This window comes from Schistocerca americana, chromosome 6, assembly GCF_021461395.2.
Source record: "Schistocerca americana isolate TAMUIC-IGC-003095 chromosome 6, iqSchAmer2.1, whole genome shotgun sequence".
NCBI lineage: Eukaryota > Metazoa > Arthropoda > Insecta > Orthoptera > Acrididae > Schistocerca > Schistocerca americana.
Window position 1 is genome coordinate 76,985,909 of NC_060124.1, and position 128,873 is coordinate 77,114,781.

The 128,873-nt window shown below is 40.8% G+C and overlaps 1 protein-coding gene across 1 annotated transcript; it reads right to left on the minus strand.

Moving 5' to 3' along the window:
* Positions 1 to 27,462: 27,462 nt before the first annotated feature.
* LOC124619464 (nuclear inhibitor of protein phosphatase 1) lies at positions 27,463 to 107,748 on the minus strand. The gene is made up of 7 exons (XM_047145863.1): positions 107,519 to 107,748; positions 107,342 to 107,402; positions 68,965 to 69,118; positions 38,576 to 38,793; positions 38,281 to 38,484; positions 37,729 to 37,900; positions 27,463 to 28,638 (listed from the first exon to the last, which is right to left on the minus strand). Exons 1-7 carry the CDS (start codon positions 107,545 to 107,547, stop codon positions 28,397 to 28,399), a joined length of 1,080 nt encoding a protein of 359 aa, XP_047001819.1. The 5' UTR covers positions 107,548 to 107,748; the 3' UTR covers positions 27,463 to 28,396.
* Positions 107,749 to 128,873: the final 21,125 nt, after the last annotated feature.

Sequence of the window (128,873 nt, forward strand, 5' to 3'; positions counted from 1 at the left end):
TACGGCGGACTTCATCGATCGAATTAAATGTATACACCTCGGTGAAGGAGATATGGTTAGTTTTTATGTGGTTTCCCTGTTCACATGTGTGCCCATCACAGACTCTATAGACTTTCTGTCTCTCCTCTTTGACAACACCACCGCGGATGTATTTAAACATATCTTGACTTCAACGTATTTTTTACATGGTGAAGAATACTTTACCCAGACGGACGGTGTTGCCATGGAGAGCCCGTTAGCTCCAGTTGCAGCCAACCTCTTTATGGAGCATTTCGAGAACATCGCGTTGGTTCTTGCAAAGCCTAGGTTTTTTTTTTTTTTTTTTTTTTTTTTTGCCGTGTCCGATACCTTGCTCATATGGCCTTATGGACTTGAAAGGCTGGATGAGTTCCTAGAACACATGAACATCCATGACAACATAAAAGTTCATGATGGAAGTAGAGAAGTATGGTTCCTTGCCGTTCCTGAACGTCCTTGTCTGCTGTAAACCCAATGAGTGCCTCAGTCACAGCGTTTACTGCAAGCCCAACCACACGGATCTGTATCTACACGCCACCAGCTACTACCACCCAGCACAGAAACAGTCTGTTCTGAGGACCTTGGTACATCGAGCTGAAACCGTCTCAGACGCCGAAAACCTGCCGAAGGAATTGAGCCACTTACATAAAGATTTCAAGGACAACGGTTACAACAACAGAAAAATTTCGCAAGCTATTTCATCTAAGCCACGCAAGCAGGCCTCCGAATAAGACACGAAGAAGATTGCATTTTTAGCGTTTTGTAGCTCAATAACAGGGAAGATTAGCCGGCTAACAAAGAGACATAAAACTGACACAGTCTGCTGGCGTGCAGCGAAGATCCGGCAACTGATGAAACCCGTGAAATACGATATAGGCCTCAGAATATCTGGCCTGTGGAATATACAAAACACCGTGTGAGTGTGGGCAGTTTTATGTCAGTCAGACCGTCCGCACTATTGAGCAGCGCCGCATAGAATATGAAAGGTGTTCCCGCCTACTCTGTATCGAAAAATCGGCTGTAGCAGAACAAGCACTGTAAAATGGACACGAATTGCATTCGTCAAGACTTCTGCTTTCAAATGGACCAACGGCTTCAGAGAGATCCAAATATCGGATAACAAACTCAGTAAAGACGGTGGACTGCCGCTGTGTACGGTCTGTGATTGGCCAGTTGAAGCAGGCGCCACCAAAATGTTACCAAACATGGTACTGGAATAAGCACCAGTGACGTCACTGGCGGCGCACAAGCAGGACAGCGGCATTCACATAACACTCAATCACTTGACAGTGGCAGAGGATATCTCTGCCGACAGCTCCCGGGCAGTTAATCACTTGACACGGCTTGAATCTCGAGAATATTTTATTGATATTCTATATCGAAAGCGTGGATTCGTACAATATATTGCAGTCTAAACTACTGTGAGGAACCTCTGTACCAAACCAAAGGTGGCTGTCACAAAGACGCTTTTCAGCAAAGTTTTAAAATGTGAGGGACAGCACTCAAATTTCCGGTTCTGTTGAAAGGCAACTGAAAATTAAACTTGCAGAATAGTCCACACCCTCCTGTATAATATTTAACGACGTGTTGTACAAGTGCAAATCGTTTTATCCGTCTAGTGTTCAGAATGGAAAACCAACAACAAACACTCAACAGAAAGAAAGTGGTGAGCCTGTCAGGATATCTATACCATTCTGCAAAGAGTATAAGAAAGAACTTGGTCCTCTTCTGCAGCAGTGTACCGCAAATCGCTGAAAGAATAAAATGATACTACTGACTAGTAAAATTGGCACGTTATTCCTGTTAGTAGTCGAGCAGGTGAAATCATCGATAGTGCTATACAGCTGATGTCAATCTTATGCAGCATACCTGTATACACCTGACGCTCATATGTTGTGTCCGTCATGGACTTCGAAAATCTTCTCTGTAGGTATCAACATGGGATCGGTAAATAAAGATCTTGTGGGAGCTCACACTGTTCGTACACAGAACCCGGGAGGCAGCAGATATCGACACCCACGGTGATGTCGTGTACCCTGACTTCGGAAGGCGTCTAACACTTTCCCACAAAATTTGGTTAAAGAACAGAACAATCATGTGCTTTGGTTGTACCCCAGTGGAGTGTTATTGGACAACTGTGTGTATGTGTGTGTGTGTGTGTGTGTGCGTGTGTGTGTGTGTGTGTGACCGTGACCCACTGGGTGATGTCGGAAGGTCCATGATGCTGTTGTATATCGAGAAGTCACAATGTTAGAAAATTTCAGTGAAATGCAGGAAGATATGCAGAGGATCGACACTTGATGCAAAGATTGATAGTTGACCCTCAACATGAACAAAAGTATCATGCATAAGTAGGCGGAAGGACTCGTTATATAATTATACGAATATTGAATAATCACTGGAAATAGTCGCATCCATTACATATGCAGTATTATACATACAAAGTGCTTTAAAGGAAAATGAGAACATAAACCTAATCACAGGAAAGGCAGATGCCAGAAACATTCGTTGGCGGAATCCCCAGAAAGTGTAGTCCACCCACGACGGAGATAGCTTACAAAACTCTCAGTCGTCCAATACTTGTGCTCCTAACAAGTTTGGCACTTTTGCCAGTTAACATTTAATAGAAGAAATAGAAAAGGCATAAAGAAAAGAGCGCATTTCGTCTTGGTATAACTTAGTAAGACGAATGCGTCACAGAGAAACTCATCCAGTTCCAGTGACAGATGCTACAGGGGAGAGACCGTACATCGCAGTGTGGCTTACTGTTAAAATTCCGAGAGTGTTCTTTCCTAGAAGAGTGTGTCAACATTTTGCTGCCTGCTGCACAAATCTCACAAGAAGGTGGTGAAGATGATATCAAAGAGATTACAGCTCACATGGCAGTTTAGCAACAATCGTTCTTCTAAGGCACTTGTCGCGAATGGAACAGAAAGGAGGTAGTAACAGTGGTTCACAAACTACCATCTGCCACGAACCACTTGTTTTAGTTAGGTGTAGAGTCAATATGGAAATGCCGTTGGCTAACTAATACCACAGATTGTTCTGAAATCATATATGCTTGAAGACTCCTACTCCATAACATAATATCTGAACGCGTAAAAACATAATGTGTGTGTATATATGCGCGCGCGCGCATGTGTGTGTTTTTTATTTTTGCGCGCGCGCAAAAATAAAAAATAATTTAAAAAAAGAAGCAAGCTCACACTGCCCTCTTCTAGACGACATCAGACGGGCTCACGTCTAGGGTTTAGGTCTGGGGAAGGGAGATCAAAATTTGTTACTACCTCTCCCCCAAAACAAATATAAAGTGTCATCCAACTCACTTTTAACAAGCCACGCCAGAATAATAACAATATATTATTGTTGTTGTATTAAAACATTTAATTTAATTTACTTTGTTTACATGAATGCTTAGTACGCCGTTCCAGTGCAACTTTGTTGTTTTAAAGAACTACACTGAAGCGCCAAAGAAATTGGTATAGGCATGCGTATTCAAATACAGAGATACGTAAGCAGGCAGAATACGGCGCTGTAGTCGGCAATGTCTATATAAGACAACAAGTGTCTGGCGCAGTTTTTAGATCGGTTATTGCTTTACAATGGCACGTTGTCATGATGCAAGTGAGTTTGAACGTGGTGTTATAGTCGGCGTACGGGCGATGGGACACAGCATCTCCAAGGTAGGGATGAAGTTGGGATTTTCCCGTACGACCATTTCACGAGTGTACCGTGAATATCAGGAATCCGGCAAAACATCAAATCTCCGACATCGCTGCGGCTGGAAAAAGATCCTGCAAGAACGGGACCAACGACGACTGAAGAGAATCGTTCAAAGTGACAGAAGAGCAACCTTCCAAATTGCTGCAGAATTCAACACTGGGCCATCAACAAGTGTCAGCGTGCGAACCATTCAACCAGACATCATCGATATGGGCTCTCGGAGCTGAAGTTCCACTCGTGTACCCTTGGTGAATGCACAACTCAAGTCTTTACGCTTCGCCTGGGATCATCAATACCGACATTGGACTGTTGGTGACTGGAAGTATGTTGCCTGATCGGACGAGTCTCGTTTCAAATTCTATCAAGCAGATGGATGTGGAGACAACTTCATGAATCCATGGACCCTGCATGTGAGCTGAGGACTATTCAAGCTGGTGAGGCTCTGTAATTGTGTGGGGCGTGTGCAGTTGCAATGATGTGGGATCCCTGATACGTCTAGATATGCCTCTGACAAGTGACATGTATGTAAGCATCTTGTCTGATCACCTACATCCATTCATGTCCATTGTGCATCCAGACGTACTTCAGCAATTCCAGCAGGATAATGCACAACCCTAAACGTCCAGAAATGCTACAGACTGGATCCAGGAACACTCTTCTGGGTTTAAACACTTCTGCTGGCCACCGAACTCCCCAGACATGAACATTATGGAGCATATCTGGGATGCCTTGCAACGTGCTGTTCAGAAGAGATCTCCGCCCCCTCGTACTCTTAGGAATTTCTGGACAGCCCACCAGGATTCACGGAGTTGGTTCCCTCCAGCACTACTTCAGACATTAGTCGAGTCAATGCCATGTCGTGTTGCGACACTTCTGCACCCTCGCGGATGCCCTACACGATATTAGATGTACAAGTTTCTTTGGCTCTTCACTGTATAATAGCAACAAGCTATCTCAACTTTGACTTCTTACGTGTGCAATCACCACTATCAGTATTTGACTTGGCTCTAAGACCACGAACACAAGTGTGCAGGCTACGGCTGAGCGGGCGAAAAAATGATGAGAGAGATGCTGTTTCTTTCTCTCGTTTACATCTGTGTTTAGAGCAGTTGGTCATCCTGTTACCTTTTCTTAGTGCAGCAACTGTCCCCTTCTGTCCTCCCTCCCTTCAGCTTGCTGTAATTTGCTAGTTCCACCTGTGGACACGCGAAACGTGTCAGTTTTGTTGTTGGCAGCAGCTACCATCAGCCAGTGAATGGGCGCCTTTCCCTGCCTGGAATGTATACAGCCAGTCAGGCCACAAACCAATCCACCAGGGCTAACCCTCAAGAAAAAGGCCCTGTGTTATATGAAGTTTGCAGTTTTTAGAATCTCTTGGCATTTTAGAAGCTCTTAGTTCTCACGATGCTGTATTCATCTGCATCTACATGGCTACTCTGCAAATGACATTTAAGCACCTGGTAGAGGGTTCATCGACCCGCTTTCACAACAATTCTCTGTTATTCCACTCTAGAACAGCACGTGGAAGAAACAAACACCCGTATCTTTACGTGTGAGCTCCGATTTCCCTTATTGTATTACGATGATCATTTCTCCCTACATAGGTCGGCATCAACAAAATACTTTCGCTTACGGAGGAGAAAGTTTCTCTGAATGAAATTTCGTGAGAAGATCGCGCCACAGCGAGAAACAACTTTGTTTAAGAGATGTCCACCCAAATCCTGTATCGTGTCCGTGACTCCCCCCCCCCCCCCCCCCCCCAAGTCTCGATAATATAAAACGTACTGCCCTTCTTCGAACTTTCCCAATGCACTCCGATAATCCTGTCTGGTAAGGATCCCAGACCACACAGCAGTACTGCGAAACCGGGCACACAAGCATAGTGTGGGATGTCTGGTAGATTCGTTGCATCTTCTAAGTCTTCTGCCACTTTCCAGTTTAAGTGGTTTGTAATTGTAATTCCTAGGTATTTAGTTGAGTTTACGGCCTTTAGATTTGACTGATTTTATCGTGTAGCCGAAGTTTAACAGATTCGTTTTAGCACTTATGTGGATGGCCTCCCAGTTTTCATTATTTACGGTAATTGTCAATTTTCGCACCATACAGATATCTTATCTAAACCATTTTGCAATTGGTTTGGATCTTCTAATGACATTACCTGACGATATGGAAGTAACCGTAAGATGGCTACTCAGATTGTCTCCCAAATCGCTTATTCAGAAAAGGAACACAAAGCCCATAACACAACCTTGGGGAACGCCAGAAGTCACTTCTGTTTCACTCGATGACTTTCTGTCAATTACTACCAACTGTGAGCTCTCCGACAGGAAATCATTTCTCTGGTTGCATAACTGAAACGATATTGTATAAGGATGCAATATGATTACAAACCACTTGTGAAGTATGGTGTCAAAAGCCTGTTGAATATCTAGAAACACGGTATCAATTTGAAATCCCTTGGCGACAGCACTCAACATTACATGTGAGTAAAGAGCTAGTTGTGTTTCCCAAGAATGATGTTTTCTAAATTCTTGTTGACTATGTGTCAGTAGACTGTTCTCTTCAAGATAAAGCATAATGTTCAAACACAATGTGTGTTCCAAAATCCTACTGCATATTGATGTTAACGATATGGGCCTGTAATTTAGTGGATTACTCCTATTGCCTTTCTTGTGTATTGGCGTGCCCAGTGCAACTCTCCAGTCTTTGCGTATAGATAGCAAGTGGTTGTAAAGTTAGCTGGAACATTTGCAAAAAGAACTTAAAAATCAAAACTACTGTACACCCATTCGAGTTTGAAGACCTAAAAATTACATCCAAATTTCTTGCCTAGCTTTTGCAGGTTATCCAGCAATACTAGCAGACAAAAAGGCAGCAATTAAACAGATAGACTCTATTAAGGAATTTGCTGAAAGAGTTGGCCTCCAAATATCCTTCCAAAAAACCAAGTACATCTGCTCAAAACATCCTGCTCAAAAACTGATCAGAAAATATGGAGAAATTGAGAAAGTTCCATACTTCAAGTATTTAGACAAAATCCTTAAACCTACAGGGGGAGAGAAAATGTCACAGAGAATCCAGATGCATAACAAAGGAGAGCTTACAGTAAAACCTACAACATCTAGTAAAATTTGTAGGTCCCTAAACGTGAAAATCAGGAACTATAACATAATTATCAAACCTCTAGTTTTGTGCACCAGCAAAATACTTACACTCCACAGAAAAGATGATATCGAAGATATCCTAGAACAAGAACATATAATTCTAAGAGAGGAACTCAGCCCTAAAAGAAGACACATACAGACCAAAATCCCAAAAAACAATTGAGAAATTATCAAATCTCACAGCAGACAATGGAAAAGGAATTTTATGGGCATATCCACAGACTCCCAGCCAAAAAACTCAGGCAAAATCGTGATATACATAGAACAACTAAGCAGGTCAAAAAGAATTTAGAAGAGGTCCGCAATAAGTCCATCAAAAATTTTCAACATAAAGTTATGCAGACAAAAAATTGGCAAGTGGGAAGTACAGCCAGAGAATCACATCACCACCAGACCAGGTACAAAGTGAACTGAATAAAAGAAGAAGAATTGATGAAGAAAACGTCAGAGCTGCTTGGAAACTCTCAGATTCTAAACATAATAGTTTTGCATGGTCCAATAGAGTCCAATCACACCTAACAAAACTAATAACAATAATAATAATAATACACTCCTGGAAATTGAAATAAGAACACCGTGAATTCATTGTCCCAGGAAGGGGAAACTTTATTGACACATTCCTGGGGTCAGATACATCACATGATCACACTGACAGAACCACAGGCACATAGACACAGGCAACAGAGCATGCACAATGTCGGCACTAGTACAGTGTATATCCACCTTTCGCAGCAATGCAGGCTGCTATTCTCCCATGGAGACGATCGTAGAGATGCTGGATGTAGTCCTGTGGAACGGCTTGCCATGCCATTTCCACCTGGCGCCTCAGTTGGACCGGCGTTCGTGCTGGACGTGCAGACCGCGTGAGACGACGCTTCATCCAGTCCCAAACATGCTCAATGGGGGACAGATCCGGAGATCTTGCTGGCCAGGGTAGTTGACTTACACCTTCTAGAGCACGTTGGGTGGCACGGGATACATGCGGACGTGCATTGTCCTGTTGGAATAGCAAGTTCCCTTGCCGGTCTAGGAATGGTAGAACGATGGGTTCGATGACAGTTTGGATGTACCGTGCACTATTCAGTGTCCCCTCGACGATCACCAGTGGTGTACGGCCAGTGTAGGAGATCGCTCCCCACACCATGATGCTGGGTGTTGGCCCTGTGTGCCTCGGCCGTATGCAGTCCTGATTGTGGCGCTCACCTGCATGGCGCCAAACACGCATACGACCATTATTGGCACCAAGGCAGAAGCGACTCTCATCGCTGAAGACGACACGTCTCCATTCGTCCCTCCATTCACGCCTGCCGCGACACCACTGGAGGCGGGCTGCACGATGTTGGGGCGTGAGCGGAAGACGGCCTAACGGTGTGTGGGACCGTAGCCCAGCTTCATGGAGACGGCTGCGAATGGTCCTCGCCGATACCCCAGGAGCAACAGTGTCCCTAATTTGCTGGGAAGTGGCGGTGCGGTCCCCTACGGCACTGCGTAGGATCCTACGGTCTTGGCGTGCATCCGTGCGTCGCTGCGGTCCGGTCCCAGGTCGACGGGCACGTGCACCTTCCGCCGACCACTGGCGACAACATCGATGTACTGTGGAGACCTCACGCCCCACGTGTTGAGCAATTCGGCGGTACGTCCACCCGGCCTCCCGCATGCCCACTATACGCCCTCGCTCAAAGTCCGTCAACTGCACATACGGTTCACGTCCACGCTGTCGCGGCATGCTACCAGTGTTAAAGACTGCGATGGAGCTCCGTATGCCAAGGCAAACTGGCTGAACTGACGGCGGCGGTGCACAAATGCTGCGCAGCTAGCGCCATTCGACGGCCAACACCGCGGTTCCTGGTGTGTCCGCTGTGCCGTGCGTGTGATCATTGCTTGTACAGCCCTCTCGCAGTGTCCGGAGCAAGTATGGTGGGTCTGACACACCGGTGTCAATGTGTTCTTTTTTCCATTTCCAGGAGTGTAAATGCTTTTAGTGCACAGTTGTTTGGGGAGGGAGGGGGTGCAGCTCATGAACCGCTTGTCTCCCTCCCCCTCCCTCAAGTCTGAACACAAAAGGATCCTTCTTACTGGTTACACTACAGAGGTCAATGTAGCACTGATGAGTAGTGTGCAAGTTGTCTGGACTTCTTTGATACTGAAGAGTTGTATTTTCGATCCATTTTGCTATTGTTCTTGTAGAGAGGTGTAACCTGTGCTATCTTTCAACTACTATGCACAGATTTTTGTTTGAGGTATGTATGGTGTACTACGGTTGAATGAAAGTGGTGCTAGCTAACCAAGCACACCGCAACTGTGGTATACAAAGCAGTTACCATTGCACAGTTGTTACTCTGGATATTAGTTTGTAGGAACAACAACAACAGATACTGCCATGTGCCTGTAAAAATACTGTTTATCAATGATTAATCCACAATACTGACAAGATATTGCTGTCAATATCACTGTTGTGTGTGTGTGTGTGTGTGTGTGTGTGTGTGTGTGTGTGTGAGTGAATGTGCAAAGGGGGCCTGCAGCATGGAATCTTGTTCTGCCTTTGTCACGTATGCTTTAAAAGACTGCTCAGCTTCACCACAAAATGGGAACATCGATACACAGTCTGTACCTTAGCAGTGAAAAAATTAGCCATCTGTCATGAAGCAAAATACAGCCCATCATCAGTCACAGCCGTGCAGGAAAGACCTTCATTTGTAAAGATTTTTGTTACTATTAAGACTGTAACTGGAGTGGTGGAAGACGTAAGGTGATGGAGTAAACTTCAGTAAGCTGTCCAGTAATAAGTCACATGATGTTGAGAAACAGTCAGTGGTAGTGTACAAGCAAGTACTTGTTCATTGGGATGAGTGATGATGAGAAATATCATGTATATACTTGCAATGTTTTGTACTTCCGGTATGCCCAAAATGAAGAAAGTAAATGAATAAACATTGTGCTTGACCATAGCTTTCAACTTGGTGCAGTGAACAAGCACCAAAACCTTTACAGGCAGAGGTAGAAAATGACCACCTGTTCTGTGCATTTGATTCACATGAGTAGGATCTTGTTTACTATTTCTCGCTTGTATTACACGGGAAAATAATTGTGAGGGCCAGATCAGTATGTGACAAGTTTCACGATCTTATGTCAGAGAGAATCATTGGCTAATACATGCAAAATGTGGACAACCATGACAGAAACAACTTCAGAATCCATGGACTGACCGGTGGACACACCATATTTTGAGAATAAAAGTCAGGCTCAGTGCCCATGGGAAGGTGAAGAAGAGAAGCTACATTTGTATATTGGGAGGTCAGTTTAAAATGAATTTCATTATTGTATCTGCTTAAAAACAATGCCTAAAGCTGCAACCTCTGAATCAACTCCTCAGACATGTGGGCTCAGACCTGAATTGGGCGAACAATGGCTTCTTGTGCCAGAGAGATAAACATAAAATGTGAGGACCACATAGATTATAGGCAGGCATCTTTCTTCTATTTCTGTGTGGTTGATCTGAGTGGAGATGTAGACTCTAGAACACAAGTGTAGAGTTCTGAAATCATGTTGAAATGCAAGTGTCCTAAAGGCAGATTTGCTCAGCACATAGGTGGCCAGGCAGAGCACAGAACTGAGCTTTTCTTTCAAAAACTCAAAAGTACATTATCATTTTCCTTATCCATTACAGCTATGCTGCTGCATGAGATGTACACCCTCTGAGCTCAAAATGAACACAAGTTTCGAAGTATGAACAAAGTTTACATTTCAACAGACAACAGGTTGCAATCCAGTTGCAGTTGTGAAAAAGAGGCATGAAAATTTCATGTGTGTTCTCCCAAAGCCCATAACCATAATGTTATCACAATTTACTCGAGTTAATTGGGAAGGATGAGTGATTCTCCACTGGAGGTGGGTGTTGATGATGAAGTCAGCCAAATGTCAAAGTTCTTAACTGTTACTCATAAACAGACTTAGTGCAGTGTGCCTACAGTAACCACACAACAGGTGACGAGCATTGAACCCCGCAACCAGACACTTTGGTGAGGACCTGCCACTCTAACCACTTCTTGAAGAGGCAGACCAGTAGTGCGTGTCCTTGGCTACCAGCAAGCTCCAAGTGGCTGGCTGCTGAGTCAGGATGGCTTGACAGTGTTCCAGCTCGGGTGGCTGGAGCCAATTTGGCTGGGGGCCAGCATAGCGGGAGATGGCAGTGACATATAGATGATGAGCCCTGGACCAGTGGCTGGGGTGCTGGATCTTGTGGGGCAGACCCCAGTGGCACAGAGCAGGCAGGACCTCAGTTTGTACCTCAGACCATGAGGCGGCAGTAGGATGTCCATCTGGCGGTCTCATGGAGACGGCAATAGAGTGACAGCGACCTGGTGACTGGCCGTCACACAACAGTCATTGGTTCACAGCCCAGTTGTGTTGACAGCTGCATCAGAAGAGTGTCAGCAATACCAGCAGCCATTGATGCATTGCCCAACTGCTCTGATGACCCACTCCTCTCGCCCAGGGGCTTGCTAATGCAGGGGAAAAGTACTGTGCACACATCAGTGCTGCTGAAACTTCCTGAAGGCTGGGCGTTGTTCAGAGAACTGGATCACTATATTAGAAGCTGTCGGTATGACGGAATGCTGCATTAGCTGGCTGCAACCTGCGCCCCGACTTTGGCACTGGGCTCCTGTCAGGGCTTGTACCATTATGCAAGTGAGTTGTGTTGTGCAAGTTGTTTATGAAAAATGTTTAAAAATGCTAGGTGCACTAACCACATCCTGACAGCTAAGCGAATACCGATATAGGTCAAAAGGCACAGTCATAGCTTTGACTTTTTCAGTTCCTCGTCTATGGGCAACAGGAGACAAGCATCCGATCAGCCTATTTTAGAAAAGCATTCACCTCTGACTACACTAGTCAACAATTTATCAGGTGTCAAATTAGGACAAAAGCTGGTCATTGTCCATGCATTATAGCCTTGAAGTCTCTGCACAGTCACAAGGTCCTGTTAGGTTTTCGTTAACAATAATAGGAGTGGCACACATGCCACAGAAAACGAGCTCGATAACTCAGAGGGAAGAGCCAAATTCAGTGGTTCTAGTATGATGCAAGCTTTAAAAGATATTATTTGAGCAATGAAAGCTCTGCAAATTTGTGAAACAGATTATCCAAAGTATGCAAAGATACTGTTTCTCAAACCAGGCTGACTTGTTCCAATATGAAAAAATGAAAGGATTAAATGTCTCCATGATTAAATTATTTTCAGCCACTGGGCCTGACAAGGGAACGGTCCAATCCGACATGACGAAACCTGCCCGGAATATAACTAAATAATATATTGTCAAAATTTTAGCTGCTAAGATACAGTGAAAGTATTTTTTAATTAATACTGAAAACTAAAAAATTTGCAGCCTGCCAGGTGACACAAAATGTACACACCTGCAAGAGCTGTGGCACACTGTGGGCACAAACACTTGATTGACGGTGCATCAATAAACAGATAACAAAACACATGCAATCACAACTGTAATGTGAATTTCATTAAGTGTTAACAACGGAGGTAATACTGAATCAATATTCATTGTGTTTTCTTCACAAACGCCTGCTAACAGCATGTCTGTACATGTTCCAGAGTTTCACAGTACTGCGAAATCCAAGTAACATTCTGCGTCTTGTAAAGGTGAAATATGAAAAATGTGGTACGCAGTCGAAATCACCTATTTCTCCAGATGACCTACATATATGTTATTCGTTACTTATTTTCTTGGTCGTTGATTCAAATGATGCTGACCTTTCATTAGAAACAGTGGAAACTCTACAAGAAATTCTGTGAATTGTGGTTCAAACAAACTCTGTTGTTCCAATAAGAATTAAGAAAAATAGTACCTTCTTAGCAAAAGAAAACATGTACAGTAATAGCTTTCAATGGCAAAGAATTTTTGGTTAAACTAAGGAGAGAGAGGATGCCCACAATTAAGCAGCATGCAAAGCTAGTTTGTTTTGCAAAATCTGAACATGAATTGTATAAACAGAAGAAAGGCTGACACAAAGTAAGAAATATGCACCAAAACGAAACTCACAAAAATGCAGGAGAAAAATTATTGGGAAGATTTAGAATTTCTCCTGAAAGATACTGCATCATTACCAAGGAAGATCTACAAGACTGTGACTTCCGAATTGCAAGTGAGATGAAAATTTTTAGTTTACAAGTTTCTTCAACCTGATTAAGCAGCTTCAAGAAATCATACAGAATAGGAAAAATTATGAGGTTTACTTCAGGTCAATGTGTAGAGGAGATGAATTTAATAGTTGTTAAAATAGAGAAATTCGTAACTAACATGAAGAAGCAGCTCAGTGTTATTCCTGCATTTGCCAAGTACAAAGTTGATCAGTCAAATTTTGTGAAAGAAAATGCATACAAATTACACTGAATCATTTCAGGATGGGAAAAAAGAGAGCTGGTTATGCATCTGATAAATGTTATACACGTTTCTATAATAATGCCAGTGATATGTATGAGTGGATTACTGTTTCCGCAACTTTATGTCTATCATGAGAAACCGTAAGGAAAATTAGGACCACAAATAAAAAGTAAGGAGTGTTTAGTTGCAAAAATGGACATATCAGAATCGGGAAAAAAGTGAAAGAATAATTTTAAACTCCTTACTTGAAACATATTCTGACCATTTGCAAAAAATAATTCATTATTTTTGTTGGATTTTTGGCCTGGAAATGACACCTCTATATTTGAGTAAAATGACGGGAGGTTGTTAATACAATTTGGATTACGACTGGTAAAAAGTAATGTGACTGGACCACTCAAAAAATAATTTTTTCGGCAAAGGAAAATTTTATTATTATTTTGAGCTTTTCCTCATTACAGAGTCTTATCTCCAACGTAAAAATTTACTCGGAAACTACAAAACAAAGAATAAATGTTCTTAAACTATATTTTCAAAAATATTCCTCCAGGTGTTTCGATCTTGTGTCTCCTCTTCCTCTGTGCCCATTCTCCTCATTGTGTGCTGTACATTTTGGAGCCAGGTGGTCATAGGTTGTCTTCTTCTTCTACCCTCCAGTTCCCACTTCAGTATCAATTTTGGTATTCTGGCTTTTTCCATTTGTTGTACATGCCCGTGCCACTGTGATTTCTTCCTATCCATTACATCATATATTCTTTCTTTTATTTCCATTCTCCTTATTATTTCGGTGTTCCTTACCTTTTCTTTCCTGGAGATTCTTGCTGATCTTCTCCAGAAGTCCATCTCTAGACCTTGTAATTTTTTAATGTTCTTTGGGTTAATTGTCCAGGTCTCCATTCCATACAGAACCACACTCTCTAATATGGATTTGTATATTAATTTTTTAGTTCTGCTCATTACAATCCTGCTCCATAAGACTGAGTTAAGCACCCCAATGACCTTCCGTTCGCTACTAATTTTTTATTGATTTCTGACTCTGATTTTCCCTCAATTTCTAAAACAACAGAAACTGTTTATCTTTTTGATTTGCTTTCCTTCAATGTATAGCTCATCTGAATCATTAGTCAAGTATTGTTTTTTTGGTAATAAATCTTCAAACCCCAAGCTACTGCTAGTTGATTGCACAAATGAAAATATTTTTCAGGAAATTTCTGGTAAGTGTAACATCTGATAGCTCTGTGTCATTTCAGGTTTATCTTCAGAACAGTTTTCTTAAACTTCAGTCATTTGTGCATTATCAGTTTTCAGCGACCTGTTTAACAAATTTGGTCAACTACAACTGGTACAAAGTGCAATCTGCAGAACTACAGAATCCATCCTCACTCTTTCTAAACACAACCAGTAATTACTGTGAAGTGTCTGAATGCAGTAATTTTTCTTTTATCTGATGAGTCTGGTGTAAGGAAACTGTTTGTTTTTAGTATTCAATAAACCCTTCACAGTTTTGTGACAACTATTGGGAATTATCATAAGAACTGGGCTACAGAAATTGTTATAAAATGATGTATATGTAAGACATATTTCATTTCCACAAATTAAACTCTCAGTTGATGGAAGTTGTCTGTAATGTAACATCAAACATAACCTTGATTTCTTTTCCTCTGCCAGTCACCTTTGTAAACATTACAACTGAAACAGTTGAACTATTGATATGACCTGTAAGTTATTCAAAAAATTGTTATATACAACATTTTTTTTGTAGTTTAGGTGTTTAAAATTCCCAAGCGTTAATCCTGGATTTTTGCACTAAGCCACACCCTCTGGTCAAGGCTGCTTGGTTCATTCGGCGAGCTCTGCATTATGTAGGATGGGCTGTACAAATGACTGTCACAAGCTGTTCTTCAAGTGGCAAAAATGAGTATCTTGAACACTTTTTGAAACACTTAGCAGCTAAAATCCTGACATTGCAGTTCTTTCGGTGTATTCTTCCTCTGTACAATATTTCAACATAGGTTTTGACATGGTGGATTGTACCATTCTCTTGCGAGACGGCTAAGAATGATAAGAACAAATGAACAAATGTGCATATGAACCTAAAAAAAACAAGCTTTGTTCAACTTGTTAAAGAATCCAGTACCCCAGTGTTCACTTTAAAGGGAATTGTAATCTCCACATTAATCTTCAGTTTATTCATTTTGGCTGTCATGATGTTCGAAATTGTGGTGGTAATTTTAATAGATATTGTGCTGCCTGCAGAAGGCATCAGGCACACTGCAGTGCAGTATTGCTGTGACAAACACTGAGAAGATGTCCTACTTTCTAGCAACATGCTCACTTCTCAGAACAGTGGGGACCACTGTGTTGCACAAACCTAAATAGAAAGAGAGAGAGAGAGAGAGAGAGAGAGAGAGAGAGAGAGAGAGAGAGAGAGGCTCAGTGCAATAAAAGTATTTATCTTGCACAAAAGATACAGTATGCCTAAAGGAAATGACAAAAAAAGAAAACTAACAACTGCTGTACAAGGGACATTGCTTGAAAAGTGTTGCAGTGATGCTGCATGTGTTGCAATTTGATGTTTCATTTAAGACAACAAATGCCATTTGTGGTAACAGTATTGTTACTGATGTTGAAACTGTTGCTGTTCTATCCATTTATGGGACTACAGTAAATACTCTCATTGCCTACAAATACTCCTAATACTTATCCATGGGACCCTAGCAAGCGTATGAAAATAATTAACTGGCCACTGTTGAGGTGTGGCCTCAGTGCCATTTGGCACACATAATACACACACACTTTTACAGCTCCTGTTTTTTTTTTTTTTTGTTATTGTTATTATTGTTGCTGTTATTACCTTCAGACCATCTACATCTACACTCTGCAAACCACCAGGCACTGCACAACAGAGGGTATGTCATATTGTACCAGTTACTAGGGCTTTTCCCTACTCCATTTACATATGTAGCACAGGAATAATGATTGCCTCTGTGTGGACTAATCATTCTAATCTTGTCCTCACAGCCCCTATGGGATTGATACATCGGGTTGTTGTATATTCCTTGGTACATTACTTGAAGTTCATTCTAGAAACTTTCTAAGTAGACTTTCACAGGATAGTTTGTGTTTATCTTCAAGCATCTGACAATTCAGATCTTTTACCACCTTTGTGACATTCTCCCACGAGTCAAACAAACCTGTGACTATTCATGCTGCCATCTTTGTATCCAATCAATATGCTCTGTTAGTCCAATTTGGAACAGGTCCCACACACTCAGACAACATTCTAGGACAGGTTGCATAAGTGTTTTGCATACAATCTCCTATGTAGGCTAATTGCATTTCACTAGTATTCTATCAATGAAACACAGTCTGCCACCTGCTTCCTCTAAGACTAGCTTGGAAAATTCTCCACAATATTCTGTCCTGTGCAAGCCTCTTCATCTCTGTATAACTACTGCAACCTACATAGACTTGAACCAGCTAGCCCTCCACTCTGTCCCAATGAGTGCTTTTGGGGGACCTGAGCCCATGTAAGAGGAGATCCTTTCAGAAGTAGGGGTTTCAGAACTCCCTCTCGAGCCCTCCAATTAACATGAAATATATGTACTGGATGGAGCAAGTGGGATGATACAAAAGTGTTTAAGCAGTACAAAGTGTGATTCGATATGTATCGAGGGATGCATGGCAATTGGATGTGGTGTCACGAACAGAGCCTCGGGATACCAGCCAACCAACCTAAGTAACAAGCGTTACACCAGTGCGGATCTCCACTGGTGTGGAAGAATATATATCCCCTATACTCGCAGGACCAAAGTAGATTACACAGAAAAAACAAAAACTGAGGGACTTGGTGTTTAAAGTACCTCACACACCTAAACATCGGACACTGAGCCAATGGAAGCTGTTTCTGCAATTAGATCAGGGGAGAGACCAGTTGCAGAACTGGAAAAAGGTACTGAGAAGCTAGACTGGATCAAGATGAAAGCTTTGTTGTGGGACAGAGGAGAAAACTTCTTAGAGAACTCAGACAAAAGGAAGGAAAGGAATGGCTTCCGAGGAATAAATGGAGGGAACTGAAAGGTATTGAACCTAAGGTGACCAAGACAAGACAGACTCCATGTCCAAGAGGTAAACAGACTCCTACTTCTAAGACAGGTAGCAAGTGAATGAGGAAGGAATCTATTAGTCCTAGTTCACATGAGAAGTGCATCTAGAAAAAACAGAGACAAGAAACAGAGTCAGACTTATAGTACATCAACCCCTGTTTTTAGGATGGCAGCTATCCAACAAGACTACCCTCTCGTTAACACAACCTTGCAGCATGAGGAGCAAGTTCAGATGGCCCTCTTCAAAAGAATTGTGGAGGATGTAAGTCAAGGCCCCAAATTCAACAGGGTCTATCTGAATAAGTGTGCTCCAATTTATGTCTGTTAGGAAATGGGGCCAGAGAACTGGCTGCAGGAAGTAGTGCCTAAGATATCTTCAGGCATGCAGTGAAGCTGCTGGTCAAAACAGCAGCAGAAGAATTCAAGACCACTAAAACAGCAATCATGGTACCAAAATTACTTAAGGATGTTCCTCCAGAGACTTTGTTACAGAAATTACAAGTTCAGAACCAAAAAGTCTCAACAGGGGACTGCAGGCTCATTAACCATAAGGTTAGCACTGAAGTTAAGTCCTTGTGTTGGATATCATGGACACATCCCTGAAGACAGTGTGAGACCACATAAAACTCTATTTAGGATTCTCCAAGGTAACTATAAGGGCGACTAAAGACATCAGAGGTGACAATGGCTGCAAGTTTGTGGTTGAAAGTCACAATTGTGTAAATGTATTCCCTCTATTTTTCTACTTTCAATTTCATTTCAAAACTTCTAGAATAATGTAATAATAAAAGCATAAGGGTTTCACCCATAATTAAACAAAAAGAATTTATGCCACCGATAAGGTGACATGAATTGTTTTATTTGCTTTATTTTCCAATCAAATGTAAACAAGAGTACTCTGATGATACCGGGCAATTGTACATCAGAACATTCTGTGTAGAAGGCTCTTGAGTCACATTGAGTGAGCAGGCGCACTGGTTGACATTAGGAAATCCCAAGTGCATGGGAAAGTAAAAATCTTCCAGAACAAATCCAGTTCTGGAATACCTTTCTGTTAGAAGAAAGTGCATGGGATTGCTATTACTGCGGGGAACCCTCAAGTGAATTTGATGTGTGATATTGTTAGTCCCAGTTATTCTTAGTTGTGAGTTAGTCCCAGTTATTCTTAGTTGTGAGTTAGTCCCAATTACTCTTAGTACCTCAGGCTCAGAAAAATATAATTTAATAATTATCTAAAGAAGGTAATTGAGGACTGTGCTTGAGAAAACAATTTCCTCTCTTATTTCTCATATTCTTTCAATTATTTTCTTAACTGAGCAACTACCTGATCACTCATTGGAGCAGAGGTATAGGTATGGTGGATAGGGTGCCAACTTGAAGGGTCAATGTGCTCAAAATTGAGAGACGCTTTTGGGCTGACACTGAGGATACGCCCATATCTGACTGCTTTGCTAAAATGTCAATTTCTGCGGTCATTTACCTTCAAAATACAAAAGCTTCCCAGACACAGCTACGAGTGTCTGGAACAACAGTTGAGTAGTGTCACGTTTTTCCGCTACTAAAACACACTCGTAAATGTGTACACGAGGAAATGACTTTGACTGGGTGGTACAAAGTTTAATTAGACTGTGAAAAACTTTAGAACAACAATAGAACCCCATACTGCAATCAAGATGCTGTCTCATCATCACGGGTAAGTAATTTCATGCAAGGCTCAGCACTGGTGTGAATTTTCAATATATTTTCAAAAGTACAGCATGTAAGATGGCCGACTGGTCGAGTGCATATAACTGGAGCCCAATTCAATGTTTCTTGTTTGAATGTGTAGATGAGCAAGTGCAAATGCAGTTTCATTATTAGAAGACCTACATGGCAGCGCAAAATTAACTATTTACAATAACTTTGAGTGAAACTGATATTCAAATTCTATGTCCTTCCAGAATAGATGTATTGGTCTGAAAGTGGCTAATGTGTATCAAATTTATGTCAGTAGTAGGGCCTGAATCACAGTGAAAAATAATATGAACATCAATAGTGGATGCATCATCATATGATGCAGAAGGGAAGATGTTAGCCTGATACTCTGCATTTGTTTGCTCTCGGATTCAACAAGAGGTGCCAAGTACTACTGTAATAGCTATCACCTGCAGATGTAACATGTGCTTTTTTAGAGGACAGTGCACCTCTCAACTACATTTCAGTTATCATGGTAGATCTGTTTTCTTATTTACAACAAATCTTTTCATTTCAAAATTACTTTATTTATTTGTTTCTTCCCACAAGAGATTACAGTCGGTACGTCGAGAGTGGGAGAGCAGGACTATCTCTGAGGGCAATATATCTTCATGAAGTACAAATGTCGTGGTCTATGGTGCTCGTGACACTTGACAAACATTAGATGGCTATTAGACCACTGAATGTCCTAATTAATGTAATTTCTTTCGCACCCCAGCTCTCAGGTGACTAACCACTGGCACTGACACATAGCAACAATAATAAAAATTATTTTCAATTCATATTACAGCAAACGGTTTAGTCACCATGGCAGTTAGGTGGAGTAACAGACATCTCCACTGAGCCTACTGTATTTCAAAGTGTTGCAGATAAACCTGTGGTACAGTAAGAGGGCAATCACCACCTTGAGTCATCTTCTGGGGGCCTGCTTGTATAAAAGAATATATCAGACCACGAAGGAACTGGAGGTAAATTGATTTACACGAGGAATCTAAAAGACCACAGAACATGAATTTATGTTAAAAATTGAATTTTATTCATGCCAGTTGCAAACTTCTGCTCCTGAAACATAGAGACAATAAGCATGAAAGAGGGTAAGAAAGGGAGCATGAGGGAAGTGGTACTGGCCTCGGGGTATCTTCATTACCAGGATAGTATTCCTCCATCCAGGGGAATGAGGAGACTGGTAGACAGCTGGCTGCAGCTGAAACAACTGCTGGTTGGTTGTGATGGCAGTGCACTACCTGACATGGGAAAGATGTGACATCAACAGCAGGGGGGAGTACCTATTTGAATACCTATTAGAAAGTAACCAAGAGATCTTGGGCAGGGCTAAGGAACCTACCTTCAAGAATAGTAGAATGGAAAAAGTAACTGGCCTAATTCTTGGGACCATCTTAATGAGTAGTTACATCCCAGAGTCGCATGTGTCAAAGGAACCACACATATATTAAGTTTAGGGTGGAAATGGTTACTAAACAGGAACCCTATGACGACAAACAGATCCATACAAGAAATACCTAAACTTGTGACTTTCTGAGGTTAAAACTTCGATAACAGATCCAGTATACTTACAGGAAATGGCAGATAAAGTTACGGCTCCCATCATGACTTTTTGTTCTGAAGACTGCCTAGTCACAAGTACACAAATATTAATATACCCTGGTGGAACAACAATTTGGAATTGGAAAGAAAGCAGGTAAGAAGACCATTTAGTTTTGCAAGAAGGAAAGAAAAATGGGCAAAATATCAAGACATCCTCACTAAATACAATCTTGCTGTTATGCAAAAACAATCATCATGGAAGGTATTCTGTGAAGAAGTGGAAGGTACAGCTGTTGGAACCAGACATCACAAAATCCTCACAAGAATAACAACAAATCCAGGAGGAACACGAAGGAGGGAGGATAGTGAGTATACACTAGGGACAGACTGCAAATCCTGTCTTACTCTCTTCTCAATTACTGCCTCATTTTCAAATCCTTCAACTCTGGTTTCTGTACAAGTTGTACAAAATCTTAGACTCCCTGTATTTTATCCCTGGAATTTCAGAGACAGTATTCCAGCCAACACCGTCAAAAGCCTTCTGTAAGCCTACAAATGCTGTAGGTTTGCCTTCTTTCAACATGTCCTCTAATGTAAGTCATACAGTCAAGTACTGCCTTGCATGTTCCTACATTTCTACAGAACCCAAACTGAATCTCCCCCAAGCGCAGTTTCTACAAGCTTTTCCATTCTTCTGCCAATAATTCATATCTGTCTTTGTAACCATGATCTATTGAACCATTCACACCTGCTGCCTTTGGAATTGGGATTATCATTTCTTCTTGAGATCCAACAGTAATTTACTTTTTCATGTATTTTGCACATCAAGTGGAATTACTTTATTTGTGGCTACTACTTATAAGGATTCAACAATTCTATAGGAAAGCCATCTACACCAGGTGCCTTGTTTAGATCTTTCAGTGATCTGTCAAATTCTTCTCGCACTGTTACACTTTCATTCTCATTTACATCTACTTTTGCTTCCCTTTCCATAATATTGGCTTCAGATTTTAGTCCTCCGTATATCTATTCTACATATTCCTTCTTGCCGCTCAGTCTTCTCCTCCTTGTTTCGTAATGGCTTGGCCTCTTAGTTCTAAATATTCATACAGCTGCTTCTCTTCTCTCCAAAGGATTCATTTTTTCCTTTATACAGCATCTATATTTCCTACAATAATGCATAACTCTACAGCTTTGTGTTTATCCTGTAATTGTTTATGCTTTGGCATTTTGCACTTTCTGTCAGTACAGTTTTTTCTGTTAGTATTCCTTTTGTTTTAATTCAGGACTGTGGTTTTAAATTTTCTCCTCTCATCTAGTAAATTTAATATCTCGAGTGTTATCAAATGATTTATATTGGACCTTGTATTTTTGCTTATTTGATCCTTTATTAACTTTACTATTTCATTTCTCAAAGCTACTCATTCATTTTATATTGCATTCCTTTCCCATTTTTAGACAATGTGTAACTAAAGATCCCTTTGATGCTATAAACAACTTCTACTTATTTCAACTTATCCAGATCCCATCTCCTTAATTTACAACCATTCTACAACTTCTTCAGTTTCAATCTGCTCTGCTCCTCGACACAGTCTGCTGCTAAAAATTTGGTTTAAAGTTTCTCTTTTATCATTAGCATACTACCTTCTTCCATAATTCTTGAACCAAATGTTTGCAGTGACTGTTCTCAATGTAAAATTCTACCAGGCAGCTTCCCCTTTTGTTCCTTTTCCCCAGTCCACATTCTATTACTGTTTTTTCTTCTCTTCCTTGTGTTGTTACTGAATTCCAGTCACTAATCCTTTCTACTCGAAGCGTAAATGGTTGCGAAAGCACACATGACCCCTTAGCAACAAATAATCCTGAACAAATAGGGGGTATCATGATTAATACAGGCATCAGCGACCAAAAGGCAGTAGCTGCTAGACTGAATACCATAACACCCACAACCACAAAAAAGATGATTTCAAAGAGATAGTAAGCATAAAAAATATGTGAAATGATTTCAAAGAGACAGTATCGATGGCAACTGAGAGATATACACCACATAAATTAATAAGTGATGGTATTGATCCCTCATGGTACACAAAATGGGTCAGATCACTGTTGCAGAAGCAACAAAAAAGTGCCAAATTTAAAACAACGCAAAATCTTGAAGCGTGGCAAAGTTTTGCAGAAGTTCAAAATATAGTGCTTGCTTCAATGTGAAAGGGAATCTGGCAGAAAACCCAGAGAGATTCTGGTCATATATAAAGCACACCAGTGGCAAAAAAATGGCTCTGAGCACTATGGGACTTAACCAGTGGCAAGATGCAATCAATACCTTCACTGTGCGATAACAACGGTCAAGTCACTGATGACAGTGCAAATAAAGCAGAGTTATTAAATACAATTTTCCAAAACCCCTTCACCAAAGAAGACGAAGTAAATATTCCCAAATTCCAATCAAGAACAGCTGTGAAGATGAGAAACATAGCAGTAGATATACTCAGTGTAGCAAAGAAGCTTAAATCATTTAATACAGGCAAGGCTTCTGGTCCAGATGGTACACCAGTCCGGTTCCTTTCAGAGTATGCAGATGATATTTAGCAATTATATACAACAGCTCACTCACAGACAGTTCCTTACCTAAAGACTGGAAAATTGATCATCACATCAATACCCAAAAAGGGAAATAGGAGTAATCTGCTGAAATACAGGCCCATATCACTAACATCAATCTGCAGTAGGGATTGGAACATATACTGTATTTGAACATTGTGAAGTACCTCGAAGAAAACGATTTATTGACACACAGTCAGCACGGATTAAGAAAACATCATTCATGCGGAACACAGCTAGCTCTTTATACTCATGAAGTAATGAGTGCTACTGACGGGACGTCAAATTGATTCCATATTTTTAGATTTCCACAAGGCTTTCGATACCGTTCCTCAGAAACATCTTCCAACCAAACTGTGTGCCTATGGAATTTCACCTCAGTTGTGTGACTGGATTTGTGATTTCCTGTCAGAAAGGTCACAGTTCATACTAATAGACAGAAAGTCATCACATAAAACAGAAGTAATATCCGGCGTACCCCAAGGAAGTGTTACAGGGCCCCTACTGTACCTGATCTATATTAATGACATAGGAGACAATCTCAGTAGCCGTCTCAGATTATTTGCTGATGATGTTGTCATTTACCGTCTTGTAATGTCATCAGATGACCGAAATGAATTGCAAAATGATTAAGGTAAGATATCTGTATGGTGTGAAAAGTGGCAATTGACCCTGAATAAAGAAAAGTGAGAAGTTATTCACATGAGTACTAAAAGAAATCTGCTAAATTTCGATCACGCGATAAGTCACACAAATCTGAAGGCTGTAAATACAACAAAATACTTCAGGATTACAATTACAAATACCATAAATTAGAATGATCACATAGATAATGTTGTACGTAGAGCTAACCAAAGACTGCAATTCATTGGCAGAACACTTAAAAGGTGCAACAGGTCTACTAAAGAGACTACTTACACTAGACTTGTCCGCCCTATTCTGAGTACTGCTGTATGGTGTGGGATCCGCATCAGATAGGGCTGACGGATGACATTGGAAAAGTACAAAGAAGGGCAGCTCGTTTTGTATTATCTCAAAGTTGGGGAGATAGTACCACAGACATGATACGTGAATTGGAGTGGCAGTCATTAAAACAAAGGCGTTTTTCATTGCGACAGTTTTCTCCTCCGATTGCGAAAACATTCTGTTGGCAGCCACCTACATAGGGAGAAATGATTATCACAATAAAATAAGAGAAATCGGGGCTCGACAGAAAAATTTAATTGCTCATTTTTCCCATGTGCCGTTTGAGAGTGGAATGGTAGAGAGACAACTTGAAGGTGTTTCATTGAGCCCTCTGCCAGGCACTTAATTGTGAATAACAGAGTAATCACGTAGATGTAGATGTGGACTAATCACAATTACATTTTCATCTTCTTTAATGAACCGAGTAATTTATTTTATGTCATCACAAATCTCTTCATAATTTATGGAGCTAATAGGCATATTAACTTGTACTACTGTGGTGGAGTTTGGCTTTGTGTCTGTCTTCGCCGTGTTCCTTATGCTGGTCATAGTAGTTCACCTGTATTCCCATTCTCTAATTCACTACTAGATCTACTTCTGCATTATCCTATAAGACTTTGTTTTGGTAACCCTGTACTCAACTGACCAGAAATCATGTTCTCCTGCCCCCACACTTCACTAATTCTCACAACATCTAACTTCAACCAAACGATTTCTCGTTTTAAATTCTCTGACCTACCTAGCCTATTAAGGCATCTAACATTCCACATCACAGCCCATATAATGCCAGATTCGTTTCCCCTGATTATAAGACACTCCTGAATAGTCCCCATCATCAATAAAAAATGAGTACTGTCTTACCTCCAGATGTATCATACAATGGAACTACGCGGTCTCCGGAAATACGATGGCTAAGTTCCCCCTTGTTTTCAGCTGTTTGCCATACCAACACAGCAAGGACATACTGGCTAATGTTGTAGGGCTACACAGTCAGTTATTCACACCACTGTTCCTTCGACTACTTGAAAGGCTGTTATCCCTCTTTAGAAACCAAATGTTAATCTGGCCTCTCCATAGATACTCTCCTCCCCCTCAAAGTGGTTGCATCTATGGTACAGTTGTCCGTACTGTTGAGGCACAAAAGCCATCCCATCAGGGCAATGTCCACTACCTTAAGAGAGTACATAAGTCAATACCAAAAAAAGACTTGATACAGTAGAGAGATGGTAATCGGAAAGCTAGAGGCTGAACGCACCGGAGGGGTCACTATTTACCCAGCATACTGTCCACAGGCTACTTCCAGTTTCCTTCATGTGAGCTCCCCCTCTCAGTATGGCAGTGCATCACTGAAGCTGACATACACCTACCATCTCAGGCAGATCTGTAATTTCATCATTAGAGGTATGGTAGGACCCAATAGGTAGCAGAACAAACAGCATATCTCAATACAGGTTAGCAATCACTAGTGGCATCATCTTGCTGACAGAAAGCTAACTGAAGGAGTAAAGGCAGAAATTTAATTTTAGCAACTGTACCAATGATTTTTTTAAAATAATTAGTTCTTGCATTTAAGTAGAAATATAAACAAGGAGAGAGAGAGATCAAAATTGAAATATACTTTTCCTCTGATTAAAAAATAATAAAGTAACTATACTTTTTAGTGTTGCAAATATTAACCTAACCCTTTTCTTTCTTTAACAGAAAATTAGTTTCAATGAAAATTTACAATCAGTAACATAACTCTAAAAATATAAATTCCTGATGTCATTATTAAGGACACAGGAACTTTGTACTATGAACCTACAAAACTCATCAGCACATAAAATAGTGATCGAAATTTGGTTCACTGTACGAGGTGGAATTCAAAATTTTCAGGACTGGTGCTACCATCTGGAAAGTAGTAGATCTTTGCACCGCTAGGTGGAGGGAGCTGCATATCTGATGAGTTAGCATGCGGAGTGGCATTCAGCTGGGAGGATGTGTTGCGTGCCGACAGTGATTTCCGTAATACTATGTGTTTGGTGTGTGGTGGTTTTACGATGGATCCGCAAACAGAACAGCGCGTGTGAATAAAATTCTGTTCAAATCTTGGGAAAAGTGCTACAGAGACCCTTGCAATTATTCACCAAGTGTTTGCAGGACAGAGCATGAGCCATACATGTGTGTTTGAGTGGCATGCTCGGTTCAGTGCCGGCCGAAAAGATGTCGAAGATGATGCTCATACTGGAAGGCCTGTTAGCCATACAACACCAGATATTGTAGCCAAACTTCAACAACTGGTTTGTGTGGATCGACATCGAACCATTCAAGACCTTGTGGATAAAGTGGGTATTGGTTGTGGGACATGTCAACGAAAGTTGACTGATGAATTGGGCATGCATCGTGTCGCCGCAAAATTTGTGCCAAGGATTTTGACTGTCCATCAGAAGGTACAGCGTGTTGAAGTGTGCACGGACCTTTGTCAGACTGCATCTGATGATCCAACCTTCTTGTCATGGGTTATCACTGGCGAAAAGAGCTCGATTTATGGTTATGACCCAGAGACAAAGGAACAATCGTCCCAGTGGAAGAGTCCGGGCTCTGTAAGACCCAAAAAAGAACGACAGATGAAGAGCAAAGTGAAGAGCATGATCACTGTTTTCTTTGATAACAAGGGAATTGTGCACAAAGAATTCGTCCCACCCAACCAAACAGTTAATTCCGCGTACTAGTGAGACATTTTGCGATGGTTCCGTGAAAACATGCGGCGATGACGGCCCGAACTTTGGCGTCAAGGGAACTGGTTGCTGTATCACGACAATGCACCCTGTCACACGTCCTTGCTCACCAGGACCTTTTTGGCAAAATACAACATGGCGATTGTACCCCACCCACCATACTCGCCAGATTTGGCACCTTGCGACTTTGCGCTATTTCCAAAACTGAAACTCAAGTTGAAAGGCCGTCAGTTCGACACTCTAGAGAGGATTCAAGAAGCATTGCTGGTAGTGACAAACACCCTCAAAGAACAGGACTTCCAGAAAATGTTTGACCTGTGACATAAGTGCTGGGACTTGTGTGTACGTGCGGATGGGACCTACTTTGAGGGTGATGGTGACCATTAGTCCAAAGGTAAGGTTTTCAACAGATGGCAGCACCAGTCCCGAAAATTTTAGATAGCAACTTGTATGTTTGAATTCAATCAAATTAAAACTTGCATAATCCAAATACTGTGCAGTCTGTACAAGTACTTTATTGCTTAGTTGTAGAGAAACGTTCTTACTGACAAAAATAGTTGCTCTAGCTATAAATGCATTTCTACTACAAATAAGGCAAAAGCTGCACAAATAAATTTAAAAATCACTTTCAAAGACAACAGACAGTTATGTCAGAATACATCAAAACTCAAACAGATCTTCATTTGTAATTAACAGACCAATTCTGATAGCTGTTTTGACAAATAACTGTGTTAAGAAAAAACTGCTCATGATTGAAGATATGAACCCGAGAATTAAGGCAACTCTGATGACCCAGAAATGGATTTGTGCATTCTCACATATAGTTCTCTTTTCATCTCCTATACAGACCCAATTCGCAGCCAACTGTACATTCAATATTGCTCTTTTCAGTGTATTTAATAGTATTCATAACATACTGACACTCACAGAACTCAGCAGGCAGAAAGTCTTATAACGAAGGGTATCCTATATAATAGGCTTCAACACAAAGTCAGTATTTGTATTTACAGAATATGAACAATGCACAGTACTGTATACAAACACTATCATGCACACTGTCCAGATAATCCATGTAGTCATGAACAAGTCCCGAAACCAAATGTACTAAGCAGAAAAGCAATGAGAACCGTACATGAGCTCATGCAGGGAAAAAACCAAAGTCATTGGAAATTGCGAGCTCTATATGAAACATACTACAGCTGCATACAAAACACATTACAACAATCCATGAACAACAAAATTATGTTGTTAATGAAGTTAATGAACAATACACAAATTTGAATTCCTGATGCTACACTGGTGGCGTCTAACAAAACAAAATTTCACAGTGATTATGTAATTCTTGCATACATTCAGTGTACGGAGTCCTTCCAGTTGGCTGGAATCCAGAGTGTATATGACACAAGAACAAAAAGATGCTGGTGTCACACAAGGAGTGTTGGAACAGGCTTCTTGCCAGGCCATGCTTCTTTAGCATATTTCTTCTTCTTAGGTTCGTGGCTAAGGTCGACAGAAGCACCGACAGCTGGCTGACCAGGTAGCACAGCAGGTGGAAGCGGGGGTGGCGCCATCTCCACTTCTGGAGCAGGGTTCGGTAAGGCCAAGCCCAAGCGCGATGCCAGTGCCGACGAAAACAACAGTGGAGTATTTGCACTGTTACCTGTACCTGCAAAACAAAGTGTAAAAACATTGTGTTAACAACACAAACATGCATAGGTGTAAATAAGCACAGGGGGAGGGAGATGGAGATGGAGATGGAGAGGGAGAGGGAGAGGGAGAGGGAGAAGAAAGGAAATAAACTACAAAATTGGAGGTAACAAGAAACAAGCTAATTTAAATTCTATGCAAAGTCGCAAAGCTGTAAGGAGCTGTAAAGGAATGTGAGATACAAAATGTCCAAAAAGCACTCAATTTCTCAGTATCAGTTCAGTGGAATGCAGGTGCAACATCAGTGGAAATTTGATGCCACACTTGATTAACACTGATATCACTATTTTGCGGAGTATCAAAACACTTATTGTTTTTCTTGTTGTTCCTTGCCACGGTTTGAGTCCAAAGATTAGTCTGTTACAGCTTTCCACTCTGGTGTATCCTGGGTAAGCCTCTTAATCTCTGCTTAACTACAGTGACCTACATCCATTTGAACCTGCTGATAGCAGTCAAGCCTTGGTTTCCTTCTACAAGTTTTATCCCTCACGCTTCCCTCCAATACTGAACTGATGATTCCTTGATGCCTCCGGATTATTCTATCGACTTATCCCTTCTTTTAGTCAACTATTGTCTCCCCAATTTGATTCAATACTGCTCCACTAGTTATGTGGTCTGCCAATCTAATATTCAGCATTCTCCTGTAGCAATATACTTCTAAAGTTTTTATTCTCCTCATATCTGAACTGTTTATTTACCCACATTTTACTTCTGTAATAGGTTACAAGCAAGACACCTTCTGAAAAAACTTCCTACCATATTTAAATGTATATTCTATGTTAATAAATTTCACTTTTCCAATTTTTTCCAGTTTGCATTATATATCCTCTCTACTTTGGCTTCATCAATTATTCCGCTGCTGAAATAACACAACTCACCTATTGTTTTTAATGTCTAAGCATCTAATTCCCACAAAAGCTCTTCATTTAATTCAACTATGTTCTAATACACTTGTTTTACTTTTGTTGATACCCATCTTATAACCCCCTTTCAAGACACTATTCATTCCATTCAACTGCTCTTCCAAGTTCTTTGTCATCTAACAGAAATATGGTGTCACTGGCAAACTTCAGAGATTTTCATTTTTTATTTTTTTTCCTTCTACACCTACATCTACGTGATTACTCTGCTATTCACAATAAAGTGCCTGACAGAGCGTTCAATGAACCACCTTCAAGCGGTCTCTCTACCGTTCCACTCTCAAACGGCACTCACGAAAGACAAGCACTTAAAATTTTTCTGTATGAGCCCTGATCTCTCTATTTTATGATGATGATCATTTCTCCCCAACAAAATGTTTTCACAATCAGAGGAGAAAACTGGTGATTCAAATTTCATGAGAAGATCCCATCACAATGAAAAAGCCTTTGTTCTAATGATTGCCACTCCAATTCACATATCATGTCTGTGACACTATCTCCACTACTTTGCAATAATACAAAACGAGCTGCCCTTCTTTGTACTTTTCTGATGTCATCCGTCAGTCCCATCTGATGTGGATCCCACACTGCAGAGCAATACTCCAGAATAGGGCGGACAAGTGTGGTGTAAGCACTCTCTTTAGTAGACCGGTTGCACCTCCTAAGTGTTCTGCCAGTGAATCACAGTCTTTGGTTGGCTCTACCCACAACATTATCTATGTGATCGTTCCAATTTAGGGTATTTGTAATTGTAATCCTGAAGTATTTTGTTGAAATTACAGCCTTCAGATTTATGTGACTTACAGCGTAATCGAAATTTAGCAGATTTCTTTCAGTACTCATGTGAATAACTTCGCGTTTTTCTTTATTATTGAGGGTCAATTGCCACTTTTCGCATCATACAGATATCTTACCTAAATCATTTTGCAATTCGTTTTGGTCATCTGACGACTTTACAAGACGGTAAATGACAGCATCATCTGCAAACAATCTGAGGCGGCTACTGAGATTGTCTCCTATGTCGTTAATATAGATTAGGTACAATAGAAGGCCTATAACACTTCCCTGGGGAACGCCAGATATTACTTCTGTTTTACGTGATGACTTTCTGTCTATTACTATGAACTGTGAACTTTCTGACAGGAAACCACAAATCCAGTCGCACAACTGGCCTTGTGGAAATCTAAAAATATGGAATCAATTTGACATCCCCTGTCAGTAGCACTCATTACTTCATGAGTATAAAGAGCTAATTGTGTTCCGCAAGAATGATATTTTCTTAATCCGTGCTATGAGTCAATAAATCGTTGTCTTCGAGGTACTTCACAATGTTCGAATACAGTATATGTTCCAAATCCCTACTGCAGATTGATGTGATATGGGCCTGTATTCCAGCGGATTACTCCTATTTCTGTTTTTGGGTATTGATGTGACGATCAATTTTCCAGTCTGTAGGTATGGAACTTTCTGTGAGCGAGCTGTTGTATATAATTGCTAAATATGGAGTTATTGCATCTGCATACTCTGAAAGGAACCTGACTGGGGTACCGTCTGGACCAGAAGCCTTGTCTTTATTAAGTGATTTAAGCTGCTTTGCGACACCGAGGATATCTATTTCTACGTTTCTCATCTTGGCAGTTGTTTTTGATTGGAATTCAGGAATATTTACTTCATCTTCTTTGGTGAAGGAGTTTTGGAAAATCATGTTTAATAACTCTGTTTTAAACTTCCTGGCAGATTAAAACTGTGTGCCCGACCGAGACTCGAACTCGGGACCGAGTTCGAGTCTCGGTCGGGCACACAGTTTTAATCTGCCAGGAAGTTTCATATCAGCGCACACTCCGCTGCAGAGTGAAAATCTCATTCTGGAAACTCTGTTTTAGTCACACTGTCATCAGTGACTTCACTGTTGTTATCGCACAGTGAAAGTATTGATTGCGTCTTGCCACTGGTGTGCTTTATGTATGACCAGAATCTCTTTGGGTTTTCTGCCAGATTCCGAGACAGAGTTTCATTGTGGAAATTACTGAAAGCATCTCACATTGAAGTATGCATTATATTTCGAACTTCTGCAAAATTTTTCCAGTCTTGGGGATTTTGCGTTATTTTAAATTTGGCATGATTTTTTCGCTGCTTCTGCAACAGTGATCTGACCTGTTTAGTGTACCATGGGGGATCAGTACCATCACTTATTAATTTATGTGGTATATATCTCTCAATTGCTGTTGATACTATCTCTTTGAAATCATTCCACAACTTTTCTATGCTTACATGATCAGATCTAAAGGATTGCAGACTGTCTCTTAAAAAGGCGTTAAGAGCATTTTTATCAGTTTTTTTTTAAATAGATATACTTCGCGTTTCTTTTTGATGGTTGTAGGAGTTACAGTGTTCAGCCTAGCAGCTACTTGCCTTGTGGTCGCTAATCCCTGTATTCGTCACAATACTCACTATTTGTCCACAATTACGTGTTGCTAAGAGGTGAAGTATGCTTTCGCAACCATTTACGCTTCGAGTGGGCACATGAACTAACTGTTCAAAATAATTTTCAGAAAAAGCATTCAGTACAATTTCGGATGACATTTTATACCTGCCGCTGGCTTTAAACATATAATTTTTACACGGTAGATTAAAGTCAGCACCGACTATAATTGTATGAATGGGGTACCCATTTGAAATGAGACTCGAAGTTTTCTATGAACTGTTCAGCAACTACATCTTCCGAGTCGGGAGGTCAGTAAAACAACCCATTTAATAGTTTAGTCCAATTGTCAAGTATAACTTCTACCCACACTATTTCGCAGGAACTTTCTACTTCAATTTCACTAGAACGCAAACTACTTCTGACAGCAACAAATACTCCACCACCAATTGTATTTAATCTATCCTTTCTGAACACTGTTAGATAGTTTGAAAAAATTTCTGCTGAACTTATTTCCGGCTTTAGCCAGCTTTCTATACCTATAACTATTTGAGCTTCAGCGCTTTCTATTAGGGTTTGGAGCTTTCCCAACAAAGCTACGACAATTTATTCTGTTTTGTGGTTCTGTATTCTAACCATGCAATTCTTCATGAATTTTACTACAGTCTGAATTCCATGTGGGGTTTAAGGGTGCTAGGTTTACAGCTTACTTTTTGACACCTGGTACCAATTCTTTTAGTTGTCCATCTACTCCAGTATGATCAGAAGCATCACCTACTCCATCAAAGGCTGGGCTACCTGTGAAATCAGTCACGTGAACTACAAACTAACCTGCAACCACTTTGCTGCTTTCTACCTGGGCATGGAAACAAACAAGCTGTCTGTCCACTTGAATGGCCACAGACAAACTGCGGCCAAGAGACAGCTGGATACATTGCAGATCAAGAGGTTGTGGTTAGGTTTAGACATGAGTGTAAATTCAAGGTTACAAAATGCATTGTCTGCTGCAGTTCAGTCATTGGTCATTTAAAATCACCTGTGGACAGAGCATTTTGTGTTCCCACCATACCTGAAAGCAGCAACTTCCAACATGGCTCCAGATTACATAAACAGCATTTCAGCACTTGTGAAGTGACCCGCCATGTTTGCATATCGGCTTTAACTGAACGATAGCCTATGAGGCAACACTGTAGCGCCATGTGACAGACATCAACTATCAAGTAATTTTAAATGGATTACAGTATGGAGAGCTGCATCACAACAGTCTTCAGACTGAAGATAACTACAACAAGAACACAATTTTTTTTATTGTTTTTAAGATCAAAGCTGCAACTCTTGGGGAGGTACTTTAAAATTTTTTATAGGATCTATTATTTTGAAATTTACTATGAATCACATTTCAAATTGGGGTACTGTTTCATGACCTTATCCCAATTTTACTGCCATAAATTCTTTATTCTTGAGATTCGAATGGCCCTTCCATTGGCCTTGTCACCTACTCCTATCCTCTTCTCAATTTTTTTTAATTTAATTTATCCACAATATTCTTGACTTTTCCTATTTTTAGTACAGAATTAATACTGTGTGTTATGATGTAGCTGATTTGGTTACATTTGATCCCGTTCTTGTGTGCAGATTAAAATTAATGCATGGCCTTAGTGGGTAGAATAATGGAGTTTTTCCCAGAAGATCTTTTTACAATCGACAACTGACAGCAGCCACCTTGAAAGGTGGAAGGTCCAATTTACAACTGCTTCTGTCAACCACAAACCACAAAGGTTTCCTGGCTACTTCCTATACCCTTCACCTATAAGTGGGCTTTGTGCTGGCAATAGCAACTACTGAGCTACTCAGTCCACCCAATAGCTACTATCAGTCATATTAACATTGCCTTAAGCAATTTTCTCAGTATTCTGTTGTCAAATGTGAGAAATTACATCTAACAGAAGTGAGTGGCAGGAATACAGAAGAAATCAATGTGAAGACAAAGTTGACTGTTCAGAGGAAGCACAAAAAGTAATAGAATAAGGTCAACGGATGAGATGTAGGAAGTGATCAGGAATAAACAGGGATGAGACAAGGAAGAATAGTGATGACAATGTAAGAGATATTAGTTCTTTGTTGGACAATAAAAATAACAGCAAGCATTTGCTAGAATTACCATTTTTGGACATCAGTCAAATTAAGCTTTGCTTTCAGTCAGCAGGATATGTACAACTAATGATAGAGATTGAAGATGTCTCTCACGATTGGTTTCCAGAAGTCCTATGAGGCTTCTCGCAGACGATGCTGCTTCATACAGAGAAGACACAACACTGTAAGTCTGTATCTAAAGAAAGGAAGAGCCGCACAGGATCGACACTTGGTGTAAGGAATGGTTATGGGCCCTCAACATAAACCACTGTAACAATGAGGAAAATCCTCGGGAAACGAAGCCCACCCACAAAGGAGGTAGTTTACAAAACATATTCAACCAATACTTGAATATTTTTCATCAAAAGGGGATCCTTACCAGATAGGACTGATACAGGAAATAGAGAATATCCAAAGAACAGCAGCGTATTTCGTTACAGGTTCATTTAGTAAGCACAAAAGCGTCTTGGAGATGCTCAGCCAACTCCAGCGACAGACACTGCAAGGGAGGTGTTCTGCATCAGAATGTGGTGTATTGTTAAAGTTCCAAGACCATACATTCCTAGAAGAGGGAACCAATAGCTTCCTCCTACATATATCTTGCGAAAAGATCATGAAGATAAAATTAGACAGATTCGAACTCACGCAGAGGCTTATCAGTATTCTTTCTTCCCCTGAACCATTCATGACTGGAACATGAAAGGGGTGAAGTGACACTAGTACACGAAGTATTCTTTGCCACAGAACCACCAAATAGGACAAAAATTGCCTGTACCTTTCGCTTTTATTAAAAAAACCATCATAAAAATCCTTCTGTGTTTAGGGACCTTTACAGTGGTGTGAGAATTAAACTAGAGCAGTACTCCAAGATTTTCCTTTGCAAGGTAAAATTTTAAAACAGAGTTCACCATTTCTGCTTTTACTTTGGTACACTTAATTTCAGTTCCCGTGTCATTAGCTTTGATACAGCCTTCACAAACGAGCAGAATTTGTTTCCTTGTTGCAAGAGTCTTTTGGTAGAGACTGCTATGGTGATGACTAAAAACTTCACACATTGTTCTTTTGACAGCCAAACGGATTTCATACAGCACCCGTTTATATGACTATGCAGTAGTCACTGTTGCTTTAAATGTTTTACACGAAGTAAGTTCCCTCCTTCAATTTCAATCTCAGTGGATTTGATTTTCTTGATTACTGCGACAAATACATCACTTCCTTTTCCCATTAGTGTAACTTTTGATATACACTTGCTCATTACACAAGATGTGCTGTATGTGTGACACACTGTATATCTAAGGCTTAAGTCAGATAACATTAGACTGTAAATACAATGAGGTATCATTAGGAGGAGGACAAGAAAAGCCAATGAGTGATAATTTCATATTATTGACATGCAAATTCAGGAGAGAACAAATAAACATAAGTAAACATAATTTAATGCTTCAATAGCTATGATATAGCCTAGTTCTGAAAGGTCTGCAGCAGAGCTCCTGTGAAGTTTGGAAGGCAGGAGACGAGGTACTGGCAGAATTAAAGCTATGAGGACGGGTCGTGAGTTGTGCTTCGGTAGCTCAGATGGTAGAGCACATGCCCACAATTAAGTCAAAGTTAGCGAGTTTGAGTCTCAGTCCGGCACACAGTTTTAATCTGCCAACAAGTTTCATATCAGTGCACACTCCACTGCAGAGTGGAATTTCATTCTGCCAGCTATTGTATTTCATAGTTTACTTTGCAAAAACAACCAAATAGTAATTAACAATAAGTAATTAGTAAATACCTGAAGAAATATTTTTCACAGAACAATTCTATGCACAAAAGCTAAAAGCTGATTAAAAAAGTCTGGTCTGATATCTCACATGCACTGTAACAGTAATACTTACGTGTATTTTCTATTTGTTCATAGGACTTTCCTTGCAATTCTGTCTTATAAGATGCCTATAACCTGCTTGGAAGTACATAACCGATGACGCAAGAACCATTAAAGTTATGTCAATAATGATTAAACATTTGGATGAGCAATCATTGGAAAATGGTGAGGAGAATGAGGAGGTAGCCGAGTACATATGTGGTCGGTCATGGTGAAGGTGAGATCATGGACAGTCTGGTCAGCAGGTCAACCATACCACGGAAGTGGAACCTGTAATTTTTGTCAACAGACTGCTAGTTTCACAATTTTGAAGTATTTTATGATCTATGTTCACATGACTTAGTAATATGTTGCGTCACTTACAGTCGGAAAATAGACTTAGCGAGTAATGAGGCTAAACTTAGAACTTGTGACATAATTTCACTACTGGACTTGAATAATTTCTTGGAGTTTACCAGACTTGTACTTTCCACATTCAAGCTAACTGACAGACTTAATATTTTAACAACAGGAAATACTTTTGATAAAAATATAAAAGTATGAGTAGTACATATACTATCCTAGCTTTCAGAACTAACAGTTCCATCCTCAGCAATGAGAGAGGGATACATGGGGAAAGTAACAAAGGAAGGGCAGGTACTTAGACCCTGAGATGAGAGGGCCCCATCTGCCGAGGGAACGAGGGATGCAAGTGTAACCAGACTATTTCATGAAATGGTTAATGTTACACAGGTGTTTTTAAACATTTTGAGGCACAAAAGCATTAAATTTTTGTGAACTCTGTTAACAGTTTTCCAATAGCACAGCTCAAGATTTTAGTTTGAGATAAAAAACACAATAAAATTAGTCACTATGAAGTTTATGCAATTGTCACTTGCCCTTTACTGAATATAAAACACTTTCCAAATACCTGAGAACTCATGAAAGTAATTTTAGGGGCTCTGCATGTGGCTACCACTAAAAATCAAATCAAATAAAACCAAGCAGCCACACACCACCCTGAGCTCTATTTATTCTAAACTATACTATAATATCACAAGCAGTAATACCCATTTATAAAAGTTGAATAAGTAAAGGAACTGTAATTATAGCCCAATCTCTTTCATTCCTCCAATATAACGAAGGTACCTTGAAGCAATAATGAACAACTTTCCTGAAAATAACCTTTAAACACATCCTCAGTTTGGCTTCCATGAAGGATTCTCTATACAGAAAGAAATTCTTCTCTCCAGCGTATGTAATTTCATTTCTTTTGTCTCATGACTGCTGCATCTGGATTGGTATATAAAATCCACATTCATAATAACAACTTAAATTTGACGTCACATCTTTATTACTTCACCTACAGGTTCTATTTTTACTAAAAAAGTTCTCATTTTGTTAACGTTTCTCTATTGTTCAGTCCAACAACAGGAAATTAAAACTGTCTGAGGGGTTGTAACCACAAGAATTCTAAAACGATCAACCAGGAAAACAAGTTTACCATGAGATAAGCCTCATTTTTCAATACACCAAAAGATTTTGCTGAAACCAACTTATCTTCCTCAATTGTGCTGTCACATTTACAGCCAGTTCCTAAAATTGGGTTCTGTTAACTTTCAGGCCTTATAAATGAAGCAGATTCATTTATTCATAACCTCCAATGAGGGGAAATTGTGCCTAAGAGCTTACAGGAAACACTGAAACCATTCTTAAAGAAGTGTTTACCTGTGGGTGATGTTGGTGTTCCAGCACCAACCGGGTGAGACCCTTCAGGTGGCAAATCGTGATACAGATGTGGCATCATTGCAGAAGGATGTAAGTGTTTCATGAGGTTCAGGCGATCATCTGAACTGTTTGTGAGACCACTTGTTGGTCCAACACCATCAATTCTCTGACGCTGAAATAGAATATATTAATTTGCAATAAATAAGTAGTACTCTGAAGATGTGAAACAATGTTTGAAACTATTAAAACACCACCTGATCAGTTTGTATAAAGAAACATTCTTATTAAACACAAAATTGACAGACATTATTCAAAACAGTTATTATACAATAAGCCAAAATAAGCTGTGTGGCAAAGTTAAGCATAAATTTATTTCCTTGCTTTAGGTATTAAATTTGGGACAAAGATACACAATGTCAAAAATAAATCTTAAAAGGATTAGGAAAAGAAGTCTATACAAATAGACTTCACATACCTCAAACATTTAGAATGTGCATGAATTAAAGTCAACCACAAATTTTCATACTGCTTGTCTAGGACTCTGTTAAATACCTTTGTTGGTATTATAGTCGTGTGAATCATATTCCTAAAACGACCAACAGATGGATCAACATCTTCAGGATTTATTACTTCCTCTTCTTCACTAAAAGTCAGTAATTTCTTCTTTCTTTTCCTCGTTGTGGGGCGAATTTCTTCATCAGGAATCCCCAGCATAGATATTCGGCGATTGTGTGCAGTATTAAACTCTGTAAGATTCTGGAAAATCAGGCAATATGTTTAACAGAGCCATAAGTTTGAGATGCAACCTTACTATCCCATAACAAACTACACCAGTCACTTAACTTACATCCAGTTCTGTTTCCGTCTCTGGCAAACCCAAGAGGCCACCTTCAGCTTCTTCTGAAGATTTTTCTAGTTCCTCAATGATTGGTCTTGAACCTGTTTGTGGTCGTTCACGAATGATGTAATTCCGTGTTGAAGCCCCAAAATGGAATACACTGTCTATTGGTAATTGTGTAGGCTTATGTGGCTCCAAACGAAGTGATCCAATGAATGTGCCATGAGCTACAAAATGACAAATAAAGAATGCTGTAAAAAAATTCAAGTGAATACCTTATAAAGATGAGTAAATAATCTTAAAAATTGGTCACAATGGCAGCAATCTTAAAAATTGGTCACAATGGCAGCAACAGTTCAAATACTGTAGCATTCATGCTGAGAGTGCCAGCACAATATATTGGGCACCAGCTAGCCCATGATGTGTAGGTGTGGGTTAGAGTATCTCAGTCCCCTATGAGGTGTTCCTTGTGAACGTAACATGTGATTGTATCTCACATATGGAGAGCATCACCCCTGCGAGATGTTCCTTATGAACATAACATGTGACTGTATCTCACATACAGAGCACATCAATTACAATGATGTCAACAGCATGGGTTTGAGAAAGATAAACCCTTGAAACAGTAGAAGTCCAGCTGGAATAAAAATAATATTATGAAAAGAATAGATAGCTACTCCTCACACAGAGGAGGCACTGAGTCACAGACAGACGCAATGAAAAGAATGGTAAAAATTAGAGAGAAGGATCAAGCAAGACATAAGTGGTCTGAGAAGAAATGTAATAACATCCACTGATTTGGGGAGGGGGGTGAGAAGGAGGGGCAAGGAGAGGGAGGAAAACACACACACACACACACACACACACACACACACACACACACACACACACACAGAGAGAGAGAGAGAGAGAGAGAGAGAGAGAGAGAGAGAGAGAGAGAGAGAGAGAATGACTTAATCTATAAAGAAACAATAGGATTGACAGGAGAGAAGAGGGGATGAAAGAGTGTCATGGAGATAAAAACTGAGGGTCATCATTAAGACAGTTAATGAACCCCATGCAAAGGAGAGGTGGAAAGAACACAATTATTTTATATGAACAGGGGAAGAAGACAGCAGACAGAACAAATTTGAAGTTGAAGTAGCAAAACACAGTGAATAAATCAGAGAAGGGCTACACTATTCTAAAGAGTGAATTTAAGGAAGAGCTTGCACTAATAGTAAATGGAAAGCTCACAGGAATTGATGAGCTGCTAACAGAAATATTAAAAACCTTAGATGGAGAAGGGAAGGTAGAACTATTGGGAAAATAGGACAAAATATACTCAAAGGGAGAGTGGATTAACAAATTCTTGGAATCGATCTTAGCACTTCTTTAAAAGAAAAACAGCACAAGATAATGTGAGGAACATAGGACTTCCAATTCTGATATCATATACAGCCAAGATTTCACTGAGAGTCATGAATACAAAGATGTAAAGTGAGCTGAACAGCAACATGGGAGAAAAGCAGTATGTGTTCAGACACGGGAGAGGGAGGCATGAAAAATGCTGTGGACTTACTACAAGTCCTAGTGTAGAGATACACTGAAAATACGAGGGTTGCCTGGAAAGTAATGCACCTATTTTTTTCCTTCAACAATTTTTATTGAACAAAATGGGAATCACACACATGAAAACTGGTGTTTTATCTATACATAACACCATTTTTCCGTGTAATCTCAATCCCATTCTATGGCCATCCTCTAGCGCGAAACAATGGCGTGTATGCCCTGTCAGTACCAATCCTAGTCCTGGTGTAAGAGCCACTGTGTGAATCACTCCCTCATCGTCCTCCAAATGTCTTCCAAGAATGGCATCCATTAATGGCGAATGACAACATCAGCTCACTGCAAATGTCAGGTGTGACAGCTGTGAATGGTCTCCCCAACCGCTGCAAATCGTGGAGCTCCACCGAACCGCCCTCTGATGACCTCACCTTCCGTGCCCAGTGACTGACTGTACTTCTGTCGACAGCAGATACTCCATAGACTTCGCACAAGTGTTTTTGTATATTCCCCACAGTTTCTTTCTCTGCAGTGATAAATTCAAAGACGGCATGTTGCTTGTAAAGTACATCACATACAGACACCTTTTTGAAACTGTCTTGCAGCTACACTATCTGTTGCAATTGACGGAAACTTGGTACACTCACTCAGAAGACCTCAAATAAGACATACGTAAGATTTTGCATTTGTAGCATTGTTTTCGGCTGAGAAAAAATGCAGTGCATTACTTTCTGGACAACTGTCGTAGTAGGAACATTTAAGATGTTTTTAAAGATTTCAAAAAAGTGCCAGATTCGGTAATAAACTGTGGTATCAACCAGACAGAAAGGAAACTGGGTTATATCTTGAGCAAAAGCCAGAGCCAGAATTAGTGGAGAACTAAGGAGTGAATACAAACAGAAAGAGTAGGAAGGCAGAGATGTTGCCTTTCACCTACAATGTTTAATATCTGCATGGAAGAGATCATACAAGGATGTGATGGAATGAAAGGAGTGTGTGTAGAACGCAAAAGGGTGGATTGTATAAAGTTTGCTTTCAACATGGTCATGTTAGTACAAACTAAGAAGGTACCTAATGACACAGTGGAAGAGCTTAAGATCAAATGATAAGATTTTAGAATGAAAATAAATACAAAAAAGATTAAAATCTTTATACTTGTAGGAAAAGGGGAGATGAACAAATTCATCATAGTTTGGCGACTAGACCAGAATGAAAAAGTCAAATATTTGGGAAGTATTATAACAGGGATAATAAATTGACACAGGCATAAATTTGAGACTAGTGATAACCAAGGAAGCATTCAACAAAGGGGAAGTTGGTATAGGTAGGCAACCAAACAAATATCTAGGAAAAGATTAAGCAAATGCTATACATCAAGACATTTCCAGGGGCAGATGTGGACTCTGACCACAATCATTGGTTATGAACTGTAGATTAAAACTGAAGAAACTGCAAAAAGGTGGGAATTTATGGAGATGGGACCTGGATAAACTAACTAAACCAGAGGTTGTACAGAGTTTCAAGGAGAGCATAAGGGAACAATTGACAGGAATGGGCGAAAGAAAACAGTAGAAGAAGAATGGGTAGCTCTGAGGGATGAAGTAGTGAAGGCAGCAGAGGATCAAGTAGGTAAAAAGACGAGGGCTAGTAGCAATCCTTGGGTAACAGAAGAAATACTGAATTTAATTGATGAAAGGAGAAAATATAAAAACGCAGTAAATGAAGCAGGCAAAAAGGAATACAAACGTCTCAAAAATGAGATCGACAGGAAGTGCAAAATGGCTAAGCAGGGATGGCTGGAGGACAAATGTAAGGATGTAGAGGCTTGTCTCACTAGGGGTAAGATAGATACTGCCTACAGGAAAATTAAAGAGACCTTTGGAGAAAAGAGAGCCACTTGTATGAATATCAAGAGCTCAGATGGAAACCCAGTTCTAAGCAAAGAAGGGAAAGCAGAAAGGTGGAAGGAGTATATAGAGGGTCTATACAAGGGCGATGTACTTGAGGACAATGTTATGGAAATGGAAGAGGATGTAGATGAAGATGAAATGGGAGATATGAAATTGCGTGAAGAGTTTGACAGAGCACTGAAAGACCTGAGTCGAAACAAGGCCCCGGGAGTAGACAACATTCCATTGGAACTACTGACGGCCTTGGGAGAGCCAGTCCTGACAAAACTCTACCATCTGGTGAGCAAGATGTATGAGACAGGTGAAATACCCTCAGACTTCAAGAAGAATATAATAATTCCAATCCCAAAGAAAGCAGGTGTCGACAGATGCGAAATTTACTGAACTATCAGTTTAATAAGTCACAGCTGCAAAATACTAACACGAATTCTTTACAGGTGAATGGAAAAACTGGTAGAAGCCAACCTCGGGGAAGATCAATTTGGATTCTGTAGAAATGTTGGAACACGTGAGGCAACACTGACCCTACGACTTATCTTAGAAAATAGATTAAGGAAAGGCAAACATACGTTTCTACCATTTGTAGACTTAGAGAAAGTTTTTGACAATGTTGACTGGAATACTCTCTTTCAAATTCTAAAGGTGGCAGGGGTAAAATACAGGGAGCGAAAGGCTATTTACAATTTGTACAGAAACCAGATGGCAGTTATAAGAGTCGAGGGGCATGAAAGGGAAGCAGCGGTTGGGAAGGGAGTGAGACAGGGTTGTAGCTTGTCCCCAATGTTATTCAATCTGTATATTGAGCAAGCAGTAAAGGAAACAAAAGAAAAATTCGGAGTAGTTATTAAAGTCCATGGAGAAGAAATAAAAACTTTAAGGTTCGCCGATGACATTGTAATTCTGTCAGAGACAGCAAAGGACTTGGAAGAGCAGTTGAACGGGATGGACAGTGTCTTGAAAGGAGGATATAAGATGAACATCAACAAAAGCAAAACGAGGATAATGGAATGTAGTCGAATTAAGTCGGGTGATGCTGAGGGAATTAGATTAGGAAATGATGTTGTTGGTTGTTTTTGGGGAAGGAGACCAGACAGCGTTGTCATCGGTCTCATCAGATTAGGGAAGGATGGGGAAGGAAGTAGGCCGTGCCCTTTCAGAGCAACCATCCCGGCATTTGCCTGGAGTGATTTAGGGAAATCACGGAAAACCTCAATCAGGATGGCCGGACGCGGGATTGAACCGTCGTCCTCCCGAATGCGAGTCCAGTGTCTAACCACTGCGCCGCCTCGCTCGGTATTAGGAAATGAGACACTTAAAGTAGTAAAGGAGTTTTGCTATTTGGGGAGCAAAATAACGGATGATGGTCGAAGTAGAGAGGATATAAAATGTAGACTGGCAATGGCAAGGAAAGCATTTCTGAAGAAGAGAAATTTGTTAATATCGAGTACAGATTTAAGTGTCAGGAAGTCGTTTCTGAAAGTATTTGTATGGAGTGTAGCCATGTATGGAAGTGAAACATGGACGATAAATAGTTTGGACAAAAAGAGAATAGAAGCTTTCGAAATGTGGTGCTACAGAAGAATGCTGAAGATTAGGTGGGTAGATCACATAACTAATGAGGAGGTATTGAATAGAATTGGGGAGAAGAGGAGTTTAAGGCACAACTTGACAAGAAGAAGGGACCGGTTGGTAGGACATGTTTTGAGGCATCAAGGGATCACAAATTTAGCATTGGAGGGCAGCGTGGAGGGTAAAAATCGTAGAGGGAGACCAAGAGATGAATACACTAAGCAGATTCAGAAGGATGTAGGTTGCAGTAAGTACTGGGAGATGAAGAAGCTTGCACAGGATAGAGTAGCATGGAGAGCTGCATCAAACCATTCTCAGGATTGAAGACAACAACAACAAACAACATACATCAATCATAGCTTTTTATGGGTCTGTTACATAGACTCTGCAAAAAGATGAAGAAAGAAGGCTGGAGGCACTGGAAATGTAGTATGGACAAAGCAAGAGGGTACAAATGAGAAGACAGGGTGAGGAATGAGGTGGTGTTAAACTGACGAGAACAAAAACCTCTCAGGTGCAAAGGAAAAGAAAGAAAAATTGGCTAGGCTCAATACAGAAGATAGTGTTTACTCCAGTGGGCAGTAAAACAGTAAGAGGAGGATGGGAAGAGGATGACATCAGCTAACCAACAGTGTCAGGGAGGAAAGTGGTAGCTACATGGAACTAAAGAGGAAAGCACAGGACTGGAACAGGAGTGAAGTACCATGCCTAATCCTGCACAAGGCAGAAGTATTGATGGTGGTTGTGATATAGGGAGGCAGCAGTATCCAAATCTGGAACAAAAACTTGTTGGAGTTCTAATCATGGCAGTGATTATACTGTGTTCAGCATTAGTGTCACCCTTCAGAAATTCAAGCAGGCAGTTATGCAGCGATTCCTCATGTTCATAAAGTGTTCTAAAAAAATCTGTATTCCCTGGCGGCTGTGCACAGAGTTCAGTTCAGGACACTGGCACATGTTCAATGCGCTCCCAGACTCCATTACTCAATTTCTCAAGAGGATAAACCTCCAAAGAGCTTGTAGACTATGACACTATATCTGTAACTTATAAATCCAACTGGACCACAGTTTTTGTTACCAGATTTCCATTTTGCACATCTTGAAAGGAAAGAGAAAATGGAGGAGACTGCTCCTGTGGACAACCCAGCTAGCTGCTGTAAACTCTGAATAATCATCAAACATGTTCTGAAGTCATTAAAAATTAGCACTTTCTGCAAAAAAATAAACAAATAACTAAATAAATAAAATGAATAAAAAATCCCAATAGCACCTCAATGCCACCCAACAACATGCAGCAGAATGTTAAAACAATCTTTAGTTCAAAAAGGGGTCCACTACTCAGGAACACTCATCTTCAATAATTTGCCAGCAAACATAAAAAATTTAGTTACAAATAAAGATCAGTTTAAAAGGAGCCTGAAAGACTTACTAGTGGCCAACTCCTACTCCATCGACGAATTTTTTAATAGAAACAAATGATGTATATATTCATACTATTAGCATTGTTATTTCAGCTAAAAGAAAGAAAAAGATTGACACGTTCCACATCCACGAGGATCTCCTCAGCACAGATCTATGGAACAAAAACTAATCTAATCTAATCTATCCAATCTAGGCGTTACACACTAATGTATCTATCACTGTAATCAAGCCTTACGAAAAGGGTAATGAGAATCAATGTCTACATGATAAAGGCGGCAATCTGCACAAAAGATATTGCATTCAGAGCCCACATTCATCCAGACATTTCTTGATGGTCCCCTGACGCACTGATATATAGAACTATACAGATAAGCCAAAACATTATGACCACATGATTAATAGCATGTTGTTCCACATTTGAAATGGAACACAGCCGTGATTCTGTGTGGTACTGATTTGACAAGGCATTGTTTGGTTTCTGGAGGCACATGGCACCAGATGTCTATGCACAGCTCACACAATTCATCTAAATTATGGGTTGGCAATTTGTAGGTACGGAGCTGGCACCTGATAGCATCCCAGATGTGTTCCACTGGATTCAGATTAGGTAATATTGGCAACCAAGATTTAAATGTGAGTTCACTATCATACACTTCAAACCACTGTAACACGATTCTAGTCTTGAGACACATACAACTATTCTGCTGGATAATGCCATTGCATTGGTGAAGACATCAGGTATGAAATTCTTGTGAAACACAAGTAGCTCTTTATTCTCACAGAGTAATGAGTGCTATTGACAGGATATACCAAATCGATTCCATATTTTTAGATTTCCAGAAGGCTTTTAACAATGCTCCTCACAAGCATCTTCTCATCCAAGTGTGTGTCTATGGAGTATCGCCTCAGTTGTGCAACTGGATTCATGAGTTCATATCAGAAAGATCATGGTTTGTAGTAATTGCTCAGAAGCCATCAACTACACCAGAAATGACCTCTGATGTTCCACAACGAAGTGTTATAGGCCTTTTGCTGTTCCTGATTTACATAAACGACATAGGAGATAACCTGCGCAGCCCTCTTAGATTGTTTGCCATGGTGCTGTCATTTACTGTCTTGTAAAGTAATCAGATTTTTAAAACCAATTGAAAAATGATTTACACAAGATATGTGTATGATGCAAAAAGTGTGACTTGGCTCCAAATAATGAAAAGTGTGAAATCTTCCACATGAGTATTAAAAGAAATCCATTACACTTCAGTCACATGATAAATTACTCAAATTTAGAGACTGTAAATTCAACTAAATTCTTACCAATTACAATAATTTAAACTGGAATGGTCACATAGATAATGTTGTGGATAAAATGAACCAAAGATTGTGATTTATTGGCAGAACACTTACGAAATGCAAAAGGTCTACTACAGAGACTACCAACACTAGGCTTGTCCATCCTTTTCTGTAGTATTGCTGCATGGTGTGGGATCCGCATAAGATACGATTGACAGAGGACACTGGAAAAATTCAAAGAAGGGCAGCACATTTTGCATTATTGTGAAATAGTGGAGCGAGTGCCATGGATGTGATATGCAACTTGGGGTGGCAATCATTAAAACAATGACACTTTTTGTAGCAACAGAAATTTCAACTCTCAATTTTCTCCTCTGAATGCGAAAATATTCTATTGGCACACATCTACAGAGAGAGAAATGACCATCATGATAAAATAAGAGAAATTAGAGCACGCACAGAAATATTTAAGTGCTTCTTTTTCCCCATGCACCATTCGAGAATGGAAAAGTAGAGAAATAGCTTTTAAGGTGGTTCGTTTAACCCTCAGCCAAGCACTTAATTGTGAATTGCAGAGTATTCATGTAGATGTAAATGAACGAATGTAAGATGTTCACAACAATGTTCACATAGACCACAGCTGTCATGGTGCCTTTGACTACTGCCCCCACTGTTCAATTGTAGATGCCACAATTTTGAATTTCACACATTCAGTCATCTTTCCCACATCACAATACACTGTTCTGATACTAAGTGTTTGTAATATGCATGGTGGAATATGGGATACTCAAGGACTAAGCCAGTCTTCAAAATCTCATTGCAAGACTACTTTTGATCAGGTTGAAATCCAGATCCCAACAAAAAAGTGTCATTCTCAATCACTGCAGGCACTTAGCAGCAATACTAAAAATTCTTCCACTGCCTGTGCAGTAGCATTTGTATTTGCTTGTGCAGTAAGTAGATTATAAATGGAGAGGGAAACATTCCACGTAGGAAAAATATATCTAAAAACAAAGATGATGTGACTTACCAAATGAAAGTGCTGGCAGGTCGACAGACACACAAACATACACACAAAATTCAAGCTTTCGCAACAAACTGTTGCCTCATCAGGAAAGAGGGAAGGGATAGACGAAAGGATGTGGGTTTTAAGGGAGAGGGTAAGGAGTCATTCCAATCCCGGGAGCAGAAAGACTTACCTTAGGGGGAAAAAAGGACGGGTATACACTCGCGCACACACACACATATCCATCCACACATATCCAGACACAAGCAGACATATTTCTTTCCTGATGAGACAACAGTTTGTTGCGAAAGCTTGAATTTTGTGTGTTTGTTTGTGTGTCTGTCAACCTGCCAGCACTTTCATTTGGTAAGTCACATCATCTTTGTTTTTTTTTTATATATATATATATATATATATAAAAAAACAAAGATGATGTGACTTACCAAACGAAAGCGCTGGCACGTTGATAGACACACAAACAAACACAAACATACACACAAAATTCTAGCTTTCGTCTTTCCTGACGAGGCAACCGTTGGTTGCGAAAGCTAGAATTTTGTGTGTATGTTTGTGTTTGTTTGTGTGTCTATCGACGTGCCAGCGCTTTCGTTTGGTAAGTCACATCATCTTTGTTTTTAGATATATTTTGTTTTTCCCCATGTGGAATGTTTCCTTCTATTATATTCATATCATTAATTTGAACCCAACAATTACGTTTGTTATTGTCACTGTTGCATTTCGAAATCTTTTCTGTCGTCTTATTTTCTCTTTTTGTTTTAGCCAGTAGTTTCACTTTGTATTCACCTTCTCCTTTTTACCGTAATCTACTATACAATTTTATCCCGCCTATATATACTCAACAATACGTCACCCACTTCCAAAAAAAAAAAATCCGCTTTCAACACTACCGCTGCTATAAAATCCACTGTTTCTAGTCCACAAACAGTTCCTTTCACCTATTAAACAACCATTTCGTCTAGTTCTGATAACTTTCGCTTTATTTCCATTTCCGTTTTTCGCACATCACTGATAACTTTTAGCCGCTTCCCACGGGTTTTAACGGTCATTATTTCTTCGCCAGACAATTGTTAGCCTCATTTTCATAATCTGCCACCACAAAACCACTTCTTTTAATACATTTACACACAGTAAATCAAAATTATTTCTTTCCTGATGAGGCAACCGTTGGTTGCGAAAGCTAGAATTTTGTGTGTATGTTTGTGTTTGTTTGTGTGTCTATCGACGTGCCAGCACTTTCGTTTGGTAAGTCATATCATCTTTGTTTTTAGATATATTTTGTTTTTCCCCACGTGGAATGTTTCCTTCTATATATATATGAAACATTCCACGCGGGAAAAATATATTTAAAAACAAAGATGATGTGACTTACCATACGAAAGCGCTGGCAAGTCGATATAAACACAAACCGACACATACATACACACAAAATTCAAGCTTTCGCAACAAACTGTTGCCTCATCAGGAAAGAGGGAAGGGAAGGAGAGGGAAAGACGAAAGGAACTGGGTTTTAAGGGAGAGGGTAAGGAGTCATTCCAATCCCGGGAGCGGAAAGACTTACCTTAGGGGGAAAAAAGGACGGGTATACACTCGCACACACACACATATCCATCCACACATATACAGACACAAGCAGACATATTTGTTTTTTTAAATATATATATATTTCCTCTCCCACAACCACACCGGCTGTTCAGAGCATCCTCCTACAGGCCAACCGTAAATTAGAACAGCATGCCACCCTACACCTCAAAAAACTATCCAATCTCCTGGTTTCCCACCTCCGGAAAGGCAACTCACTCACCCTTCACAACCTTTCCAGCAAACCTCAACCTCCTCTCATTGCACACAAACCCAGTCTCTCCCATCTACTCAATCTCCCACTTCCAGCTCCACTCCCTCCAAAACCTCAAAATTCCAATCAACACAATCTGGAACCACAACACCCTAGTTCAGTAGTTAACCTTTCCTCCAAACCTCTCGCCCAATCTGAAACCTCTGTCCTATCCAAAGGCCTCACCTTCAGCCCCACTCCCAGATTCAACCAAACAGCCCTCGTCAAAGATTTACTGTCCTACACTCGTACTCTCTGCTGGAAATATCACTTTGCCACGAAGAAAAATGATCCTAATCCTACTCCTAATGATCCAACTCCCCAAGACACCATCCATATTGAACCCTGCCTGGAACAGTTCCGTCCTCCGTCGCAGCGGGACCCACCTCCTCTTCCTCAAAATCACCCTCTCCAAACCTTCCAGGAATTTCTGACTTCCAGCCTTGCATCTCAATCCTTCTTAAAAAACCTTAATCCTACTCCCAAAATCACCGCTGCTGAAGCCCGGGCTATCCGTGATCTGAAGGCTGACCGATCCATCGTCATTCTTCCGGCGGACATGGGTTCCACGACCGTGGTACTTGATCGTCGGGAGTATGTGGCTGAGGGACTGCGTCAGCTTTCAGACAACGCCACAAGCAAAGTTTGCCAAGGTAACCCCACTCCCGATGTCCAGGCGGAGCTTCAAGGAATCCTCAGAACCTTAGGCCCCCTGCAAAACCATTCACCTGACTCCATCAACCTCCTGACCCCACCGACACCCCGCACCCCTACCTTCTACCTTCTTCCTAAAATCCACAAACCCAATCATCCCGGCCGCCCCGTTGTAGCTGGTTACCAAGCCCCCACAGAAAGTATCTCTGCCTATGTAGATCAACACCTTCAACCCATTACATGCAGTCTCCCATCCTTCATCAAAGACACCAACCACTTTCTCGAACGCCTGGAATCCTTACCCAATCTATTACCCCCGGAAACCATCCTTGTAACCATTGATGCCACTTCCTTATACACAAATATTCCGCACGTCCAGGGCCTCGCTGCGATGGAGCACTTCCTTTCACGCCGATCACCTGCCACCCTACCTAAAACCTCTTTCCTCATTACCTTAGGCAGCTTCATCCTGACCCACAACTTCTTCACTTTTGAAGGCCAGACACACCAACAATTAAAGGGAACAGCCATGGGTACCAGGATGGCCCCCTCGTACGCCAACCTATTCATGGGTCGCTTAGAGGAAGCCTTCTTGGTTACCCAGGCCTGCCAACCCAAAGTTTGGTACAGATTTAATGATGACATCTTCATGATCTGGACTCACAGTGAAGAAGAACTCCAGAATTTCCTCTCCAACCTCAACTCCTTTGGTTCCATCAGATTCACCTGGTCCTACTCCAAATCCCATGCCACTTTCCTTGACGTTGACCTCCACCTGTCCAATAGCCAGCTTCACACGTCCGTCCACATCAAACCCACCAACAAGCAACAGTACCTCCATTATGACAGCTGCCACCCATTCCACATCAAACGGTCCCTTCCCTACAGCCTAGGTCTTCGTGGCAAACGAATCTGCTCCAGTCCGGAATCCCTAAACCATTACACCAACAACCTTACAACAGCTTTCGCATCCCGCAACTACCCTCCCGACCTGGTACAGAAGCAAATAACCAGAGCCACTTCCTCATCCTCTCAAACCCAGAGTCCCCCACAGAAGAACCACAAAAGTGCCCCACTTGTGACAGGATACTTTCCGGGACTGGACCAAACTCTGAATGTGGCTCTCCAGCAGGGATACGACTTCCTCAAATCCTGCCCTGAAATGAGATCCATCCTTCATGAAATCCTCCCCACTCCACCAAGAGTGTCTTTCCGCCGTCCACCTAACCTTCGTAACCTGTTAGTTCATCCCTATGAAATCCCTAAACCATTACACCAACAACCTGAAAACAGCTTTCACATCCCGCAACTACCCTCCCGACCTGGTACAGATGCAAATAACCAGAGCCACTTCCTCGTCCCCTCAAACCCAGAACCTCCCACAGAAGAACCACAAAAGTGCCCTACTTGTGACAGGATACTTTCCGGGACTGGATCAGACTCTGAATGTGGCTCTCCAGCAAGAATACGACTTCCTCAAAGCCTGCCCTGAAATGAGATCCATCATTCATGAAATCCTCCCCACTCCACCAAGAGTGTCTTTCCGCCGTCCACCTAACCTTCGTAACCTCTTAGTTCATCCCTATGAAATCCCCAAACCAACTTCCTTACCTTCTGGCTCCTACCCTTGCAACCGCCCCCGATGTAAAACCTGTCCCATGCACCCTCCCACCACCACCTACCCCAGTCCTGTAACCGGGAAGGTGTACACGATCAAAGGCAGAGCCACATGTCAAAGCACCCACGTGATTTACCAACTGACCTGCCTACACTATGAAGATTTCTATGTGGGAATGACCAGCAACAAACTGTCCATTCGCATGAATGGACACAGGCAGACAGTGTTTGTTGGTAATGAGGATCACCCTGTGGCTAAACATGCCTTGGTGCACGGCCAGCACATCTTGGCACAGTGTTACACCGTCCGGGTTATCTGGATACTTCCCGCTAACACCAACCTGTCAGAATTCCGGAGATGGGAACTTGCCCTTCAGTATATCCTCTCTTCTCGTTATCCGCCAGGCCTCAACCTCCGCTAATTTCAAGTTGCCGCCGCTCATACCTCACCTGTCTTTCAACAACATCTTTGCCTCTGTACTTCCGCCTCGACTGACATCTCTGCCCAAACTCTTTGCCTTTACAAATGTCTGCTAGTGTCTGTGTATGTGCGGATGGATAGGTGTGTGTGTGTGCGCGAGTGTATACCTGTCCTTTTTTCCCCCTAAGGTTAAGTCTTTCTGCTCCCGGGATTGGAATGACTCCTTAAAACCCACATCCTTTCGTCTTTCCCTCTCCTTCCCTCTTTCCTGACGAAGCAACCATTGGTTGCAAAAGCTAGAATTTTGTGTGTATGTATGTGTTTCTATCGACCTGCCAGCGCTTTCATATGGTAAATCACATCATCTTTGTTTTTAAATATATTTTTCCCGCTTGGAATGTTTCCCTCTATTATATTCATATCATTAATTTGAACCCAACAATCACGTTTGTTATTGTCACTGTTACATTTCGAAATCTTTTCTGTCGTCTTATTTTCTCTTTCTGTTTTTGCCAGTAGGTTCACTTTGTATTCACCTTTGCCTTTTTACCGTAATCTACTATACAATTTTATCCCACCTATATATACCCAATAATATGTAACCCACTTCCAAGCCATAACCAAAAAAATATTTTTTTTTCCCCCGCTTTCAACACTACCGCCGCTATAAAATCCACGTTTCTAGTTCACAAACAGTTCCTTTCACCTACTAAACAACCATTCCGGCAAGTTCTAATAACTTTTGCTTTATCTCCATTTCCGTTCCCCCCCCCCCCCTCCCCCCACACCCATCATTGATCATTTTTAGCCGCTTCCCACAGCTTTTAACGTCATTATTTCTTCATCAGACAATTGTTAGCCTCATTCTCATAATCTGCCACCACAAAACCACTCCTTTTAATACATTTACACGTAGTTTTTTCGAAATTTTCCCGAATTTCTCCACCCTTTAATGTGTTTTGGCGGCAACACAACCACCTAATCTTTATGCACATCGATGTCTACCAATCCAAGTTCACCACAGGATCAACACAGCCCAGCTTTAACCAACACTTTTTCGCCTTTTTTCACACTAGATCTCCAGTTGCTTTCTAGTTCACCTTTATCTCTCCCCATATATATTTTTATTTTCATTTTCATTTCAGCCTCATGTTACACTTTCCACCTTCTAATACCATGTCACCCTCACAACACCCCCACAACGACCCCATTAAGTTTTATTTACATTCGCTCCGCAAACATGCCTTCGCCCTAGCCAGATTACGCTCCCACATTTTATTTTCTCAGGCCTGTCTGACATTTGGCATTACCCCCAAAGGCCTCAGACTTAAAGTTCCCATCTCTGGCTGCAACCCTTCTTTCCGTCAGTCCCTATACCAGTTCCAAACTGAACAATCCATTGCCCTCACCCACCTAATCCTTCACCTACACATCAACTCAGCCAATGAACACACCCGTCAACTCCTATCCTTAATAAAAGTCCTCAATCTTTCCTCTCCCGCATCCACACCGGCTGTTCAAAGCATCCTCCTACAGGCCAACCGCAAATTAGGACAGCATGCTATCCTCCACCTCAAAACATTATGCAATCTCCTGGTTTCCTACCTCCGGAAAGGCAACTCACTCACCCTTCACAACCTTTCCAGCAAACCTCAACATCCTCTCACTGCACACAAACCCAGTCTCTCCCATCTACTCAATCTCCCACTTCCACCTCCACTCCCTCCAAAACCTCAAAATTCCAATCAACGCAATCTGGAACCACAACACCCCAATTCAGTAGTTAACCTTTCTTCCAAACCTCTCGCCCAATCTGAAACCTCTGTCCTATCCAAAGGCCTCACCTTCAGCCCCACTCCCAGATTCAACCAAACAGCCCTCGTCAAAGATTTACTGTCCTACACTCGTACTCTCTGCTGGAAATATCACTTTGCCACGAAGAAAAATGATCCTAATCCTACTCCTAATGATCCAACTCCCCAAGACACTATCCAAATTGAACCCTGCCTGGAACAGTTCCGTCCTCCGTCAAAGCGGGACCCACCTCCTCTTCCTCAAAAATCACCCTCTCCAAACCTTCCAGGAATTTCTGACTTCCAGCCTTGCTTCTCAATCCTTCTTAAAAAACCTTAATCCTACTCCCAACATCACCACTGCGGAAGCTCAAGCTATCCGTGATCTGAAGCCTGATTGATGCATCGTCATTCTTCCGGCGGACAAGGGTTCCACGACCGTGGTACTTGATCGTCGGGAGTATGTGGCTGAGGGACTGCGTCAGCTTTCAGACAACACCACATACAAAGTTTGCCAAGGTAAACCCATTTCTGATGTCCAAGCGGAGCTTCAAGGAATCCTCAGAACCTTAGGCCCCCTGCAAAACCTTTCACCTGACTCCATCAACCTCCTGACCCCACCGACACCCCGCACCCCTACCTTCTACCTTCTTCCTAAAATTCACAAACCCAATCATCCAGCCGCCCCATTGTAGCTGGTTACCAAGCCCCCACAGAACGTATCTCTGCCTACGTAGATCAACACCTTCAACCCATTACATGCAGTCTCCAATCCTTCATCAAAGACACCAACCACTTTCTCGAACGCCTGGAATCCTTACCCAATCTATTACCCCCGGAAACCATTCTTGTAACCATTGATGCCACTTCCTTATACACAAATATTCCGCACATCCAGGGCCTCGCTGCGATGGAGCACTTCCTTTCACACCGATCACCTGCCACCCTACCTAAAACCTCTTTCCTCATTACCTTAGCCAGCTTCATCCTGACCGACAACTTCTTCACTTTTGAAGGCCAGACACACCAACAATTAAAGGGAACAGCCATGGGTACCAGGATGGCCCCCTCGTACACCAACCTATTCATGGTTCGCTTAGAGGTAGCCTTCTTGGTTACCCATGCCTGCCAACCCAAAGTTTGGTACAGATTTATTGATGACATCTTCATGATCTGGACTGACAGTGAAGAACAACTCCAGAATTTCCTCTCCAACCTCAACTCCTTCGGTTCCATCAGATTCACCTGGTCCTACTCCAAATCCCATGCCACTTTCCTTGACGTTGACCTCCACCTGTCCAATGGCCAGCTTCACACGTCCGTCCACATCAAACCCACCAACAAGCAACAGTACATCCATTATGACAGCTGCCACCCATTCCACATCAAACAGTCCCTTCCCTACAGCCTAGGTCTTCGTGGCAAACGAATCTGCTCCAGTTCGGAATCCCTAAACCATTACACCAACAACCTGAAAACAGCTTTCACATCCCGCAACTACCCTCCCGATCTGGTACAGAAGCAAATAACCAGAGCCGCTTCCTCATCCCCTCAAACCCAGAACCTCCCACAGAAGAACCACAAAAGTGCCCCACTTGTGACAGGATACTTTCCGGGACTGGATCAGACTCTGAATGTGGCTCTCCAGCAGGGATACGACTTCCTCAAATCCTGCCCTGAAATGAGATCCATCATTCATGAAATCCTCCCCACTCCACCAAGAGTGTCTTTCCGCTGTCCACCTAACCTTCGTAACCTCTTAGTTCATCCCTATGAAATCCCCGAACCACCTTCCTTACCCTCTGGCTCCTACCCTTGCAACCGCCCCCGGTATAAAAGCTATCCAATGCACCCTCCCACCACCACCTACTCCAGTTCTGTAACCTGGAAGGTGTACATGATCAAAGGCAGAGCCACGTGTGAAAGCACCCACGTGATTTACCAACTGACCTGCCTACACTATGAAGCTTTCTATGTGGGAATGACCAGCAACAAACTGTCCATTCGCATGAATGGACACAGGCAGACAGTGTTTGTTGGTAATGAGGATCACCCTGTGGCTAAACATGCTTTGGTGCACGGCCAGCACATCTTGGCACAGTGTTACACCGTCCGGGTTATCTGGATACTTCCCGCTAACACCAACCTGTCAGAACTCCGGAGATGGGAACTTGCCCTTCAGTATATCCTCTCTTCTCATTATCCGCCAGGCCTCAACCTCCGCTAATTTCAAGTTGCCGCCGCTCATACCTCACCTGACTTTCAACAACATCTTTGCCTTGGTACTTCCGTCTCGACTGACATCTCTGCCCAAACTCTTTGCCTTTACAAATGTCTGCTTGTGTCTGTGTATGTGCGGATGGATATGTGCGTGTGTGCGGGTGTATACCTGTCTTTTTTGCCCCCTAAGGTAAGTCTTTCCACTCCCGGGATTGGAATGACTCCTTACCCTCTCCCTTAAAACCCATGACTTTCCCTCTCCTTTCCTCTTTCCTGATGAAGCAACCGTTTGTTGCGAAAGCTAGAACCACAAACAAACACAAACATACACACAAAATTCAAGCTTTCGCAACAAACTGTTGCCTCATCAGGAAAGAGGGAAGGAGAGGGAAAGACGAAAGGATGTGGGTTTTAAGGGAGAGGGTAAGGAGTCATTCCAATCCCGGGAGCGGAAAGACTTACCTTAGGGGGAAAAAAGGACGGGTATACACTCGCGCACACACACACATATCCATCCACACATACACAAACACAAGCAGACAAGCAGACATATATATATATCACACACCCAGATATGCACGAGTTGGCAGGCAGACATAATTTCAGTTTGTGTTCGTAGTTATTTAATTAGTTTCATGTTCCATGATTAATTGTAATGATGTGGAACGAGTCATTTTACATTCACATTGCACACTGATTTTTTAATTTGACCATTTTAATTTTACTATCCATGAAATTCTTTAAATCACTGGGTGGGTGGTTGAAGGTTTTTAGGTTGAATACATTACACCTTTCTATTTCAGAAAGCCACAACAAAAAGAGTCTTACACATTAAGCTTTCGGCCAAAGCCTCCGCCAAAAAAGAGCAAAACACACTCATTAATACAAATAAGCACATCTCACACACACAACCCTTAACTCTGGCTGCTAAGACCAAAAAGAAACTGAAATGTGTCAAATGGGAGCAACAATCTCTGTTGGAGCAGTGCAGGGCAAGGGATAGCTAGGTACAGGTGATGGAAGAGGAAACAATGCTGCCTGGCAGAGCGCGCAGGAACCAGAGGTGGCAGACAAGGCTACCTGGTGCAGCATTGGAAGGCTGTGGTGGAGGGAGGGAAGGGAAGGGAAGGGAAGGGAAGGGAAAGACGGGAGCAGAAAGGAGAGGAGCAGAGAAGTGGTAAAGACAGTGGGTGCACTGCAGGGAGCAGTGCACGATGGTGAGGGAACATGAGTTGGGAGGTAATAGGACACAGGAGGTGGAAACTGTCTGTGGAGGGAACGGGTACATTAAGTTACTGTAGACTGAGGCCAGGATTATTTTGGGAGTGGAGACAGTGTTGGAAAGGCAGCGCCCATCTGTGCAGTTCAGAAAAGCTGGTGATGGAGGGGAGGATCCAGCAGGTTTGGGTAGTGAAGCAGCCACTGAAATCAAGCATGTTATGCTCAGCTGCATGCTGTGCAACAGGGTGATCTACTTTGCTCTTGGGCGCAGTTTGGTGGTGGCCATACATCCTGCTGGACAGCTGGTCTGTAGTCATACCAATATAAAAACCTGAGCACTGTTCGCACCACAGCTGGCAGGTACATGACATTGCTGCTTTCACTGGTGGCCTGGCTTCTGATGGGGAAGGGGAAGCCATTGATAAAAGTGGAATAAGAAGTGTTGGGTGGGTGGACTAGGCAGGTCTTGCACCTGGGTCTTCCATAGGGATATGATCCTTGTGCCAAGGGGATGGGATGGAGAGTTGCACAAGGATGGACTAGGATGTTGTGGAGGTTGGATGTGCGACAGAACAGTACTTTAAGAGAGGGTGAGAAGGATCTTGGGTAGGATGTCCCTCATATCAGTGCATGATGATAGACAATAAAAAGCCCTTGTGAAGGATGTGGTTCAGTTCTTCCAATGCAGGGTGGTGCTGGGTGACGAAGGGGGGCTCTCCTTTGTAGCTGTTCCTTGGGAGTGTCGGGATCACGATATACAGTGTTTACAGTAGCTAACTGATATGTCCACAGGAACAGTCTGCTCCATTATCTCCCTTCCTCTCATGGCAACAAAAATTGTGGTTCAATTGGATTTATAAGTTACAGATATAGTGTCTTAGTCTACAGGCTCTTTGGTGGCTCTCCTCTCACGAACCCGTGAAATGAAGTCTGGGAGAGCACTGAACATGTGCCAGTGACCTGAACCTAACTATGTACAGCTGCCATGTAATACAGGTTTGCTTAGCACACTTTATAGACATGACGAATTGTTGCATAACTGCCTGCTTGAATTTCTGAATGGTGACACTACATACTGAACACAGTATAATCACTGTCATGATTGGAACTCCATTCTAACAAGTCTTTGTTCCAGACTTGGATACTGCTGCCTCCCTATATCACAACCACCATCAATAGTTCTGCCTAGTGGAGTATTAGGTGTGGTGCATCACCCCATTCCAGTCCTGTGTTTTCTTCCTTAGTTCCATGTACTTACCACTTTCCTCCCTGACACTGTTGATTAGCTTATGCCATCTTCTTCCTACCCCCCCCCCCCCCCTCCCCCAACCATCCCCCCCCCCCTCCGCTCCCCCTCTCTAACTCTTTTACTCTCCATCACTCAGTTCCTTGCTGGAGTAAGCACTATCTTCTCAAGTTGAGGCTAGCCAATTTTTTTCTTTCTTTTCCTTTGCTACCTGAGAGGTTGTTTTTTTCTTGTCAATTTAACACCTCTTCATTCCTCAACCTGACTTCCCAATATGCACCCTCTTGCTTCATCTATATTACGGCCCCCTTTCTTCATCATTCTGCAGTGTTCAGGTAACACCACTATAAAAAGCTATGGTTGATACATAACATTTGCTCACCTTTTTCCTAGATTTTTATTCAGTTGCCTGCATACCAACTTCCTCTTTTTGTTGAATGCTCCCTAGGTTATCACTAGTCTCAATGTCCATGTCAATTTATTACCTCTATTGTAACACTTCCCAAATATTTGAATTTTTCAGTCTGCTCTAGCTGCCAAACTACGATGAATTTGTTCATCTCCCCTTTTACTCCAAGTACCATGATTTCAATATTTTACGTATCCATCTTCATTCTGAAACCTTGGCATTTGATATTTAGTTGTTCCACTGGGTCATTAGGTAACTTATGGTTTCTATTGACATGACCATGTTGACTCCACTCTTTTGCGTTATACACACACTCCTTTTATTCCTTGGTTTCTATTGACATGACCATGCTGTCAGCAAACTTTATACACTCCACCCTTTTGCCTTATACACACACTCCTTTTATTCCATCTGTGCATCCTCCTATGATCTCTCCCATGTAGATATTAAACATTATAGGTGAAAGGCAGCATCTCTGTCTGGGTACTCATCCTTTTCATTTTCCTCTTCCTATTCCTATTCCCTCCATTAGTTCTCCACTAACTCTGACCCTATTTTGCTTAAGGCACAACTTGTTGATCAGTTTTCTTTCCCTTTGGTTGATGTTGCATTTTACATGGTCCAGTCACATTAATGTTACCACCATCTATGTTCCATGTCACCATGCAACAACCATTCATGGACAGCAGATGGAGGGTATGTAATGGTTGTCAGGGGGACGCAGAAACGGTGCATTTATTGTCATAATGCAGAAACAGAATGATTTATCTGACATCCAAAAGGGCATGATCAATGGCTTTTGGTTTCCAAAACAGCTAAGTTTGCAAACTGTTCGCGTGCCACTGTGGTCACAGTATACCATGCATGGCAAAATGGCACTATTAAAAATTGGTGCTGAGGCAACTGTGGTGCATCATGGGGCACAAATGACAGGGGTGAGACGGGGGTCAACAACAGCTGTGGAGACGTGTACAGACGAATAGATGTGCAACTGTTGAGCAACTGACCACCCAAATGAACAAAGGGGTTACTATCATTGTCTCCTTAATGACTGTTCAGCAAATGTAGCTGCATATGGGCCCCCACAGCTGGTGCATGGTTCATGCACCCATGCTGACTGTTGTTCATTGGCAAACAAAGGATAGAACCTGCACACCAATATCACAACTGGAAATCCACTGAGTGCCCTTTACAGATGCTCCATTGGACAGATGGCCGGCACCCTACAACAATCAGGAAGAGTCCAGGATGGGAAACGGAGCATTATGGTCTGGGGAATGTTCTCGTGGCATTCCGTGGGTGATGTCGTAATTCTGGAAGGCATAAGGGAACAACGCAACTATGCATCTATCCTTTGGGCCACGTCCACCCTTACATGCAGTTCGTTTTCCTTGACACAGTGGTATATACCAGCAGGACAATACAACACATCACACAGCTTATAGTGTACATGCACAGTCCAATGAGCATCAGGATAATTTTACCATGCTCCCCTGGCCATCAAACTCCATAGATTTAAAACCAATCGAAATTCAAGCCATGGGTCCTCAATAGAGAAACCTAGCACAGCTGCCCATGTCACTGGAGACAGCATGACTCCACATTGCTGTTGATGCCTTCCAGAACCTCAATGACTCTTCTCCTGCATGTCTCACATCATCTCCAGTCCTAGCTTTGTATGACGAGAATGCCGAGACAGAACTTCACATTGATGCTGGCAGTTACAGGATGAGTACATCTCTAGTACCAACTCAGGAAGGTGCTGAAAAAGGTAGTAGCTTATGCTTCCAGATTACTCTCTTAGTCTGACATGAACTGCCCTACAACCAAGAAAAAATTCTTTGCAATTGTTTTGGCCATCAACAAGTTCTGGCCATTTTTATTGCCAAACCATTCAATGTTGTGATCAAACACCACTCTTCATGCTGGCTAACTTGCCTGAAGGATCTGCTGGTGAGATGTACACTGAGGTTTCAGAAATGCATCACAGCGGTCTACAAAAATGGATGCAAGCACATCGGTGCTGACTGCCTTTCAAGAATCCTTTAGCGGATCAAGGCAGTGTGGATGAAATCTCAGTCACTGCTGCCATAAATGACACTGCTGCTGAACAAAGGGAAGGTCCAGCACTGCTGAAGACTACAGTGGCCTCAAAGAACGAAAAACTGAGAAAAGGAGAATTACAAATAATATACAGAACATTTGTAAGAGGAACTATTATATGATGGGGCAGAAATGGTTGCTCAACATTCTACCTCTTCTATGGCCAGCTATCTTGAAGAACATCCATGATGTCCCAACAATTGGTCACCTGGGATTCATGAAGACTCTAGGCAGAATTAGACGTCTGTATTGATCCATTAGACACTATGTGAACCATTGTAAGGAATGCCAGTGATGGAAGCATATACTGCAGATACCTCCTGGACATCAGATCCCAATCCCACCTGCAGCAGTGCCATTCCATAGGACTCAAACTCACCTCTTGGGAGGTTCCCAAAGTTGACTAATGGGAATCGATGGATAATAATCTGCGCTAACTACCGCACTCAGTACACTGTCATCAAAGCTGTGCCAACTGCTGAAGCTCTGAAAATTGCATGGTTCCTTATAAAACACATATGTCAAGATGTCTGATTGTGGGAAAGTTTTGTTGTCAAAACTACTGCCATTGATAATTTCACATTGCGACATCGCCTATAGGATGACAACTGCCTACCATCCAAATAAGAATGGCATCAGCGAACAGTTTAGTAAGTTTAGTAGGATGCTGGCAGATATGTTCTCCATATATTTTGATGTTGACCAAGAGATTGAGATAAAATACTGCCCATCATTATATTAGCATATAACACAGCATAGCAAGGCACAACAGGTTTCACAGCAGTCTTCCTGTTCCACGGTCGTGAGGTCAAAAACGAGAACTGTTCCCGTTTCAACTGGACAATTCACCAGATGGTTATTTGGGAAACCCCATCGCCACAGCCAAAGGTGCAAGACAGCTGGCTCGCATACCAACACTGGAGGCATAGGGAAAGGACCGGGTGCTATAAAGACAAGCACCAGTTGGTAAGATGCAGCTCGGGAGACTTGGTGTCAATTTTTTTGTCTGTGTGGAAAATTGTAGTATCAGATCGACGATGGCAGCTTCTCGCTGAAATAAACTGAAGACCCATTCAATGATCGCAAAGCTTCAATGGGAGGAGCGTCTTTCAATGCTCTCACTGTAGTGAAGAGGATGTGACAACGTGACCAGAATGCGAGGTTCCTCCAGCACTGCCATACAGAGGACCCTGGTCAAGATTTAGATCCAGGGTGCTGCAGTCAAGTCCAATGAGAACCTTGGGAATAGCAGGTTGCTGTTTCTCCAAGAGATGAAGCAATGCTGCAAGCTGTGCTGCATACCTTTGGAGTGGCAGTTAGCATTGCTGGCTGGCATGCTGTGGGTCACCATTTCAAAACCCATCCCCAGCAAATATTTGTTATTCATTATTTATTGTTTATGGAGGGTTCTCAAATTTCTTATGTTCGTAACATTTGCAGTCTGAAATATTCAACGTTCGCACAAATGGCAGCATCTCTGTCCATGAAATCAATTCTTTTCTGTCCGTATGTTGGTGTCAGTAACAAAGGTGCTTTAAGTGCTAATGAGTTGCACTTCATTGATGCACCTGTTTCCAGATTTGGACTTAATTGAGTTTATGTTGTGATAATATTGACTTAACAGTTACTATAAAAAATCATATTTACAGTCCACATATATTTCTATTTGAAAAATGGAGTTAGTAACATACCACACACTTCAATGCTAACAGAACAACTTAAAAGAAGATTAGGTGGAAAATGAGGTTGAGTACAAAGGGGTAAAGAGAAATTATGAAGCAACCAGCACAACAAAATGGGCACAAATTAGAAGAAAAAATAATATTTGTGGTAGGTCATGCTCTGGAACACACAGCTTTTTCTAATTACAGAAGATTCTAAAATCACAGAAGGAGTTTGATAGAACACTCAGCTAAAGATAAAATAAATGGTAAATGCCAATAACTAGTGCTAGTCTTTGGTCTTGTTTATTTTACCTATAACGAAAGAAATAAAGGGTACAATACAAATCATACAAAAAGCAGACACTAGTTATTACATGGTCCACCCATGCAATGAGCAGAAGCATATCACTGTTGAAGAAACAATGCCACATAAGTAGCTAAACACAAATTTTACAAAGGAGAGGCAAAAGAACATCTAAAATGCAAGAAACATTTGACACAGATGTAAAATTTGTGTTATGTCATTTCAGTGAAGTTTAGATCATATCCAAAAGTTAAACATAGAACCAAAGATGTGTCATTTTGTACAAAACGACCTCAAGTTTGATTCACACAGTGCATTTGGCATTTGTGGCAGGGTACATTACTCATGTGGTATTCAATTGTAGAAGTGTTCTGCACTACTTTTTTTCTTTTACAGTATTCTTGGTGGTGAAATGAAAGTAATAAGAGTATTTTGAAAATATTAATTATGTTTTATAGAATAGCTTTAGAGAAACAACACAATTCAAATACACTCTTTGTTCTTACACTACCAATACCTTTTCTCTGTTTTTAGATTGACACATTTATCATAAAGTGCCACACTAATTACCACTCACTCAACATGATAATCTGAGATCACAAGTTCTAGCAACTTCCTTCAGCATCAACAAACGACAACATTGCACTAACGCTGCTGAGTCGGCAGTTTCCAGAAAGAAATTTATTCATAAGGGGTGCTGTCACAATCGCCAGGACAGCTTTACTTTGTAAATGATCCCATTTGTCTTTCTTGACTTTCATTCTTGTATAGCTTCAGGAAGCAAGAATATAGGGCGAGTCAAAAAAGACTTTATAACTTTGGAATGATACAGAAATTTATTGAGATAACTTACAGAACCAAAGATGTGTCATTTTGTACCAAACGACCTCAAGTTTGCTTCACACAGTGCATTAGTACACCATTCGACCACCAGGAGCACCAGTGCAGTGAACAGTTAAGATGACTACTTTCATGGGTGCAGAGCGTGCTCGCTGTGTTTTGATTTTATGAAATGAACTCTGCAACAAGTGTTTGGTGTAAATTTTACACCAAATATGCTAAAAAATCTCCAAGAAGACCTACAATTTACTCTCGGTACAAGAACTTTGCTGAGATGAGTTGTTCACTGCAACATGATAAATCATCAGGTCACCTGTGTGTTGTTGTTATGATGAATAGGTTAGGGAGAGCTCTGCCCACAGTCCACAAAAATCAAAGCGATGTGTGTCTCATGAGACTATTTGGCAAGGACTGTGTAGATATTTACACTTGAAACAACACAGATACACACTGGCACAGCACATTAGTGATGCAGATAAGACTGTTAGTAGGTAATTCTGTGTAGAAATATTGCATAAGATAGAGGACAACAAGACAATCATGAACACAATAATCTTCAGCAATGAGTCATCATTTCATGCCAGTGGCATGGTGAATGCCCACAACTGCACAATATGGGGCAGCCCCAAAGTTAATGTGTTCTGTGCCCTTAGCAAACTGAAAGTGTAAGACCCTTTCTTTTTCATGGAGAAAACTGTCAGTGGTATTGCGTATCTGGAAGTGCTTTAACCAAACAATGGAAAATCCAGGATGGAATGTGCAACTCAGCATCTCCACTATATGGTGGATGTGCTTTAAAATTTTTTAATTCCACAGATCGATGAAGATGACCAAGATGGGATGGTTTACTACCAGCAAGACAGTGCACCACCTCATTTCCTCAAGGAAGTTTGGTATTTCCTCAATAACCACTTCCCAGGTAGGTAGATTGGCTGCAAAGTGCCAATTGCATGGGCACCCTGCTCCCCATACTTGACACCAGTGGATTTCTTTCTTTGGAATTTAATTAAAGACCGTGTGTATGTTCCTCCCCTACCAAACTATCAACCTGAAAAACAGAATCTATGCTGCTGTTGCACACGTTACACCCGATTTGATGCGATGAATGTGGGAAGAAACTGATTACCTGAGGAACATTTGCCGCATCACAAATGGTTGTTATATCAAACTAAAATGACACTTGATACTTTTATGTGAAACTTGAGGTCGTTTGCTACAAAAATGACAAATCTATTGATTCTGTAAGTTATCCCAATAAATTTCTATATCATTCCAAAGTTGTGAAGTCCTTTTTCATTCTCCTTGCATATCTTCAACATCTCACAATATCCTTCCATTATAAACTGAACATGCGTTTATAGTAAATAATGGCATTTAGTAACAATGGGGTATTTTGTCCATTCTTCTCCCAAGACTAATTGTGTCATGGAGCCACAAACTTTTCTCCATATAGTTGGGTGTGATCTAGATAATGGACTTCGTAAGGTTGCGGCTTTTTTCTCATCTCTTTAGATATAAAGACACATGTACGAGGGGCATTCAAAAAGTCCGTGCAAAGTCCAAAAAATGGCACCACTGGCGCATATCGAGGTCATGTTTAGTTAGTAGCATCTTTGGGAAGAAAGCACACCAAGTTTCAGCCATATTGGTCTATTTCTTTGTGTTTGGCATTCGTGTGAATCAAGGAAGTTGAGTGATTGTCAAAAAATGGACGAAAAAGAATTTCTTGTGGTGATTAAACACTACTTTATGAATTGTAAAAAGCATCAGGAGATTAAAGAGAAGCTTTATAAACATTATGGTGATTCTGTACTTTTGATTAGAACAGTTTATAAGTGGTTTCAAAGTTTTTGGAGTGGCCATATGGGCACAAGTCATGCTGAACATTCTGAACACCCTGTGGAGGTTACAACTCCAGAAATCATTGAAAAATTTCAAGATATGGTGGTGGATGACAGAAGAGTTAAGGTCGTGTGATTGCTAGTGCTGTGGGCATCTCGAATGAACGGGTACATAATTTTTTGCATAATCATTTGGACATAAGAAAGCTATCCACACTTGGGTTCAGCAATTGCTCACGTTTGACCAAAAACGGAATTGTGTGAATTGTTGCAAGGATGGTTTGCAGCTGTTCAGGAAGAATCCGCAGGACTTCAAACATCATTTTGTCACTGTGGATGAAACATGGATAAATCATTAAAATCATTATACTCCTGAGACCAAACAACAATCTAAACAATGGGTTACCAAGGGAGAATCTGCACCAAAAAGGGCAAAGACCATTCCTTCGGCCGGAAAGGTTATAGCGACTGTCTTTTGGGATTCACAAGGGATAATCCTCATCAACTATCTGGAAAAGGGTAAAACTATTACAGATGCATATTATTCATCGTTATTGGACCGTTTGAAAACCGAGCTGCAAGAAAAAAGCCGGCAATTGGACCGCAAAAAAGTCCTTTTCCATCACAACAATGCACCAGCACAAACCTCAGCAGTTGTGGTCGCAAAATTATTGGAAATAGGATTCCAATTCGTTTCACATCCCCCCTGTTCTCCAGACTTGGCTCCCTCGGACTACTATTTGTTCCCCAATTTGAAGAAATGTCTGGCGGGACAAAGATTTTATTCAAACGAGAAGGTGATTGCAGCAACTAATAGCTATTTTGCAGACTTGGGACAATTCCTATTATTCAGAAGGGATCAACAATTTAGAACAGCACTGGATGAAGTGTATAAGTCTAAAAGGAGACTATGTCGAAAAATAAAAAAAGTTTACCCCAAACACGTAAGTAGTTTTTATTTTTGCACGGACTTTTCAAACTCCCCTTGTACTAGGAAGTGCAACTTCACACTCTTTAAGCTGGCACTTGACAGAACTGTGTACTGAGTCATATTCAAAAATCAAGTTAAAGGCAGAACCTTTTCCACACAGTATTTTTCCTCTAGAGTCTGTAAAGTTGTAGTTGGAATTCTACAGTAAGCACAAGGTACTGCATGGAGCAGGATGTCCACCAGTAATGCAACGATGTTAGTTTTGGACGGCTGTCTAGGAATTCCTCCATGAAGGTCTTCTCATAATTTTTCTGCATTTGTTACATTCAAGTACAGGAAGAGTACCGGTCCAGATTTCGAAAATATATGTCAATAATGAAACAAATATTCACTCCCAGGTAACTAACTGAAAATATTTGGCACTCTGATAAGAAGGTATACTGCTTTTTTACAGATTTCAAGAAAGCTTATGATAGTGCACAAAGAGGAAGCACCTGGAGGATAATGGAAGAATCAGGAATACTTCTGAAATTGATCAGGCTGACCAGAATACACGTAGATAAAACTAAATGTAACAGTTGAAAGCAAGATGTCTGCATGTTTCACTGTGGAGACAGTTGTCAAATAGGAAGGCTGCATCTAACCAGCCTATTTATCTCAGTCTTGGTAAAAGCCTTAAAAAGAGTGTCATCAAGTGTAAGAGGTGTAAATGAAGATGGTCAAGTGAAATTTTAGCATTTTCCAATGATACTGCCATAGCAGAGGAGGAATATAAACTGAAAGAACAACTACAGTGCTAATAGAGAAGGCACAGAAAATGGGTCTGAGGATCAATCACGATAAAACAGAGTATGACTGCAACAAAAAAAGTATGTGAAGTTTCAGAACCAAGGTTCACCCCAAGTTTGGTATTACTGGGCCAGTATTGGACAGTCCTTTTTACAAAGAGTATGGAGAAACATTTTTACACATTTTATACTTTCCCACTTTAATCCTCAAATGACAAACCACCTCGCATTATCTCCCAGATTGTCCTCTGATATCCCAGGATGTTTGGTTAGGATAACATCCATAAATTTCATTACACAGGTCTTCCTCTGCTCCCACAATCTCTCTTTCCAGAATATGCCAAATACTGCCTGCCAATCATCAGCAGAAAATTCACTACACTTTACTTGAAGTGATTCCTCTCAATCTTCGAAGCACGCATCTGGCGTAATTTTCTCAAAGTACACATCTCGTGTAATTGTCATGGCTATCTTTAAGTATTGCGAGTAATTTTGTTGTTTCAACTTTTTGTATAGAGTCTTCACACATCATCAACATTTTATTTGAATGTTTCTTCCAGTCTTTGATGATGATGATGATGATGATGAAGATGATGATGTTTCGGATTGTGGGGCACTCAACTGTGCGGTTATCAGCACCCATACAAATTCCCAACCTTCACTCAATCCAACCTCACCACTTTCATGAATAATGATGATGAAACGATGAGGACAACACAAACACCCAGTCATTTCGAGGTCGGTGAAAATCCCTGTCAATGCCGGGAGTCGAACCCGGGACCCCATGCCTGGGAAGCAAGAGTGCGGCTGCGAGACCAAGAGCTGCGGACTCCAGTCTTTGAGGTAGACTTTACAATGCCTTTTCACATCATTTTTTAGGCATCATAAAAATGTCCGGCCTTCATTTTCAACACTTGTGTCATCATCTTCCACTGAGTTACCTGAACTTTCTTGTAAAAATTTAACCTTAGGTTCCTCAAGCAACTTCTTTACTTTGGTCTCCAATGGCAACTTTGGGCCTTCTCTGATACAGCCAGCAAGTTTCTGGATGATGATACCAATAATAATAATAATAATAATAATAATAATCACAACAAGAATCACCTGTGCAACTGAAAACCCTGTATACAAAATTAATTCTTCTTCCATGAACATAACTTCCCTCTATTTACTCCTGTTGTTGTGTGTTATCTGTTCTGTATTTACACAATAACCTAAAATTAAATGGATATTATAAATATTCAGCAGAAATCACTAAAGCATAGAGCGAATGATGTTTGGCTTTTTGATTTGTATCCCAATAGGTAACAGCCAGTCAGCTAAAATAAAGTCATAGGTTTAGTAGATCACTATTAGTGTGAGATAGATAATATATTTTTTATTGTTAATAATCACTCTCAGGAAGGAACTTCACTTTCACAGAAAACTTACAGTCAAGCAACAGTTTATTCCTTAGTAACGTGATTGTCTTGTAAAATGATGTCCATTTTCATGAACTGGTATTGTTTCTTCGACAATGATGTATAATAAGGATGCAAGACTCAATGAAATGCATTGGTTTAAATCAATGAGCATATATTTTGCACCCTACTAAATTAAAACAGATTCAATAGTAAACAAACAACAAATTTTCATTGACATTTCTTACAGTGAGCATCATTTCATCTTAAAACATGTACTACTTAATAAAGATTCCTTGACCTGAATGAGACACTGAAAAAATAATGATAATAGTTATGGGAATTTACTTACTGCTTCCCAAATCCACCAGAAAGGCTCTGTTTAAATGCTTGTGATACACAAGAGCAGCATGAACTCGAGAGCAAGATGCGTGGTCAATGCAAAAGTCATTCATCTGAGGATTCCTGCCAAAGAGGTAACACTTTTTCTCATCTATCATCAATTTCTGAAACAGAAGAATTGTCACAAGGTAATTATAAAATTAAGGCTGAGTTGTTCAGAATCTCTATACAAGACAGATTTAGCTACAGCAGTAGCCATCTTTGAAAACTAATGTAGACATATATTTTTATTTGATTTTGTACCTATAGAGTTAACCAAGACAGTCTGACAAGTGAAAGATCTGCTATTCAAACCAGTGTGTAGTATGAGTAATAATAGAAAGCAAGATTTCAAAGTTTTTTATCATGTCCGTAGCACAGAAGACATCAGTGGAAAAACATGAGTAATATAGCACATTATACTTGGTGTCACAACCACAAAATTTTGATAATAGTTACCTGTAAGAGGATTGAGGGGGTGAAGGAGAAAATGCTTGTTAGGACGACGTTCGATTCAAGAAAGTAAGCAGAACACAAGAAGCATTGTTGGCCACAGATATGTGATTAAATACACAGTGTGGTTGTAGCATATGAGCCATGAGGTTTCAAAAACAGCTGCGCAGAAAGTCAAAGTAGCAGCATTACTGCAGCAGGCATTCTGGCCACAAGTGTAACAGTACACGCCTGACACTCATCAGAAAATGGCACAGTGAGGCAACATCAAATTTTTTGAGCCCTCCAGCGCTTGTGGACAAGAATCTGTCAAATTCGACCTGAAAACTAAAATTCAGGTTCCCGGCTGCTCCTCCATGACTACACCAAGCCCACCAAGTGAAGAATATGCAAAAGTTTTTGGCCACCAAGTGGGTCACAGCACTGGATCACCCAATGTATTCACCTGATTTGACCCCTGATGACCTCTGGTTGTTGCCCAAATTGAAGCCGGCAATGAAAGGACACTGTTATGATGCAATTAAGGACATCCAAGAACATTGTAGAGCAGTACTAGTTGCAGCTCCAAAAAAAAAGGACTACAGTGAATGTTTCAAAATAATTTCAGCTATGTTTTGGTTCAGAGGGACTATCTGAATAAACACAGTGATTTTATGAACATAATTCATGACTTTTGTTTTTCACAGCTACATTCCTAATAGAACTGGAACACAAAGTGTATAGTAAAGCATACCTAAAAATGTATTTTAAGATACTAGAAAAGCCTTTGCCCAAGCAGATTGATGTTAACCAGGATATTAAGAGAACCAGAACATAATTTCTACATACACGCATACTCAGCAAACCACTATTTGGTGCATGGTGGAGGGTAGCAAGTATTGCTCCTAATCACTTCCTTTCCTGTGCCACTCGCAGAGTGAGCAAAAAATGACTGTCTATAAGCCTCTGTATGAGCCTTCATTTTTCTCATCTTATTTTTGTGGTCCTTGCGCAAAACACACATTGGCAGCAGTAGAATAGATCCGCAGTCGACCTCAAATGCTGGTTCTCTAAATTCCACAATAGTGCCCATGAAAATAGCTTTGCTTTCCCTCCAGGGATCCCCCCTTGACTTCACGAAGCATCTCCATAATACTTGTGTGCTGACTCAACCTACTGCTAACAAATCTAGCAGCATGCTCTGAACAACTTCAATGTCTTACTTTACTCTGTTCTGGAAGGGATCACACACATTCAAGCAGTACTGAAGAATGAGTTGCAATACTATTATATATGCCATCTCCTTTATAGATGAACTACACTTTCCCAAAATTCTCCTGATAAAACAAAGTCAAGCACTTGCTTTCTCTACCACCAACCTGATGCCCTCATTCCACATCATTTTGCAACGTTACACCTAGATACTTAATTGACGTGATTCTGTCAAGCAGCACACTACTAGTGCTGTATTCAAACATTACATGATTGTTTTTTCTACTCATCTGCATTCACTTACATTTTTCTATATTTAGAACCGCTGTCATTTGCTACAACTACAGATTCTCTCTACACCATCTTGTATCCTCCTTCAGTCAGTGATGAGACCTTTCTGTACACCATTCTGTACAACACAGTGTCATCAGCAAACAGCTGTAAAGTACTGCTCATCCTGTCAGTCAGATCATTTATACATAGAGAGAATAAGAGCAGCCCTATCACACATCCTTGGGGCACTCCTGATGATACCCTTGTCTCTAATGAACATACACAGTCGAGGAGAACCTACTGGGTTCTATTACTTAAGATGTCTTTGAGCCACTCACATATTTGGGAATCTAATCTTATGTTCAAGTCTACAGTGGGGCACTGTGTCAAATGATTTCCAGAAATCTAGGAATGTGGAAACTGCCTGCTGGCCTCCATCCATGGTTTGTATGATATCACACGAGAAAAGAGCATGAGAAATGCTTTCTAAATCCACGCTGATTTGTGGACAGAAGCTCCGTCTCAAGGAAATTTGTTATATTCAAACTCACAGTGTGTTCAAGGAATCTGCAGCAACCAATGTTAAGGATACTGGTCGGTAATAATGTGGGTCCATTCTTTTACCTTACTTATAAACAGGAGTGACACACACTTTTTTCCAGTTGCTTGGGACTTCGCACTGGATGAGAGATTCGCAATACACGCAAGCTAAGTAAGGGGCCAATACTGCAGAACATTCTATGTAAAATCACATTGGAATACCATCTGCACCTGGTGACTTAGTTGTTTTGTTATTTCCATGTCCTCCATGTGGGAGCCTGGGTGACAGTCAAACAATAGTATGTTTATACAATCACCTTGCATGAATGATTTCTTAAACGTGAAATTTAAAACTTTGGCTTTCCCAGAGCGGTCAACAAGTAACTAGATAGAAGCCTTCGACCCACTGAGTGATTTTAGAATGACCAGAATTTTCTCGGGTTCTTGAAACGATCTTTTGCTAAGGTGTGATGACGGAAGCAGTTGTACATTCTATACATTGATCAATTGACAGACACATGAATGTCTACTAACTTCTGCCTTTTGACATTTGCATTTTTTATTGCAAGCAAAAGTGCAATAACTTCTGTTTCCTCAGCATTTTCCAAATTTGATTATTAAACCATGGATGGTCTTTTTCATCCTTAATGCACTTACATGGCAAAAATGTGTTCAGAGTGCAACTTACAATCAGTTTAAATTTTGCCCATAATTCCCCTGCGTCCATCATATTGGAACCACATGATGTCCCTTCCCTGTTTAAGTGGTGTGCACACAACTGTTTATCTGCTTTTCCTTGCATAAATACTCTCCTAGACTTCTTGATGCATTTGCTAAGTTTGCTATGTTGACTTCACAATCACTAATTGTTGTCTCTATACTGACACTGTCAATAAGGTGAGGCCTATTTGTAGCTAAAGCGTCTAAAATATTTCCATTGTGTATGTAGCTGTTTGAAAGTATTTCACAAGATTGTCTCTCCATACCACCCACAGTGAATCTGTAAACTATACTCGTAGATTAAAGCCGCCTCCCATTAATACTGCACGAACTGTGTACAGCAGAATCAGGTGACCAGTAAAAGCATCCAATAATTAGCTTGAGTTCACCTAGGCATGCGACTCAATCCAGAGAACTTCATAGTCAGACTCAATTTCAACCTCAATAGACACACAATTTTTGCCGACAGCAATGAATACTCCCCCTCCTACGACATCTAATCTATCATTCCGATACACATTCCATACCTCACCAAATATTTCAGAGCTTTCTACTTCGGGTTTCAGCCAGCTCTCGGTTCCAAAAATAATCTGAGAGCAACAACTTTCCTGGAGGGTAGTAAGTTCAGGAACTTGGTTATGAATACTTCTACAATTTACTGTTAAAATTTTGACTGTTGAAATTTGTTTACTTCGCATGCGATCTGATTTTGCTCTCACTCGTACCAAACAGTCAACATTCATCAGAGGACCTCAAACTACCACCTAACCTAAAACCCCCTGTGCACTTCCCAAGTACACTGCTAGTTGTTGCGACCTTTGTGTAGCGCACCCTAACTTATCAAACTGAGACCTGCAACTCTCCACCCCATTGCGAAGGTGCATCTGCATCTGTGACTGTCTCAGGATCGATGGAGTGTCTGGTTGAGACCCTCCACTCTGCTCCAAACTAAAGTGAGAGCTCTGCTTGCACCCCACAAGCATGGCCAGTAGTCTTCACAACTTTCACCAGCCACCTGTAGGAACTGAGGATGACCTCAAACCCAAGCTACAAATGTCATTGGTGCTGTCATAAGCAACAACCTGTAGACTACTGCACTTTTCACCCTGGAGAGCTGCAAGCAGGGCCTCCTCCATACATTTCTGATGAGCCCCCATCCCTTCCCCTCCCTGGCAGACACACTGAGTGTACAATGGAATTCTTTCCAGCCCTGGACACTAGTTCCCTAAGAGGTTCCTTAACGCACCTAACACTGGAGCCCCCAATAACTAGTACACCCCTCCCCATTGTGCCTTCTCTCAGACCTTGCTGAAGGTCATAGAGTGAATGGCCAAAGTCAGATGACCAGCATCCACATTCACACTCCAATTCAAGCGACGTGTTCACATAACAACCCACCACTAACCCTGCACTGGGCGTGGATACACTGCTTTGGGTATGATGGAAGGTGCCCTGACAGCAGAGGCCATGAGCGAAGCAAGCGACACCTGAGGTGTCCCGTGTATCCCACCATCTTCTCCACTGCCACCACACCCTGAGGCAGTAGCCTGAAGACAGCACCTTCAGCAGTTCATCCTGTGTCCGCACACTACCGTTAAGAGCAATTTTTTTTTCCTTTTTCCTTCTTTTTTTTCTTTTTTTTCTTTTTTTTTTTTAAATGAGCTATGCATGTGATTTTCTAGTCTCCTGCTGCTTCACCACTGGAGATTGGTAGCTGGTTGAGCTGTGGTCAATGGTCACTGGCCATTCAAAACACATAAACAAACAGATGACTACTGCACTACAAAATATGCAAATGGTCACATTACTATTACTAAAACATGATACTACACCTCTCAAATACCAAAACATGCAATGAATTTAAGAATTAAACTAAGCAAGCACACAAAAATATGCAAAGAATTTAAGAATTAAAAATCTGAATCAAACAAAAGCAAAATATGTGACTTGCTGGTCTCCTGGTGCTGGTGCACCAGAGTGTCGCCAGCAAGCAGTAATTGCTGCTCACCCTGTTCATCACTATCAGGATAAGACAGGGATATGCAACATGTACTATGAGAAGACGGCTACAGAATCAGCATATAGCTATAATAAGGTATGGGAAAATTCAGCAAGATGATGAATGTCAGGTAGATTATAGATCAGGTATGTGCACATACAAATTGAGTTCAACAAAGTAGATGTGAAACCATGGAAAATTAGCAGGTATAAGAAACAAGATACTGCAATTCACTGCTGACAAAGTGCTCATCTAACTGTGATAGCTGTCAATACTTTTTGTTGAAACCTGCGGAAACTGCCCTAAAAGTACTTTGGAAATGAAATAAAATAAAAATTATATCTCACTAAATGCATATAACTAACGAAGCTGTAGGAAGATGTACAATTTGTCTATTTATGAAGAAAAATTACATCAGATGATCACAGTGGAAGAGACATTATGAACCAGATAATCCATTGAAGTCAACATTTTATAAAAGAAAATATTGTAATAATAATACTGTCAAGCGTATCTGCTGCAGCACACTTCTTCATACAGTATAATTCCACACTAAAGTCAGAAATGAATCTAAATAAGGCCTAATAATAGCGAAACAAGCCATCTGGCAAAGTAATTTTATAGGAGGATGCTCTTGTCTTAGTAGACTTCAAACTTGAAAAAGAGTTGAAAGTAAAGTGACAGAAGCAGTTAGCTATGTCCCCGAGTTCTACAAACTGACCTCCTTTAAGTCATACTCACCAATGGCCCTAGCTAAGATGGGGCGATGTACGCACCTCAACAACAATGGAAGGTTATCTGTCGAGAGGCCAGACTAATATGCAGCTCCCAAAAAGGTGTAGCAGTCTTTTCAGTAGTTGCAGGGGCAACAGTCTGCACGATTTATTGACCTGGCCTTGAAACATCAGCCAACATAGCCTTCCTGTGCTGGTACAGCAAATGGCTGAAGGTAAGTGGTGATTACAGCTGTCACTTTCTGAGGAAATCTAGGTCTACTGCATGGTTAACTGATGATGGAAGTCTCTTGGGTAAAATAGTCCCTCATTCAAATCTGTAGGCAGAGACTACTTAGGAGGATGTTGTTACCACGATAAACAAAACTAGCTAACTATGAATAAGAGTGCGAAATGTTAGAGGCCATAATTGGGTACATAGGTTCACAATTTATAAAGAGAAATGGATGTGTTAATATAGTGGGATGAGTGAAAGTAGGTGGCAGGAAGAACAAGACTTCTGGTCAACCAAGTACAGGGCCACTAAAAGAAAAAAAAAAATCATTTTGGGGTTACGTAAAAGTAAATCTAATACTGAACTAAAAACAGGAATGTGACTGAAGTACTACGAACAGCACAGCGAACACATTATTGTGGCAAAGACAGATATGAAGACAACATCCACCAAGGTAATGAAAGTTCATTTAACCAATAGCTCAGCACACTTCATGAAGAATGTAATAATGCCAATTCCAAAGAAGACAGTCGCTGGCTGATGAGAATATTACTCAGTTGAGTAACAAGTCATGGCTGCAGAATATCGACACGAATTACTTATAGAGGAATGCATAAACTGGTAGTAGCCAATCGCAGGAAAGATCTGTCTGAGTCACAGAGAGATGTAGGAACACACAAGGGAATACTGATCCTATGACTTATCTTAGAAGATACAATGAAGACATACAAACCAACATTTGTACTATTTATAGGTTTCGAGATTGGAAACTATTCTTTCATGTTATGAAGGTAACAGGGATAAAATACAGGTAGCGAGAAGTTAACAAGGGCAATAGAACATACTCAAATTAAATAAAACTATGCTGAGAGAATTACATAAAGAAAGAGGACACTACAAGAAGTAAATCAGTTACGTTATTTGGGTAGCATTATAAGTGAAAATGGCTATTGTAGGGAAGATACTGAATGTGGACTGGTAATAACAAGTAAAGGGACTTCTGAAAAAGAGAACTCTGCCAACTTCAAATATAAATTAAGATGTTAGGAATTGTTTTCAAAAGATATTTGTCTGGAGTGTTGAAATGTGGATGATAAACAGTTCAGTTAAGAACAGAAAATAAGCAATTGAAATAGCTGAAAGATATGTCCACCATTTGAATTTCATGATTTTAGCCTTAAACCATCATCAAGTAAAACAATGTTGGGTATAATTGGACTTTGTTAACCCATTAGCACCCAGCATCCTAGTTATAGGACAGTTCCTTTCCATTGCTGAACCATGCAACAGTGAACTCCACATAATTTCTGTCTGCATTCAATGTTGCCTCCACACTTTCAGCTACAGTCCATTTGGAGTCCAAGTTTCTTGATCTGTGTTTACACGTCTTTATGTCAACACTAATGAATTTCTTATTGCGCACATGATATGATTTTGTTTGCTAGAAGTCTTACAAGACGGGTAAGTAAATTATATTATTTGGTATTTGAATGCTAAAAGTCTATTTATGCCAGTTGTATAAAATACCTGAAGAAAATAACAATCTCGTACTAAAAATTTTGAGTTGAGAATGGTGTCTTATAAACAGGGTGCTGGGCTATTATAAAATACACACTTGAGTTCCTTTTCTTTCAGGAATTCTAATCTGTGTCAGCGGAAAACACTGAAATCAGCTGAGGAGGCGACAGAAAACTTGTTTCCTGTGGAGATAGAGGCAGATATGGCTATATTATCACTTAATGTCGATGAACTGATAGATGAGAGTTTCAATGATTATGAAACAAGGTATCCTATGGTGCAGGATACTCCAGTGACAGTAGAACAATGTGCCAGAAGACAACAACGTTCCAAGCCATTCTACAGCATCTTCAACTAGTGCCAAGGAAACTGAAGTTCAGTCACAACCGCAGAATCTTCTAAAAAGAAAAAGAGTGAACCAAAAGCAATATGGACTAAGACAGTTTTGGCAATGTAGGCAGTCTGGCAAAAATTAGCCGAGAAAATATTGTGAACACACTTAACAAAGTTATATGCCACTGGACATTTTTAAGGAATTGCTTACTTCTGAACTGCTAAACAGCATTATGGAAGAAACTGAAAAGTATGTAAAACAGTGGAAAAATTTGCCACAGTATTCTACCTCAGGTAGATGAACTGAAAGTTTTTATTGGTGTCTTAATTTTATCTGGATATCACACATTGCCCAACAAGAGAGATTATTGGTCTGAAGATGATGACCTGGTGGTGATCCATGTAAAAAGTGCCGTACCACATGACAAATACCTTGAACTAAAAACAATGCTTCATTTTGTAGGTAATAATGAAGCAAATACTAACAAAAGTGATCAAGGATTCAAGGTTAGAAATTTGATTATCACTATGAATAAAAACTTCCAGAAGTGGGGAATTTTTTTATGAAAATCTCTTGGATTTGCCGAAGCAACTTCTAAAAGGGAAAGCCATTAGATTTGAGTATAAATTTTAGGCTTTGTGTGGAAGTGATAACTATTGTTATAATTTTGATCTGTTCTGAGGGAAGGAAGTCTCTGAAGAGTCTCAACCTTTGGGAAACTGAGTTGTGAAAAAATGCTAGAGTGTGTTGCTGACCCGAACTGCCATATCATATGTTTTGATAACCTTTTTAGTTCATATTATCTGTTTGTAAAATTAAAACAGTTGGGTTCCGTACCACAGGTACAATAAGACATAACTAGACTGTTCATTGCCTTTTCAAAGCAGATAAAACCTTAGCACAGAAAGATCAAGGAAGTTATGATTCCCATTTTGACACAACCCATCAAATCACCATGGCACAGAGGAATGACAACACCTGTTTCATTGGCAAAAAAAATGATCTAATTGAGCCTCTGGTTTCAGTTTCTAGATGAAAAAAAGAACAAAATGAAAAGAAGCTCATCAAACAGCCCTGTGTTGAGAGTCAGTACAACAATTATATGGGCGCCACAGACCACTGTGACTGGAACTAGAGAAACATATAACTGCAGTTCACAGGAAAAAAAGGTATTGGCCAATTTTCATTAGAATTGTTGGCATGGCTGCGTAAACACATATGTACTCTCAGGAATCACAAGCATCAAGGATATTCAAAGATACAGTGCCACCTCATTTCTGAAAATAGGGCAGAATACAAGAAGAAGCATTAGCAGACCAGAACCACAGCAGGAAGAAACTTCTAGATACTGTAGTGTTGGATGGGAGCGGCCACATTATTAGTAAAAGAGAAGATACCAATTCCAAAACTGTTAGGGGAAGCCTCTCACAGTTTGCACTCAATGTGATGTCAGTTTATATTCTCCTTGTTTTCTAAAATTTCATAATCAACCACATTACCCAACTAATTGCTTTGATTAATCTAACTAGCTAATAATTTCTATTAATACTGGTTTACAAGCATTTAGAGCAATAATAATCAAATTCAATATTTTTAGTAACTCTAACTCATTGTTGTAAAAAAAATACCCACTAAAAAAAAACTGGGTGCTAATGGGTTAAGTCATCATCAAGATATATTATACCAGGTGTCCGCCCATGTTGGCAAGGTCCAGAACTCAAGGAAGGAGATGGCTGGTAAACACACAGAACAGTTAATTTCTTATGGATATCTAGCTTTGTTAGTTCACCAACTGTCAATTCAAGATGTGTATCTACACTACTTTTAATCAGATTTTCTCTAGTTGTAAAATGTGTGGTACATCTGATTTAAATACCTGATCCCTCACAGTTTAATGCAGTTCTACAGCAGTAACTTGCATCTTCATATGAAAATAGCACTAAATGCTGTGTTTAACTGTCTCTACAGCAGTGCTCTGCAATTTATCTTCAAGCTGGTGTAGTTTATTTCAAATAACTACTCTTGTTGATAAAGGAATAATTCCAAGCGAATTTCAGTGTTACCTTGTATCTTTCATATACCCTTTGAAGAAATCTCTGGACTAGTTAAAATACTTTTAAATGAGGTGAGCATGTTGTAATGATTTATGCTAAAAAAGGAATAGTCCTCCTGCCCATGAATTCTGATGGGGAGCCAGCAGTAGGAAAAACAAGAGCCGGAAAAAAGTAGAACAAGGGCTAGGAGGAAAGGATTGGCAGAGGAAGCCACCTAGAAGAATTTTGCACAGGGACTCCATACATAATTTATTGGCCATGAACTGGAAGTTGAAACTGAAGAAATTGCAATAAGGCAGGAAACTAAGGAGATCGGACTTGCATAAATTGAAGGGAACCAGAGGTGGTTGTGAGTTTCAAAGGTAGCATCAGGCAATGTTGGACTGAAACAGGCAAAAGAAAGAAAGGAAAGAAGGAAGGAAGGTAGGTAGGTTAAGATTTTAACATCTTGTGAGCAAGGAGGTCATTAGGGATGGGTCACAAGTATAGAATAGGGAATGATGGTGATGGCCTTTCAAAGGAACCATCACAGCATTTACCACAAGTGCTTTAGGGAAATCACAGAAAACACAAATCCAGGTGGTCGGACAGGGATTTAACACCCCAGAATGTGTGTCCCGTACATTAACCACTGTGCCACCTTGGTCAGTGAAATGGGGAAAAGACACACAACAGAACACAAAAGGGATCTTTGAGTGATGAAATAGGGAATGCAGCAGAGGATCTCACAGGTAAGAAGGTAAGCACTTGCATTTCAACAGTTGGCATCCCTTCCACACCTAAAACTCCCTCCCACATAGCCTGGACACCCATGTACGAAATATCTGCAGTGACAAGAACTCCCTTGCCCAGTATGCTGAGGGTCTCACCAAGGCCTTCACAGACAAGACACTACACCCCACACCTAGTCTGCAGACAGATCTCCCATGCCATTTCCCCTCATACAGCTAGTCCTCCCACCATCACCAAGAACAACCCACAAAGGAGTCTCCCCTACATCACCCAGTACCACCCCGGATTGGAACAACTGAACCACATTCTTCACCAGGGCTCTGATCACCTGTCATTATGCTGTGAAATGAGGGACATGCTACCCAAGATCCTTCCACCTTTCCTGAAGTGGTGTTCCATTGCCTATCAAAACTGCAAAGCATCATAGAACATCCTTATGTCACTCTCAATCCCAATCCCTTGCCACAAGGATCATATCCCTGTGAGAGACCCAAGGGCTAGACCTGCCCAATTCACCCACCCTGCACTTCCTATTCCAGTCCTGGCATAGGCTTAGCCACCTGTGAAAGCAGCCATGTCATATACCAGCTCAGCTGCAATCATTGCATGACCTTTTATATTGGTATGGCTACCAATCAGCTGTACAACAGTCTGAACAGCCAGTGCCAAACTATGGCCAAGAGCAAAGTAGACCACCCTGTGGCCTGACATGCAGATGAACGTAAAATGCTTGATTTCAATGAGTGCTTCACTACCCAAGCCATCTGGATCCTCCCCTCCACCACCAGCTTTTCTGAAATGTGCAAATGGAAGCTATCCTTACCACACACTCTCCACTCCTGAAACTATCCCAACCTTAGTCTACAGTAACTCAACCTGCATTAACATACTGTCCCCAAACCCTCCACCCGACAGTTTCCATCTCCTCTGTCCTATCAACTCCTCCTTATTCTCATCTCCCTCCCTCACCGTGCGGCACCTCTGCCAATGCACCTGGCCATCTTTCCCTGCTCCTCTCCTTTTTCATTTCCTGCTCCCCCACCCGCCCCACCTCCCTGCTCCACAGCCTCCCAACGCAGTGCCTGTTGGCTATCTAGTCCCTGTACACTTTGCCAGAGCATGGACTTCTTTCCCACCACCTGTACACTGCTATCTCTTCCCCTTCCCCACCTCCTATAGACATGACAGCTGAATTCTGGTCTGAGGTGTTGGAGATGGTAGTCATGGGCATGAAGTGTGCTTGTTTGCATGAATGAACGTGTGTGTGTTTATTTTACTGATGAAGGGTGTGGCCAAGAGCTAATGCGTAAGTGTCTTTTAGTTGTGCCTGTCTGCAACTTAATGTGTCATCTCTCAACAAGGGAAGTGGCCAGGCATCTCAGAGTGAACCAAAGTGATGTTGTTCAGACATGGAGAAGATAGACAGACAGACAGGAACTGTCGATAACCTGCCTTGCTCAGGCCGCCCGAGGGCTACTACTGCAGTGAATGACCGCTACCTACGGATTATGGCTCAGAGGAACCCTGACAGCAGCGCCACCATGTTGAATAATGCTTTTCATGTAGCCACAGGACATCATGTTACAACTCAAACTGTGGGCATTAGGCTGCACTTCACTGCCAATGTCCATGGCAAGGTCCATCTTTGCAAACATGACACCATGAAGCGCGGTACAGATGGGCCCAACAATATGCTGAATGGACCGCTCAGGATTGGCATCACATTCTACTAACCAATGAGTGTTGCACTGCCTTCAACCAATCGTCAGAGACGTGTTTGGAGGCAACCCAATCAGGCTGAATGCCTTAGACACACTGTCCAGCAAGTGCAGCAAGGTGGAGGTTCCCTGCTGTTTTGGGGTAGCATTATGTGGGGCCGACATACACCGCTGGTGGTCATGGAAGGCGCCATAATGGCTGTGCGATACATAAATGCCATCCTCCAACCGATAGTGCAACCATATCGGCAGAAAATTGGCGAGGCATTTGTCTTCATGGACGACTATTCATGCCCCCACCGTGCACATCTTGTGAATGCCTTCCTTCAGGATAACATCGCTTGACTAGAGTGGCCAGCATACTAGCATATTCTCCAGACGTGAACCCTATCAAACATGCCCAGGATAAATTGAACAGGGCTGTTTATGAATGAAGTGACCCACCAATCACTCTGAGAGATCTACACCTAATCACGGTTGAGGAGCGGAACAATCTGAACCAACAGTGCCTTGATGAACTTGTGGATAGTACACCACGACGAATACAGGCATGTGTCAATGCAAGAGGACATGCTACTGGGTATTAGAGGTACCGATGTGTACAGCAATCTGGACCACCACCTCTGAAGGTCTCACTGCATGATGGTACAACATGCAATGTGTGGTTTTCAGGAGCAATAAAAAGGGAGGAAGTGATGTTTATGTTGATCTCATATTCCAATTTTCTGTAGAGGTTCTGGAACGTTTGGAACTGAGGTGATGCAAAACTTTTTTTGATGTGTGTATATGTTAAATAACGAAGGAATATGATCTATTTAAATTGTTGGAAAGAAAAACAGAAGAATTAAACACAATTTTCTATTTTCACGATACTAAATGTAAGCAAAAATACAACAACCACCCAAATGTACAATCTTTTAGTGTTTTCTGGGATAATACGTAAAGAAAAGTGAAAACTTTAACAGTAAGTATAAGAAACACACTAACATATATATTTGCTAACAAGGGAACCTCCCCATCGTCCCCCCCTCAGATTTAGTTATAATTTGGCACAGTGGATAAGTCTTGAAAAACTGAACACAGATCAATTGAGAAAACAGGAAGAAGTTGTGTGGAACTATGAAAAAATAGGCAAAATATACGAACTGAGTAGTCCATGGGCAACATAGGCAACATCAAGGATAATGTGGGCACAGGAGCGCCGTGGTTAGCGTGAGCAGTTGCAGAATGAGAGGTCCTTGGTTCAAGTTTTCCCTCCAGCAAAAAGTTTAAATTTTTATTTTCAGGTAATTATCAGAGTTCAGGCACTCACACACAATCAATTTCGCTCTCCAAAATTCCAGGACATGTTCAGATTTGCTTGGACATATGCAGGATTTGACAGTCTACACTCGGAAAAATTTGAAAATGTTAAAAAGATATGTTTTGACAGAGCACAGAGAAAACTGTGTGACTGTGAAACTGTTGCATTCATTTGTTGCAGTTTATGTGACACACTCTTATGTTTTCATCACTTTTTTGGGAGTGATTATCACATCCACAAGAAAACCTAAATCGGGCAAGGTAGAAGAATCTTTTTACCCATTCGCCAAGTGTGCAAGTTAGGTGGGTCGACAACATATTCCTGTCATGTGACGCACATGCCGTCACCAGTGTCGTATAGAATATATCAAACATGTTATACTGGATCAAATGTTTTCGGTTCCCATTGGAGAGGCACGTCCTTTCGTCTACTAATCGCACGGTTTTGCGGTGCGGTCGCAAAACACAGACAATAAAATTATTACAGTGAACAGAGACAACAATGAACGAACGGACAGATCATAACTTTGCAAAAATAAAGTAAGCAAACTTCTCGCTCGAGGGTAGACTTGAACCAAGAACCTCTCGCTCCGCAGCTGCTCACGCTAACCACGGGACCACGGCGCTCCTGTGCTCACAGCAGCCTTGATGTTGCCTATCATGCCCATGGACTACTCAGTTTGTATATTTTGCTTATTTTTTCATAGTTCCACACAACTTCTTCCTGTTTTCTCGATTGATCTGTGTTCAGTTTTTCAAGGGCTATCCACTGTGCCAAATTATAACTAAATCTGAGGGGGGTGCGTTGGGGAGGTTCCCTTGTAAGTAACCTGTAGCAAACTAACTGTTATTATAATATAAATGATTTATCTTCACAAGAGCACAAAAACTCATCTGTCTCTCCTGGCACATGACTGGAGAACAAAAAATAGCAAAGGAGATACTGAATTTAATTAACGAAAGATGAAAGTATAAAAATGCAGCAAATGAAGAAAGGAAAAGGGAATACAGCCATTTAAAAAAGTGATTGGCAGAAAGTCCAAAATTGCTAAGCAGGGTGGCTAGAAGACAAATGCAAGGCAGTAGAAGAACACAAAATTACAGGAAAGATAGCTGGTGCATACTGGAAAATGAGAGAGACTTTTGGAGAAAAGAGAAGCAACTGTATGAATATCAACAGCTCGGACAGCAAGCCATTAGTACGCAAAGAAGGGAAAGCTGAAAGGTGGAACAAATGTACAGAGGGGCTACACATTGGAAATGAACTTGAGGACAACATTATAGACAGGAAAGGAAGCAAGTGAGATGAGATGGGAGATATAATACTCAGAAAATCTGACAGAGCACTGAGTGATAAAAGTGGAAACAAGGCCCCTGGAATGGATGACTTTCCCTCAGAATAATTGAGATTCTTTGGGGTGAAAAATTATTCCACTTGGTGTGCAAGATATTTGAGACACCTAAAATACCTTCAGATTTCAGGAAGGATAAGATAATTTCAAAGAACCTTGGTTCTGACAGGTGTGAATACTGCTGAATCAGCGTAATGAATCATAGCTGGAAAATACTGACACCAATTATTTACAAAAGAACTGAAAAAACCTATGCTCATAGCAATTGTCAGCTTAGGGAAAGCTTTTGACAGTGTTTGTTGGAGTACACTCTGAAATTCTGAAGGTATCGGGAATAAAATGTAGGGGGCGAAAGGGTATTTACAACTTGCACAGGAAACAGACTGCAGTTATACGAGTCAAAGAACATGAACGGCAAGTAGTGACTGAGAAGAGAGTGAGACAGGGTTGTAGCCCATCCCCAATGTTATTCAATCAGCACAATGAGCACAAAATAAAGTACACTAAAGATAAATTTGGAAAGGGAATTAAAGTTCAGGAACAACACTGAAAGGAATGTATAGTGTTTTGAAAAGAGAATATAAGATGAATAACAACAAAAGTAAGACAAGGGTAGTGGAGTGTAACTGTTTTAAATCGGGTGATACTGAGGTAATTAGAGTAGGAAATGAGAAACCTAAAGTAGTAAACAAGTTTTGCTCTTAGGGCAGTAAAATAACTATGATGGCGGAAGTAGAAAGGAGATAAAAGGCAGACAGGCAATGGCAGGAAAGTATCTTTGAAAAAGAGGAATTTGTCTACATATAATATAAATTTAACTGTTAGGAAGTATCTCCTGAAGGTATTTGTCTGAAACGTAGCTTTGTATGAAAATTAAATGTGGACAATAAGCAATTTAGACAAGAAGAGAACAGAATGTTTTGAAAAGTAATGCTGAAGATGTGTAGATGGAATAACAAATGAGGAGATACTGAAAAAAATAGGGGAGAAAACAAATTTATGGCACAACTTGAATAAAGGAAGGGATCAAGTGACAGGACACATCCTGAGGCATCAATGAATTGTCTGTTTAGTAATGGAAGGAAGTGTGTGGAGTGAAAATTGTAGAAAGAGACCGGAGCTTGAATACAGTAAGCAGGTTCACACAGATGTAGGTTGCAGTACTTATGCAGAGATGAAGAGGCTTGCAGAGGATAAACTAGTGTGGAGAGCCACATCAAATTAGTCTTCAGGCTGAAGACCGCAACAACAACAACAACATTTATCTATATATAGACTCTTTCTTCAACAAATCAACTGAAGCCCTTCAAAGAGCTTTAGTCCCAAAACCAAGATGATGATGATGATGATGATAAGAAAATTATGAAGTATTTTTAAAAGAGCTTGGACCTTCTGACCAAGAAAGCTCATGCCATGTTTGGTAATGCCCACAAGACTGCGGACTTCAAAAGGATCTCCCTGAGACATACTTTTTCAAGGGCATTATAAGCAAATCAAATATGGGATGAAGTGTATATGGAAAAAATGTAGATCATAAGTTCTCTAAATTCTGCACATTGTTCACATTCATTTTTGAGGAAACGTTTCTAAAAGTAGCCACTTCAAGAGTAGCAGCTAAGGAAAATAGATGGATAACTGCAGGTATCAGAAAATCTACCCAGATACTTAAATTTCACCATTCTTTACAAAAGCACTGCACTAATCCACTGTTCCTAGATTACTATCGCAGATACAAAGCGACATGCAGGAGGATACTGACTGCTGCGAAACTCATTCAGTGACAAAAAATATGTAATGCAGAAAATAAAAACAAAGTAGTATGGAAAGTCATAAAACATGAAACTGTAAAATGCAGACACAAGTATAACAACATACAAATCAAATATTGGGGAGAGGGTACAATAACAAAACATCCTCTGCAATTGGTAAATTTTGTAAATGACTATTTCTTCAGAATTGTAGAGAAGCACTGACAAAATATTGCTAAAACACATGTAGCATTCACAATTACTTATACAGCAAGCACATTGATGATGATTCCACATAACAGAGACTGCAGTCAGAAATACAATACAGAAATTAAACAATAAGAAGTCAGCAAGCATAAATGAGGTTCCAGTCTAGTTCCAGTATAGAAAGCATAAAAGCCCCTATCAATTCACTACTGTCCATAGTCTCAAAAATAAGTGAATCAATCTTGAAAGTTAGACTAATGAATTACATGAACAAATACAACCTTTTTAACAAAGTGCAGCTTGGTTTCCAAAGTGGAGGAAGTATCATATTAGCCGTTGCAGGGTTCACAATAGTGGTACTTGAAGCTCTTGATAAGGATGACAATGTTAGACACGTAATCTTATTACACCATTCTGTGAGACTTAAGGAAGAGAGATACAAATAAATGTAACATATAGTTCAATGGAAATGAATGAAAGTGGAGCATATTTCCAATAATCTCCCAGTCGTGCACAGGAAGTTGGACGTCACATAGCGTGAGCATGACTATAGCATCAAATGGGGCTTTCCCCACAACACAAGGCAGCCGAAGAAATGAGGAAAAGACACCGTGTGTCAATCAGTGAGCAGTTACAGTCCACTGTGGTGGTGTTCTTCATTACAACATGGTTGGGGACAACAATCAGATTATTTCACAAAGAGAAGAATCATTGGGAAACTGAAAGAAGTATGAAGCATGATGAGTACAGCCCAAGAGTTTAGTATTCCCCACAGCACTGTATCACAAGCATGGGGAGCATTCTGAAGTGTACGTACTGCCGCCCGAAGGAGAGAAGGTGGTCGGCTATGGTAAACTACAGCAGCAGATCACTGCTACATTATGCAAAAGTGAAGAAGTGACCTGACTATCCACTGACAGGAGCACAAAAATTAATCAGGTAGCAATGACTGAGCGAGTTTATTTATCAAAGATTAACAGTGCATTTATTCTTACATTTACTGAAACAAAACACTAAATAAATCACTTCTTGAAATAGAACAGTAATATTTCTGGCAGCTGAAGGCTTCAGATTGACATCGAGTCTAAGTTCATTAAAAATACATTTTATAAGTCAAAGTCCCATTGGATGCTGACCGTTAAACTACAAACTGAATGAACAAAATTTAAGTCACACAGGGAGCAAAACTGTCGAACTTCAAAGTGTAGCCATTTGAAAGTTGAACAGGAAAAAATTTATAAGTCTGCAAATCTGCCACAATGACAGATTTCCTGACTTCTTTGGCAAGGACGCCACAAACACTCTAAGCCCACAGCACGCAGCTCCCAGGATTGCGAAGTCAGATGTGAATGCAGCGATGTCGAGGAGGCAGCTCTTGTGTGAGAATCCTGATTGATGGAAACTTTGTGTAATTGGCACCTGCCCCTGGAAACTCACCCTGAGTAAACTGGTCAAGCCTAGCCTGAGCACAGCCCTAAATACCAGTCAGCACTAGGATACAGTTGGGCCTATTTCTGATCATGTGTGTTGCAGAAGAGGATATGTCCATGTGGCCTGTAACCTGTGGATGGATGAAGCATGGCCATCTGCCTTTCAGAAAATTGTCAGTTGTATGTTAGGCATCTTCGAAGCACTGATGTCATGTTGGTTGCTAATGCTGCACGCATTAAGCCCTAGTAATGCAGGACCCACTTCAAACAGTGGGTGCAATTGTAATCACATTTAACAGGACTGCAAGACAAGCAACCTCACCAGCACAGTAGCACAGCTCCATTTGTACTGATGCAAAAACACAGGGACTGGGCAAATGAGGTGTGGGGTCATGTGCCCTTCTCCGATGAGAGAAGATTCAGTCAAGTAGCAATTCTGGAAGTACCCTCATATGGCCAGATGTGGGAACATGTAATGCATCCAGGAGCATCATCGAACATGATAGTTTTGGTGGTCCAGGTGTTATGAAGTGGAGAGGCTCTATACTGAATGGGTATCTTGACCCCCAAATCTTTGAACATTCTATATTCACTGGTCAGTAGTATTCTTTCACTGTGCTCCTTCCCCATGTGAGTCTTTTCAAGGGTGCTTTTGACCCTGACTTCATTTTTACGGTTGACAATGCACGACTGCATCAAACAGTGCAGGAGGAGGAGGAGGAGGAGGACAAGCTATTGGAACGAGAAGATATTCAACAAGTGGACTGGCCTGCCTGTGCCCCCAACTACTTCACTGAGCACATGTCCAAAGTGTTGGGGAGAGGTGCTGCAGAACATCCATTTCGTACTGTCACCAGTGCAGATTGCAATGGAGGCAAATGCGCTGGCCTGGGTAGTGGTACAGAATAGTGCAGAAATATGCCACAGAGGGTACACATGGTATGTAGTGTCAGACCCACTGATGGAGGTGTTTACCTGTGAGCAACAGTAGGCCGAGCAGGCCCAAGCTTATGATGAGTTCAACTACCACAGAGTTCCCTTTACGCATCATGCCAAGTATTGTTACTGAGTGCTCAGGCAACAGCTGCCCACACCAACCACATGGTGGGTTATTCCCATGTATGTCTCTATTTGGTTTTGGACTGCTAATTATCCCCTGAAGTAACCACGCTGACTGTGTAGTGTAGCAACATTGTCACACCAGTGCAGATACTAAAGTAGTGACAAAGGACTTTCTTTTGTGTGCACCACATGTTTTTGTTTTTCTTTTTCTAGTGTTAATTTTTGGCCATCATGGACCCAGAATTTCTGCAATGCAGGTAGGAACAGTTGTGCCTACAAAAGGAACAACAGCAGCTGGATCAAATGCAGCTGCTAACGAAACAGAATGCAGAGACGGTTCACACCCTTGCCCCTCTGATAAAGGGTCAGGTGCCCGTTGTGCATTTTTCTTATCCACTGGCAACACTGTTTGCCAGTTTTGATGAATCTACTGGAAGGCAGTTCCTAGTTGCACTGCCAGGTAAGGCATATAATCAATCCAGTTGGTAAAGCTGCCTTATTGTTTTACAGCAGTGTGAGTTTATTTTAAGTTGTCTAAAATTTGAAGCCCTCCGCTGGGCCCAAGAACCCCCCATCTGACAATCTTTGTCAGTTGCTGACAGTATTTTGGACACCAAATCCATGTCGAAGTGGAACACTTGCAGTATAACTAGCACCACAAGTGCCCTGAGCAGTCATATGAGGCACGAATCATCGATTTGCAGAGAATCAAGTGCAAGTGCTATTTCAAGTGTCCAAAATGTGCTCCCTCTCTCATGCATACCTGCTCATACGGAACATGATTGTCCAGTCAGTGCCTGATACCAAGGTTCGACCAAGGGCGTTGACCTTGTCCAATCCTCCTTAGTCAACATCGCTCAGACTGCGGACTCCCACAAGCTGATGGTGGCGACGAGGTATGTCTTTTCTGATAATTGGCAGGTGGCTCAGTTAGAGTCCTCAGCATCTTCCTTCTTCCGCTCATTGGGTGAGCCAATGATTCTGTCCCAATTGTCTGTTGTTGCATGTTCATTGGGATTCCCCACATGTGGAAGAAGGTGTGGAGTATGCCGTCGAATAGATCATTTAGCAACTGTTTATGACAGTTGGCGAGCCGCAAGTCAATTGTCTGATGCCCCTATGTTTTTGCAGGACTGCCGTCCCATGCAGGTCACCCCAATATATTTTGATGACGTTGTATGTGGAGGGGTGGCCAGTCTACTTTCAAGTTGACAAGGGAGCAACAGGCAGTCTCTTGGGGTGGTTGGAGTTGCAACAGCTGCTGCTTCAAGTTGTGGCTTACAGCAAACTGTGCATTCCTTTTCATAGGCAATTCTCCATCTCCGTGTGCTATAAGAATGTGGAATGGCAACTTCCATTGTTGATGGTCAATTCCCAGTTGGTGAAAATATTTCTGGGCTAGACGCCTTTTCTATTTTAAGCTTCCATATTGTTGATTAAGAGCATTTAGTGTCTACATCTGTTACTTTTAACAGTTTGTACTCCTTACTGTGGTCATACAACCTGCTGTTTGAAAATATTCTCAGCCAGGCTGAAAATTTCAAGGCACATTTCTCTTAAGCTTTTACCAGTGCCTAAATTTTGTCACCCTCATCCCATCCCCCATACCACAAATGAGAACGTACAGGCCAAGCTGCAGCACTGACAGGATCAAGGCAGCATTTCTTCAACGTCATCAAGTCAGTGGGTAGTGATTCAAAAGCCCAACAGCACAGTGCATCTTTGCGGTAATTTTAAATAGACACTCAATGTGCAATATGTCGCAGATGCTTAACCAATTCTGTGGCCGATGGAGTTTTTGGCAAAGTTGTCGGTGGGGCCATTATCTTTCGAGCATGGGAGTGTGTGATACCTACTTGCAGTTGGTGTTGGATGAAGTCTCCCAGACCTTTTTGGTCCTCAAAACCCAGTCTGGGCCAGTTTAATCACTTGCCTTGTCTCGTAATCTCGTCTGCACTGGTAACAGAACTTGGAGCAGCTGATTCAGGACATTCCCTGTTGCATCAATTACCTTGAAGATATCTGGGTAACAGTCATGTCAATTTTGCGGATTTGTTTTTGGGCAGCTTGGTGTGGTTGTTGGTGTTCGACACATTGTTGTCCTCCACATTGTTGACTGACACTGTCCATGCACTGTCAGTTATTTTTGCCACTGAGGGGTTGAGTTTTCCGGCTACATATCAGGTGACGCCAGTCAAACCGCAGGGTCTCCTGGATTTGTTGCACCCTGAGTCGCATGGCAGAGACCACTGTGGCCTGCCAAGTTTTCCTCCCAGGGCTACTGTTTGGTCTCAGTCTTTGACCAGTGGCAGGGGTGTCTGTTGGATATAATGGTGGACCACAAAGGTCAACAGTTGTTTGTCATGGATGTGGGTAGGGAGCAGCAACTGACCCATCATGCAAATCAGTTGTGCACATACCATAATGGGACATTACCATGTCATTTGATAGTCTGCTGGGTGACAGGGCTGGTCCCGACATTCCAGGTGCAGGCTCTCACTTGTAGCAGCATGCTTCCCTGTTGCCATCCCCGCCGCATCATCTGCTGTCCTCCTGTCGCCTTTAGCTTTGGACCCCAATGAGGCTCACACCTGCACCTGCTGATGTAAGACCCATGGATTTTGATCCCCCTCCTCCTCCTGCTCTTGCTCAGCTCCCCCTCCCCCTGTCACCAACTGAGGTGGCCTCACCTCTGCTGCTGCTAGTGGACCCCTCCCCCACTGCAATTCTGCCCCCGCATGTTGCCTCAGCCTCTAGGCCCTTCCAACTTTTCGGCAGTGCAAGCGTTTTCAGTATTGCCTACTTCAGCGGTCGATCCGCTGCCGGGTTCTCTGGCAGCATCTCCGATTCTGCAGCAGAGATCACAGCCCAAGTCTGGCCATTTTTGGATCTATGTGGCCTTCTCAGAAGGAGGGATTTAGTATGCCTGCCAGGGGATATCAAAGTGGAGGCAGATCATCTGGCTTGGGTGATGCTACGGAGTAGTGCAGAAACCAGCCATGGAGAGCATACATGGCTCATAGTGTGGAAAGACCTTCCGACGGAGGTGTTTACCTGCCAGTGCCATTCGCATCGTGCCGAGTACTGTTGCCAGTGCTCAATCGACCGCTGCCCACGCCAGCTGCATGCTGAGTTATCCCCATGCACATCTACCATAGATTGACTTATACGGTGAGTTTTTGTTTTCTCTCATGAGGTTCAGTTCCCTGGTTTTTATCAAGCCACTATCAGCCTGTAAGGTACCCTCACCGACAGTGTAGCGTAGCAGAGTTGTCATGCCAGGGGCAGATACTAAAGCCCACATGCACTAACAACCATCCAGCAGTTCTCAATCAGACTGGTGGAAGATTGGAATGCCCTACCACAAGAACTCCTTACTAACCTTGTGGCCAGCCTGGGCATGCGTTTCCAAGACATTCACTACCTCCGTGGTGATCACAACCCTATTAAGAACCATATCCTGCCTTTTGTAGCGTCTAGGGAATCATCATAAATGAAAGTGACTTCAGTGTAATTATTGTCTTTGAATAAGTGAGTCATTTCTGTTCATCTCATTCTGTATTTCTTTCAGTTACCTTCTGTACTATACTGTAGCAGTCCTTTCTATGTATGGTCCAAGATTCATCAAGCTATGTTACTTATCAATGACCCATCATGCAGAAATTACATCTGTCCTTAAATTTTGCACACCAGTGTATTCGTGTATTTAATTATTCTGTTGTCTGTGGACCCACACACTGATGACTTCAGGATGTGGAATGTGTCACCCTCAAATTTACATACATATTACATTACAAATTACTATTAAATAGGTATTACAGTATTAAAAATAAAACAATGAATGATTACTGGCTTCATTCCTCAACACTACACAGTCCCTCAATCAAAATAATAAGTTCTATATAAAATATTTATACATAATATTTTACAAATTATTACCCTCACTCTTCAAAAGTCATATGTTCAGAATAATTTGGCAGGCTTAGCTGTTTTCATACTACTGGGCAAGCAGTTAAGCAATACATATTTGTGGAAAGAAAAAGGCAAAGAGAATTAGGTTACTGTAGTAGGTGAAGCAGGGAACAGCCTGGACGGTGGTTATAGCATTAGGGGTGACCTGGGTGAAATAGGTATAGCAACTAAACACACAAATGTGAGTTTTGTAGAGGTTCTACAGCAGCATGACCAGCACTGGATTAACACTGCTGTAAGCAGCATAAACACTGAGTTGAGCAGGCTGGTGTTAACTGGAATGAAATCTCATGTGAGTGCAGTGCCTATTGCTACAACTGGGAGATGGAGATATACTAGACACGACGTACATCTGAATACGAGAGGGAAAGGTAGGCTAACTGAGCTTCTTGCAGAAAATGTACGGACTGCCACCATCATACAAAGCAAGACCCCTGTGGTTACTGACATCAGAGAGGTACTGTTTTTAGGTTAGAATCAGGATCGAGGCACCCTATTTTGTAAGAAATGAAAATAGTAGAAGAGCCCCACAACACACTTAAAAATGCACACAAAAGTATAGTTAGCTTAGAAGGAAGGTCAGTGTTTGCTGTAATTTTGATGGTTTATTGACAGCAAAATCAATTTTTAATCATATAATGATCATCTTCAGTGCTGTAGTGTACAAATTAAAACTCACAGGCACTGGTGTCAAGTTATTATCTGTAACCAAAAATATGGTTACTGATAATAAGTTGACACAAGTGCCTATGAGTTATAATTTGTATACTAAAGCACTGAAGATGATCATTATGTGATTGAAAACTGATTTTGCTGTCAATAAACCATCAAAATTACGGCCAACGGTGACCTTCCTTCTAATTGCACATATATGGTCGTTGTGCACACAGCACTCTATGGAGTCGCCAATCAATAAAGTTAGCTTATTTCATCAAGATATTCGAGGACTGAATAATAAGGCAAAAGAGCTTCTTGTATGTTTGAAAAATTTAGAGAGCTCTGAGAAGATAGACATCATGCGCCTGCCTGGGCACAACATAACCACAGGGTTAAATAAGTTACATACACTGATGACCCAAAACATTATGATCACCTGATTAATAGCTTGTTTGTCCACCTTTGGAAACAAAATACATCACTGATTCTGCGCATCAGGGATCCGACAGTTTGTAAAGGCATGTAGCATTAGATGTCTATGCACAAGTCATGTAATTCACATCAATAATGTGCTGCGGATTTGCATACTTGGTGATAGTGCTTGACAGTGACCCAGACGAGTTCCATACGATTTACATCAGGCAAATTTGATCACTAACACATCAACGTCAGTTCACTATAATGCTCCTCAAACAACTGTAGCACAGTTATGACTCTGAGACATGGACAATTGTACTTCTGAAAGGTGATATCACTGTTGGTGAAGACATCAAGCATGAAGGGATGCAGGTGGTTCGCAGCTGTCAGCATGTCTTCAGTTACTATCGTACAAGTGTAGGAGAATGTCTCCCATAGCATACTACTGCTCCCACCAGCCTGTGCCCATAATGCACCGCATGTTTCAAGCCACTGTTCACCTCGATGACAGAATTTATGTAGACGACCAGCGACCTAATGTAGCAAAAATGTGATTCACCCGGAGAGCCAACACATTTCCACTGATTGATGGTCGAATCCCGACGGTCCCATGACCACTGCAATCATAATTGACAATCTTGTTGGGACAACATGTGAACACGTAGGACTGGTCTGCTGCACAGCTCGATGTTCAACAATGTACAATGAATGGCTAGCCCTGAAACACTTGTGCATGCACCAGCATTGTTCTCATTTGGCGGAGATGCCACAGATCACCATCTCACCTACTTTCAGAGCAGACAAGCCTCTGAACCCTATGGGCTGTGAAGGTTCATGGACGTCCAACCATTTAGAGCCTAGATGTAGTTTTACTGTACTTCTACCTCTTTGCATAGATGCTCATAACAGTAGCATGTGAACATTCGACCAGCTTTGCTGTTTTCAAGATATTCATTTAGAGGCTCTGTGAAATAATAACCTACCCTTTGTGAAAGCTGCTTATCTCAATCGATTTTCCCATTTGCAGCCCACATCTTTGCTGGGTTACCTCCATCTGTGTATGCTCTGCTTACATACTTTCATTACTGTGTCACACACTTGCAATGCCACCAGGTGGTATCCAACATTGTGATGGGCACTGGTCGTAATGTTTTGGCTTACCAGTGCATAAAAGATTACTCCCTAGCAGCTTACTCGTGCAGAACTAATTTGGGAAAGTGAGAAGTTGTTACACATATTAAAACAGAAAAAAAGTCCAAAACCTCGAGACCAGTCGATTTTGTAGTGATAAGCTTATGATTTAACACTGAAAAGTATTTAACTTTTAATTGTAACTGTATATAGAGTCCCACTTTGAAATTGTGAACTCTTTATAGGATCCTGGATTCCTTACTATGATCTGTCTGACAACAGCAAGCAGTTAATATTCTATGGTCGATTTTCTAAAAGATTCTGATAAGGAAAATGATCTGGAAACCTTATTTGGATCCTACAATTCAATCTCAGTAATTAACTTACCAACACACAGTAGGATCCTAGTTGAAAATGATTTCTTTGGTGAAGCTCCAAGCAAGAAAATAATTGTTTACCTAGTAACAAATGCCGGAGAGACTGAAATATGCCGTTGCCAAATCCATCCTTAAGAAAAGTAACAGAAGAGACTTCAATAACTACTGATTCATTTTACAGATGACACCTTTTCTCAAAATTTTTGGGAATGTGATGAATACTAGAATAGTACATCATCCAAACAACTATAATATCATCAGCAAATCACAGTTTTGATTTCAGAAGAGTTGCTCAACTGAGAATGTCATTTATATGTCCACTCACCAAATTTTACAAGCACTAAATAATAAAATAGTGGTGGTAGATATTTTCTGTGACCTACTTAAGCATTTGACTGTGTGAATCACAGTATTCTCCTCGATAAATCGAAGCTTTATGGGACTGATGGTATAGCAAACCAGGATAACATCATATGTAACCAAAAGAATGCACAGAGTTGTACTTAAACAATGGAAAATCCAGGTTTGAATACCAACAATTATGAGAAGGATGAATTGCTACTCACAATTAAGATGACACATTGAAGTGCAGACAGGCACTACGAAAATACTGTTACACACTAAGCTTTCGACGAAAGGCGTCTCCAGAAGAGAAGCGTGTGTGTGTGTGTGTGTGTGTGTGTGTGTGTGTGTGTGTGTGTGTGTGTGTGTGTGCGCGCACGCGCGCACACACACACACACACACACACACACACACACACACACACACACACATGCCTCATGCATACATGATCGTTATCTATAACTACTCTGGGCAGACTGCAAATGGGCAGGGAATGGGGAGGGAAACAAGGTATGGGTGGGGTGGAGAGAAGAGTGCTCTTTTCTGAAGAAGGCTTTGGCTGAAAGCTCAGTGTCTTCAATGTGCCTGTCTGCAACTCAACATGTCATCCTTACGGTGTGTAGCAATCTATCCTTCTCATAACTGCTGAAACTTCTACTTAGTATTTCAACCAATGTAGAAATCACATACTGGGTTCCTCGAGGTTCAATCTTAGGTCCAACATATTCAGTTCTGCACATCTAGGGTTACTACTACATCTATGATTAATGTAACACACGATGAGGAAACAATAAACAACATAAAAGCTTCAAAATTCTTTAGTGGCCTTATTAATGAGAATTTTAAGTGGAAAAAAAACACACTTTAGAACTTCTAAAACAACGTAGTTCTGCCACATTTGCACTTAGAATCACTGCAAGTCTTGGGGAGAGACATGTCAGTAAGTTGATATAATTTGCGTAGTTTCATCCTCAAAAATGTGCTGCAAGAATAATGTGTGGCACTCACCCATGATCGTCTTGGCTACATATGTTTAAGAAGTTGTGCATTCTGACTATTGTTTCACAACATATTTATTCTTTCATGAAGTTTCTTGTAAATAATCCACTCAAAAGTAATAATGATGTACATAATTACAATAGCAAAAGAAAAACTGATGTTCATTACTCCATGCTAACATTTAGCATACAGCTGATGTAATATTACGGCGTTTGCTGGAAATGAGAATGTGCAGAAGACATAATGTTACATTGTGACAGATTTTCCATGGTTTTGAACATATTTTTCCAGTTCCCAGTATCATCTGTGAGGTCAGCAGGCTTCATAGATTACAGTAGTGGCATCACTTGAATAATTCATCATTTCTGAAACCTTTTTTACTGTCTCTTGCTTTGTAGGTATTAGGTGGCATTCAAGTTCTCTCTGTTGCGTGGATTCTGTGTGTTTTTCTGTTGATTTTGTGTTCAAAATGTGCAGTGAAGAGAAGAAATGTTTGGAGCAAATGATTTACAAAGCTCTTGACAAGTCTACAAATGATGAAAAGTAAATATCTGATGACAATTCAGATTACATTTCATCTGAAAATTGTAATAATTCTATACTTTTTTGAAGATGAGTTGCTATATATATTTATCATATTATTTTCACAGATAGTATAACTGTGAAGGAATCTCCTTCAGGCATAAGTACATCAGGAAAATGTAATATTGGACTGTGTATCGCTCTTTGTTTCAATTTGCGTCACACTGTACTCCCCTACAAAATTTTGCTTTCATCTTGGGTTTTTTTTTTTGGGGTGGGGGGGGGGGGGAGGGGGGGGGGTTGAGGAGGGGAACTGAAGTCTCATCTGCGTATTCAAGATTTAAAATCAGAAATATGAAAGCATGTGTATTTAAAGTAGAAAGCCTAATAAACCAAAACATGTTTTTACACACATGTACTACAACTTTAAACAAATACTCAGTCCATAGATAATGGCAGCTATCTATGACACCAGCACTGTAAGTGTTAAGGTTGTCTTTAGAAAAAGAAATGGTACACAGTGCTGCAACTAGTATTTTAATAGGTTACCCAGTGATATAAAATGTCTGACAGAAAGGAAAGAAAAATTTGAAAATACACTGAAACAGTTTCTCCTTGGAAACTCCTTCTATTCTGTAGAAGTATTTCTATTATTGTAATATGTAGAAGGTGGCACACAGGAACTACTAACTCACATCTGTATGCCATAAATGGCTCTGAGCACTATGGGACTCAACTGCTGAGGTCATTAGTCCCCTAGAACTTAGAACTAGTTAAACCTAACTAACCTAAGGACAGCACAAACATCCATGCCCGAGGCAGGATTCGAACCTGCGACCGTAGCGGTCTTGCGGTTCCAGACTGCAGCGCCTTTAACCGCACGGCCACTTCGGCCGGCTGTATGCCATATTTACAAATTAATTTACGATGTGAATGTAAATTGACTCATACCAAATCATTATGGTTTAACGAACAAATGATGCATGGAACATGAAACTAACAAACTTATACAATAAAACTACAAATCCATAATACACAATGAATGAATTAAGTAACATAATCTACATGAAACACTTGACAATCATGAAACTGCTTAGCTATATCTTCTCTTTCACAAAGTCCTGAAAAGAGTAGAATGAGTGTTTCAAGAGAAATTGGAACACTTTAATTTTGAAAAGGGATTTACTATTCCCTAAGCTTTTTAACCCAAAATGAAGATTTTTTCACCTCTCTGCCTCATAAAAACATTTTTTTCACTGGTAGTGTTTGTCATCCTTATGTTTAGTGCCACACATGTGAACTGCTGAGTTGCTTTCAAAACGAGTGGGGTTCTTTATCACAACGCACATCAGAGAAAAAATGTATCAAGAAGCAGTGGATAAATAATTTGCAATAGGAGTTTCTTGGAATTACTCTACATCACTCTCTTCTGGGCAATAAAGATTTGTTGGGATAAGAGGAGAGTTCCCCTAAAAGGTAATTTAACATGATATGGAAGAATGCGCATGAGCAAAATAAACTGCCTTTATGACTGTTTGGTCTCAAATATTAGAGAGCAGTCATAATTCAAAAGCTGCTGACTCCATCTCTTTAAAGTTTCATGAATGTGACATTCCAGGTTTAGTTTTCAGTGAAGTGATTGTCCACAAACTTGGTACTATCCGCTCCCTGTAACTGACGGTCACTGAGTATCATTGAGTATTTTTGCTGTTTGATCTAAACTGCATAAAATTTGTCTTGCTTAGGTTGGAAAAATGTAGTTAACAGTAAACCCTAAAAGATTTGGGACAAAATGTTGTTGGTGACTATGAATGGCAGGTTTTCTGTTACAATGCTGATGTCATTTTAGTGCCCACATGGATGACTTCACATTTTTCATTATTTAGAGTAAATTTCCACTTCTTGCACCATACAGATATCTAGTCTAAATCATTCTGCAAATGGTCTTGATCATCTGATGACTTTACAAGAAGGTAAATGACAGTATCGCCTGCAAACAATCTAAGAGGGCTGCTCAGATTGCTCCTATACAATTTATACAGATCAAAGTTATTTAACTGGATAGATAAAATATCTACTCAGCAAGCAGCAGTAGAACACACGCATAAAAGACTTGTAATTGGCAAGCTTTCGAAGCCAGTGGCTCCTTCTTCAGGCAGAAGGGTTAAGGGAAAGGAAGAAAGGTGAAGGAAAAGGACTGGAGAGGTCTAGGAAAAGGAGTAGATTTCGGGAAAGTCACCCAGAACTGTGGGTCAAGGGACTCTTACTGTATAGGATGAGAAGGATGGACTGATTGTTGGGAATTGCTTCGGACGAGATTTGGAAACTTGAGAGCTTGAAGATGGAACACAGGGTAATATGCGAGACTGAGATTACAACTAAGACATCGCACACGAGTCATTAAGAGTGAAAAACTAAGTGCATTGTACATAACAGAGGTGGGACAGGGGCAGTGAAAAATAGATGGGAAAGACAATGAAAGATGTAGAAAATTAAAACAGAGTGAAGCAAAGAGTAGTTGCGTGAAGAAATGCTGAGACAGAAGAAATTAACATAAATTAAGGCCAGCTGGGTAGTGAGAACCAAGGACATGTAGTGCCAGTTCCCACCTGCAGAGTTCTGAGAAACTGGTGTCTGGGGGAAGAATCCAGATGGCGTATGTGGTGAAACAGTTGCCGAGGTCACGAATGTCATATTGTATAGCATGCTCTGCAACAGGATATTGCGAGTTGCCAGTATATACCCTCTGCCTATGCCCATTCATCCTAACTGATAATTTGGTGGTAGTCATGCCAATGTAGAAGGTCGAACAGTGTTTACATAATAGCTGGTATATGACGTGTCATTTCACAGGTCGCTCTCCCTTTGACTGTATATGTTTTGCCAGTTACAGGGCTATTATAGGTGTTGGTAGGATGGTGCGCAAGGCAAGTCTTGCAGCGGGGTAGGAGCCATAGGGTAGGGAGATGGATGCAGAAGGGGCATAGAGTCTCACAAGAATATTTCAGAGATTGGGAGGGCGATGGAAAGCTATTCTAGGTGTGCTACATAGATCGACTGAAATTTCCGACACCAAATTTGTGATTTCATTTAATGTTGGATTACTGAATTTTTGAATAAGGTTTTCTTTGCATACATATTTTACATTTGGAATGTCATTTATTTTATCTGTCCTCTTCCAAAAGCCTCATAATTTCCGCAGTTGCCTGGTTAGTTCCAGGTTCTTCTTGGAATTATTTTCATTATTTTTCTATGATAGGGTCAAAGCTGACAGCCAGCATCAGGTGGCTTGGTTACTCTGGTAGAGAGAGTTCACACGTCTGTTGATGATAAATTTTTAATAAAACAACTGTCAGACAAGAAACACATAAATGTACAGTACGAGATCTTCACTTTAGTGTATTTAGTGTAAAGGGTCCAATTCTGTTTGTACTATATATAGATGACTTTCCAGACAGTGTAAGAAATGGCGAAAATGTTCTTTTTGCTGTTGACAGCAATATTATAGTCAGTGACAAAACATCGGAAGTCATATTAGAGAAATAAACCTTCAAGGATGTTTATGGTTGGGCATTATGCAATAAACTAAAACTGACCATAAAACAAACAGTATGCACTTCAGCACAAAGAGGAAAAACAACTCTGTCAAATTAAGTATAGATGATAAATCTGCAGATTGTGTAATGAAGTGTTTGGAATGAATACTGACTGTCAATTAACATGAAATGAACACACAAAAATACTGGCCAAAGGAGTGGGGATAGCCGAAGAACGCCATATCACCAATTGGCTTTGAACATAAAGACTGTAGACACCCCTACATCAAGCTTACAGAATAAGACGACCATGGCTTCACTCATTATACATGTGAACAGACACAAGTATGACAAATATATAATTGCAGAAATAACATTAAACTAACAGGACACTAGGGGAATTTGGGGCCTTTGGGAATGACAAAAATCCTCACTAAGGAATACCTCTAAATGCTGGTACCACTTATTCCCCAAATCCCTATAAAAACAAAATGAATCCAACACGACAGTAGTACTCTCCTCAATATACTCCTCAATAAATGTCATTAATACCTCTTTTGTGCACCCCTACAAGAAGAAAATGAATCCAACACAACAGAACTGCCATCCTCAGTATACTCCTCAAATAATTCCACATTTCCGTTCAGTCCCCATCTTCCCACCACCCTAAAAACAATGTCAGAAAACCAGCCCCTCAAACAACAGGGCCCCACATCCACATTACCACAGGATGAGTACTCTTACCAAAAGCAGACTGATCAATTTTAACTATAGCGACTCCTCCCTCCCTCAAGTTTCCCCTACACTTAATAAATTCTGTACAGACCTGCCTACAAAGTGAAAACCAGTCTAATGTAGCCTGGTCACTAAAACTGGTCTAATTAGGACAACACTCAACTGATGAGCAATATTACATCACATATAGTGGTCCCTGGTCAGAGATGCAGCAACTCTGGTCAATTTCATTCCTTCTCCAAAAATGTAACACTTCACATACTTAGCAATTAAACTGCATAATTGCAGAAATTTAGTCATGGTCAAAATATCGCCCCCACTGGCATACGCAGGGACCTGCTCATGAACCTAGTTATCATACTTACCAAACAAAAAATTAAGTCTCAAGCCACAAGCAACACATCAAATTAACAATTCCACATCCAAAATCTAATCTACTGCCCATAATTGTCAACATCAAAATTATTCACTAACAAACCACTACAAACTCTTCTAATATTATTCTCACAAACAGCACTCAAGGAGTCCAACGAACCACTAACATACCTCAGAAACAATTTAGAAACAAACACACCCAACACCACACCATCCAACACACCATCTGCAAACATGATCCAATTCAAATGTGCCACAATGATGTCACACAATGCAACACAGTTACATCCTGGGACAAAGCAGATGATTGGTACAGAAATGCAGCATGGTAACGTGGAAGTGTGTGTATCCAGAAGATGTAATAAGAATGTTAAAAAACTTCAAACACTCAGGGAACCCAAAATTTATGGCCTGTCCTATACTATGCTAAAAACTTTAACCTGTCGAACAACTCAACTACTGACAGTAGTAAGAAATAAATGCTTTCATGCTAGAGAATTTCCACGCTTCCAGAAAGCAGAACACACAGTAACAGTTTACAAATAAGATCATCCTCATTAAGTGTCAAGCTACAGGCCAATCTCTATAATGATTTAAAGTGATAAGTCCATAATGAAAGATCAGCAAATATTAAGGTATTTTGAAGGAAATAATCTCAATTTTATGACATATAGCACAACTTTTGGGAGGGCAGGTCATCAACAACAGTAGTACTTGACTTAATACAAATATAAGTCAGGGTTTTGAAGACAACGAGACTATAATGCTGCTAGTTGGTGATCTTAGTAACACATCTGACTGTATCCCACATAAAGCTCTGCTCAGCAAGCTAATGTCATATGGCACTGGAGGAGTTGTTCTGCAAACCCTCAAATCTTACCTGAGGAATAGACAACAGAACATATCAGTGCAAGGAGCAGACTTAGGTGAAAAGAAGTTACAACACAATGTGCTGAACATATCCATGATAGGGCCTCTTTTGTTTCTAATTTTTGTTAATGACATAGGCTCCACTGGGTACACCATGCAGTTTGTAAATGATACAACTTTGTTCTCAAAATGGGAGAATAATGTTCATGCAGTTCAACAAGAAACCCTATTCAGTGAGGCAATGTCCTAGTTGATCAAGAACAGGACGAAAATTAATGAATATCAAACATAGAAGATGATATGCAGCCTCAGTAATACTTCATCACTAGGTGACACACCAGCTGTTAAGCTTCTGGGTGTTTTCATTGATACCAAATTAAAATGACAATAGCATGCTAAAACACATTTGTTCAAAACTATCATGTGTCCTACACCACTTGAAGAAATTTGAAAGTGTAATATCAAGAAAATAGCTACTAAAAGTATACTATGTAATGTTCCACAGTCACATCAGCTGTGGGCTGTTACAATTGGGACATTCTGTAGGTGCAATAATGTGCTTTTATTGGAAAAGACAGCAGTGAGGATCATTAATGCACACAAAAAACTGACAGTTGTAAACCAATTTTTTTCCACATTAGGAGTGCTGATTTTTTTCATCCATCATATTTTCAACTGCTTCATTCACACTAAAACAACTCGAGGCACCTATGGAAAAAGAAATTGAGCTCATCAACATAGCACTCACAATTGGGCCTAACGACAGTAAAGACAGGCCAAAATTTAAATTAAGATAGAGAACAGCCTGCAAATTGAAGTTCTAAAATTATTTAATGCGCAACCTACACTACCTAGCGCTATTCAATCATAACCAAAGAGAGCAATTTAGAACTAAACTTTTGTGTATATAAAAAGTGCAAAAACGTGGGAATTTAAGGAGATGGGACCTGGATAAACTGACTAAAACAGAGGTTGTACAGTGTTTCAGGGAGAGCATAAGGGAACAATTGACAGGAATGGGGGAAAGAAATACAGTAGAAGAAGAATGAGTAGCTCTGAGAGATGAAGTAGTGAAGGCAGCAGAGGATCAAGTAGGTAAAAAGACGAGGGCTAGTAGAAATCCTTGGGTAATAGAAGAAATATTGAATTTAATTGATGAAAGGAGAAAATATAAAAATGCAGTAAATAAAGCAGGCAAAATGGAATACAAACATCTCAAAAATGAGATTGACAGGAAGTGCAAAATGGCTAAGCAGGGATGGCTAGAGGACAAATGTAAGGATGTAGAGGCTTAGCTCACTAGGGGTAAGATAGATACTGCCTACAGGAAAATTAAAGAGACCTTTGGAGAAAAGAGAACCATTTGTATGAATATCAAGAGCTCTGATGGAAACCCAATTCTAAGCAAAGAAGGGAAAGCAGAAAGGTGGAAGGAGTATATATACTTGAGGACAATATTATGGAACTGGAAGAGGATGTAGATGAATAGGAAATGGGAGATACAATACTGTGTGAAGGGTTTGATAGAGCACTGAAAGACCTGAGTCGAAACAAGGCCCCAGGAGTAGACAACATTCCATTAGAACTACTGACAGCCTTGGGAGAGCCAGGCCTAAGAAAAATCTACTATCTGGTGAGCAAGATGAATGAGACAGGTGAAATACTCTCAGACTTCAAGAAGAATATAATAATTCCAATCCCAAAGAAAGCAGGTGCTGACAAATGTGAAAATTACCGAACAATCAGTTTAATAAGTCACAGATGCAAAACACTAACGCGAATTCTTTACAGACGAATGGAAAAACTGGTAGAAGCCGACCGTGGGGAAGATCAGTTTGGATTCCATAGAAATATTGGAACACGTGAGGCAATACTGACCCTACGATTTATCTTAGAAGCTAGATTAAGGACAGGCAAACATACGTTTCTAGCATTTGTAGACGTAGAGAAAGCTTTTGACAATGTTGACTGGAATAATCTCTTTCAAATTCTGAAGGTGGCAGGGGTAAAATACAGGGAGCGAAAGGCAATTTACAATTTGTACAGAAACCAGATGGCAGTTATAAGAGTCGAGGGGCATGAAAGGGAAGCAGCGGTTGGGAAGGGAGTGAGGCAGGGTTGTAGCCTCTCCCCAATGTTATTCAATCTGTATATTGAGCAAGCAGTACAGGGAACAAAAGAAAAATTCAGAGTAGATATTAAAATCCATGGAGAAGAAATAAAAACTTTAGGGTTCGCAGATGACATTGTAATTCTGATAGAGACAGCAAAGGACATGGAAGAGCAGTTGAATGGAATGGATAGTGTCTTGAAAGGAGGACATAAGATGACCATCAACAAAAGCGAAACAAGAATAATGGAATGAAGTCGAATTAAGTCGGGTGATGCTGAGGGAATAAGATTAGGAAATGAGACACTTAAAATAGTAAAGGGTATTGCCATTAGGGGAGCAAAATAACTGATGATGGTCGAAGTAGAGAGGATATAAAATGCAGACTGGCAATGGCAAGGAGAGCGTTTCTGAAAAAGAGAAATTTGTTAACATCGAGTATAGATTTAAGTATTTGTATGAAGTGAAACACGGACGATAACTAGTTTGGACAAGAAGAGAATAGAAGCTTTCGAAATGTGGTGCTACGGAAGAATGCTGAAGATTAAATGGGTAGATCATATAACTAATGAGGAGGTATTGAATAGGATTGTGGAGAAGGGAAGTTTGTGGCACAACTTGACTAGAAGAAGGGATCGGTTGGTAGGACATGTTCTGAGGCAGCAAGGGATCACCAATTTAGTATTGGAGGGCAGCATGGAGGGTAAAAATCGTTGAGGTAGACCAAAAGGTGAATACACTAAACAGATACAGAAGGATGTAGGTAGCGGTAGGTACTGGGAGATGAAGAAGCTTGCACAGGATAGAGTAGCATGGAGATCTGCATCAAACCCGTCTCCGGACTGAAGACCACAACAAAAACAACAAAAAGTGCAACCTTGTACAGTATTAGATACTACTTCTCCAATGACAGAAAAGTGTCCACCTGATCTGCAACTCAGTGCCATAACAACAGCAGCGACTCAGCTACACCATGTTCTAGCACTGATTTTATAGTTGTGTTATGAAAGTACATTGCAATCTAGTTCTTATCTTTAATGCATTATATAATCACTATTTTAATATCATAGCTTAAATTTCATTTTATTGTAAACTTGATGTAATTTGTCAAATCGCAGCTGGTGAATGACACAGAACTTGCACCAAGCAAATACTTCTACCAAACTATTGTGAAAATCAGGGGAAAATATTACTAAGTATTACTCAAATAGTTCTATAGCTACAGATGCTTAGGCCTCATCATGTAGGCCTAAAAAGAGCCAGTTTGGATTTGGGATTTAGCCTACCAAGGAAAATCACACACAAAACAGCAATTTCTATCAGAGAATTAAACTGTATCTATAATAAACTGCCCAATGAGATGCGAACAATTACTAAAATATATCTGTTTAAAAAGGTAGAGCCCTAAAATATTCTTGATAGGCTAATTAATGCACACACACAACTGAAGATTACTTAGAGGATTCAATAGTAGTGATTAATAAGGAAGGAGAACAATTACAACACACTGTACCATTACAACACATGATCATAATGCAGCCTAATGCTGTTACAAAAAAATCATAAGCCAAGACCTACAGCGCATGAATACATTCTCCTGAGCTCAACATTTCACTCATCAGTGGGGGACACCAACTTAGCTTTTCAAACGACTAAGGAATGGACTTGAAGACATGAGTTGGGCACAGTCGGCTGATTACGGCTCTGAAGTCAGTTTTCCAAACAGACTGGAGGGAGTGCAAGAGGCATTGCAGTGTGTTTGTGGTCCAGAAGACATCAGCACATGCACTTAGTGAGTGCATGTCATCCAGTGAACAAATAACGTTTTAAATTATATGTTATTTGGCACAAATAGTGGTAAATAAGTAAACATTGTACAATAGGGACCATCCAAATGAGGCAGTGCAGTTGTTAAGACACTGACCTCATATTTGGGATGAAGCCATTTCCTCAGTCTAGCCAACTTGTTTTAGATTTTCCTGAATCACTCTAAGAATGGTTCCTTCAGTGACGACATGGCTGACCAACTGTACTATTCTCATATGAACATACTTATATATGCCTTATTTATTTTCATATGATACTGAATTCTATGGGCAATCATTGTCAGATGTTCCTTGGATGAATAACTAACTCAAATCAAAACCAAAATTAAATGTCAACATGTCAGCAGATAAATGTTGGCTTGAGCTTCACATATTCTAGCATCTTCACTTCAAACAGTTACATCTAGTGGTTCACATCAAAAAGTTACATCTAGTAGTTCACTTCTATTGGTATAACACAAGCTACCCATTACCTACAATCTCAATGGCTCCTAAATTTTCATCAATGGACAAGAAATGGGTTAATGAAAGGGCTGGAGTTAGCATAAAATTTGGTTAAGTGGAAGAAAACTTCTACGCAATGACTATAGCTGCGAAGAGCAGTGCATAAGGTCTGAAACTACCATGCCTAATGAAATTTCCTCGCTGATATGAACTGTGCGCTAGACCAGGGGTCGAACCCAAATATTTCTACCGATTGAGCTATCAAGACAAGACTCGTGACCCGCCCTCGCAGCTTTACTTCTGCCAGCACCTCCCTTCCTCCCGGTTTTTCGATTTCCGTCCATTTTTCTACACTTCTACAGTGATGATACATACGAATAAACATCAGTGTTTTTTGTAAATGCGTTAGAAAGTAATAAATATATTCTAAAATGCAAAGTGTTCGTATTTTACCTGGATTAGTTTATCTCCTTTTAAAACATCCAGATGAAGTCCGACAGGCGGTTTTCCAGCCCTGAAGAGTAAACAGACTAATAGTGCGGAAACAATCAAAGTGCATCGCATCGACAATTCTGCCGTATCAAAGCAGAATTTAGAAATCTGAACAAGGGCATGCAATTTCGAACATACCAATTTGGTACATCGTAGTGATTTGCCATTGCAGAAGTGGTCCTCTTGAATCTCACATCACTATAAACATGAACACATCCGCTTCGATATTCATGTTACGCAAACTTCATCATACTTGGAACACTGGAGCTTCGTTAAAGACAAATAAAATGTAAATATTCGAATACAAACAACACCACAACAAACTCAAAACACTATTTGTACTGCCTTCCAAAGACATTCAGAAAAACCTCTGGTTCATCTGTATAGGCATTGGCACTAAAGGAAACGCCCGAATAATGACAGCTTTGGTTTTTGGACAAACTGCGAATTAATTTCATGATACCATTATTATTTTGTTTTAAAGCAACAACAATAAACGACAATCCCCGTTGAAGCTTAGATGTTTTATAGTGTTATTCTATCCACAATGATTACGTCAAGAAGTACATTACATGAACATCAACTGCTACATTCCGTATTTCTATACATATATTCAGATATAAACATGAAAAATTCGATGCGTGGTATGCGCATCGGTAGAAAGTGGGGAGGTGTTTCGGCCGCATCACATCTGCATAAACATTTCGGCCCGCACACGCAGTGACTGTCTCCGCACGTCACACCTTGGCAGACAGGTCGTAACATGTAGGCCAGAAATGTTGCCAGGTATAAAACTCAATTAACAACGAAGCTAATATAAGCGAATGTGCAAAATCAAACGAGAATTCTCTGGTGTAACGTAAGCCACATGTGCAAGCTGCATTCAGTCGTACACGGTTCGCACTCACATTTGTTCGATCGTGTTCCATCAACAAACGTATACGTCCTCTCCGCTTCGGCATTAGCAATAAGGACAGACAGAAACCCTTTATACCTCTGCAACTTCATTTGAATATCATTGAATGTAACCGACGCTCTGGGTTAAATTTGTTGTATGGCATTCTCTTTGCAGAATCCACCTGTCGATACTACGACCGCACTATTCAGCAAAGGTCCTTTCTGAACATATTCGCCTTGCTCTGTATTACTTTCCTGTGAACTTATGAACATAATTGGGCCTCTTTCTCTTGTGGCGCTCTTGATGTCACATTCCTGGTATTTTTCTAGTTTGCACTATTCTGCAAAGGTCCTTCTTTCTGAACATATTCGCCTTGCTCTGTATTACTTTCCTGTGAACTTATGCACATAATTGGGCCTCTTTCTCTTGTGGCGCTCTTGGTGTCACATTCCTGGTATTTTTCTAGTTTGACTCAGTTTTCTATATATATTATATGTGTGTGTTTAATCTGTGTCATGATGTTTTTGTCACTTGCACTTCTACTTCTGAAATTCTCTCACTTTGCTCTTGGAAACATGCTTGACCTGTTCTATACATATTTTGAGCGTCACACACCACTGATGTATTAAATCTCGACTTACTTCCTTGAATATGGCTTTTTTTATTAGTTGGTACTCACTCAGTCTCACATATTGTTACCTCAACACAAAGGCGGCCTGAAACTCGACATGCGATTGTTAGCTTCTCTATTAGCAGATACTAAGAGGGGGGGGGGGGGGCGCCCAGCCACACAAGTGTTGATCCCTGAGGTTACTGGGAAGACAGGTTTCTTTAGTTTAATCCAAAATCGAGACAGACAACAATCAAGAAAAATAGAATAAAAGAAGCTTCACATACAGTAAATAGGAATAAAGCTCAGGGTAGTATCAACTTGCTTCATCAAAATATGAGAGGAATAAAAAATAAAGTAGATGAGCTGTTAGTGTATTTAGATGATCTCAAAAATAAGAATGATACTGGTCTACTTTGTCTGTCTGTACACCATGTAACTGGGGGGACGGATAGTGTCACTAAAAATGGGTATATTTTACCATCTTACTCTTCCTGATCTAGCGTGGATAAAGCAGGAGCTATCATTCACACAAAACAACGGTATAAATACTAAACTGTAGAAGTAAGCAAATTTTGTGTCAATCAGCTCTTTGAAGTTTGTGCATAGATAATGTGGTATTGATATTAGCAACAGTGTGCAGGTCCCCATTAGGAGATTGGCAGCTATTCATTTAATTGGGTTTCTGCGAATGGGCTTGGTCTGAACTTTGAAAAAACACAGTACATCCAATCTTCGCTGCAAGGAGTACAGTTCCCTCAATAAATATAACACATCAACAGAAGTCAGTAGCCAGGTTAGAGCATACTGAGTTTTTGTATGTACATATAGATGAGAATCTATATGTACATATAGATGAGAATAGGAAAATTCATATTTTATATCTCCTAAAGCAACTAGGTTGTAGGTGCTGCAGTCTGGAACTGCAGGTTCGAATCCTGCTTCGGACATGGATGTGTGCGACGTCCTTAGGTTAGTTAGGTTTAAGTAGTTCTAAGTTCTAGGGGACTGATGACCTCAGCAGTTAAGTCGCATAGTGCTCCGAGCCATTTGAACCATTTTTTGGCTAGATTCAGCAACTTTTGCAATCAGAATAATTGCTAATTTTGAGGATATAGAAATTAGGAAGGTAACATACATTGCATACTTTCACTCTCTGATGGCATACAGAATAATATTTTGGGGTAACTCAACACTTGGGCACAAAGTATTCACTGCTGATAAGAAAGTGGTTTGAATAATGTGTTAGGCTCATAGTCACACATCTTGTAGGCATCTGGTTGAAAGGTTAGGAATCCTTGCACCAGCCTCACAGTACATTTACTCAGTAATGAAATTTGTTCTCAACAACATGGACCAGTTTAAAAACAACAGTGACATTCATGATTATGGTATAATATCTGAAGAAAGAAAGACTTACACTATCCGCTAGTTATCCTATCTTCGGCACAGAAAGGGGTGAAATACGCTGCTGTAAAACTTCCTGATAAATTACCAGATGAAATAAAACGTTTTACAGACAGCAAAAATAAACTGAAATCATATCTCCTTGACACCTCCTTTTATGTCATAAATGAATTCTTGAATAGGAATAAATAAATCTGTATGTATAATATATCAATTTTGTGCCATTTAAGGGGATTGGGGGAGTTAATAAATATTTTAAGCTTGAAAAAATGAGCCTTGATTCATGTGTGCATTTCTTATGCACTTGACGCATTCCACATCATAACAGTTATCTTCAGATTGATCAATGGAACACGTAACTAACTAACTCCTTTGGCTCTTGTTGTCGCAGTGCATGTTTACCGCAACAACCCGCTATGCTGTCTGTATGGAGGCGATGGGGAAACTGTAAACAAGCCTCTTAGGCAGCAGAACAGTCGAGCACAGATAACAGACTGGCTTGGATGTGGCTTGATTTCATATTACACCATATCAGGAACTTCGAAGAATTTAAGCTATGTATCATGAGGTGCAGTATTACACTTTACCAACTATTGGTAAAGGTACAGATACCTACAAAAATTTTTTAATGAAGTTGAGGTAGCAACTGCATTACGTCAGTAATATTGTCTGAGCCATATAGTTCCATGTGAAATACTTACAACATTTCAGCTGAGAAAACGAATAGTCTTTACAGCATACCATTAGGAATGGAATAAATTGTCATAACTACATGTAAAAGAACAAAATTATTACCTAGCACTTTTCCAAATACAGCGCTATGGATATAATCCTCAACAATCAAATATCAGAAACAAAATAAAAATTTCACTATTATCTAATTACATTTGGTTCACTGAAGAGATAAGACGACTGATATCAAGCACAAACTGTTGGCACACTGACTAGCGTGCACAATTTATCAGATTGTCATCACTCAGGTTGCCACATAATCGTGACTTATTTAGTTTCATTATCGACAAAATTCTTTCACACATATAAGCTAATCCGAACAGATATAAGTTTGGTAGTGTTTTGAAAGCGACTTTAAAACTGTTTCTTTATTTCTTCCAGCACTAAAATTAATATTTCAACATTCACATTTTCTTTAACACAAGTGCTAGGGAAAATAGGCAGTGTTCTTTCTCAGAAGTTGTTCCCTCCACAGTATGATTTTAATTTTACATGCATCTATCTTTCCCATTAAATCAGATATTAATTGCAGTGATCTTGCTGGCACTGTCAATTACTGTCTTAATCACCTACAGCCATGACAGCTGTGCTTCGAGACATTATTTGCGGCGCAAGCTTAATTTCCGTAAACTTCATTACTTCCAGTGGCGTCACAATATCCACTGCCTTAAGTGTGCACTCTCTAATGAACTCGCCATTGCTGAAAGGCAGTTTTGAGCTCTGTTTTGTGGTTTACTTTGAATGTCGGGTCTCTTCAGTTTGTTGCTGGCTAAAAATAAGAAATAATAGAATAGGCTGTAAAAACACTGTGCATCGACAAGCAAGTACGTAAAAACACAGAAAGCACCACACAATGATTTTCATGCTGAGATCAGCTCCCTGTGCAGCACTGCACTTTTTTATGTGCGCCAACTTGTCCTCTCTGTCATTGTCAACTAAATCTTTAAATTCCCTGTATATTGTGATGCAATGCAATCTGCGGTGCCTGGCGATAGTACGCCTGCGTAACAGACACTGAGAATTTTCATCTTTCTCTTCAAAAAAGTTCTGTAATTACCACCCATATTTAAATGGTCATGACAATATGTCGCTAGTTCAAATGGCTCTGAGCACTATGGGACTTAACATCTGTGGTCATCAGTCCCCTAGAACTTAGAACTACTTAAACCTAACTAACCTAAGGACATCACACACATCCATGCCCGAGGCAGGATTCGAACCTGCGACCGTAGCAGTCCCGCGGTTCCGGACTGAGCGCCTGAACCGCTAGACCACCGCGGCCGGCAATATGTCGCTAGTTTGCCGCTTTTTGAGTGTATGTTGCATTGCAACAACCACTGTTCTTTTACATTTCCTTCAAACCACAAGCATATAGCGAGAAATACACAGCAATGGCACTTGAAAAAGTACCATACTACATGCCGGAAGAAACAGTACCATCTCGCTCTAACACATGAAATGTCACTCTTCTGAGTACTTGCATGAAGGACCGAGTAAATCCGAGACAGACTGAGACTTGATCCGCATGTGGCCCACACACCATGCACACGTGCAGTTTGACACGCTCTGACTGACTCTGCCTTAACGTTTCTACAAACCGTTCTAAATCCGTTTGTGTTCCTTTTCCGATGTCGTATGGTGATACTCCTTTCTCTGCTGCTTCACCTTGCTCTGCTCCTACGTTCTTTTTTTTTCTTCTCTCTCAAAGTCATATATCCGGCATGCCTGATGCTACAATTCTCTATTCATGTACTCAGAAAGTGTTGCAAAACGTTTTCTCCATCGACCTACTACTTCCAAAAAAGCCACTGTCTTTTGATTCATCCTTAAAGTACGTGCCATATATCAGCTATTTGTCTACTACTACAGCTACTGACACAATATCTGCGACCAGTACCACAAGCTGCTTCTGTCGCAGACAGTACAGGTGTTGGCAGTTCAAACATTGACTGCAGAAGCACAGCATGTACAGAAACATCAGCTGGCAACATAAGCATTCCTGTTGACTAGCCAACCTCTAGCAGACATCATCCTCGTCAACAGGAATCCACATGTGGGCAAGAGCGGTGCTGCAATTGCGGGCACTATTTTGCACCTATAATTCACAAGCTCACCAAGTGCTCAGAGGATACCCTTTTCTTCTAGCGGTGTATTTAAGATGCTGCTCAATTGCTAGCAGCAACCTCACCTGACGCTAAAGTCAGTCATGTCCAGCAGCTTCATCTCTCTGAGCTCACTGGTTCCATCAGGCCAAGCCAGTCTTTGGATCTACACCATGCCATAACACTGCTGCAGCAGCCATCCATGAAAATACTCAACAGTAGCCAAATCTAGCCACCAGCCAATGCCATGAGAACCTCCACCTCCTCCGATCCTGGCCTTCCCCAGACTTGGTGTTCCAGGAGTGGTATTCTTCTCTGGACCTTAGGATGTGAACTTGTGCCTAATAGTTGCTAACATGACATATGCCACGGTGGACTCTGACTTCGTCAGATTCCTACCAGATCAGAAGGATCCTTTAGTTGTGTTTTCACACTCTAGATTATGTTGAACCTTGCCATTTAGGGGTTGTGCTAATAAAGTGTTACCTACATATTACCTCGGAATTATCATTTATTGTGTGTGTGTGCACGCCACTCAGGACAGGACATATCAGTTGGCAATGAGGATAAAATCAGCATTCCCAGTGGAGTCTTGTGGCATCACAGCAACTGAACCTTGTTGTGACAATGTTCAGCCCAAATGTTGCCCTCCTCTGGCTGATCTTGACACTACCTTCGCCAAGAATATGCAGCCAAGGCTGGGCTTCCTTCCAAGAGTGGTATAGCAAGGAACACTCATTAGCAACAGGCGAAACTTGGAAACAGAAACATAATGCGAAAACAGACGACGACATATCTAGGAATTACGATTGACGATGGACTCTCCTTCAAGGCCCACATACAACCTATAACAGTCAAGGCCGAAAAACTGCTACAAAATCTGGCAAGAGTATAAACTACAAATATTATACTTCCACTAACATATGTGAGAATGTATTATTGTGCAATATATAAACCATTACTTGCTCTGTGGCAAGCATGAGGGCACATAAACTCTGCCTGGGGCCCTGTTCTATATCGTTCATACCGATCGATGCAGTAGGTTAGTGTCTATAGTAACGTCATTTTCGGTTCATTATCTGAATTTCCTATTCAGTAAGCTTCTGAGACCTGTTACCGAACTGTCCTCCCGCCGATTTTTCGACAACTGAGGTTTTGGATTTCGGTATGGCTCTGTCGTTTGGTTAGCTGTGGTTTATTTGCACCTATAATCTGTTATTAAACATTTTGTTATTAAACATATTGAGCGGTTTTAACTATGGATTTAGTGAATGTTTTACTAATGAATCACCACAGGACGCGTCGGGTTGGAAAGTGAGTTCATAATAGACTATTTTCCTTTGTTAGAAATATGGTTACGTTAGGTTGGTACTGTGAATGATTACAACGTCGAAAAAGAAAAAGTTTTCAGCCAATATTCACTCAAAATACCTGTTATTTTATGTGATTAAGAGTTTAAAGATGACTAAATATGAGGACATTGGCTCTGCTTACGTATATTACATGAGTGTTAGCTGAAATTTCTAGTGACTTGGCATACTCTTTTCCGCAAATGGTTTACTTATTAATTATCTAAACGCGTTTAAAACTTTTAAGTAGCAATGCAAAGGAATTTTGTGAAGTCTAGTCGAGAAAACGTTCCAAAATTTCATGCATTTACGACTTACGCCCGCATCTTTCGGCAACGATGTCAGCGTGCGTGTCGCTACTGTGGAATTAATAATATAAAGTTCCCTCAGCAGACGAGGTGTAATAGCGTAATTGGTAAGGCAACGAATTGCTATGGTAAAGGGCGGAGATTTTTATTTCCTCTTCGTGTTTGCAACACAATCCGAGATTTCGTTAATCATCAAAGTTAAGCGTTTTTCTGGAATATTCGGTGCAATTCACACGTAAGAGCGCGCTTTCTCAGTAACGAGTGTCTCCGATTTTGTGACTTCCATATGTAAAAGAAATGAAAGACGAAGTTACCGTGCGTGAAACAACTGACAGTGACATTTATACTACTTTCTGTCACAAATAATTCATCTTTTTTTTCAGAATACGTAACGATTTCCAAGAGTGTGGTCAGACAGGAATCTAAGACCACTACGTAAATTACTGCAAATGAAAGTAGCAGCAATCGTCTTTGTACTCTAGCTTGTCACAATTATTTATCTGCGATCAGATCCTTAAAAACAGAAGACAGAGATGAAAGGTTGCCGTCACAGTGTTTTCAGACTATATCACCATATATGAAACATTCTGATTCATCAGATGCATGTTATAAACTACAATGAACTTCTATTGCTGCACTCACCACACGCTCTTGAAAAGGCGATTTCTTAATTTTTTTTTTTTTTTACGAATCAAATCGTTGATGTATCACATAGGGAAATAGGCTACTTCATCATTTGGCGCTCTAGGAGCGAGGTACAAACATGTTCTATGCATCTTCTTAATCTTTGACACTCTCTTAAACAATTTTTCGGGTTTGTGGAGATGTGTTCCGTCTATGCGACTAATTGAAGGCAGTTTATTCCCATACGCATTTCGCTTCTTTTATTTGTGAAGAAGCATCAACACGTATAAACTAAGCGAAACGCGTATGGCAATAAACAAACTGCCTTCAATTAGTTGCATAGACGGAACGAACCTCCATGAATTTTGAAGCAACTAAGGAACGACAGAAAACAGAAAAAATGACGAATTTTTCGGGTGTTTCTATACATGCATTTGTACCATATGGTACTACACTCCATTCCTAGCCTATGTTCCGAAACGTAAAATCCAAAACAAGGAGTCGATGTGGATTTATTTATTATTGTTGGTCCTGTAGATCATACAATTTGTACAGCAAAGCACATCATGATGTAGGACAAGTCAATTTGAAAATTATGTTGAGACGGTGTATGATGAGAGATGACGGTTATGGTACATAACTCACATAGCAGAATACATATAGGATATGTACGTTGTTGTTGTTGTGGTTTTCAGTCCTCAGACTGGTTTGCTGCAGCTCTCCATGCTACTAATCATACAGTAAAGCTGCATGCCCTTGGGAAAAATTACCGCTGTAGTTTCCCCTTGCTTTCAGCCATTCGCAGTACCAGCACAGCAAGTCCGTTTTGATTAGTGTTACAAGGCCAGATCAGTCAATCATCCAGACTGTTGCCCCTGCAACTACTGAAAAGGCTGCTGCCCCTCTTCAGAACCACACATTTGTCTGGCCTCTCAACAGATACCCCTCCATTGTGGTTGCATCTATGGTATGGCTATCTGAATCGCTGAGGCACTCAAGCCTCCCCACCAACGGCAAGGTCCATGGTTCATGGAGGGGGGCGGGGGAGGATATATAGACAAAATATAAAAAGGTGGTGTGTGATGAGAGATGACAGCATTGCTACATACTACACATAGCAGAGTACATATAAGAGATCCAGTCATAATATGAATAATATAGAATAATTAAATTATCTTACTAAGTAGAAAGAAGTACAAGAAGAAGTTTACGAGAACGAACTGTGAGGGACAAACCACCTTTAGATCAGTGGCAGATGCATGCATCTGCATTCTGTGCCTACCTGCACTAAGACAAAGTAACATATAAATAAAACGTAGCTGCAAAAGTACATAAATATATGGAACAATATTAAAGATCAAATACATACAGACACAGCTACACAAAGTTACAGGTAAAGAAAATGCTTGTCGGAAATGTATAACTCAATTACCTCACTCCAAGATCTTCCTTCCTTACAAGCCCCATGAAGTAATGACAGTAACAGCTACCAGGATAATTGTCCTTCGTATGTACTACACAAAGTCAGTAAACAGTGACCAGCTATTGGAGCCTAAAATTCACTTAAAAACAAATGTAATTAATTTACGAAACAGTCCCTTAACGTATCGTCAGATTATACCGATTCTTTCAAAATGAAAAATGTCGGGTTTTTAAGGCTTTGCATCATTTATTATATTCAACTTACAATTACAAATAGTACACCAAATGAAAGAGCAACTTAAACAGCACAGATTTTTTTGTATGACTGTGTGAATGCTTCCTATGACTTCCATTAGAAAGCGCTACTAGCAAAGATGGCGACTAGTGAACAGACAGCTTTTTGTATTTTACAGTTTTTACAGTCCCCAATGACTGAATCTGTTGTTAAAGTGCAATTTGAGTTCTTCATTAATTTCATTGTAGTCCTCTAAGTGATGAAGTGGCAGTTACAATGACATCTATATGGAGACTTACAACTATGTCCTTATCATTTGCAATCATTACAAGCTCTAAGGCCTAAATACTATAGCTAACACGTCAACTTCGGAATCGAAATGATGCTGTGTGATGGCGAAGATGTTCTGGATTGTGTCATCTTCTGTCCTGAATCGACATTTCATCTAAGTGGAAAGTCAAATAGTTATAGTGATTAAGTTAGTTACAGGTAGGAGTTTTACAGTAATGAAGTTACACTACTGGCCATTAAAATTGCTACACCAAGAAGAAATGCAGATGATAAACGGGTATTCATTGTACAAATATATTATACTTGAACTGACATGTTATTACATTTTCATGCAATTTGGGTGCATAGATCCTGAGAAATCAGTACCCAGAACAACCACCTCTGGTCGTAATAACGGCCTTGATACGCCTGGGCATTGAGTCATCAGAGCTTGGATGGCGTGTACAGGTACAGCTGCACATGCAGCTTCAGCACGATACCACAGTTCTTCAAGAGTAGTGACTGGCGTATTGTGACGAGCCAGTTGCTCGGCCACCATTGACCAGACATTTTCAATTGGTGAGAGATCTGGAGAATGTGCTGGCCAGGGCAGCAGTCGAACATTTTCTGTATCCAGAAAGGCCCGTACAGGACCTGCAACATCCAGTCGTGCATTATCCTGCTGAAATGTAGGGTTTTGCAGGGATCGAATGAAGGGTAGAGCCACGGGTCGTAACACATCTGAAATGTAAAGTCCACTGTTCAAAGTGCCGTCAATGCGAACGAGAGGTGACCGAGACATGTAACCAATGGCACTCCATACCATCATACTGGGTGCTACGCCAGTATGACGATGAAGAATACACGCTTCCAATGTGTGTTCACCGCCATGTCGCCAAACATGGATGCGACCATCATGATACTGTAAACAGAACCTGGATTCATGTGAAAAAATGACGTTTTGCCATTCGTGCACCCAGGTTCGTCGTTGAGTACACCATCGCAGGCGCTCCTGTCTGTGATGCAGCATCAAGGGTAACTGCAGCCATAGTCTCCGAGCTGATAGGCCATACTGCTGAAATCGTCGTTGAACTGATCGGGCAGATAGTAGTTGTCTTGCAAACGGCCCCATACGTACTTCATAGCAGCTCAATAATGTGAACGAAATTATTCCACTATGGAGAAGGAAAACTGGCAGTGATTTTTGTAATTGGGTACTTTCGGTTTTACCTCTATGTTAGAGGATTAAAAGTGGTGGCTGATCATGCAGCGCTGAAGTGGCTTTGAGGACTTAAAGATCCAATGAGTAGATTGTTGAGATAGACCTTGTGGTTAAGCGTGTTCAATTACGAGGTAGTATATCAGCCAGGAAGGTCGTACACTAACACAGATGGACTCAGTCGTAAGGTACGCACTATGGAATGCACAACATTGACGAAAGTGAATGGAGGGCAGCCCAAAGTGTTGCCCCAGACTGGCAGCAGCTTGCTACACAGCACCTGTTCTGCACGGAGGACTTAGAGAAGGCATCATAGAACCTAGTTGTAGTCCATGGTCTCCTCCCATTGTAACTGGAAGAACTGCATTCTCAACACCGACTGGGATTTTCAGTTTCGCCACATGTCTTTTGGTCTTAAAAACGCAACAGCAAGTTTTCAGCCTTTGTTGATGGGTGTACTGCGAGGGTTAAAAGCAAAACAGTGCATGGTAAACCTGGATGACATTATCATGTATTCAAAGAATATTCCTGAACATTGGAGTGGTTGTACGAAGTGTTTGATCGCCTGCCTGATAATGCTGTGAAGTTCGGTATTTGGGTCACATTATAGGGCACGACGAAGTTCGTACTGTTCCAATGCTGGTTGAGGCCATCCAGAAATTTCCAACAAATACCAAGGAAAAGAAATAACAATCTTATTTGGGGCACATACTTTCAATAGAACGGGGGAGTGTGGAAGGTCGAATTATTACAGTGATTAAGTCAGTTAAATGTAGGAGTTTTACAGTAATCAAGTTCGTTAAAATGTGAAGGAATATTCGGAGTCAGAAGTCATATGTGCGTTACATTCTGCAGTGCAGTTCAGTGCTATGATACGTTGGCGTAAGTTGGTCAGCGGACCGCCGATTTAAGCAACATAAAGAAGACTGCTGTGTCACCGGACAGTGGAGGACATGCCGCATACCGGGGTGTTAACAGAGAGGGGGGGTTCCCAAGTCAGTTACACCAGAAGCAACTACAGAATACTCCCCCAACTTACTTGGGAAGAAGAACCACAAACTTCAGAAGCAGAAAGCCCTATTTAAGGAGCAGCAGCCGGCTCGTCATTGTCGTGCATCCTGAGGCGTTGGAATGACGCAGAACTTGTGTCACTTACCGCCACCACAAGTTTGGAGTCGTCACTGCCATCGTAATGCAGTTTGTTGATTAGAAAGCGCCAGAGCGGTGCCACCACCATATCTACCATCGGACGCAGTCAACAGTTAGCTGCCAGTCATAGGAGTCATCGCTTGCGGTGCTTTGGGGTTATGCACTGTAGCCGTCGTCCAAGGACGCTGCCTCCATTAACGGCGTGACCAAGCCAGAGCTGGGGACCCCAGCCTGACTTGTCCTGCTGACATGCGCCTCCCCCCCCCCCAGCTGCCATGACAATAGAGGCCCTCTGTGCAAGCTTCCAGCCGCCACACTACGATCTAGCAAGTGTGTAGCGTTGCCACCAACGTGACAGATTCTAGGTAACTCCAGCAAAGCTACAGTCGACGTAATGGTCGCGTGTGTGAGCTTATGCTGGCAGCCTCCATCGCCACCGAAATATTAGGAGTGGAAGCAAACCTCGACCAGAGGGCCCACAACTATTGCATTGCAGCTGACCAACGAATGTTGGTATTCTGTCATCAGGAGACATCTGTGGACCCATGCTGGCCATCATTCTCCTCATGCTCAGCAAGGAAACCCACATTCGAATCCAGCAATGGGCAGTGGAGTTCCATGCCAGTTCACACGTACCATTTATACATGCATAATGTGAACATTTAGGGATCATAAAATCCCCACAAGATGTTACAGTTGCAGCGAGACTCCTCTACATTGAGTGTTTTTGTGTCACAATCCAGCAGAAGGTTTGTGCGCCTTTCTTTTCCAGTAAAGCAACTGTAGTGGTGTTTCTTATTTCGATGCACTAGAACTATGGCCCTTCCCTCAATTTGAAGAAGCTGAATCACAGAGCTTTATTTTGCACCAAGATGATGCACCACATTACTGACATAAGTCAGTACCCAACTGGTAAATGACATTGTACCTGACTACTGGATTAGCCTAAAGGGGCTGGGTGATGTAGCATGTTTTGCATGGCCTTCATGTTCATTATATTTGATACAATGTCAGTTTTACCTTTTGGGGTTCATAAAGGATCACGCTTATGAGCTTACACTACCAGCTGATCCACCAACTTAAGAAACAAGATTGAGGCAATTTATAATATAGCAACTACGTTATGTAGTTGTGTATAAATGTCTCCTCCGCTATGTTTCTTTTCACTTGCACTAAAAGCCACAAGTGATTTTTTGATAATAATAATAACTTAAAGTTGTCACAATAATTCAAGGAGAAAAATTTCAAGTCACTCATAAGGAGACTTGAATAAATTAAAATACTTTGTACTACAGTGAACATACGAAGGAATACTTGAAATGACACTAGATGGCTGGAAGCTGGATTTTACTTATACAGAGTCTTTCACAATTAATGATACACCCTTTTAGGGCTTGTAGAAGGGACTTGGAGTAGGTCAAGTTTTACATGGGACCCCACGCCCGGAAATGTCATCCAACGATGATACACTCATCAAACGTATAGGCCCTGAATATACAAGGTGATTCTGTGATGATGTTACAAACTATCAAGGATGATGGAGAAGAATAAATGTGATAAATGTGTCAATTTGAGGTAAGGGTCCCTGCACAACAAACAAATGAGTCTATGTTATAAGCAAAAATTGTTCTGACATGTCTGGCAGCGGAATACATATACTGGTACTGTTGTTGCAAAGAATGTAGGGTGTGCAACTTTCAGATGTGGTAGCATGGACCAGGATGAGAAAAAAATGTCTAATAAACATGGGCTCTAAAATGTGTACCTGAAGAGCTATGAGCACCTGCTCATCTTCGCTTGTGTAATACCCATCTCCTCTATTGAACAAGTGCTCACATTTATCCATCTTCATCCTTGAAAGTTTGTAACATCATCATGGAATCATCCTGCATATACATACGTCTACAGGCGACAGTGCCTGTGAGTTTGGCGGCTCTGTAGCGTCGTTGGATGATGTTTCCAAACATGGGTTCCTATGTGAAACTTGATCTACTATATCCCCTCTGCATCCTCTAGAAGTGATAACATGAATTGTGTAACACCCTGTATCAGATGATGAGTTGCCAAGAGCAGGAAGGCATAATGGTAACACAGCTGCGAGTGATATGGATGCAACATTCATGCAGGAAAGTGGAGAACATCTCGAAGTTTCTAGAACAATCTTCACGTAGCTAGACCTTTCTGTTAGCTTGAAAGCATACAGAGGGGAATTCCCATACTTGTCTGGTATGCAATAGATCGAGATATCAAAAAGGCATAAAATGGTCATTGGAGTTTTTAATCCTTCAGGTTAAGAACTATTAATTTTAATAGTAATACGAAGATGGTAAGAGGAGACAGAACTTAACGAGTTAAATTCCTCTGTTACAGTCTGTAGGCTTTCATTAATTTTCGAAAGCGAATATGTCTAATGTGACTCATGAGTGTGAGAGCATATTTTCAGTGGATTGGGGTGCCAGTTGAGGTGTTGGTGCACCCAAAGCAATGAGTCGCTATTGAGTTGCCATGGAGGCAGGACTCGTAAATGAACACATCGCAAAAGTATTCACTTCTGATTTAATTTAGCCCTTTCGAAGTACTGTCGCTTTTCAGACACTGCTCCGAGTGTCCAAAACAGCATCTGAGTAGTGACAGATTATGCCACATTTATTACACACAGGTATTGTGTTTCAGTAGGAAATGACTTTGAATGTGTGTTCAAGTACGATTCCCAACTAAGACGATCTTTAGAATTACTGTGGGACCTCTTCTCCAGTTATTATGCTGTCTCAGCATACTGGGTAAATGATTTTGGCTCACAGCTTGCACTTGCAAGAATTTCTGCTTTTGTGACTTCAAGGTTTAATTATGCATATGCTCAACTAGTCGTGTGTTAGAAGTGTTGAATCTCAAGCATAATACCACTATCTTTCATGTGCTCTCATCTTAAACAATACATCTCTAGCACAAGTGTGACAATCAGTTCCTGCTAGTGTAAACTGCTGATGTTAAGAGGACAATTTGCCTCACATATTTGACGATTTATTCATTTCTGACCCATTTATTTGTGGCTAACCAATGCTACTTCCCAGTTCATCTCAAGTTATTATGATAAACTTTAAATACAAACAGTGCGTACCTACAAGAACAGAAAAGCAGGGCTATCCCTGAGTGCCAGTAGACATGCCAGCAAACATAGAGGTTTTTGGTGCTCATGGCATCTAACAAACGTAAGATGGTCGATGGTCGTTGCCCTGGTTAATGAAGAGAATGGTACCTATACAGTCAAGTAACTGACGACCGAAATTCAATGGAAACAATTCTGACAAATTTATGTTTTGTTGATATAATAGCATTCTTCCAGTTACAGTGATGGTCATATAGGATTAATTAATAGGATGCCTGCTAAGTTCCAGTTTGTTACAACTATTACTCCAGACACATTGATCAAGGCTTGGGAAGAACATGCCCTTCGACTTGATATGTGTTGTGTGATTAATGATGGTCACACTGAACACTTGTAAGAAAAACTGTTTGAGGTGCTCTTACAGTTGATCTATTATTTATAGTTGTAAACTGAATGTAGTAAATTCTATAAAACCTTGAAATTTCGATATTTGTTTCGAAACAGTGCGTTACAAAAATTTGTATTGACAGATCAATGAAAAAGTTCAATGCAATTTCGAAGTTTTCACTACAAATGTTGACAGTGGTGGGCAAACCTTTTATCTATAATTTCCTACCCTTCTTTCAATCTCTTCTAAATTTCTAATATTTTTATTAAGGACCCTCGATTTCTATACAACTTGCAATTTCTGTTTTGTTTGAACGTTCTTTTTAACTCATTATTATTATTGTTTCATTGATTTTTCTTTGCTACAAACAATATGTGTCTGTATAATGGAAAAAATATGTTATTACATGACAGAATCTGTAATATGTATGATCTGTTTTAAAACAGTAGGCAACAGGTCTTGAAATAAATGAAAATGAAGAAAGCACCTTTGTACCTCCTCCATTTTGAGTGAGATTCGTTTATGTACATTTTCTCCTCTTTCTCTCCAGTGCTCAGACCTCTCGCAAGCTTTCATTCATCTTCTGTAGTGTTGATCATGATGGCTCTAATATGTACCATTCATGACCCGCGTTGCTGTTCACACACCTTTATGGCTGTTGTCATTGTCTTATTTCCTGAGAAATTAAAACAAACATTTTAAAATGTTTCCCAGGCAGCCTCCTTCTCGCCATGCAACAGTTCACCAAATTTCTTGTCTCTGGAAAGCTCTTTAGTGAATTTTGATTTACTCAGTTGTGACAATTTTTCTATTGGGTGCTTACAAGACTTGCCTTTGTGATTCATTTCCCTTAGAAAATTATCCATGATTTATACAAAAACGTCTTTAAAACAAAACATGAGAATAAATTACAATTAGTACTAACTGGAGTAAGATACTAAACTGGTATGACCCAAATGTTGACTAATATTTTTATTGTATTGTTTCAATCTTGTGATATAGACCAATTATACATATGCTGGTAATAAATTTCTTCTATTTTCCTTTCTGTATAAAAACTATTTTAAAACAAGACAATGGTACAGCTAAGTTTCAACTTTCTTTGTGATACCATTAACCATAATATAATGGATAAGCATCAAATAGTTTCATTCAGTTTCCATTTTCATTTTTGCACAGTACTGTCTGTAAAATGCATTAATTCATCAGTAATTTATATAATTGCGACATCAACAAGAGTGAAGAGAGAAACAGCTATATGTAGCGAAAATATAGGACCTAGGTATTAATTGTTGTTTATCTGGGATCTGTGAAGTACTTCACTTCATTAATCGAATATTCCACTGGTACTTGGAGGAACACATACACATTAAAAACTCGTACACACAGTATTCATGTTCAACAATAATATTTATTGTACATTTTGTTCCAAACTGACTTTTGGCTTTCTAGACTATTTGCAGTTTTTAATGTTTAGCTTCATATTTTTAACCCAATGGATTTCAGGCAATTCCTGTTCAAAACCCTGTCCAGCCATCCAGCTTTAGGTTTTTCATAATTTACTAAAATAATTTAAGGTGAATGCCAGTACAGTTCCTTTGGAGGGGCACACCGATTTTCTTCATGATGTTTTCTAATCCACACTTATGCTTCGTCTTGGATTACCTCGTTGTTGAGAGGACAGTAGATCATAATCTTTCTTCTTTTCATATTTTCTTTTTGCATTGAAAGATCGTCACCCCTTTCTCTTCTCATATAATGTTTTTTGTTGAGGTTTATTTTGATTTGTGTCGTTGTGCCAAGCTGTGAACAACAATAAGGCCCACCCAAAGCAATGATCTACCTGCGCAACTGTCTGTGCATATCACATCTGTGCAGAGAGATCGTTGCATATGGACAGGATATTTGAAAAAAATGAGATGTGCACAATCCAGGACGTTAGAGTTGGTGGTTTGAGCAAAATTGCTCAAAGCTGTGGACACCAATCTCATCCACACAGACAAATCGTAGTGTGTGAACAGAATATCGCCACAAATATGGAACGCGATACGTGTTTGAGTCAGATGTTTGTTCAGTCTAGTATTTCTCGTCAATGTGTGCAAAGTTAATTTTAAAATGACATATACACATGAGTGCTCTAGATGGTTCGTTTCTGAACTATTGAAAAGTTTAGGAGTCACGCAGGTTTGTGAAAAATTAAGAGCAGCAGATACAGTGATCGAGATAAGTAGGCTGCTAATTATAATTTTTTAATGGAGAAATTACGAGCGGTTGAAACTACAGCAAACAGGGAAACGCTAATAAAAATAATCGTTGCTGACTATTTACCCCAATTAGCCAATCGAAGTTACGATATCTATGAGAGCTGGTGCCTGGTATGATGAAATATTCTGTATAAGCCAAATTTGTGGTATTTGAGTCCTTTAATTTCTGAGTGATTCCAAAGAAGATAGATCATATTAAACACAGTTTAAGGCTTCTCTTGTGCATAACAGAAACATTTTCCTTGTCTTCAGCCACTTGATACACTTAAGAATAAGAGAAAAAGCACTCAATTGACAACTAGAGAATGACTACAAATGTTGACACAGATCGTTAACCAATTCATCTTTTAGATGGTACTAACGTTATCATTTTGTGCAAATACTGTTCCGCGAAGGAACATCGCTGGTGGTCGACTTGATTCCAGTGCAAGAGACTCATTGAGATCAGTCGGTCTGAGGACTTCACTGTATTTGGATGGTGTATTGTGAATGCTCGTTTCGTCAATCAAAATAGTTCTACATAGTATTAGGACCACGCATTTACTCAGTCCAAACATCTCCTATAACCTGTGTAACTACATTGGTGACTCCTGATGATCGTGATCATATGCGAATTCAACAGTGCAGACTACTGTTCACTGGTAATGCTACTGAGTTGGTAATAGTGCGCTGCACAGTTTCCATTTGTGGACAACGTTCTTCTCCCTCCCCATACTAAGTAGTACTTCTAAAAAAAAGGATATACCATATCATACCTGAACGTTTGTGCCGAGTCATCTTTGAATGGCTTCACTATCTGGCACAACCATGCATTGACCCTACAATCTGCCTCATCATGGACATGCACAAGCACCATTAAGTCAATTTGACATTCCTAAAGAACACTTTCAACATATTCACATCGACTTTGTTGGCCCACTGCCAGCCCCCGATCTTCCAATGCAAAAAAAAATATGAAAAGAAGGAAGATTATGACTACTGTCCTCTCGACAACGAGGTCCTCCAAGAAGGCTACATCCTTATACCTACTGACTCAGTCACATGATAGGTTAAAGCAACCCAATTTAAAGGAATTATGACTGAAGTCACCACCAACACATTCATTGAAACGTGGATATCAAGATTTGGCTGTCCCAAGTCGATCACAGCCTTCCAGGGTGGACAGGTTGAGTCAGACTATTTTCTGAACTATGCGGTTTCACGGGCACCACACGATTCAGGACCTCAGCATATCATCCAAAAAGTAACGGACTGGTAGAACAATAGCACCACACATTAAAAGTGACTGTCATTTGCTGTGGTGGAGTTTGGTTGGAGATGCTTCTTTGGATCCTTCTCAGACACTTTTCAGCACACAAACATGATGATGGAGCGCCACTTGCTGAACTCCTATATGGTGAGACAGTGTCTCTCCTCGCAGACTTCAAACTTCCAGTCCTGATGCCCACCGATCTGCCAGATCTGGTCACTCATATTGAAAAACACGTAACTCACGGCATAATACTGATGTCCCTCCCACAGTCAGTATCCAAAATGTTCATCCACAAAGCTCTCACAGATTGCGACTTGTGTCTTTTTGAGAGATGACGCAGAATGTAGTGCAGTAAAACTCCCATCACTGGACCATACAAAGTGCTTTAACAGGACCATCAAACCTACCTCACTTTACTGAACGGTAAACCAAAAACCATGCCCTATAACAAACTGAAACTGACGTCCACATTAAACGATCCCACCATCGCCGACAGTGTGGGCCAAGCACCCTCCATCCCAATGCCCATCGACCCTCATTCTATCGGCGCTATCAGTCGACCTTCGAACTCTATCTAGACGTCGGTGAATCTATTTCTGAAGATCTTAACATCAAAATTATAGTCAACGACCTCATCATTGAAGGACAACACTTGGATCGCCAGAGCACAGAGGGTTCCATCAGAGTGGCACTTTGAAAAACTGTCAGAGTGCCACTTCCTCTTCTCCATTTCTGCAACAATGGCGTTCTGTTCATCATTGCACCACACTTATTCCTAATGGAGCCAACCCAATCGCCGGCACACTCTACACTGCATGAGATATTGCCTGTGCCTTCTACTCCTGACGTCTGCACACACTCATGCTACAGTAAGCCCAACAATGTGCTTGCATACCCCCACGATTTTCAGCTGTATGTCATCTGGCGTACCTCATCACTGGAGCACCTCGATACTGCTGATGACAATGCACCTAGGAGGCTTACCCAACTCTGTGGCACATCATCACCTTGGTACACTCTGTAGCCTCCTTGGCTCTGTACTGTGGGAAGGGTGAAGAGGGGGGAATGCACTGTGGAAACATTGTTTTATGAATGAATATTGCTGACAGTCGACTTGGCTCTGGTGCAAAAAACTCTTTGAGGCCATTCAGTTAGAGGACATCACTGTATTCGGATACTATATTGTGAATCTTCGTTTGGACAAAACGAAGTGTTCTATAGAGTATTAGGAAGTGTTTATTTAACATAACTATCTCCTATAGCCAGCCGGAGTGGCCGTGCGGTTCTAGAAACTACAGTCTGGAACCGAGCGATCGCTACGGTCTTAGGTTCGAATCCTGCCTTGGGCATGGATGTGTGTGATGTCCTTAGGTTAGTTAGGTTTAATTAGTTCTAAGTTCTAGACGACTGATGACTTCAGAACTCAAGTCGCATAGTGCTCAGAGCCATTTATCTCCTATAACCTGTATAATAACAATTTAATCAAACTGAGGTACCGACTGATGACCTCAGAAGCTAAGTCCCATAGTGGTCAGAGCCAAACTGAGGTACCACTGACATATGGACAACTGAACTAAAATTCTCAGTTATGTTGCTTTGCACTTGTAAATCTCCATCATCACATTGACCTGCGAAAGGGATTGCTAATATACTTTCACTCAGTAGTATCATTCGCCATAACCTTATATAAAAGTGTAGCAAAAGAAAGTAGACCCTATTTATTATAAAGGAAAGTGCAGCCAGACTATTGTGTTACGCCGATAATGGAAGATATTGCAGCAGTGCCATTAGAGACACAGGGTTGGGGTGGGTTGTTTGGGGGAGGAGACCAGACAGCGAGGTCATCGGTCGTCATTGGATTAGGGAAGGAAGTCGGCCGTGCCCTTTCAAAGGAACCATCCTGACATTTGCCTGGAGCGATTTAATCAAAAAATAGAAAATCTAAATCAGGATTGAACCGTTTTCCGCCCTAATGCGAGTCCAGTGTGCTAGCATATGCACCACCTTGCTCGGTAGGGACACAGGAGTTCTTACACTTATTTATGTACTACTTTCTAAAACAGTATTTGGTTCATAACAAGAGTGAAAAAATCTGAACTTTAGACTTCACTACGAAAAAATTGTAAATAAAGCTTTCGAGATAAACTATGAATCTCTG

Bases quoted from the DNA above. Each gene is read 5' to 3' on its own strand.
- LOC124619464 (XM_047145863.1), bottom strand. From the start codon at position 107,547: ATGGCAAATCACTACGATGTACCAAATTG. The intron at 37,901-38,280 runs GTATTTAACAGA...ATTCTATTTCAG, and splicing joins CGACTATAATACCAACAAAG to CGTCAGAGAATTGATGGTGT. The intron at 28,639-37,728 runs GTAAACACTTCT...TTTGTTTTGCAG, and splicing joins AACACCAACATCACCCACAG to GTACAGGTAACAGTGCAAAT.